Below are 142,402 nucleotides of genomic sequence, written 5' to 3'. Positions count from 1 at the left end.
CACAACAATCTCAGACTTTTCAAGCAAGGTGAGACACCACAAGTTTTATTTTTTATTTTATTTATTTATTTTGAACTCAATTTTAACATTTTTCAACCTTCTTGTAGATTTTTGGAACCAATATTAAATATATTTATAGATTTTAAGAAAAATATCACCAATTTCCATTCCAAAAGATATTTTAACTTGATAGAATTGTGAAATTATGACGTGTAGAATTACTTAATTTACGACCGCTAGTGAAGGCACACATTATCTAGGGATTGATCGCCTTTTTGAATTCACCCGAAATTTTTGAGACCTAGACTTCTCTTGAACTCACAATTTTCTTGCATCCTAAAATTTTGTCAACTAATATACCACCAAAAAATTCATTTAACTAAGCACAAATTTTGGCAAAATTTTATGATTTCAAAACACTCAATTTTGGGGATTGTGAAACTTTTGAAATTACCTTTGAGTTCACACAAACTTTACTTTTCTATAAATTTATATTTTAGGATGTGTGGTTTAAAGAGATGAAGCAAATGAACAATAATGTTTGGATTGAATTAATATGTACTTAAATCAAAAACTCAAAATTATAATTTAAAACTTCGGGATGTCATTTGTGGATCAAACATTCTCCAATTTTTTCTTGATTACAGGCAGAGTGACTCGAACGGATAAATTTGATGAGTTTAAGATTACTCAATTATGAGTTCATTAAGACATCTAAAAATATATAAAATGATCAAGAAGAATTTCTTTGTAATATTTGATGGAGTGCTCAAGAGTTTTATACAAATTGTCCCATTTATAAATCTATAAATAAGCTTAAATTCTTCACCCTAAATGATGAATTTTTAACAAAGAAATATGGATTAGTTGAGAATTTTAGAGTTCTACCTCCCATCAAATGACATCAATGCTCAATATTGACCAACATTGACGCCCACCATTATCTATCACTTAATATCAATTGTCAACTCATATCAATGCCCTTCATCACTACTAACATTTGACGTCTTCTTTCACGATTGCTCGATCTCCTCTCCTATTAGAAGAATGACCAAGTTGATCACCCATCATTATCCTACTTTTTATGCTCCCTATCAAGCACCCCGCTAGATCGAAACAATAATTAATGCCTAAACATCCATTAATCATCAGTGTTTGATGTTTGTCTTTGCAATCAATGGTCTTTCCTCCTACCAAGAAATCAACCAAATTGACTACCCATTGTCACCTAGCCTCCTCGTTCCTCATCAATAATCAATCATCAACATTTAATATCAATCTTTCTAGTCGCTCGATCTCCCCTCTTATTAAAGAGTAGCTATAAGCTAGCTACCCATCACAACCTCAACATCCAACATTTTTCATTAATTGTTGTCCAAATCTTACAAATGATCAACATTTACTATCTATTAGCCATCAAAAATTGATATCAATTTTCAACTATCAGAGTCCCATGATAACTCTACACCTCAACACAACTTATACAGCAAAAACAGATATCTTTCATTGCCTATGACTTTACATTATAGTAATGCTTTCTCTAGTTATGGAAAACAAAACCCTTCGTAATCATTAAAACAAATCAGTAATTTTTAAAAAAAAAAAAAATTGCCCGTAACACCCCTGGCTATTGGGAAATGGCATAAAGAGAAACAAATAAAAAACGAAAAATAAATTCAACTTTGCAATTTGCAAGAAGTTGAGGGAGATGAATGCAAGTTGAGCTTGAGTTCCCTCACATGCACGACATAGCTTGACCTTACCTGGCAGGTGAACAGCTTTATAAGGAGGGCAAAGGAGTAGCCAGCTCTGTAGCATTGATTGAACCTTCCAAAAGCCCAACTTTCTTTTTGAGTTTTGAGCACTTTGATAAACTGTTTGATGTCCCCCATTCTATGTTAGCTCTTCATCTCCAAGCTTGAAGGTAATAGAATTCCTATTTTGGGTAGATGCAAAGGTCATTAATTTGTAGTCTTTGGTTTATGTATCTTTCTTTCTTTACCTTGCCAGTATTTTATTTTGCATTTTTATTCATCTTGCTTTCTTTTCTTCAATTTTTATCTGCATAAGTGATACTTTGTGAGGAGCTTTATTTGGAAAAGAATAAGCAAAGAAACATAGAATTGAACCAAAATTGGCAAGCAGAACAGTTTATGCACTTATTACCAGGAATAGAAATATGTTTCCTTCTCTTGATAGGCTTAACTATTTCTTCTATTTGTGATGAAATAAACTGAGTAGTTGTGTTACTTCTGAATGCAGCAGTGCAAAATGGATTCATCAGCATCTGGAATTGTGAGGGCAAAGTCAGAACAGCTAGAGGCGGCGACGGTTATGTCGCTCAGTCGAACGGCATCAGCTGAGGCAATAACAATACCAGAGATCAACATTAGTAGTGGGCTGAGTCTTCCTGCAAAACCGCCTAGCGGCGGAAAGAAGCTGGTTGGGACCTCACCTGGAAGGAAGAGTAGTAATCACCATGTAAGGAAATCAAGGAGTGCACAACTGAAGCTTGACCTGGAGGATGTCAGCAGTGGTGCAGCACTCAGCCGAGCTTCCAGTGCTAGCTTAGGCTTCTCCTTTGGCTTCACCGGCTTCAACGTCCCTCTTGAAGACACCATTGCTGGTCTCAGGCATTCCAGTGATGATGAAAATGGTATAGAGATAAACTCAAAAAAAAAAAAAATTTTTTTTTTTTGGAATATCGCTTTCATTATCTACCACTTAAATGGGTAGAAAGAAACAGAAGACAGCTGTGCCATAATTAAATGCTGAAAAGGAAATAAGATGAGTGAAATTGAAGAATAATTCAGAGTAAATCGAATTTTTAACATGGAATTACAGGTGCTGAAGGAAATATAAACTAGAAGGATAACAAAGTAAACTAGTAATGTGATTAATTAATATGAATTCTACTGAAAAACTGCTTACCTTGCAGCAGTAGACCTAGAGGCTGGAGAGAAGAAGAAAAGGATGATATTGGAACCCACCTTGCCGATTTATCTCAAGGTGAGAAAAGTTATTGGTACCATTGTATTCTCATTTAGTTGTTAAATTTCTAGCAAATAGACAAATATGGATGAAGAGTATATATGTGGTTAGCTGGAAAAACTGTCAAAACAAAAAAGTTATAACTGTAGGGTATAAATCAAACATAGTTAAATAACAAATTAATAATTGATGTGTTACAGAGAAGTTTAATGATCAGTGAGAAATTGTGAGGTTGGGAATCCATGAGCTCAAGTAGTAGTCTTTGATTTACTGCTACTGAAAAGGTATTCTTGCTGCCACATTCTTTCATTAATTTTGCAGTTTTCAGAGCTTAAATACAAGGTAATCCTCAAAGGCGTTACAAGAAGCACTGAGAAAGATATCCTTAACGGAATTACAGGTTCAGCAAGCCCAGGGGAGGTCCTAGCTCTCATGGGGCCTTCTGGCAGTGGGAAGACGACCCTCCTCAGCCTACTTGGTGGAAGGATTAATGGAAGCACAGTTGAAGGGTTAATTACTTACAATGATGAAAGTTACACCAAATCACTAAAACGCAGGTAAAATAAATCCACCAATATAGCATCCATGCATGTAGGTGGCATAAAAGCATTAACTTCATAGATTTGGAGCAGCTAACGGATATCTATTGGCAGGATAGGGTTTGTGACACAGGACGATGTTCTGTTTGCACATCTTACCGTGAGAGAAACACTTACTTATTCAGCTCTCCTGCGGCTTCCGAATTCGATGAGTAAGCAGCAGAAGGAAGAAAGGGCTACAAATGTCATCCATGAGCTTGGGCTTGATAGGTAATTTCAAATCTTAAAAGACTAAGTGGTTTTCACTCTTATCTGTAATTAAAAAAAGGCAAAGAATTTCAGTTTAGGAGTTTACAAACATCAAAATGTGTTTTCCATTTCATTTGAAGGGTGATTAAAAATAACATTTTGCAGGTGCCAAGATACCATGATTGGAGGATCTTTTGTGAGAGGGGTTTCAGGAGGTGAGAGGAAAAGAGTCTGCATAGGGAGTGAGATTATTATTAATCCTTCCTTATTATTTCTTGATGAGCCCACTTCTGGTTTAGATTCAACAACAGCCTTAAGAATTATCCAGGTTCTTCATGATATTGCAGAGGTAAGTAAGACCTATAGTTTGATATATTTTACTAAGAGTAATTGTTTTCTGTTTCAAATAAGCCAGACTAGCTCCCTTGAACACCAAAATTCATAAACATGGTAACTGGATTATGACAGAAAATCTCAGAAAGGAATTAATTGGCCAAAGAAAAAACAAGCAAACAGAAAAATATATGCCACAGCCTAACTTCTTCGATTAGTTGTTCAGGTCGATTCTAGGTAAGCACTTGCTAATTGCTTTACCCTTTTGCATAGCCCCTAAAGTTAAACCATCGATTCATCACCATTAACAGACTTGACGAACTGACCTCAACCTGTTAGGAGGCAAAATGTACAAAGAGAAAGGTATTCATATTTGATGTAACACATAAATGACAAATAGTCCTCTCAGAAAGGCCTGATAAGAAAGTAAAACAGAAAGTTGCGTGTAGTTTATGAGCCTTTAAACTAGCAAGGAACTCAAAAAAGCACAAGTCAGGTGGATTTCATCCAATTTAGTTATACACTTTTATTGCACACAGGTATAATAGGAAGTAGGATAAAGTGTAGCTTCATCAATGAAGAGAAATCTTAATAGTAATTAACAAAGAAAAATGCATAAATGAAAAAAATAATTAATAAATGCCTACTTATCATATTATTTTATCCTAGAACTGTATAATCATCGCCATATATAATCAACGACACATAAAAAATTGAAACACAAATCAGATTTGAATAATGCTTAATATATGGAATAGCAGTATCAATGCAAACATGCCAACTTGACCATAGTTGTAGAAACAATTTTTTGAAGGACTGCTCACTAAGTTTCAGCAAAATTAATTCAAAAAGAGAGAGGGAAAGATAAACCTCCAATTTGGAACTTTATACATTTTGACCTCAACTGAATCAATAAAGTGCAAACAGCAAGCCATCTAAGAAATATAAGAAAATCAACTATTCAACTGTATGGCCATTATCATTTGGTTTCATTGGTTCCATTCAGTAACACCCTAGATAACTATATCATTGAATTATGGCAGGCTGGAAAGACAGTCATAACTACAATACATCAGCCATCCAGCAGACTCTTTCACAAATTTGACAAATTAATTCTCCTCGGGAAAGGAAGCATGCTATATTTTGGGAAGGCATCTGAAGCTGTGGTTTACTTTCAATCCATTGGATGCTCTCCTCTAATTGCAATGAACCCAGCAGAATTCTTGTTAGATCTTGCCAATGGTAACATAAATGATGTCTCTGTACCTTCAGAATTAGATGACAAGGTGCAAACAGAGAAGTTGGGAAGTGACACCAAGTGCGATAAGCTGACACCAAAAGATGTACACGAGGTAATACTCATCTTATAACTGGGCACACATTTCGAAGAAAAAAATATATTGTTAAAAGAGCAATGTTACAGTGACCAGAACAGAGCCCAAACAAAGCCTCCAAGCCATTAGATGGATGATAAGTGGAAAGCACATGCCCTGTACCATCCATCCAACGACCATGGAGATATTTTTTGGGCGCTGGCAGCTGCAGCAGCAAAGCATTCCTTTGTTAAAAACATTAAGGCAGCACTTCATTTTATGCCTGATAACACACTCACATCAAAGTCCATAAGTTGGGCTTGTAGTGATTGGTAAACGATGCACATGTCAGATATTAATACTATCCTATATAAAAAAGACAAAATAAAGAGCTTGAGCGACTATAGGACAAGAAAAGCTTAAGCATTCATAATTTTGATTAAAAATTCAATGAAACAGTACCTGGTGGAAGCCTATGAAACTCGAGTTGCTGACAGAGAAAAGAAAAGGTTATTGATGCCAATTCCTATTGCTGATGATCTGAAGGCAAAGGTGTTGTCACCAAATAGAGAATGGGGAGCAAGTTGGAGGCAACAATATTCGATTCTATTTTGGAGAGGACTCAAGGAAAGGCGACATGATTACATGAGTTGGATGAGAATTACTCAGGTTATTACAACAGCAATCATCCTAGGGTTACTCTGGTGGCAGTCAGATGGCAACACAGTAAAAGGACTGCAAGATCAGGTACTAATCCTTGAACCCTAAACTTCATGTCAAGTGAAATTATGGCAAAGTATATACAAGATGTTACAAGAAAGGTAAAAAAATAAAGGCCTGCAAGCAAGGTGGCTTCAGATCATCTCACTTTCACATAGAATTCTGTTTTTATTACCATATTTTGCCAATTTTAAAACTCATGTGGCCTCATTTTTCTTAATATTGCTTCACTACAAAATGTTTCCTAGCATCATGATTTGAACTCTGTGCTTGTAAAGATCTCATGAACTCCATTGTTCATGTTGAAGAGATTTTGCATTTGCTAACTGCTGAAAGTTTCTTTGATAAAGAGGTCTTAAACCAAGGTTTTAATACGGTTTCGGACAATTTCAAGAATTCCTCTTTTACCAATTTCATAGTTTCAAACTTTAATTTATGTTAAATTTTAAATTATTAAAATAGTTATGTTCTTCAAATACATATTATTTATTTCTTAATATTGAACACAATAACAAAATTAATAATAAAGACTCTATCAATTAGTCAATTGTGGTTTAAAATTTTTAACATGCAACTATAATCACAACTATACATATAATCAGATCGGTATTATACTCTAAATTTTATAAATTTTTTTATCTTTATTAAGATAATAATTAAATAAATATAATTGGATGTATAAAAAACTTCATCCGGGTTTATTGGGAATTTTTTTAATATTCATGAAAAAAGTTTAAAAACAGTTTTTCATGAACATATCTAGGCTGAAGATAAAATAATTAGATTATTTACAGCTGGATGCGAAGCAGCATTTTAGATTAAACCATATTTCCTTTAAACAATGTGTTGATTAGAGATCTTGCAGGTAGTACAACGGTAGCAAAGGTAGCCAGTTCAAAGTCTTCAGCTCAAATAAACTTACTAGCACTCGTAATTAACTTTTAGTGGGTGGACTGAGAAAATGCTATAGTTTAAATTTAGAGGATAGTTGGATTTAATAGTTTGGTGAGTGATTTGTTTCCATTCAAAATCGTGCCAAACAAGGAATTTTCCAACGAAAACCAATAAGGTTGGTTTCTCATGGATTTGTTTTATGATGCAGTGATAATCATAATCATTGTAAGCCTGATTCTTCTAATTATTCGGGGTGAGCATTTCAAATCTTCAGTGAAATTCCTTCCACATCCTCACCTCTAATATGCTAATATTACACTTCATCATTCTTAGAGGGGAGGCTGGAGCCAAATAAAGGCCTACATATCCAAATAAAATCTATAGAGAAGGCAAGATGGGCCAATGGTCATGTGAATAATAAGTTGCAATTTACACTCCTAGCATTAATTCAAGCACAATATAGAAATAATCTATTCCTCCCTCCCTCCCTCCCTCCGTGCAACAAAGAAAAGCCCAAAACAACCAAAACAGGATCATAGGATAACGTAAATTCAGGATAACTGAAATAATCGATGAGGCAAATAACTAAATTATGCACAGAATATAAATCTTCATGAATAACATAATGTAAGCAATAAAGCAGAAGTAAAAAAATCTGGCATTAATCTAAAACTGCTTTTTCTATATAAATTTAAAACTTTCCAAGCAAAGCAAGAATTTTAACTAAAGCTTACAAGTACTGTACTGTTATTAGCTGAGTGAAATTCAATATTGCAGGCGGGGTTACTCTTCTTCATTGCTGTTTTCTGGGGATTTCTTCCAGTATTCACAGCAATCTTCACATTTCCTCAAGAAAGAGCTATGTTAAACAAGGAACGAGCAGTTGACATGTACAGACTAAGTGCATACTTCATGGCCAGGACGACGAGCGACCTCCCATTAGACCTTTTCTTGCCAATCATATTTCTTCTGATCGTCTACTTTATGGCAGGATTAAGACAGAGCCCAGAACCTTTCTTTCTAAGCATGCTTACTCTTTTTCTCAGTATTGTTGCCGCGCAGGTATGACTCGCAGCATGGCATATAAGGCTAACTCTACAAACAACATTCTAGTCCGCTATTCATTTTGCTAAAATTCAACTACAATCAAAATGAACAGGGACTTGGACTTGCAATTGGAGCTACCCTTATGGATATAAAGAAGGCAACTACTGTAGCTTCAGTAACTGTCATGACTTTCATGCTTGCTGGAGGTTTCTTCGTAAAGGTAACCGATAAAGCATTGTAGGCTAGTAAATTAGCATGCCACATTCCTTAAAGACTGATAAATCATAGCAAAATCTTGCGCAAGCTACTTTGCACTTTGATTACTAACAAGAACTCAAGAACCTTCTCAGCTCATCCATCATTTCAAGTGCTTTGTACTTGAATAGTGGAATGCCACTGTTACTTTGAAATTCAAGTGAAATTTTAGTAGGCAAAAATGAAAACGAATTAAGAATGAAGGGCTAAGAAAGCATTCAAAAGCAGATCAATTTACAAGAAAACCTTAACCATTGATTAAAACCGATCAACAGTGGCACAATTGTCTAGAAAGGTATGTTTTCTCCTTGTCATTTATTCATGTGCGGAAATAGAATTAGAGGTTGTTTGATTTGAAGAAAAAAAAAATGAAGAGCAGAAGAAATGCAATGTAAAGTAAAAGTACTTACATTGGAAGCAATTGAGTTTTTTGGTTGAGTATACAATAGATGCAAGATTTTTTTTTTTTTTTTGTTTGATTTGAAGAGAGTGCAAAATAAAATACTAGTACATTTGAAACAATAGTTGATCAGAGGTAGCCTCTAGCTAGAGCAATGGCGTGTAGCAATGATCTGTGGCAACGGGCTGGCAGCAACTATGGACAACAACAAGTTGTGATGGAACTGATGGTGGCAGCTAAGGATGGCGTCAACAAGCAACCTGGGTGGCCAACAATGGCTATAGCAGCAGTGGTGGTTGGCTGGCAATGGCCGACAACATCCAACGGCTAGTAGCTTCGTGAGATGCTGGTGACTGCAGCAACATGGGGCTGGCTGCAAGCTACAATGAGTAGCAGTGGCTAGTTGACATCACCTTAATCCAAACTATGTATTTGGAATTTGCTCAAATACACTTAAGCTGAACTAGAGGTGATTTCCAAACGCACTCCCAAAATACATTATATTTTAAACTAAGCCATCCCAATGTCCGTATTTTAAAATTCCTACATTTACTTTACTCAAACTCAAAATGCAGCCAAACAAACAACCCCTTATTTAGTTTTACTAATAAGTATCTTTTGCATACTTCCAAAAATACCCTCAACTAATTTTCGACACTTTTCTAAACTCATAATGATTCGACATGATTTAATCCCCATCTATGACTTTCTTATAAAAAACCACATTACTGGCGACCTATCATTAGCATCTATATTATATCAGTCTTTTTATCATAGTATTGCATTCATTATTTTCTCATAATCACATTTTTTGGCTTTATTCTTGACTATCCTGCCCATTGTTTGCCAAATCAACGAAAAAGTACCATGGGACTCAATGACTAACCATAAGAATTTACTTGATAACTAAATGTAAATAAAGATCAATGATTCGATGGAGTGGCTGACAGCCTGACACAATCTTCCAAAAGCACCTCTGAACAAGTTTTCAACATGCTGGCAGTAGTTAAGGATAACCTGCCTCTCAAGTCTCAAACATAATGGCATAGAGAAAACAGAAAATTGTTGGAATAATATAAGGTCAAAGACACTGATTTGATAATTGATATATTACATTTTCTTACATAACTATATGCTCATTTAAATACAAGGAAACAAAACCATATACGGCGTTCAGTATTATCATACAGCATAGAACGTAACTGATAAGTATTTTCTCTAAAGATTCATTAACTTGGAAATATCATCCGTTTTCAATGAACTTACCTTGAATTACTTTTCTAGTATCATTCAATTTGGTGAATTTATGTGCTGGGGATATAATGATGACTTAAAAGTTTTTTATGTGCAGAAAGTTCCAGTTTTCATATCATGGATCCGCTACATGTCATTCAACTACCATACATACAGGCTTCTACTGAAAGTGCAGTATGGCCATGTACCACCATATTTAAATGTAAATCACCTCGACAACGGTGTTAAGGAGGTTGGTGTAATGATTGCTATGGTTATCGGGTACCGACTCCTAGCATATAGTTCCTTAAGATGGATGAATACCACAAAGGGTGCTTGAACATTAGCCCTTTGGTAAAATGTCACAATACAACAAGAGAAGTTTCCACCATCGTGTCCTTTCTACTACTCAACCAGAGCTCATGCTTTTTGTTCTCAATCAGAGAATTCTACTATAAATGGCATACATGCCCGTTTTTTTCTTTTGTAGTTTTATGGGTTTGTGAGCTAAGAAATAGGCCTATAAGCACATGATACGTTGCTCTAGTCTGAAATAGATGACAAGATTTGAACTTTGTAAGAACTTCTATAAACTCTTAGTCAGATTGTATGCATCAACCCCTTTGCAAACATCACATTAGCAGGAGTCTCATCTATAAACACCCTTTTAGGGCTCTTAAGAAAAAACTCTATATTGAGGCCTTAATAAATTTGAAAAGCCTCATTGAGCATCACAGTTAATGTTTAGTAATCATGCAGTGTCCATAGCCATATTAAATTTTATGTAAGGAGATCAAGAATAGTAAAGTAATAATCGCAAGGGAAAATAAAAAACTTAGAAAGCATGAAGAAGTAAACATGTAAGTCCATATGCCAAGTGCCAGCTGTAAATTATCAGGTTTAGAGTCGATCCAACATAGATGCAAAATAAATTTATCACTAAGAAGTTGGCTTAAAATTGAATTGTGGATCAAACACATTCAGTTTTGAGTTGACTCAAAATCAAAAGGCTCAATTTTGAGCTGAAACATTTTGATTTTCAGTCAACTAAATATTTAAAAAAAAAAAGTAAATTGATTTAAAGATTTATTATTCCAAAAGAAAAGTTATAATAAAAAATAAAGAAAAGATTTACGAGGTTATACCATCAAATATTACATTTCTGCATATCAATAATATCAACTTTATAAGTGATCAATAATTAGTCATTCAAGCAACCATATAAAAATATCAATAATGTCAACAACAACAAATAGATATAGACTAAGAAATATTTAAACATAATTTTTACAGTTGCCTTGATATGATGCACCACACTTCAAAAAATGACGAAGCACACAGCTCGTTTTGATCTGTTGGTTGGGAGCTTAAGCTATCAAATAAGAGGTCCTGATGTGTGTGTGAGTCTGCTTTAATTGGCCTAAATGTCCCAAAATAATAATAATAATTGTCAGGCACATGCACGCCATCGAAAGGGCAGCAACATGTGTAAGATATGGTATGAACATGCCAGCTTTTTGAGGAAAAAAAATCTAACTTGTGCATCAAACGCAAAAGGAAATACTGGGTATACCACTGACTATTTTGGCACACTGTTAGTGTTTTTTTTAAATTTATTTGAGTCCCCTTCTTTCTCGTGGAAAGCTAATTGGGCAAGGCCACCAATTCTATCATCCAATTTTTTTTTTCCAAGTTGGCAAGAGTTTTACATTGAATCTTCTTTGATGTTTATAATGTGCGGAATTGAAATTTATGATATGGTATTTATTACATTATGAGGACTATATTTATTTTATTACTGATAATAATTAATTTTTGTAAATAATCAATTTTGACATAAATTGTCATTATGATAATGAACGCCTAATCTATGCTTATTTTTTTCAACCCCAAATTTATCATATCATATCCAAATGATGTATGAGTCCCAAAATTCATGTCCGAGTATTATATACCTTTTGTTATAACTCTCATCATTGCTGCTAGAAATGAACATGATGCATGAATCACATAGTCATGACAAATTCTAACTTCTTGATCCAAAATTTTGACGCAAAGGTCTCATTCATGAGTTTAAAAGGTACATTTTTCTTTCTTGTTAAAAAGAAGGTAAATTTTCCTAATATAAACAAGTTTGCAAGAAAAATATCAATAAAACTGTACAGGTTATCATTCTTCATTAGCTATTCTCAACCATGCCTTGAATCCATAATGACCAATCTAGAACCATTTGCAAGTACCTCCTGCTCCCAAAGCAGCCAAGAAATGGTAATGCTGCATCCGCAATCCATCAAAAACTAGCCTGTGCTGCTGAATGAAAAACTGCTGGGGGCTTGATTTACACCTCATGCAATTGTCCTTAACCACCCAAGAAGACGTAAGAAGGCAGCATCCAAAACTGGAGCTCTTTTCTCTAACCCTGCATTGTAAAAGGGTAAAAAGAGAGAAACAAAAAGCATTGGCCATTAATTTTAGTTACATAAAATAATGATGGAAAACAACATAAACAGACAAAGAAAAGTAGCATTATATTAAAATTAGCTTCTCAACTACCGTTCAAGTGTAATATCATTATATCATCATCAATGTAAAACGAAGGTTGTGTATAAGAGGTGGCTTGAAAAAGCATCATTGATATTAAATTAACATGTAGTTCTAGGTTGTCGAGGGAAGACTTTCCATGGAATGCCAGCTGCCGCCTTATTCGAAAAGGGAAAGAATATATGTATTTTATCTTCTACAATACTTGGGAGTTTTTTCACTTGATAGAATTCAGAATGCATTTGGCAGGAAGGTCTGGCGGTATTGATTCCTGGATCAAATTTCAGCTGCCTTAGGCCTGGACTGCTGGCAGTTTCCTCCTTGGATGTCAATTACTTTAGGAAATCTTCCTTGAAAGCAGCAATTTTGACATGATTGGAAGGCTGCCTAAGTTGCGCTTACCAATGGTTGATTTCTAGGTATATACCAACAATTGCATTATTAGTTTTTCAAATTAAACATTATCTAAATTTTGATTTTTCCCTTCTTGCTGGAGCAAGGTAATTCTTCACCTTCCTAGCCCACGTATAGAAGCCAATTTTTTGCTTGTAGAAGTAAGCAAGTTTACGACTATTTGTTTCCCTTCTACTCTTATACATCATTTTCTAACATGATATAATAACAAAATTTTGTTTGATCACAATAGCATACGGCTACAAGAGGGCTCTAACATGGTCAAGTAAAGATGAAGAGAAGATACGCTGTTCCTTCTCCTTACCCAACCACACATTCAACCCAGGAGTCTTCATGGAGCACTCATGAGTCATGACTTCAAATCATATTCTACAAAATTAATGGAAATAACTTCTTTCAAAAGCCTCGCTCAATCCAAATGGTGATTCAAGGAAGAGGTAATATTGGGTATTTGGATAGTGCCATCCATAAACCTGAAGTGAGTAACCTTTCAATTCCAACATGGGATGACAATGACGCCCTCGTGATGTCTAGAGATGTCAATTGTGAGAAAGAACACATTGGCCCTTGAATTAAATCCACAACACCACACAAGCAATTTGGAAGAAAGTTAACATGGTGTGTTCGAATCATAAAAACTCTGCCCAATTATATGAATTGTGAGACCATGCTCATAATCTCAAGCAAGTATGAGCATGACCAAAAACTTCACACAAAAATTTGACAAGAAATTGACATATTTGAGCCAATGTTTAAAATTGCGTATTCGGATATTGAGGCGTTTTTCATTCGTGAGGCGAGGCGTAAGCCTCAAAATCAAAAGATTGCGTAAACATAAAATGATAAATTTTTTACATACTAATGAGAGAATAATATAAAACATAAAAAAAAACATAAGATATGAAGTGAAATCAAAATATCCCAATAATAAGACAACATGAAATATAGTTCAACTCAAAATTCTATTTTTCTCAAATCCCAGTATTCTTTTCATTAACATATAATTCAAATTTCCAAAAATAAATAGCAATGACATATCACATAAGAACTCATAAGTCATCAGCACTGTCATCATTAAGGGGTTCTTCATTTGAATCATCATTATGATGAACTGCTCTCTCCCCTTCCTCCTCTCCTATAGAGTCCATGTCGGACATTTACTTCAAGATTTATGTAAGTTTTAATATATATAGTGTGAGGCGTAAGCCTCATGCCAGTGAAGCGAGGCGGGCCTCAACCAAGTTGAGGTGCAAGCCTCATAAATAAAACTCGAGGCGTAAGCATCGAGGCGTTTTTTACTGGAATTGCACAAAGGCGAGCCTCATATTGCGCAATTTTAAACCATGATTTGAGCCAAGCCATTGGTGTGGGGAGTGTGCTAATCAATGCATCAAAGTCGCGAATAAGAGAAGAACCTATAATTTTCTAGTAGGTCACAATAAAAATCTTGAGTCATTCGTGGAAGAATCACGGGAATTCAACAGCTACCAAAAGTTAAAGAAGCATACGCTGAAGATCGAAGAGAAAAAACAAACGAATGATAATGTTATGAGGTGCCAAGAGCCTCCTTCAAGCTAAAGGTTCTACCGTTGCCATTAGAAGTCTGAAGCAAAATCAAGAAAATGTCTAATGCGTAAAAGAGATAATCTTTGGTGCGTTGTCTATAAAAAGATCAATCACACAAAAAATATATTGGAAACTTCACGGAAAGCTAACAAATTGGAGCAATGTCTCGCATAGCAAAAATCAATACAAAACAATAGTAGACTCATTATATAGTCCCAACATTGTCAATTTCAGAATTAGAGATCAAGGAAGAGGATTGATAGGGTACTAGCAACATTGGAGAATTGTCCTACTTTGATGAGGAATCTAAAGAGAGTAAACATTTTCTTTTTATCAGTAGGGAATTTGCTCCCCTTATTGTAATGAATGTTGTTATAGAAGTCCTAAAATGACTTAAACCAAATTTGCTAAGAATTGTATGTTTATTTTTGTTTTCGTTAAATGTATGTGAAATTTGAAGTTATTCAATATTTAATTAGGTCCAAAAGAGTTTGTAGTTGAATTAGAAAATTGAAAATTTTTCAACTGTAAAAACTTCTTGAGAGCACTGCGGTGCTATTGCGGCAGTGCTAACCTCTCTTTTTATGAGAAAATAGTTGAGAGAGTGTTGCAACACTAAAGAAATAAGCATTGCAGCGCTTATCTATCTTTCTTGGAAAGGAACTTTGAACCACTTGAGAGCTTTGTGGTGCTGTGGAGCTAAGTTCTTTGTCTAGAGCATCAGAAATATTCGAATAGACATTGTAGTGCTATGAGAAGCGTCCTTGCGACACTGGGCAAATTTTGACATTTTTATATAAATTTCCCGTTCACCCTATGTCATTCTCATTCGCCAGAAATGTTAGAGAGAGGCCGAGGAGGAGAACATAAGAGAAGATAAAGAGAAACTAGGTTTTGGAGGTCAGAGTTGGAATAATTATCTGATGTAGGCAAAGGGGGGTCAACTCAGGCTCAAATTAAATCAATTTTGGCCTCTCCCGAGTCTTCAAGCTCAAAGAATTTTGAGCTGGAATTTAGCTCATTTATGAGCTGATTTTTAGTTCATTTATTGGACTAGAGGTTAGCTCATTATTAGCTAAGTTTTAGCTCATATTTATCTTCTATTTAATGCACTTTTATTATAATTTTTAATGTTTTAAGTTATGGTATCTCTTGGGTTCCAAAAGGGCTTTTGGAATCCCAAGATTGATGTTTTATTTTCCCATGTGTGGCTCCTTGAATTCCACCATGGCTTTTTTTGCCTTTGTCCCTTGGAATTCCGGCCGGCTGCTGGTTTTCCGAGCCTGGGATGTTTCCCGTGGCTGTGGCTCCTTGGTTCCGTGCGGCCTCCTTGTCTCCCGCGGCCGCTTGCTCTGTCTAATTAGTGGGTCGTCGTCCCTTTCGTCGGTAGAAGTCCAGTCCCAGTCTCTTTATTTGTGGGCGAAGGGTATAGGCACCCCTATATTTTTTGCCCGCATCATTTGGTATCAGAGCAAGTTAGGAAGTCCTTGGATTTGGTCGTCAAATTTTGGTTTGTCAAATTAGTTAGTCAAGTCGAGTCTTATTGTGAGTCTAAGTTTAGGTTGAGTCTTTTGAGTCTTTTTTTTTGTCTTGTTTGGGTCATCAAAAAAATGAAAAAAGACAAAAAGATAGAAGAAAGCAAACCTGAAGAAATTGAAAATCCTATGGATAGGTGGATTCCATCAAAGTCAGCAAATCCTCTGGAGTATGAATTATACAAGCTTCAATTATGGATGCACATACGTACAGAAAGGTACTTCAAGAAAAAGCAACGCTTACAAGATAAATTCCTGAAAAAACCAGAGGAGATCATGCAGAAGTATGAAGACCTGATTAATGAACTGGATGCTCCGTCTTTCTCCTCTTCGGAAGACAACAAGAACTGACTCATCGGGAGCTGAGTCCTCAAGAAGGGGAGTCTGATGTATGCAAAGGGGGGGTCAACTCAGACCCAAATTAAATCAATTTTGGCTTCTTCCGAGTCTTCAAGCTCAAAGAATTTTGAGCTGGAATTTAGCTCATTTATGAGCTGATTTTTAGTTCATTTATTGGACTAGATGTTAGCTCATTATTAGCTAAGTTTTAGCTCATATTTATCTTCTATTTAATGCACTTTTATTATAGTTTTTAATATTTTAAGTTATGGTGTCTCTTGGGTTCCAAAAGGGTTTTTGGAATCCCAAGATTGATGTTTTATTTTCCCATGTGTGGCTCCTTGAATTCCACCATGGCATTTTTTGCCTTTGCCCCTTGGAATTCCGACCGGCTGCTGGTTTTCTGAGCTTGGGATGTTTCCCGTGGCTGTGGCTCCTTGGTTCCGTGCGGCCTCCTTGTCTCCCGCGGCTGCTACTTCAGTTCCTGGGCTTGGGCTGTTTTCTGTGATGCATGGGGGGGGATTTTCGTGCTCATGATGCTTAGGTTCTTGTGCAAATTAATGTTATGTGTCTTTTGATATTCCCTTTCATACCTATATATATGGGGGACTTGTAATGTTTGAAATAGTTGAATGATATGTTATTTTTGGAAAAGCTATAACCTGCGGGTTTCCTTCGGAAATCCTGCGGGCTCTTTCCACCCTTCTTTCTCATCCCCTCCGGAAATCCTGCGGGCTCTTTCCAACCTTTCTTCTCGGGCTTCTAACCTCTTCGTCTCTCCGCAAGTGCCACTCCACCTGTATCCTTCTCTAAGTGAAGCAACTTTAGAGTGTCGTCTTTAATTCTAAGTTTGCAAGTCGCCGTCGTTTGTAAGGTTCTTTTTAATTTCTTATTTTTAGTTTTATTTGAAATGTAAGAATTTGTTCTTTCTCTTCGTAGTTTCGTGGCTTAGTGGGTCGTCGTCCCTTTCGTCGGTAGAAGTCCAGTCCCAGTCTCTTTATTTGTGGGCGAAGGGTATAGGCACCCCTATATTTTTTGCCCGCATCATTATCCAACTTGATGTATGCTTCTGATATCCTATTTTATATTTCAATTTAACATTTGTACCAATAGATTTAAAGTTTTATGTGATTTTATTAATTTGAGAAGCTTTCCATCACTAAATTTTTGGTATATTGTAGAATCCAATATTTTGATCATTTGACAAGAAAAAAACTTAGGTTTTCATTAGGTGGTTTTAAATCTATTTTCAGTATTTTTTAATAAAAAAATGACACTTTTGGAATTGTATACAATTCATTAAATGCTTTCAAATGATGGTACAAAGGTTTCCCATGAATTATTTTCTAAATAGCTATTGTTGAGTATGTAAGCAAATTTTATATATGTTCACTATTAAAAAAATTGTACATGTGATAATTCATGCATTTTTATTTTTATATCAAATGTTGTTTATACATGTTGTTTGCAAGTACATGACATGTAGAGGAATGGAGATGATGTATGCAACAATTGTATTATGTTTTGTGTAATACAAGTGAAGTTATAAGAGTCTGTGTGCATATGTATATGTACCTATTTTTCTCCATCTGTCTTGAACGGATGCAATACAACCCAGATTGACTATTTTCTTATTAGAAAATTAAATCGTTTAGATTGCAAAGATTGTAAAGTTATTCCGAGTGAAAATTTATGTACCCAACATCGATTATTAGTTTTGGACTTTAAGATAAAGGGGCATAAAATAAAAAATAAAGTAAAACAATTTTCTAGGATTAAATGGGGGCTTTTAAAGAATATTAACAAAAATATTTTTTGAAATAAGATTTTAGATCTTAAGATTTTGTCTGTGCATGAGGATGCTAATATTATGTGGGAAAAAGTGGCTAGTGATATTAAGAATATTGCAAAAGATATCCTTGGAGTATCAAAGGGAAAAGCTCCCAATAGTAAAAATAGTTGGTGGTGGAATCCTAATGTGCAAGAAAAAATTAAAAATAAGAAACTTTGTTATAAAAATTGGTTTAATTTTAAAAATTCTGATAATTGGAAAATATATAAAGTGGCTCGTAAGGATGCTAAGAAAGCAATATGCGATGCAAAGGCATTAGCTTTTAGTGATTTATATAATAGATTAGATACTAAAGAGGGAGAAAAATATATGTATAAGTTAGCCAAACAAAGAGATAGGAGTAGTAAGGATTTAGTTCAAGTGAAGTGTATTAAAGATGAAGATCAAAAAATACTTTTCTTAGAAGATGATATTCAACAAAGATGGATGAGATATTTTGCTAAACTTTTTAATGAAGATTGTGAAAATAAGATTGACTATAGTGACCTTAGCACCCTAGATGAAAATAAAGATTTATGTTTTTATCGGCATATTAGTAAAACTGAAATTAGAGAGGCTTTAAAGAAAATGAAGGGTGGAAAAGCTGTTGGACCTGATGATATCCCAATAGAGGTGTGGAAATGCTTAGGAGATGAAGGAATTTCATGGCTTACTAAACTTTTTAATACTATTTTGAAGACTAAAAAGATGCCAGATGAGTGGAGAATGAGTATGTTAATTCCTATTTTTAAGAATAAAGGTGATGCACAAGATTGTGCGAATTATAGAGGTATTAAGTTAATGTGTCATACTTTAAAACTATGGGAGCGAGTTATGGAGCATAGGTTGCGGCGTGATACTAATGTTTCTCAAAATCAATTTGGATTCATGCCGGGTAGGTCGACTATGGAAGCCATACATTTATTAAGAGGTTTGATGGAGAAATATAGAGAAAATAAGGAGGATCTACATATGATATTTATTGATTTAGAAAAAGCATATGATAAAGTTCCAAGAGAAGTGCTATGGAGAGTTCTTGAAAAGAAAGGAGTCAATAATGCTTATATTCAAATCATTAAAGATATGTATGCAGGAGCTATTACATGTGTTCAAACACAAGGTGGATTGACCAAGTATTTCCCTATTTCGGTTGGGTTACATCAAGGATCAGCCTTAAGCCCATATCTTTTTGCTTTAGTCATGGATGTTCTCACTAGACATTTGCAAGAGGATGTACCTTGGTGTATGCTTTTTGCTGATGATATTCTTCTTGTTGATAAGACTAGAGAGGGAGTTGAAGGTAAACTTGAATTATGGAGGTCAACCTTAGAGTCTAAAGGTTTTCGCTTGAGTAGATCTAAAACAGAATATATGGAGTGTAATTTTAGTAGTAATAGACCTACTGAAGGGATTGTGACTTTGGGCGATCAAGTCATTAATAAGAGTACACGTTTTAGATATCTTGGATCAATTGTTCAAAGTGATGGTGAAATAGATGGGGATATTATCAGCAGAATTCAAGTTGGATGGTTGAAGTGGAGGAATGCATCGGGCTTGTTATGTGATAGAAATGTACCCCTCAAACTTAAGGGAAAATTCTATAAGATGGTAGTGAGGCCTGCAATGATTTATGGTGCCGAATGTTGGCCTTTAAAAGAGAAGCATAATACTAAGTTAAGTGTGGCAGAGATGAGGATGCTCAGGTGGATGAGTGGCTTTACCCTTAGAGATAGGATACGAAATGAGCATATACGTGAAAAGGTTGGAGTAGCTCCAGTAGAAGATAAAATTAGAGAGAGTCGCCTTAGATGGTTTGGCCACATAAAACGACGGCCTTTCGATGACCCGGTTAGGAGAGTAGAGGTATTAGATTTGACTTATGTTAAGAAAGGTAGGGGTAGACCTAAAAAGACTTGTTTAGAAAATATTAGGAATGACCTTTCTTTATTAGATTTAAATGAGAATTTGACTTTTAATAGGACACAATGGAGAAAAAGGATTCATGTAGCCGACCCCACGTAGTGGGATAAAGGCTTGATGTTGTTGTTGTTGTTGTTGTTGTCTTGAACGGATGCAAGATGATCAAATGGAGATATAAGTAAAAGTAGAGTTATAGGGGGAATTGGGCTACTATGATCAAGTGGAAGTATAAATAAAAGTTAAGATATAAACATACATCCAGGCATGTGTATGTTATATTTCATATGTTGCATGTCAAGTCATCAGTATTGTACACATGTTCAAGTTCAAGACATATTCATATTAATGTTTTTGACACCCATATTCAAGTTCAAGTGATATTTTTGCTAATTTCTCTAATACTCATGTTCAAGTACAAGTAACATGCATTTTATCACTTCTGATGAAGTCTTAATATACAAGAACAAGTAAAGTTCATATTGTTGCCTTGTAAATAATAAAATCTCACACCAATTAATATTACTTTGATTTAAACTATAAAACTTTTTGTTGCTTTATATGTAAGTTATTGTAAATGTGGACTTTGATTTCTTTAATAGGAATTGTGTAGTCTACTGAGCAATTTGTTTGATCATTTTATATGTCTATCTGTTGTTTGAGGAAAAAAAATAAAGTCAAGGTAATGTAGATTAAAAGTTGATAAACCAGGGGTACATTCAGTATGGGGGTATTTTTTTTATAATTTAGTTAGTCATGTATATGTTTTAATGAATCAAAAATGTATTGGATAATTGTATATAATTCCTTAGGAATGAAATGTGAATTTTTATACTTTTTTTCTGAATTCTAGATGTTTAGCTCTGGTATGTGAATTTGATGATGAGATCATTAGGATTAAATACAATTCTTCCAATTATATTTTGGGGCATGCCATTTATCAAGAAAAATCATATTATGTTGTGGCGTTATATGTTAGGGCATCTAATTTTTAGACCATAAAATTTTATTTTCCTATTTTTTTTAGAATAAAAATGATTTATAATATGAAATCTATCAACTATCAACATCAATGAACTTTCTTTAAGCCTAAAACATATTAAACTACCAAACATTTTTCTTTTGAGCAATGTGATATTTAAGGCCATATAAACTCTTAAACATTCATTCCATATTCTAGCTCATTAATTTTATTGATTTTCAAACTCATGTGTGAAAGTGTTTGGACACCTAAATGGCAAAATGTTTCTTTACTCACATTAACATCATTGGCTTGAATAGAAGAAGAAAAAAAAGTAGATTGGCATGAATCATGAATATTAGTCTTTAGTATCTCTTTAGGAAGAGCCCTTTTGATCATTAAATCAACTTTGCTAACTTGTCATTGCAATTCCCTCAACTATGAATAACTAATTTTAAGACAAGTTTTAATTACATGACCCACAATCCTTAATAAATGAGCTTTCACTTTAGAATGTGATCCTTTATATATGACGTTACAAAAATTGCATTTGAATGTAATATTTATTCCACCTTTAGAAGATGCTCCAAACTTTTTTACATGAATCCACAAAGGCTTATTGTATTCTACATTAGGCTCTGTTGAACCATCACCACTCCCAATTCCACAACAACTAGAGCTCATTATCCTTTAATAGAACATTTGGAAATTAGTAAAAAGTCTTGTGTTTACATTTGGAAATCAAAATTGAGCACATACTTAAAATTTACAAGAGGTTAGTCAATTCATAGAGTTTACATGATGTTCTTGAGTTTGTATGCATGACAAGGAGTGTCGCAAGAATCATACATATCTTCATCCAAAATTAAGTACAAATGACACTTTCCAAAATGACCTAGTCAATCAATGGTCAAAATTACCCAAGTAATAGAAGGCTGAATTAAAAAATAAATAAATTTTATGGTATGAGTATTAACATCCATTTAGTGCACTCATTCTAGCAATCCAAAACCCATAAGAGTGCCTTCCATTTCTAGCTGAAGCAAAGGATGAGTACATGAAAGCTTGTCCATGAAGATTCTGATGATAAATGCATTCAGCCATATATGACCTGCCTAAGAGGAAGATTTAATACCTAAACTACGCATTCATTCAACTTCATCCTTGCTATACTTTGGTGGGGGAGCCTAAGTGATTTCCATGCATGTCAATACAAATAATACATTTGCAATATACAAAAAGTTCCAAAGGACGGTAGTGTCACCTTCAGGAAAATGTACAGAATATTGATAAACAAAAGATATATAACTGATATGTGATGAACATGACGATCCCAGTACATGTTAAGTTTGTATTCTTTAAAAAGAGGTGGTGGTGAGCCTATTTCCTGCTCATGTTAGCAACTACGACGGCGTTGTCCATACATAGTGGCAAGCAGGAAGATAACAGAGCATGCTTATTATACCTAAAAACCTAAAAAATGAACTGTGCGCGAATATAGAACATTGGTTTCATAATATTGTTAAAAACAAAACTTATTGGTGCCCATTAATTTCTCAATTTCATATTCAAAATGTCTTTGTCAAAGGCAAATGTATGGTTAAATGTCATGCAGGAGATCTACATCAACCAAACTTAAAAGCATTAGGGAGCTGTAGGAATAGAAAAGTCGGTCGATGAAACAGAAGGAATATCTATTACCATTCATTTTGAAACAATAGACACAGCTTCAGGCGAAGTAGGATTGGATCTTGCCGTCGTTGGAGTTCCTTCTGTGGTACTTACGAAGACCTGGCGGATTGGACGTGAAAGTTCAGGTCGTCGCGATATTGTCGTTGCCCTACCTTGTCGGCGACTGAGCCCCTCCTCGTCGCCTACGATCCTTCGGCCTAGCGATTGCGGGAATCAGGTTCCTCGTCGGAACCTCTGCGATAACCCTTACCGCCATGTAGATCGAGAAAAAGTAAAGGAGAAAGGGCGGGCGCGGCGCTGCTAACTTATTTAAGATAAGCTTTTTTTTTATATATATATATTTATACCAACTATGTCAAATTCATATCCACAATACATACACAAACACTCTAATTCATGACCTCTAAGTTGAAAGCCTTAAGCCTAAGCTCTTAAGGCTTTCGGCATTTTTTTTTTTTTTCCATTTTCTTTTTAAAAAAGAAAAAAAATTAATTTTTTTTTAATGTCACTGCTTGGATTGGAGGCTTCTATACAAATGTCTTTTAGGGTTTTTTGTTTTTTTAGAAGCTTTTTTTAATATTTGCTTCTCCGTTAGTAATTTTTTTAGTTAAATTTTTTTTTAATTAAAATTTTTTATACTAAAAATTTAGTTTAATAAAAAAACTATTCAAAAGGAAATCTTAATCAGCAGTTAAAAATAAGATTAGGTCTTTAATTCCAACACCAAAATACTCATTCATATTTGATACAACCCAACTAGGGGTGCAACCGAGTCAAGCCGGCTCGCGAGCCGAGGGTAGCGAGCTCGACGAGCCGCTCGATTTGACGACGAGTCGAGCTCGAGCTCGGATTTTGAGCTCGACTCGAGTTCGAGCTCGAGCTCGAGCTCGGGTTTTGATTGTCAGGCTCGACCCGAACACCCCCTGGCTCGAGCTCGACTCAACTCGTTTGCACCCCTAAACCCAACAACATAACAGTTTATTTTGGTATTAGGCAAGTACTATATTGGTACTAAATTTCCTATTGACCCCATGTCACAAATGAAAGTTTCAATTTGGTATTTGCACAATTACCAAATTGGTACTAAAATTACTACTGTGGCAAAAATTTTATTAACTTAAATTCACTAAATAGTAAATTTTCATTAATGCTTTAAATAAAAGATTTATTGGCACAGTTTTTACTGGAAAAAATAAGCATCAAATTGAGATTTTATTTGGGACGATTTTTTTACTATTTTTTAAAGCAGTTTTTTAGTACAAATTTTTGAATTAAAAAATTGTTTTAAGAAACAGTAAGAAATCCATCCCAAACGAATTCTTAGACAAAGTTAAAACTATCTTTCTTCTTAAAAGATCAACATTTCCAAGGACAAACCAAAATTTTCTTGCAGGTAACCTCCAAATAATTTGATTTCCATAGGAGTTCAACATATGCTTACCAAGATCAGCAGCAACTCTATGAGCACACATTATTCCAGAAAAGGCAACAGCTATAACTCCTTGTCCTGGGAAACAGCTGTCACCAACGCAGTAAAGACCGTTAATGGCCTGCAAGAACCATCAAGTTGTGTTAGTATGGAGTCTCTTCGATGATTAATTATTCTGTGTGGACGCCGAACGTCATCTGGAGTCCAATCAAAATGCGCCACATCACCTCTTGCTCGATACCGCAGCTCAGTACTGATGAAGTGGTGCATTCTGATGAAGTGGTGCATTCTGATTGGCCTCCGAATAGCATTCTTCGCGTGGTCTCCGGACAGAATAATTTCTCCTCTTCAAAATGTTACAAAATTCATCATCACTTCTTCCCATGATATAGTACTATTTTCTGCAGCAGCCAAAGAAGCTAAATAAACTCACCGTTGTATTAAAAGGCATCCCAAGCAAACCTTTAGGTACATTTCGTGGCATTGGGCCATAAGTACCACTATCCCTGCCAAGAAATCTCCTATGAGTTTTTGGCGTACCCACCTGCACAGAAGAGATATCATCGTAGATGTCCCCCTTCAAAGGGAAGCAAGTTTTTTTTTTTTCTTAATTTCTCTCTTATTGAAAGAAAGAATGCAAAACAAACTAGGAGGACACTGTAATCAAGTTCATGTATACGAAAAACTGTTAGGTCGGTTCCTAAACCGACCCAGCCGACCCCACATGGGCCGGCCTTAGTCTACAGGAGGCAGGTCAAACCGCCTCCCATGTTGCCGCCCAGTAATAGTGCCTAGTGGGATCCCTTATTTGAATTAATATATTTGATTGAATTTATTTTTTGCAAGGGGCGTGGACGGCTAAGGCTATAAATAGGCATGAGAGGTAAGGGATAGGGCATGCTTGAATATTGTTTTCTCTTGGAGTCTCTTGGGTGTCTAGAGATTGGGAGAAAACGATCCTCCTCTCGAATAGAGGATCAATTGTATCTTTTCTTATGTTTGCTTTGCTTTGAGTATTTAATAAAAATCTATGGTTATTTTGGGCTGTTTCATTATCGATCTTGTGTCTTCTCGCTGTTCTTATCAATTTCTTGTTAGGGTTGCTTGCGAACTCAAGTACATCTGATAGAATTACTTGCAAACTCAAGTATTTCCTATCAAAAACCTAAGATAATCTGCTAATCCATTTATAACAAATATATGGATATTCAAAGTCAAAGAATCATTTAACATTTTAGCAAGCCTAATAGATATTAACATTAACACCTAGTTATGCAGGTCTCCTGGCTGAACATCTTTAAAGGATTCGGATTTATGCTTAACTGCGGAATGTTACAAAAGAACCACCAAATAGATTCAGATTGTAATCCAATTATTGAAAGATATTCTAAGCCATCGTCACTACTAGGACAACCAAACTATTTTTGGTCGGCTCAAACTTCATAATATAAGTGAATATCTGAATGATTACTCCTGTGTACGGAACAAACGTAGAAGTCATATTGTTGAGCATTCAGTGTGATACAAAACTATTTTTTGACAGAATAAAATAGACTGAAGAAAAAATAAGTTGATGTTTCTAGTGAAGTTCGCTTTTGTCCCTTCGGTTCCAATCACATTCAAGGCACCCAAAATTTATCATTCCCACCCTACCCTCGATGTCAATAGGGTGGTCACTATTAGAGATAAGGATTGAGCCCGGAAATTAAAAAGGGAAGCGAGGGAAGATTGAGTATTAGTGATTATTATAAAAGAATCTGTTGAACCCCTTCGATAGAGAAGAGTTAATTAAATTGAGTGGCAGAGATGATTCAACAATAGAGAAACTTTGAGGGCAAGGCTGGAACCAGGAGGAGCTCATGATGGGCAATTGTCCACCCTAAAAAAAAAAATTCCCCTTTAAAGAATAAGCGTTGTAACTATTTTGCTCGCCTTCAGTAATTTTAGTCACTCAAATTCTTAGAAAAAACATTCATTTTTTCTATTTCATACATAAAATTATGCATTTCACAATCATATTTTGCCCACCCTCAAAAGAGATGCCGGTTCTGCCCCTGTTTGAGAGGAATCTACAAAAGAATCTAAGAGGCCAGAGAGAGTTTTGGATAAAAATACAAGATCATATTATAGAATTCATGCGCCTCACACAAGCTGTGACTTGCAATTTTTAAGTAAGAGCTGGTCAGTACTACAAAATTGGCTAAATAATATAATTATATAGAAAATACATAACTTGGACTCGATATAGCTAGTTGTGTAGCTGATGAGTTCCTTAAGAAGGTAGACTTGGCAAGTAGGCGACTTCACAAGTCCTTAGGTGAGATTAGTATATCAGTGTTAGGAAAAAGTAAGGTTGATTCTTTGGCAACTTGACAAGATTCGGGAATAAAAGACTCTAGGATTTGGATGACTTAAATCATGGCAAGTTCTAAGTTGTTACAATCCAAGCTGGTCACATTCAGTGACTTGTTGAACCCAGTTCAGGCTCCCATAAAGACCTGATTGAATTAACTCAGAAAAATAAGGGTCTACATTAATTATTTGATTTTCCTGTCCCTTCGAACAAACTGAGAAGGATAAGATAATGAAAATTCAAAAGACCTCAATTCAGCCTATGAGAATTGAACACGATCTGCAGCATTGGCATTATAAAGTGCTTGACACATCATTATTAAAACTCAAAACTAATATAGGATGGTAATAATTCAAATTCCATGTCAGCAAATTCAAATAATCCGTCCAAATGATAAGCATTTTAAAAACATAATATGCATGCATAATTCCACATTCAATTAATTGGAAAAGTAACGAATAACATCAATAATTTAAAAATTCTTCCGCACTAAGCAGCATCTCAAATACCTCTTTTAGCACTACTGAGTCCTTGAGACCAGGAAATAGTTTCTTTTCAAGCCTCGTGATGATTTCATCAGCCACAAGTTCCTTCTTCTCTTCATATTCCTTGCGAGATAGACCCTATTGCAAGGAAAATACCATTAAAGCTTGAATTCGCATAGAAAATTGACAGCGGCAGCATTTTGAAACCCCGTCACATTCTGTACTTCGAAAGGCAAACCAAAGAATCAAATGAGTTAGAACTGGCCTCAGATGTTGAGAGCATTTGTACTTGCCTGCCAATCTTCTAAACTTGATGTTGTAAATATATGAAAAATGTGATGCCCTTCAGGAGTCAAAGATGGATCAAGAACCGTTGGAATACTCAAAAAGATGCTTCCATAAGGCATCTCTAACTTATCCCAGTTGTCCTGCATGTAACCATAAGAGCAAGCTCTCTCCCTGTTCCCTTATATTTTGACTCTATACAATTCAAATGCAAAAGCTTCTATGTACCTCTAGAATGAAATGGTGGCAGTCTGTATCAGGAGGCAAAACGAATGCTTTAACCCCCATGTGAATGGAAAGAAATGATGGTGCCTTCAAATAGATTTTTTGGAAGTTTTTCTCCTCTTGTGGAATGTCATCAACTTTTAACAATTTACCTGTAATGTAAAAGGGACGGATGATGACCAGCATACAGTCTATGCATGTATTACAATACAAATTCCTGCAATTCTAAGCATCGTTATCAGTCTCCGGTAAGGATTCTGATAGGAAACACTTGTAGTCTCGAGTTTTTCCTATCAAACTTCGTAAAAGTTAAAACAGCGAGATTTCTCCACAAAAATCCACACAACCACGAAAATAGTAGATAATTTGTATTATTCAAGAGGAGGATCGATCTCTCCCAATCTCTAGACACCGCTAGAGCCCAAAGGAAAACCTAAATCTAAGAGATCTCAAATTTCAACCAAATTCAAGATGCCCTAACCTTAGGAAAGCAAACTATTTAATACATAACAATCAAAAGGAAATCCCTAAACGGTTCCTACATTCAAATTTCTCTCCCAATTCCCTGAAAGATCCTTCCAAAACAGCGTTTTCCAGTCGGGCGGTCAGATCATGTGCACAGGAGGTGAACATTTCTTGTAAGCCGGTCCCTCCTGGACCGGCTAGACCGGTCTAACATATTCACGTATAAAATTATTTCAATACATCAGCCTTCATGTAGTAATGCTTTCATAAACCTTCATGTCACAATGAAACATGATGGCCTAAGGGCCAGGATTGTGTCAGCCTCCTTGTAAAATATCTGGACAATGAAACATCAAAGGGCACAGGGCTGAAGATGTCACTTGGCACATCTCATTTATGTTTTTTCTAAGGCATCTATTGGACCTGGTGTAAACTCAAGTTGACAAAAATTAGATATAATCTGTCATTATCAAATCCATTTTGTTTTAGATTCCCCTTACTCTTCCTCCCTATACTTCTCCCTAAATATCATTTTCACTTGGGTGTTCCTAAAATTCAAGCTCTAGACTATGATCTTTAATAATTACTATTTGAAAAATAAATAAATTTATAGATGTTTACAATATAATACCTACATATAACACTCAGTTATTAAACCTGAATATTAAATATAGCAATATGGTTTAGGTGTAAAAATTTTGCAATATTTCTTAAAGAATATCATGTTGCAATGTTTGTAGAGCCATACTGCATGGGTATGCACTTGTTTAACAAATGACAATACATGCTTTTAGAGAGCACATTTATGCCGGCTTCAAAATAGCAGTCCTTGAATGATTGCAATAAGCAGGGGATATATGACCGCTACAATGGCTTTCACAGATGTAGCGGTCATGAATAAATGTTACTTTAATAAAAGGAAGTTTCAACAGTTTGAGACAGGCAGTACCAAATGTATCCCATCTAGTTGCATTTGATATCACTGTTTTGGCAAAGAACTCCCTTCCATCTGATAGCCTCACTCCTACCTGTACAACAAAGATATATTTAGAATAATATTGACCGCCCCTTCCCCACTTACAGTTCTGGGTTGCTATTGATTAATAGGATGGCACTCACAGCTTTTCCATCTTTAAGCACAATGTTTGTCACGTTCGCCTTATAAAGTAGTTTACTGCCCTTATTAACTAGTCCATTTGCCAAAGCTTTAGCTATACCACCAACACCACCAACAGGGTAATTGATTCCTCCAAAATGTCTATCACAAAGTACCTGACAAAAAAACAAAACGAGGAAGAAGAATTAAGGTATTTGCTATGCTTCTCTTTAATTAGTAAAACAATTTGGGGAAGCATTACTACCATGCTTGCATTAATCATTGGTGTATGCAGAGCGTTGACTGTGCTCACAATGAAACACTGGAAAGGCACAAAAGCATAAGACACATACTAAACTACTAATCGCTGGTTTAAGCAACATAAGCTGCGGAATATGGATTTAGGTGTTTATAAATAGAAAATATTCAAACCTCAGCATCAATGAAGGACAGCAATTGAGGATCTTTTATAAATTTTCGAGCAATATCACCAGCATTTTGAGGCAGATAGAAAGCTTCAAAATAAAAGCATCTTATCAAGGAAAGGTGAAGACTAGATTGATTCTATGCTAATGATTGCCTTGTTAAAATAACTTATGAAGCATATCGAAATAAGTAAAGAGGCCATGGATAAATTTAGAATACACGACTCCAAGAAAAAATAGTACTTGATGAATTACCAAGTGTCAGACATTCAACAGGCTTCTTGAAAAACTGCCCAAAAAGGTATATGGGCTCCTCCAATGACTTGAGCTCCAATGAATTCAACGAATTGAAAATCTAATCATGTAAATGGCTTTTAATTCAGTAATCAATCAAAAGAAGAGCACTGTATAAAATGAATATAAAGCTAGTATACCTTCCAGCACTCATTATAAAATCTATGGATCCCTTCCTTCTCATGGGGGAAATGATTGACAAGTTCTGAAATGAACATATCATATTCCCTATGTACACGAACAGAAAGGTTATCCGGAAGGTGAAAGTGAACTGTAGTAGGGTCAGGTATGACCTGCAACTTGCAATCAACTGCCTCCAATGCTTGTGTAATTAAGTTCAGATTACCCTGTTCAGAATAAATTTTACAACATTCTCCTACAACACAGACTAAAATCATAAATTCATAAGAGAAATCATTCAATCAAATAACTACAAAAAATGATACCAAAATCAGTAAGGAAAAAGATTGTACTCATTGTCCCAATTGCAGTGGCAATGTCAGCAAATAAAGTCAAATTACCATCGAACCGAAATATGCCAACAAAAAGACAATCTTCTGCAGCTACATGTCTTAGCTACCAATCCAAATACCACATTAAGAGAGAACAACAAATCTATCAACGGTCACCTTCAACTTTCTCAATACCCCGGTCACCTTCAACTTTCCTAATGCTAGAATGCAAAGCATCATTGGTTAACGTTAGCATTAGATTTTAGACTAGTGGATTATGTTTATTATGTTGTAACTCCGGAAATTGTATTTATTACCCTATTATAAATTGGGGGTCTTAAACAAGACAAAAACTTCTCTCTCTTACCAAAGTATCAAAGCAAGATGAAACGTATATAACAATGATGGAGTGATCTATGGTGTTGCTTAGAAGACAAACTTAGCAAGTGGTTAGTGAAATTTATCGAACCACACTTGAAGTCTTTTCTTTAGCCTAGGGGTGCAAACGAGTCGAGTCGAGCTCGAGTCAGTAGGTGTTCGAGTAAAGCTCAACTATCAAATACCGAGCTCGAGATCGAGCTCGAACTCGAGTCGAGCTCAAAAGTCGCGCTCGAGCCGCTCGTCGAGCCCCAAACGCGATCCGGTTCGCCTTCCAACACGCATGGCACAACTTTCAAAAAATTAATTCTCAGTTTTAATTTGCCTTAAAAGTAAAATTGAGGCGGGAAAGAGAGAGAGAGAGGGTATTGAGATTTGAGCCTTTTTTCAGCTTTGTCAGAAAAGGAAATGAGTGTTAGTTGTTTTTGCATTTATTAGAGATAAGAGAGGCCAAATCAGAGAAGAGAGAGAGAGAGAGAGAGAGAGACGTTTGAAATTTCATGTGGTTTTTCAAGATTTCAAGCGGGATTTTTAAATTTCAACCAACAAAAAATTTAAGCTATCCCTATGTCATCATTATTAATTTTTTAAATATTTAAATTTAATAATTTCGAGCCGGCTCACGACTCGCGAGCCTTTTCAAGCTCGAACTCGAGCTCGTTTAATGAACGAACTCGAACTCAAGCTCGAGTTCGACTCGTGAGCTCAATAAGCTTGGCTCGCTAGCCCATAAACGAGTCGAGCTCGAGCCGGCTCGTGAGCTAGCTCGGCTCACTTACACCCCTACTTTAGCCCATAAATAGTAGTGTTGAGCTCAAATAATTTGGAATGCCCCCTGAGCAAAATATCCTTATGGCTGCTCCATATAAACGACTTAAATGAAATCTTCATAAAAAAATGCATTATTCACATCCATTTGCGACGATGGACAATCATGATTTATGATGACAAACAAAAAATGCATATGAAGTTGAGTATGGCAACTGGGAGAAGGTGTCAAAAAATTGATCTGGCAAACATGAGTAAAATCTATGGCATTCAATCAAACCTTGTATGTATCAACAAAGTCATTAGGATAAAATTTAATGATGTAAATCCAACAACCTAGAAAATAATCTAATGTCATGAGGATGGGTAACTAGATCCCATCCATGCCAATTTTTCGAGGCTATCATTTCAATATTCATACTATGTTTCCACCTAAGATCGTGCATGGCCTCTTGTTACGCCATGGAATATGAAATTGATGTCAAAGACATAGCAAAATGATGGAAGTCAATTAAGATATGATCAAAGGACATATAACTATATAAGGATTAATAAAATGACCATAACATTGTCTATTACATTTTTAACAAAAATGAGCACACGAAAATCTAGTAAGCCTCCAAGAAGCAAATCTTCATAAAGTTGGATAATGTTGACATGTTATTGTAGAAAGATGATTAGGTGGATCTGTGTAAACTTACGGGGGTAGAGATACATGCATAAATAATCTAAAAAGAATAGGAACGGATTGGGATAGGCGGCCTGAATATCTCAACCAGGGCCACACTTTCAAAACAAACAGCTTGGCAAGTCGCTTGATAAATGAATTTCCCGATTTGACTCTGACAAAGACACGGTATCAAATATAATTGATACATCACCAAAAATCACCTTAATCAGGCGTGAACCTCAAAGCATAATAAAGTTGGCAACTATCAAAATTAAAATTGTGGTCATCCAAACTCCTATTTCAACAAACTTATAGTCAAATTGAATGGCTCGAAGAGAAGAATCCAACGACACAAAAATCAATCCAATTCAAGCCCAAATAGGCCCAATTCAAGGGACTGAATCACATTTGGAAGGTTCACACCATAAATTGGATGATCAAATGATATCTAAATCTTGCATGCTTATAGTCAAATCGACTGGCTTGACAAGACAAATCCAACGACCCTAAGATCGCTTAATTCTAACATAATTAAGTCACTTAAATGCTTGATGGATGCTCTATAATCAAGGGAATCAATATGGGACATCTGATGGAGCATTCCAAATTTACCCTAAACCTTCTCCATATTTACGGGGTACACCACTTTCAAAAAATATATAAACAGGCTCATGCTCTCTTCATGAGAGAGGATTAACTGCAGATTGAAGAGAACTCTGCGGCTTTGAGGGTCTTAGAGCTTCACCCAAGCATCACCACAGGACAACTTCCACTGGCCAGCCAGACCACAAACCTATCGTCATACCACCGCCCGGCCGCCGATCTCCGCCAAACTTTTGCCCGACCATTATCGTACTACCACCCGACCACCAATCATCGTCGGACCACCAATCTCTGCCAGACTTCCGCCCCACCATCTTCAGACCACCGTCCGATGATCTCGGCAGAACCTCTGGTCGATCGCTAACCACCGTTGGACCATCGCCCGCCTTCCAACGGATGGTCAAACCACTGCCCAACCGTCAATCTCTTTCGAACTTCAGCCCGACCATCGTCAGACCACCGCCTGATCACCAACCGTCTTCGGACAACAACTTGTCCGCCAATCATCGTCGGACCTCCTCCCGGCCACAAACAGTCGTTGTACCTCCGCCCGACTGTCATCGACACCACTCCGACCACCTTCGCTCGCCGAGTATAGTCCCTCCAACCACGGCTGCCCGCCGACTACGATCCCTCCGACCACCGTCACTCCCAGACTATTGTCCCTTCAACCACCGTCGCTCCCTGACTACTATCCCTCCGACCATAATCACCCGCCAACGGCCCCTCTGACAACTGTTGCCCACCAATTATGATTCCTCCTACCTCCATCGCCCACCGACAACGATCCCTATGACCATCGTTGTCGCCTGGCAACTACAATCCCTTCGACCACTGTCGCCCGCCGACAATGTTACCTCCGACCATTGTCGCCCGTCGACTACAGTCTCTTTGACTAACATTGTCCGTCAACAACGGTCCCTCCAACCACCGTTGCCCATCAACTACGATCCCTCCAACCACCGTCTCTCACTGACTACGGTCCCTCTGACCTCCATCGTCTGCCGACAACAATCCCTTTGATTACCGTTGCCCTTCGACTACGGTCCCTCAGACCATCATCGCCCACCAACTACGGCCCCTTCAACCACCATCACCCGCCGACTACTGTCCCTCCAACCACCATCGAGCCTACGGTCCCTCTAACCTTTGTTTCCTACCAACTACGGTCCTACCAACAAAACAAACATGCTAATACTCTCTTGAGGACAGCTCTCGTATCACTAGATTCTTCCAATTCCCACCATGTAATGTCTTATATATGATGTATATTTGCTACATTGAGTCAAAAAATTCACCCCCCCCCCCCCGAGGAAGGGCCTCATTTGTAATCAATAATAAACACTAGCATAATCATTTCAACAAAGCTAGTTCCATGTTTTTTCCTTTCTTCAAGATTTTCCACATAAAAATCTTTATGTCTCTTGTAACTCTTGCACCTCTCTTTATTATATGTCTGTGTGCTAGACCTTTGTACAAAACTTGAAAGCTAAACTATATATCACTCTATTGTCGTGAATGTTTTAGGACGGAAACAAAATATTTTTATGACAACTAATAGGCTTTTTAGCTATGATGCACTAACACTTCTCCTCAAAGAGGCATGCAGAGTCTGACATATATCCGACACGCGTCCGACACGACACGCATCTGACACGCCTACAACACATGTCGGACACGCCGAAAACATGTTCGATTAAAAAAAATATTATATACAAATTGGACACATGTGTCTTAAATATTTTATGGATTTTTTTTAAATATAATTTCTTGTATTAAAATTTTTTTGGGGATTTACATACATATCACTTTATTTCATGTTATTTACATATCTAACATCCAAAACATTAATATTACATGCCTACCACCTGTAGAACAAATTTGAGTGCATGGAATGAAATATTAAAGTTTATAGATGGTATAAATTGTATGAAAGAATTATAGAAGTGATATATTTAATATTAAAGTTTTATATGGGTGTTATGTATGTAATATGAATGTTTTAAGTGTTAGATATGTAAATAGCATGAAATAAAGTGGTATGTATGTAAATTTCCCAAATTTTTTATTTATTTAAAAACTAATTTTTTTATTTTTTATCCACAACACAAAATCAATCATCCACACTCAATATCTCATTCATCAAATATTCTCGTTTTCATTCTCTATAGTGGGTTCAACTTTGGTTTCACAATAATATCAAATGTCATCTCAAAATTGACGTCTGACGTCACTACAAAATCAATGTTTCAAAATCATCTCAACATCAAAGTCTGATACCGTCTTGATATTGATGCTCGATGCTAGCAATTTCTACACCCATAACTTGATACCTCATCTTTGTCCGACGTCTTCTTAATATCGATGACAAACGTTCTCTTGACATTAACGTCTGATACTTACTACATAGCATCAATGCCCTACTATCGACAACATTTTCATCTCATTTCTCGATATATGATACAGAGCATCGATGTCTGACTCTCGACATCATAATATTAATCATTTTAAAGTACAAATTCTAGTTAAATAATTTATTATTTCTAAATTATTTTTAATATTATACTTACTCAATTTTAATACACTATTTTTAAAATATAAAAATTATAATATCGTATCCAAACCATGTCCGTGTCCTATTTTTCAATAATTGACGCAACCCATGTTTCTGTCCTTGTCATGTCATATCCGTGAAGCCCTGTATGTCTATGTGCATCGTAGCTTTTTAGCAATCTCACTCACTCATTTGGTCTGCCCAATTGGATTATTTCTCAAGAAAATCAGGTGACAAACACTAATCAATTAGATCTAGTGTCTGGTTTGGTTAAAAATTAAAAAATTAAAAAAAAATCCTCTGGTTTGGTTCGGACGATTTACACTGAACAAATTTGGATTTCGATTCAACATATATTATAAGACGCAATTAAAACAAAGCTAGGCCAAAAACCAGATAAACTATCACCAAAAAATTAATATTTTGGGTGTTAGATATGTAAATAGCATAAAATAAAGTTGTATGTATGTAAATTTCCCAAAAAATTATTAGCTTCAGCCCAAGAAAAAGCAGCACCAGCATGCTGAACAAGACAGGATGAGTTTAACCAATGACCTTGTCGCTAAACCCAAACATGACGGATGAGCCTACATCAAAAGTGAAGCCGTCCCTCTGGTAGAACCCAGAGCTTCCACCGGGAATCACGTATTTCTCGAGCACCAAAACCCTAGCCCCCTTAACAGCAAGCTGCGTAGCTGCCACCAATCCCCCGATCCCCGATCCAATCACGATGGCGTCATACTCTTCCGCCTCCTCAGCCTTCCCTCCCCCGTTTTCAACCGCCCTCTCCGCGCTCAGAACCGCCTTTGGCCAACTCCAAAACCCTAAATTCTTCCTCCTCAAGCAAGGAGAATGAATCCATGATCTCATGCTCCTCCGGCTAAAGGAACTGTGAGGTGGGAATTTGGGTGGCGAAACGGAGGAGGAATTAAGGCTTAAGCTAAGCATGGCTCTCAATCCTGATAAATGGAGGATGACCACCGGATGAAACGTCTACAGACGATATTGATTTGTTTTGTATTTGTGGAAGCGAGTCTCAGTTCCAAGTGATAGCGGAGAATTCAGAAGGGCGGAAGCGTAGGGAAGAGCTATCTGTTCTTGGCCGCGACAGTGGAGATTCATAGAAGGAAATAGTTAGGCGCGACAAGAAATTAGTTTTTTTTTTTTTTATAATTTATGTTCCTATATTCTTATTAAATAAATAGTTTTAACTTTTTAGTTAATTTAATTTAAACTAAATATAATTCATAAATATTTAATATTCTACACATTTTAAAATAAATTTAATAATTTTAAAACCCATCTCTATCAAAAATTTTAGGGGAATTTACATACCATTTTATTTCATGCTATTTACATATCTAACACCCAAAATTTTAATATTACATTCCTATCATTCATATAAAATTTTAATATCAAATATATCACTTTTATATTTCATTCTTACCACCCATATCATCCTATAAATTTGAATAATTTATTCCATGCACCCATATTTATTATATGGGTGGTTGGCATGTAATATTAAAATTTTAAGTGTTAGATATGTAAATAGCATGAAATAAAGTGATATGTATGTAAATCCCCCAAAATTTAAATATAATATTCTAATTTTTATTTAAAATTTTTATTTTTATTTTTTACTTAAATTAAATTTGATTATAAACTCACAAACAGCATACAATTAAACCTCAGATTTAAAATTTTTTGGTTCAAGACAAAAACATCCGACTGGTATATCAAAATAAGCTATACATTTTTATTATTTACATAAATACCATTATTGTGGGCTAGAATATATGTGGCGATAGAGTTATGATCCTACGTCTTAATGTTATACGGATATCCAGCTCACACACAGAGAACACATGATTTTTAAGTGGAAACCCCTATAAAAGGGAAAAACCACGCGGCCTGACCCAGTTGAAAATGATTCCACTAGAATTTGAGTAGGTTACAGTGGGCTGACTCGCGATTACAAATATCAATCATATGGTTGAAGTTGAGGGTAAGTGAAAGTCTGAAATCACTTGATGGTCTAGTGGAACTTTGGGGTCACCAGGTGATTTGGTAGAATTACGGCATCACTTGAAAATTCGGGCGTTAGTTAACAGGAACATGGTATCCACAGGTGGCTTGAAATAACTCCGAACGTTAGGTGGTGGTCCGGCGGAGCTCAGGGAGCCAAGCGGTGGTCCAGCAGAGCTTAGGACTTCATGTGGGGGTCTGGCGGATCTCAAGGTGTCAAGCAATGGTTTGGTGGAGTTTAGGATGTTATGTGGTGGTCTGACGGAGCTCAAGGCGTCATGTGGTGGTCCGGCGGAGCTCAGGGTGTCAAGCGGTGGTTTGGTCGAGCTTAGGACGTCATATGTTGTGGTTCGACGGAGCTTAGGACATCATGTGGTGGCCCGGCGGAGCTCAGGACGTCAAGTGGTGGTCCGACGAAGCTCAGGGAGTCTAGTGGTGGTCAGGCATAGCTCATGGCGTCAGGAGGTGGTCCAACGGAGCTCAGGGTGTCAGGCGATGGTCCGGCGAAATTCCGGGTGGTGGTCTAGGTGGCAAGGAGGCGAGCGATCTCTGATCTCTCTCTTGAATCCTTTGGCTAAGGCATCCCTTTTCAAGAGGAAAAGGGACTCTATGTATAGATTTCTTAGAGTGTCATAACTTATAAATAGGTGAAAGATCAAGAGAAAATTGGGAGTGGTTTGGATGGACGGCCGATGTTGAATCCCTTGATTGTGGACCGTTTAATAGACATTTGAATGTCTTAGTGATGTCGGAATTCAGTGATATTGAGCTCGTTGGATTCGTCTCGTCGAGCCGCTCGATTCGACTAGAAGAACGACATCTTTGGAAAGTGTTTGGTAATATAAATTGTGATTCGAACCTTATAACAATACTTTTGACCCTTGATTTGGATCCATTAGGGCTCGGATTGGGTTGAATTTGGTGTCGTTGGGTTCATATTTTTTAGACATTCAGTACGACCGTAAGTTTACTGAAATCAGAGTTTGGATGATCCTAATTTTAATTTTGGAAGTTTCCAACTTGATTTTGCCTCGAGATTTGTGCCCGATCAAGATAATTTTTCGATGATGTATAAACCATCAATTTGTTTATATCTAAAATCTAAATTTATATTTCTTATAAAATATTTAATCATAGAATTATATGAAAAATATGAACTTTTAAATATATGTTAAGGTTCTTTAGTTATTGAAAATGTATATAATAAATAAATATTTAAGTATTTGAAATATAAATTTATAAGTAGTAAATATAAATTTCACCTATTAATTTCTCAAAAAATTGCTAAGGGAAGACAAGTTGGAATCGTATATAACCCACCCAAGTCAAATCAAATCAACTCGAACGTGACCTGTTTAATAAACGGATCAAAAAGACGAACACGAACTCAACTCGTTAACAACCCGAATGACTCGAACCCAACTAGTTAGAATGTTTTGGTAAAACAAGATATTAACTTAATAATTAAAAATTTTAAGATATTTGATCAAAAATAAGATATTATACTCACAAGTAAAAAAATTTAAGGAAAAATATATTAAACTTATCAATTTTGTATCAAAAGCAAGTTCACGTGTCAATCCGTGCCTGACACGTATAATAAATAAGTTAGAAACCCAACTGGAACTGGCCCGTTTCTTAAATAAGTCAACCTTAACTCAAATTTTTCGCCCCCTAGTAATTGATGAAACATATTTATAGTTTTACTTTGCCTATGCCACTGATGCCTAAAATTTGGTTTATACTTTGAGATTAGTGAATTACAAACCTTTTATAAATAAAACTAATATATTTTGTATTTGCATTGCGTATTTGTCAATTTTGTAGGGTGGGATGCGGACGCAATGGCTATATTATTTGTACTATGATGAGTTTAAAAATTATGGATTTACTTTGAGATTAGTATTGATACATCATCAAAATTTAACTAGATAAAACATGAATATCAATTCCCATCTAAATTAGAAGTATCTATAATTAAATTTAAAATCATCTAAACTTTGATATGGACAAACTTATACTCATATGAATTGGCTCAACGAGATGAATCTAACAACACAAAAAATGCTCCTATCCAAGTCCATATAACACCAACTCTAGAACTTGAAAGTATAGTGGATGTTTTAGAGTTTTAATTGGACGATTAAATAATTTTCAAAATTGGCATGTTTATAGTTAAATCAGATGTCTCAACGAGACAAATCTATTGAGCCCAATATCTCTTAATTCTAAAAACATTAACACACTTAAATACTAAACATCTGAGTTATGATTAAGGGAATAAATATAAATCATCCAATATAGTTTTCCTAATTTTCTCTATATTTACAGTGCATGTCATTCTTAAAAATTTATAAATATGCCCCAATTATCTACATAAAGAGTTGCATTAGTTAGAGATTTAAGAGAGTTCAAATGCTTGAAGAATCCTAGAGCTCCACCAGAGTATTGCCTCCATCAAACCTTCGCCAACCCACCTCTTCCGTTAAATCTCCACTAGCCGACCGTCACCATCACACCACTGCCTTCGCCTTCAGACCATCACCGGTCAATCATCATTGTCAGAATAGCACTTATACGTCATTGTCGTCCAACTTTCACAAAACCCACTGCAATCATTGAAGCTTTGTCACCCGACAGCCACTATCGAATTATTGCTCAATCATCGCATTCATACCATTGATGGTCAACCGTTTCTGTCAAAGTTTTGCCACCTTTATGTGTCAATTATTGACACAACATGAACCTAACCCAAAAAATTCAAATTCGAGTCAACTTGTTTAACAAACGGGTCAGGTTCATGTTCCAATTTATAACCTGTTTGAAAAATTGGCCCTCACTAACTCAAATTTGACCCGATTCCAGCTACGCACCTGCATTCCCGCACCCGCACAGGCTTGGCTACTCTGCCTACACATACGTACCAGCACAACACTGGCGCTCGTGCTGCCTGAAGCTTTCACTTGCACCCCCACACCCGTACTGTGAGAGCTCGTTCCTTTGATTTGCCTTCCAAGATCTAATTTTCCTTCCAGGATCGTCCAGGCCAATTTTGGATCGTCCTGGGACGATCAGTGCATGACAAAAGTCAGTGAGCAAGGGTTTTTATCGTCTGAGAAAATTAATTATCGTCCAGAGATATCATCCTGGACGATTGAATTTTGTTCACATCGTCCTGGACGATATGGCGATCGGCCTGGCCGATCAGGCTTGTTTTAAAAGAAAATCAGCTCGTTTTGATGAGAAAGAAAAATCATTTTTATAAACAAAATATCTGAGGAGAGAGAAGGAGAAGAAAAGCAAAGGAAAAGCTGGATTTCGGAGGCCGCGGAGCGCTTTTCGTCCGTCGCCGTTGTCGGAAGGATTGTTTATCTCGCGGTAAGGACTCCGAATCCTATTTCTGTTTTCGAAGATGTCGAGTTTTGGTATTTTTGGGCTCAGATTTGAGTTTTCGTTACCGAAAAACGCGCGCGTATTTTGTATTGACGAAACTTTCACCGCACAACTTTTGATATGTTATTGATATGATTTTTCTACACGTTTTGAGTATTTTCTGTAACGATTCTACCGGTTATTTTGGGTTCTGTGCGATTTTGATCGAATAAATAAATATCAGGTTGTTGATTGATGTTGCTTCAGTAGAATAGAAGTCTTATAATGTTGTCGTGCACGTTCTGTATTAATTTTGTAAATTATGATTTTTAGGAATTTTTGTGTAAATTCCGTATACTGCCGTTATGCCGCTGATTTTTCGTACGATTTCTGATTTTCTGAAATTGTTGATTTGAATTGATATGCATATGAATGTGAATATGATTTGTTATACTATTCTAATACTGAATACTGAAAGACAAGTGGAGCCTGGTTGAACCGTTGGTTGGAGATTGACTTGACCTGTACAGGATGGTGGGCCGACGGGCTTTCCTTTAAACTATTGATCATTGATATAACGATTGGAAGTCATAAGAAGTTTAATATGCTGACGGGCAGCCGACGGGCACAGAGTGACGACTCTTATGGAACCAACGGATGAATATCTACAACAGCACTATGGATTTCTACAACAGCACATAGATTATCGAATAGCCAGTGATTGCACTTGTTCAGTAAGACTATTGTATTGAAATGCATGTGTACGGCATTGACTCGTGATGGATTTATTGCTTTATTGATTTGGATTTACTGACGGATTTACGGACTTACTGTTATCGTACGATTTCATTGATATTTATATTCTGTCACTGCGCATTGCTATTGTTATAGATACTGTATGGATATGGATACTGTAATTGATTCATTGATGTTATGGTTATGGATACTATGGATTCGTCTCTTGATTCATTGATACTATTGCTTCTACATTGTATTGAAATGCTGCATTTGATTCATTGCTAGTATAGACTGGGCTTTATTGTATTGATTTTATGATTTCATACCGATCGATTTAATTGACCAGATAGTATTGTTTTGATTGATTCGATTTGATATGATTGATTTGACTGATCGACTGATTTTCTGTTGTTTACGGATTCTTCTGAGATTTGAAGTGTATTGGGCGAGCTTGATGAAGTTCTTCCTACTATTTATTGATTCTTCTACCGCTCCATTGACTACTGATTTGATTTCCGTATTTGCATAGATTCATTGATCATGTGAAATAGACTGTTATGGATTTGATTGACTAACATGCATATTGTTTACAGTACCGTGCTTTGATTTCAGTTGTAGGTATTAGGTGACCTGCTGGGCTTTTTGAAGCTCATTATATGTGGTTAATATTTTCAGGTCAGGGCAAGGGAGCAGGAGATTGAGGTTGATCAGGAATCTCCAGGTTTTTTGTTCTTTTAGTTTTAGTGATTCTTTTGTACTCAGGACAGGATAGATTTCAGTTCATGTATTTGTGTTCATAGTGTAGTTCCTAAGTATTGTATATGATCTTTTGAGGTTTGAATCGACTTGTACATTGATGTTTTAAATGTTATAGATTTTTGCTAGACTGTTTGATTGAAGTTATAGATAGCTCTGGTAAATTGTTGATGGATTGCTTCAAATTCTTTCCAAGTTACATCTTGGGGCGTTACACGTACTCTCTCTTGCACCTTGCACCTGAGCTGGCCCCCTGTGGCCCACTCCCTCACTGGCATGCTACCAATCTACCCTGTTAGCAAATCGGATAACAGGTTAGGCCGGGTTAGCTAGGTAACCAGTCGACAGGTCGGGTCTGAGTCTGAATTCTTGAATCTTTTGCTTAATCGGGTCGAGTTCAAATTTGATTAGTTGAAGGCAGTGCAGTTTCAAGTTGAGGCCAAACCCGACATGAAAACCCATTTTGACACCCCTAGTCACCTTTGAATCACCAACTGACTGCCATCATCGGTCATCCATAGGCTCACTGCCACTACCAAACCACAATTGTTATCATAAAACCTTCATCATCTGACTTTTGCCGCCCAACAACCATCATTCGAACTTCGTCAGATGCCTGACCACCATCGTCGAACTTTCATTGACCAATCATTCTCATTGAATCATCATCGCTCGATCTCCACATTTGTACCTTTGTTGCCCGACCGTCATGTTTAGAAAAAAATAGGAGGATACATTCAAATGTGACATCGATTGAGCAAATTTTTAATGCAATCTTGATTAATCAATAATATTAATATAGGTCAACCAAAATTTTCTGCATTTTGTTTTAATCAATAATGTCACAAGATCTATTCTTATATATTAATGATAACCCTATGCCTCGAGATTAATGCTGAAAATTACAACAACATCAAGTCTTTAATTAATTCTGATAATTAAATAGAATATTTTGATATAAATATATCAGGATGGATTTTAATATCTTGAATGTATACTAAGATTAGTGCGATTCATAATATTGTATACAATATTATACAGAATAGCACAGTAAGATTGTAGAATATGAAGAGCCAGAGAGAGATGTAGAACTAAATTAAGTGCACCTTGGATATAACAGAACAATCATTTGAGTCATGAAAATGGAGAAATGGATACTGAGTGATAATATCTAAAAGAGTGATAATAAGGTTTATAAAAACTTCATCAAAGTTGGGAAAAGCTATAGATTTAGATTTTGTTTGCAAGAACTTTTTTACTGTTTCTTAAAATAACTTTTGAACAAAATTTATAAATTTGTACGAGAAAGCTTCTTTAAGAAGCAATAATAAAGCCGTTGAAAAGGCATAAAACTCATCCTATATAACTTTTCTTTAGTTGGCTGAATCGAGAGAGGATATAGAGCTAAAGATGAATGTACTATTACATGATGTTGATGCAAAGATGGAGTCATTTTGATCAATTGAGGATGTGAAGAAGTGACTACGAAGACATCAATGGAAGGAGAAATTATTTTGTGTGGAGCATGTATGGAAAGAATCGTCTGGAATGTGAGCATACACACTGTGTACATTGATTTGATACACATTGTATACAAATGTGTACGCAGTGTATACGCTCATATGTTCGAACGATGTACACAGTGTGAATAATTGTATATTGGAGGATTGGTGCAAAGAAATTAGAAAATTTGATGGAATGGCAAACCAGTGTTAGGGGATTGACATGAGCAGGTTTACATGATTGTAAAGTTTGTGAATAATTGAATGGGAATATTATCACTGAACATGTATATCTTAACATAGTTGAATTTTTCTTAGTAGAAAATACTTATTATGATGACATATTTGATTAATACAAAAGCATATTGTACAAAATATTTGTATTATACCATTGAAGTTTATAGACACAATTTTTGTAGTTATGATTGAACATGAAAACCACTTCTTTAAATTTTAATTATTATAATTTTATTTAGGATTATTTTTATCATTGTTTTTTCACTGCTTTCAAAAAATTTGTGTACTAAAAAACTACTTTAGAAAATATTAAAAAATTTATCACAAATGAAACCTATAAAATGGAAATTTTTAGAGTAGCTTTTCAAACTTTGAGTATTTTTTTTAGACTGATGAGTACTAAATGATAAATTGTTTGATTCGAATATCTGACTTTAAGGGAATGTTATTTTTTCAATAATTATTATAATTAGATTGATATTTTTTAACTATATAAAATTTTAATATATTATATTAAAATTTCTGCACACTTAATTAAGTCTCTTTTTTTTTTATAGTTTTTTGCCACAGTTTTTTCGTTGCTTTCTAGAATTTTTTGCACTAAAAAATTGCTTTAGAAAGCAATAAGAAAATTATATATCTCTAATGAAGCCTGAGATTTTTTTTGGGTCGGCTTTTTTCCTGCTTCTCAAAGCAACTTTCTAGTACAAAAAATTTAATTTTTTTACTAAAAGCTGCTTCAAGAAGCGATAAAAAAGCCGTCTCAAATGAAGCTCAAGTCTCATTACGTATTACCCCCTATATATTCCAGCAGCATAAACAGAGTAATTAGCTTACAAATAACAATGATGAGTCCCATATAAGTGACTACTAAAATAGCTTTGGACATTCATTCCTTGCTAGTGATTACCACTTCACCAAACAAATCCTCATGAAAAACACAATCAATTACTACTATATAGCACATAAACTAGCCAAAAATAAAATAAAAAAACACCATTAATTGATCAAATGAAGGTCCCCCATCCAGTGGTCATGCATTTAAAGCTTATCTTTGCCAAATTTATCTTGCAAAGTACTCTCATGCCTTAAGGTTGGACAACCATCCTCTCGCATTAGAAAGTTTATTTGCATTATATGCAAGGGAAAATTGGACACAAGGCCAGATTGCATGTGAAAGATCTCAGTTAAAGTCTCCTTTTATAATGAGGAAAGTAGGGATCCAACTCTACCAAAACTTGACAAGTACTTTTGCCTTCAGTTTTCATTCAATTGATGCATATATGATTGATTGCTTTATGACTTATAACGCTTTTTTTCCTAAGAATATATATATATGCCTAAAGGAAGAAATCTAGCTAGGTACTGTTGCATTCAGCTCCTAATTGCCTGCCCCACATTTCATGAGATTTCTTTCAGGCCAGCTTGGCATGCCAATGCATTGTGGTTTGGACCAATCTAAAGATTAGCTTCTTGTAGAATTAGCTAGAGCTCGATTTTGGAGAAATTATTTTGTGCGGAGTCCGGACGGGAAGGACCGTCCGGACTATGAGTGTACACAATATGTGTTAACAGTGTGTTTACAGTACTCACATGTCCGGACGGTTCTTCTCATTTAAACTAAGCACATAATACTTTCTCTTGATTTTGTGGAATAGTTTTAATAGAAAATGTATTATCACACTCTTAAAAGTTTTTTAGATCATTGAAATGAGCACAAATCATTCCAAATTAATTAAAGATATTTGTCTACTTCAAGGATAATAATAATAATAATAAATTATCTTAAAAACTTTATGGATAATAAGAAGCTACAAAAAAAAAAGCTGAAATAATTGGAAATTGAAGCTGGTCAAAAGTTTTTCAAAATATTTCTACAATTTTCAATTTATGTCAAACATTCAGAAAGACAAATATATATATATAATGAGTTGATAATACTTATTTTAAAATAAATTTAATGATTTTAGATTTCATTCTAAAAAAAATAATTAGAACTTTCTGACTCAAAAAATTTTCAGAATCAAAATTGAGTAATTATTTCATTATAAAAAAAATTATAAGGGGAATTTTCAGGTTGTTAAATATATGCAAAATATAAATTTGATTAAATATTTATATATTATTGTTGCGGGGTAAGAAATTCATGGCGGTAGTGAGGAGCTATGCGTCCTAGTTTTGCACAAAAATTTAGCACACAAATCAATAAAAAAACTAGAAATTTTGTATGTGGAAGACCCAAAAAAAAAATCATAATCTTGCACAATTGAAAAGATTCTCACTATCTATATGTGATTTAAAAATGTTGGCCCATCATCCTCTATTATTCCAATGGAGCCGCTTGAGATTCAGCGGCGGTTGGTAAATGAAGGTTTAGCGGGATGATTGGACGGCAGAGGTTTTTGCAACAATGGTCAATCAATGAGGCTATTAATGGTACATGTCATGATTATTGAAATCTCAAAGCTTTCTCTAATTTCTAGCCAAAAGATTCCCTTAAAGTAGGAAGAGAATGTCTATTTATAAATTTTTAGGAGTAGCATGACCCGTAAATCTAAAGAAAATTCGAAGCACTCAATCAAATGATCCATATCAAATTCCTTGTTTATAGATCATTTTTTTAGCATTTGAGTGCTTAAATTATATAAGAACAAGGTCATCATGAGTTCGTTGGATTCGACTCATAGTGTCACTCAATTTGACTATAAACATGTCATATTAGGAGTTCATTTTGTCATCTAATTAATATTTTGGAGTTTTCAACTATACTAATATTTTTTATTTGAGCTCATTTGAGCTGGGATTGGATGGTTTTAGCTGTCATTAGGTTTATACATAAATTTGCTAAAATGGGAGTCCAAAAAATCTTGAATTTAATATTGAAAATTTTATATTCAAATATGCTTCAAAATTTATGCCTGATTTAGGATATATTTTTATGGCTTACCAATTATATTTATTAAAATAAATTTAATTATTTTAAGATCAATCCTTCCTAATTATTTGTGATTTTTTTTTTAAATATTAAAAAATAATTATTAATTAAATAAATTAAACTAGTAATTTTGGGCATACCACTACATCCTTAGGAGTTAGGACCAGGATTCCATACAGTTGTGACAATATAAAATACAAAATTTTTCTAATTTTCAAATCAAACAACAAACATTTTCCCATACCTTCAAAAACTGCTACGCGTCAAACCTTAATTTTACCTCTGTAGCCGTCTATGTAGCCGTTGCGTCCGCTTCCCACCCTACAAAACTAACAAATCCCATAGCAAATCCTAAGCGTCATCACAGGTCCCTTGACTCGCGGTGAAACGTATATTCTGATAGAAAGTATGACATTTCACTGTCCATCAAACTCCCCATCTTGCCACGTAGACTATGCTATCACCCCCTATCGTGTTCAGAGGACACAATAACTGCATAATAAATTGCCTTCCTGAAGGCAGAAGGCAAGGGCGAGTCGGAACTCCGAAGGAATTCTGCACTGCTGCCTGTTGGCCCGTCGGGTCAACATCCCATCGACCGACCCGACCAACCCGAACCCGATAGGCCGAAACGTAAAAGGCTAAAAGCTCTCCTTCCGCCATTTGAGACAAGAAACAAGCCGGCGATGTTATGATCCAAGAAATCGCATAATCGCGACTACCCCTTCGCAATGTCACGCAGGCCGCCGGCAAAAGGCGGAGCGCTGGCGACGAAGCGGTCTTTGATCTTGAAGGAGCCTCCGAAGCCAAGCAAGCGTCTGGCAGAGGTCGCCGGCGGGAAGGCGGCGGAATGTGCGGCTGTGGTGTGTTGTTGTCCATGTAGCCTTGTCAATCTCCTCATACTCACCGTTGTAAAGCTTCCGGCGGGGCTGTTTCGCCGGGCAATGAGGAGGAGGAAGATGAAGAGGAAGAGGAAGAAGAAGGCCGGCCTGCTTGGCGTGAACAATAAACCCAAAGCTTCCGTCCAGGAAGATAAACCCGCCTCCTCCCCGGCTCCCACGGAACCACCCATGCCTTGGCCGGCGAAGTCGCCGTCGGCGGAAGTATCGGAGATGGAGAAGAAAATGTGGCCGGAGTTCTTCGGCACGGGATTCTGGCGCAGCCCCTCGCAAAGAGAGTTATCCGTAATAAATAATCAATAATATTTTTTTGCTCTGTAATTTTCCTTCTTATTCATGAAGTGATCATATTCTCGTGCAAGATTCCATCTTTATTGTAATGCGAACTGAAATATGAGGATTTGAAGAAGAAGAAGAAGAAGAGGGTTGTAGATGGATCAACATATTCTTGACTGAGGTGTTAATAATGATTTGGGATGATTAATCCTCTATAATATGATTAAACTTCGTATTTAACAATGTGTTTAGCGATTGCTGTCCTTTTTGTGGTTTTTCTGATGTGCTCATTGTCCTTATTTAATGGGTTGTGGGGTCGATCATCTTCTATTTCCTGCCTTGTCACTCAGATTCAGGTCTCCAGATTCAGAGCAGCTCTGTCGGTGGTATCAGGCTTAGATATTTAAGATCTACTGTTAAATCTTTAATACATTGAACAGTTTGTTCATTATAGATTTGTTTTTTTTTTTTTTTCCTATTTACGAATGAGTTAATTTTACATTAACACAGATTCAGATCTATTTGTTTAGTTAATATAATTATTATTTCCTTATGAACACTATGATTCTTCCAGTTTTACAATCATCAGCCCAAGCAGCGACCTTTCTGAAGATAATTTCAGGTACAAATCACAGAACTCATTCAATAGGCGATGCATTCTACTTGGAAATTGTTGATTCATAAAATTTTTTTAATTGTTGGGGTGTAAGATAATGAAAAGCTTTTAATTTTGAGACTTTGGGATTTTTTTTTTCTTTTGTGGGATGAACTAGAATGATTTTTGATAGAAAATTTCGAAAAATTATTTTGTCGATGACGAACGCCGTCCAAAGATCAATCAGAATGCGCCTCGTCACTCCTGCTCGGTATTGTTCGGTACCGCGGCTCGATACTGCTCAGTACCAAGTTGGTACCGCTGACGTGGATGCACCTGATTCACCTTCTGACATAGAACCGCATCTGACGTCCTCGCAAAATAATATCTCAAAAATTTTAGAGCCCTTCCCAAAAACTGAAAAACCCTTGAACTTATCTATCATTAAAGTGTTAATAATAAGGTTTTTGAGTAAATTACAAAAATGTTTATTTAGGTTGCTAGTGAATTTTTAACGGATTTATATCCATACTATAAAATTTTTATATATTTTTATATGGGATACTTAAATCTTCAAATTTACTTATTTAATACATTACCATCTAAATCACATAAAAAAGTATAGTTTAATTTATATAAGTTAGTACTAATGATATTTTTATGTGATTTGAATATTACGTGTTATATAAATAAATATAAAGATTTAAATTATAGATATGAAAATATATAAAAAATTTATGATATGTATGTAAATCTTTTTTTTCTTATAATGAATGATAAGTCATAAAATATGTATTTCAAATTCATAATTTTAATTATTTTCTAATGTTGCTCATTAGTGCCTTTTAAATGCACTAATTGACCTAGAAATTAAATTATATATCTTTATGGATAACCTTTTCCATTAGTAAAGTTAATTTTTATTAAATTCAATAAAAAGAATAATTTATTTTAATTACAAATTCTCCTTTTTTTTTTCATGACAAAGTATATCACTTAAAAAAAACTAAGATTTAAGAAAAGAGCATAGAAATTTCTAGTGATTTTTAAGCAATATTCATCAGATATTTTTCTTAAGCAATTTTTAATACTATATATTCAGCTCTTTCAATATTTTGCTTATTTTTCAGTAGTTAAAAAAAATGAAAAAGATCCTCTATTCAACATAGCACATGTTATTAATGATACAATGGATAATATCAAATCATATAATAATTATTCTGTTTGTGAAAAGCCATTTCTCATTACAGAAATTTTCAAAAAATAATAAAACAATATAGCCAAATAAAATTATAGCTATAGTATGAAAAATAAACTTATGAGAAAATTATATCGCACAGAGAGAGAAGTATTAGACTTTCAAATCTAAATGTTACAGTAAATAAACCATCAAATTAGTCAACACAGACAAAGAGCATCAGAAAACTTAGAGAGAAAGCAGCAGTTAGGATTTCAAGCAAACTTATAAAAATCTTTTAATATAATAATAAAAGGATAATCATACTAAGGGCTAGGGGTGTCAATTTCGGGTCACGGGTCGGGTTCGGGTCGAATCCGGAACTGACCTGGGTTCAAACGGGTTGACCCTAACCGACCCGAGTAGACAAACGGGTCGGAAATCCGAACCCGGACCCGACCCGGGATTCAAAATTTTTTGAATTAAACGGGTTCGTGGGTTGACCCGGCAACCAGTCGAGTCAATCCGAATCCGACCCATTTTTCAAACGGGTCAATTTCTAGAACTCGAACCCGACCCGTTTTGAAATCGGGTCGGGTCCAACCCGAATTTTCCGGGTTGGGTTTTCGTGTGGTGTCAAATATTGACACCCGTACTAAGGGCATCTCCAACCAAAATCCCTATTTTTCACTCTAAAATATCGTAAAACTTCAAAATATGGTAGTCATCTCCAATGGAACTCCAATTTTTCTTTTTTCGAGTGTTTCTTTGCAAAGGTAACTATCTCTCTCCTGTTTCGCATGCTTCATGCGAAGCTAAGTAGAGTGCAAAGGTAATCGCTTTTTTTTGGCGTAGGTGAACAGTCTGATGTCAATATTGATGTCAAACTATTCACCTACCAATTTTTGGCGACAGATTTGGAGTTCAAATGCAGCGGTTCGCAGACGACATACAATAACATGCAGTTTGGTTGGAGATGATCTAATTATTACGTGAGAATTTAATAAAATTCTCACAGTTAATCTTTCATTTAGGTGAATAATTAGGAGTTCAAGCATAACAAGGTACGTTCCTTAATACGTTATCTATTATCTCTGATATATTTCTCTTGAATAATCCTGTTAATTAGGTTTGGGGCAATTTTCTTATTGTTTTTTTAAGTAGTTTTTTAATATAAAAATATCTTGAATTAACAATTTTTATATTAAAAATTTGCTTTGAAAGTAGTAAGAAAGTTGTCCCAAAGGAAATCTTGAGATGGCTTTCTTATTGCTTCTTAAAGCATATTTTTAGTTCCAAAAATTTAATTTTTGTATTAAAATGCTTTTTAAAGTAGTAAGAAAGCCATTTCAAATGAAGCCTAAGGCTTTGCTTGGGATGACTTTATTACTAATTCTTTAAACAACTTTTTAGTGCAAAAATTAAAATTTTGATATTAGAAAATTACTTTAAGAAATAATAAAAAAGCCGTCCCAAATAAAGCCTAAATGTACTTCCATGACTTAAAATATTTTCAAAACCATTTCACAAAAGAGAAATAAAAAAATAAAAAATAAAATTATACAAATCATCAAACGCTTAAGGCCGGCATACAAATTTCTCAAGAGGAAGTTCGTTAGGATTCAGACATTTGGTGAGGCATTATTAGAAATAAGAATATATTCGAGCTCCAATATTTTATAAAAAATAATTATTTTATTTTTTCAGCCAAATTTGACTTAGCCATAAATCCTTTTAAATTAGATGATTTGTTTTACAAAATAATGACTTTGCATTTATTTTCTCCAAATGGATCATTGATACATAACAATAGGGTTCATATATTCAAATACATATTTTGACATAATTTTTATATGTCAAAATATTCCAATGAATTTGGATACTTTTTTTTAGAAATTGATTATAATATTATTCAATTTTTATTTTTAGCAAATTCATAGCAAGCAAATGTTGTTTGATGAGACTAACCAAACAACACCTATTTGAATCAAAATACAATTAGAAGCATAACTAAAAGTATTTTCATATTATTTGAGGGATCAAATATCCTCCAAATTATATACGTTCATAGCCAAAAACGAGTATATATTGATAAGAAGAAATCAACAAGTTCAAAATCATTCATTTCTGATCACGTAGAAAAGAATCAAAACATCACAAAGGATTCGTTTGGAACGGTTTTTTTATTGCTTCTTAAAACGTAATTTTAGTACAAAAATTGAAACTCTATTTTAAGAAGCAATAAAAAAGCCGTCCCAAGAAACAGCTAGCTTTTGCCACTATTTTTCATCGATTTCTAGGAATTTTTGAGCTAAAAAGCTGATCTAAAAAGTAGTAAGAAAATATATGGAATTAAGTCTGAATGATTAGTCGCTAAATTAGTCTTTACATAGCAATTTTGAAACTTTTCTATGATACTAAAAAAAAAGAATGATGGAAGGAGATGCTTGGAAATGGATATGGGTCTATTAATAGTTGGAGATATGTAAATTCTTAGGGTTGTTGTGGGCTACTTGAAGTAAAGATGATCATGATCTAAGGAGGGGTGCTATTATTTTTTGAGATTTTGAGTAATAGGGGGAGATGTTCATGCTTATGAAAATTTGAGGAAATGAGTTAGAGGTCAAAGTGTTGAGGGATGATGGAATAGATGGTAAAGTGTAGTAATGATAAGCCTTAGGCTACCATGACTAAGAAAATAATGAATTATTCATGAATGGCCAGTGGTATAAGAATTTTAATGCATTTTTTTAGCATAAAAATTTCTAGTATAAAATTTTTTTTCACAAAAAAGCTGCTTAGAAAATAGTAAAAAAATGTATTTAAGACAATTTCTTACTACTTAAAGTAGCTTTCTATTAAAAATTTTAAAATTTTATTCTAGAAAATAGCTTTAATAAGAAACAAGAAAGCCATCCCAAACGAAACCTAAGGCTTCGTTTGGGACGGATTTTTTGTTGCTTCTTAAAACATTTTTTTAGTTAAAAAAAATAAAAATTTTATAATAAAAATATTCTTTAAGAAGCAACAAGAAGGTTGACCCTTAAGCTTAATTTGGAATGGCTTTTTTATTGCTTTTTAAAATAGCTTTTTAGTACAAATATTTAATTTTTATACTAATTAAAAAATTATTTTAAGAAACAGTGAGAAAGCAGCCCAAAAGAAGCTTAAATCTAAATTATAAAAGTAAGTCTAACTCATAAAAGTCACTGATCATAAAAAAAAATCACCCATTAACAAGTGGAATTAGCATCCAAGTTTGAAACAAACTCAACCAAAAGCTCCATTTCATTATTTCTTTTCATTTTTGCATACCAAGAGGTGTAATTATTCCGTGCGGAATCCGACGGTAAAAAACTGTCTAAATTTGAGTGTAGACAGTGTGTATTGAGTATAATTTTGTATATACTTTGATTTTTTTTTTTATACACAGTGTGCATAAACACTGTGTATACTCACATCCGGACGGTTCTTTACCGTCCAAACTCCGCATGGAATAATTTCTCCACAAAGAGGGGCATTCCAAAACTCGGCAATAATTGGAGGCAAGGTGTTCTTAACTCCATTCCAATTAAATCAAATTTCAATATAGGAAAAACCACTCCTCATATTCACCATTATTTCAATTCCCAACATATCACACTTTACCAAATAATTTAGTCATAATATTAATGTGCATAAACATATAGATATATAATTGTATTTTTTTTTCTAACACAATCATCATTTTCATCCATTTGTAAAAAAAAAATATGATCCTTGATCTAGCCATCCAAGTATGCATCATTTTTTTCTCTTTTTATATATGATGAATTTGAATATTAAGATAATAATAATAATTATTTTTAAAATATAACAAATAAATATTTTTATTTATCAAATAATTCTTGCTTCTTTTATTGTTAGTATTCTTATTCAAATATCAAAATTCACAACAAAAATACTGATATATTTTATTTTTATGAAGTTCTTAATAATTTGGTCATGGCATTCAGAAATATGCAGATTCAATAGCTCAAAAAATATAGATGTCAATTTTATAGATAATATTACTGGCGGCTTACCGGCGGTCTACACTATAATAACGACGATGCTTATACCGGCGGTTTCATGGCCGGTACGCCGCCGGTAACAAAACAGACGGTCACTGGCGCTTAGGCTGCCGGAAGATAACCAGCGGTATAAACCACCGGTGAAGAAAACAACCAGAAAAATGCCGCTGGAAAATGTTTCCGGTGCCATTTTTTCCGGCGGTTTGTGAACCGCCGAAAAGCCGCAAGTGATTTGCAAAACCGTCGGAAAACAAGTGGTAACTGCCGGCAGATACTGCCGGTAATGATTGATTTTCCTGTAGTGTATATAAAAGTTAAATATTAGGTATGTAATTTACCTTTGAAAATTTCAACATTTAAGGGTCCTATTAGAAAATACAATAACGATAATGAGCATCTTTTAACAAAATTATTACATAAATGTTACTTTTGACTAAATATTATAGTTGGATTCAACTAAGTCCATATATTTTTGCTTTAGTCATAGATGTTCTTACTAGACATTTGCAAGAGGATGTACCTTGATGTATGCTTTTTGCTGATGATATTCTTCTTGTTGACAAGACTAGAGAGGGAGTTGAATGTAAACTTGATTTATGGTGGTCAACCTTAGAGTCTAAAGGTTTTCACTTGAGTAGATCTAAAATTAAATATATTGAGTGTAATTTTAGTAGCAATAGACCTGGTGAGTAGATTGTGACTTTAGACGATCAAGTCATTAATAACAGTACACATTATAGATATCTTAAATATATTGTTCATAGTGACGGTGAAATAGATGGGGATGTTATCAATAGAATTCAAGTTGGATGATTGAAGTGGATGAATGCATTGGACTTGTTATGCGATAGAAAAGTCTCCCCAAACTTCAGGGAAAATTCTATAAGATGGTGGTGAGACCTGCAATGCTATATGGTGCCAAATGTTGGCCATAAAAAGAGAAGTACAATACTAAGTTAATTGTTGTTGAGATGAGGATGCTTAGGCGGATGAGTGGCTTTACCCTTAGAGATAGGATACGAAATGAACATATATGTGAAAAGGTTGGAGTAGCTCTATTGGAAGATAAAATTAAAGAGAGTCGGCTTAGATGGTTTGTTCACATTAAACGGATGCCTTCTAATGACCCTGTTAAGAAAGTTGAGGTATTAGATTTGACTTAAGTTAAGAGAAGTAGAGGTAGACCTAAAAAGACTTGGTTAGAAAAATATTAGAAATTATCTTTATTTATTAGATTTAAATGAGAATTTGACTTTTAACATGACACAATGACGAAAAAGAATTCATATAGCCGACCCCACGTAGTGGGACAAAGACTTGATGTTGTTGTTATTGTTGTAATTCTAAAAGCAAATTCAATAATATTTCAATTCATTATAAATAAAATTTGATTGAAAAATTCAAACTTATGCTTTGTTTGAGGCAGATTAAACTTTTTTATTCTTGTTTTTAAAAGCTCGTTTCTCAATCACAAATCAAAATTTTTTATTTAAATAATTTTTTAAAAGCCAAAATTTTAAATAGTGATGATAAAACTATCTTCCAAACACACATTATTTTTGACTACCTATTATTTTATCACCAAAGCAGTCAAAAAGCAATTCCAAACTTCATTTGGGACGAATTGTTAATTGACTTCTAAAACAGCTTTATAGTATAAAAATCTATTGAGCTAGAAATTTGTGTACTAAAAAAATATTTTATAAAGCATTGAGAAAGTCGCCTAAAGTAAAGACAGCCTTTGTGTTAAAACTGGGCTTTATCTTCGAACTTACGCTCGATAAAATATAGAAATTTTACTTTAAAATATTCTTATAAAAATTATTTTTGAATGAATCTCCCAAATACTATATTTAATTGAATAATTGTAAATCAATATTGTCAAGTAAGTATTCTGCAATTAATAATTCACTAAAAAATAACATTAAACAAAAATAAATCAATATCTTCAATTAATCGGACATTAATAAAGAAATTTAAATTATTTCGTTTTCGGTCAGCTTTTTTAAATCAAAGGCATACATCACTATGAGCTATATAAATAAGAAACCTTTGATTTTAATTAACAATAAAAAAATATAAAAAAATTAAAAAGGAATAATGACAACAGAAAATACAATCATGCGACGGCTTCGCTGCAATATTATTTGGCACCTTCCTTCTAATCGCTGAAGAATCTTTCGCGTTCTGTTTGATTTGAGAAAAATAATTATAAAGATAATATAAATTTTTTTTCTACTTATTTGAATAAGAGGTTATGCAATCTAATACATTGTTTGGGACAGTTTTTTTATAGCTTTTTTACTGCTTAAGAAGTGGTTTTTTTATACTAAATGTAAAATTTTGATTTAAGAAACAGTAAAAAAATTGTCCCAAGCAGGATAAATTATTCTGTGTGGACACCGGACGGTTCAGATACCAACTAGAACTCACCACGACACTCGGTACTGAGCGGGACCGAGCATTGGTACCGAGCAGTACAGAGCTCGGGTTCCGAGCAAAAAAGTGATGTGGCGCATTTTGATTGGTCTCCGGATGTCGTCCGGTGTCCGCACAGAATAATTTTTCGGAGCCTAAAAAAGAAATATTAGTTGTTGAATGATAACTAATGACGATAATAATATCTAATTTATTTAGTTTAAATTAATAATGGCTTGTTAATTAAGGGATTATAAATGTTATATGGTATAATTATTTTTGGACTAGTGGATTTGCTACTAAAATCGTTTTCTTAATTATAGATTTGAGTTGAGATTAATTTGAGTATTACAAAATTAGTAACATGCATAACTATATAGCAAATAAATATATAATTATGAGATAGCCTAATTAGAATCTCCTGCTAAGAAGGCTTGTTGGCTCGGAGTTTATAGGTGGACAAACAGCTGAACAGGCAATGAATAATTTATTATATAAAGTCATCCACTTCAAGAGTCATTAAGGCCAACTTAATGAAAAGTTATTCTGTGCGGATATCGAACGTCGTTCGGAGACTAATTAGAATGTGCCACGTTATACATGTGCTCAGTACCGCTCATTATCACCGCTCAGTGCCGCTAACGTGGCGCTTTCTGATTGGCCTCTGGATGACATTCTATGTCCAGTCTCCGCACAGAATAATTTATCCAACTTAATAGGTTGTATGCGCTAGGGCCAATTTGATAGGCCATGCTAATCTATTAGGATGAGTTCATAGGTCAAGGTAGCTTGCTTGGGTCAAATTCATTTGTAAACTTGGTGAGTTTTTTTGGAGTTAACTTAAGCTGAACCAACACTACTAAAAATGATATTTTTAACAGCATTCAATGACAACATTTTCAAAACCGCTGTCAAAGAAAATTTTTAGAAGCACTATACATTATTGTTTGTAGTATTAAATTATAAACACTTAATAATCTCCCGCGACCCCTCCTCTTTCGTGCCCTAGCTCCTACTCGACCTGATCCCACCTCTATCTCTCGGGCACTCCTCTCTGTAATCATGTTCATACTCTCGAACATATGTTGCTAGCTTCTTTTCATCAATCAAGCATCCACTTATACGTCAACTTGACTTGAATCAGACCAACTTAACTTAAACCAGGCCAACTTAACTTAAACCTAATTTTTTAGAAATTTAATTGTACATTTAATTCATCACTTCTCATACATCTTTTAAAATTTAATACTAAAATAACAAAAATATATTATATATTAAAACTTCATAATATTTATTTTTTAGTATTCATTTAACTTTCTATGTGCTCCTAAACATACCCTTTGATTTTATTAAAATTTGTTTTTTAGATTATTATTACATCAACTCTATTAGTTCATTGATCTCTCTTATACATTGTTTCTATTATGAAAGTGGCATATCTCATCAATTCATCAAATAATATAAAATAACATCAACAAACCAAGTATTATATTGGATTGCCCTTTCTTTTATTAATGTTTGAAAATGATTTTAATAAGTTTTATAAAGTCCAATGAAATTTGACGGGTTATGATTCAAATATTTCAAATTAGGCTTCGTTTGAGACAGTTTTCTTCTTGCTTTTTAAAGCGGCTTTTTAGTACAAACATCAAAATTTTTGTGCTAAAAAATCACTTTAAGAAACAGTAAGAAAGCTATCCCAAATAAAGCCTAAAACTTCATATGATAGTTGAGACAGCTTTCTTATTGCTTTATAAAGCGGTTTTATTATTATTTTTTAAAGTAAATTTATAACTAAAAAAATTATTGTATTCAAAAAATATTTTTAAAAATAATAATATATATATATATATATATATATATATATATATATATAACATTTTAATTTATTAGAAAAGTATATCTAATAGGACCATGAATTATTTTCTTAAGTTTGTGTTGGTCTAATTTAATTCAAATAATGTTAGTACAAATATCACTTAAGGTTGAGACTATATGCAATCAAAATTTGATTCAAGACCAAATATTCTTCGAATTCTAATCGAAAAATTTTCTCTATTATTTGAAAATTTTATTAATCAAAGTTTAAACCTAATTTAAGTAAGATTTGAATTTATCGTTGTTTGAAAATTTTATAAAATAGTTAGTTGCACGTCATAATAATGTTCTTTTGAGAATTGGCATAACATGACAAATTCAAATAGCGGTCACAACTGACAACACATGAAATTCAACTATACTATGGGTCGAAAAGGGTCAAATAGCTTCAAGCAATGCAGATGCAACATATAGCAATCATAGTGTGCACACAATTAAAATAAGAAGCTATATATAAGTGCACAATTATTTTTCCAATAATAGTGTTTTGATAAAACAGTTACAAAGGTAGCGGACGCTTGACCTTATAAGTAACTCAATTATGATTTCTAATTCTAAATCAGCTACTCCTTTGTTGGTCCTTATCGTTCCCCTCCTGTGAAAGTCTTCTCTTTTTCTATGGACGATCATTCAAATGTTTCACTAATTTGGGTAATGTGAGAATTTTTTTCCTAATTTAATTTGGAACCTTTCATGTATCTTCTTTTTAAGCTAAATATATATATGTCAGCTAATCATGCTTCTTATATAAAGAACTTTAAATATAAGGTATAATAACTAGCACCTCAATCTCGAACTATTGTTAGTGTATGTTCACATAGAAAATCCAAAACATCAAACTTTTTGTGTGTACATATCTCCTAAAAATTAGCATAACCATTAAGGTCAAAACCAAGGTCATAAGGTTTATATTGATTAATGGGATAGACGACCATACTTTGAGCTTTATTTAGGAGTTTCACGAATGCTTCTTCAATTTTCTTAGTTGATTTTTTTTGTTCGTTCTGTTGTTGAGTCTATTAAAAAATCATTTTTATATTGTGTTCTTGAAAATCTCTAACAATGTAGTCACTATATAGAAGTATGCACTCATGATGATATTTTGAAGCTCTAAGAAAGATCAATTATCATCGAAGTATAACAATTTCCAAAGAAAAATGCACAAGCCCATAATTCAATGACAACTTCATTTTCAAAAAAAGTTGTTAGAATTAGATAATTAGTACATATGCATTCGAAGTGCCTAAAAAACATAGTTTTTTATAATCTTTGAAAGTCAAATGATATTCCATGTAACATCTATCAATTTTTAGCTATTTCTTAATATTCATTAACACATGATGGGTTTACTCCTTAGAATGTTTTAGCAAAAATGGTTGACAAAGCATTAGTGTTATAGTTATGTCTATTAGAGACAAACAACATATTCTCCTTACTTCCTTTTAACTCCCTCGCCCTTGTCCAAAAATACAATCATGACTCATTGTTTTCTTAATTAATAGTTTTAAATGAAGATTGAGGAGAAGAATGTGAGAGAGAAGGAAAGTATTCTAAAAAATTTCAATTATCAATTTCAGATTCATTAAAAGAAATCAAGGAGAAGAATGTCAGTGAGAAGGATAATCTTAAAAAAATTTCCTTTATTATGAGAGTAAAGTGATTAGTAAGATTGCTATTGAGCATATATAACATTAGCCTAGCATTAACTGTCGAAATTCGACCCCTTCTACCACAACTTCCATCAGTTCAACCATGATTTCATCTAGCAAACTTTAATGCTATTTTCATTATAACTAACATTCCTTGTCAACATAAAGGGATGCCATAAACATATATTATTTTGAGTGATTTGATTAATTATACACACTGGGATAGACGAAACCTCAATCAAACAACTCCTGAAGCTATATCTTTAACTCCTGAAGCTCTTTATGTTCTATTATATGCATAGATTTGGATATCAAAGTTATACCAAAATATATATTTATGCAGAACTCAAGTTCTCTATCAATTGGTAAGCTCACAAACTCTTCAAAAAAAAAAAAAAAAAATCTAAAAATTCTTGTACCAAATAAACACTATCTAATGATCCAAACTCTACTCTCATATCCCTCCCTAACATAAGCTAGAAATATTGGATCACCTTTATTTCGTAGTTTTTTCATTTTTAGAGCCGATATTTGACATGATAGAATACATCTCACTCCGTAAAATACTAAAATCTCACCACCCAAAAATAAAGTTAGTTTCTTCTCTAAACAATTAATTTGAGTCTCATACCGATTCAAACAATCTCTTCCCAAAATGCCATCAAATTTGAAAATAGGTAAGATTAACAAACTAGACTTCCACTTTCTATCCAAAATATATAGCTCACGGAGATAAAATCTACTAGCAATCATATTTTATTTAGTAGGTAGAGTAACATGTAGGGCCAAAGATAACAATACAAAAGGTAAATGTAGCAGGTCAAAGTATCTCTAAAAAATGAACCAATGACTGGCACCACAATCAAATAAAACACGATAAGGTGTAGCTAAAATATAAGCCAAACCTATCACCACATCAGGAGAATCCACAACCTCTTGCTGAGTCGAATTATATACATGTGGCTGGATCGGACTCAGACCTACAAAATAACTAGGCCCTCTTTGTACATCTTCATATTATCTCCCTATCACAATACCACTTGCTCTGCCTGAAGCTATATCAATATATCCCCTAGGAGGAATGATCCTTAGTCTCCATGCTAATCTGATATGGCTCTCAAAACCAACATCATAAAGTTAATCAGGTGCTACCTATGAATATTTTGTAACTCTGTGTCCACTCTGACCACAATGAAAAAAATAATCTACCTTCCGGTAATACAACATTGCATGCCTCCTACCACAACTCAAGCATATTTGCATAGAACTACAAGAACAAGTTGTACTACTACCAATAAAAATCTACCCAGATGACTACCCTTCTAGATCTCAAAGAGTCAAACTCTACTTCTCTTTTTAGAATATATATTCTCACTCTCTGATGGCTCCCCACAAAACCTCTTCCTATTGGGAGCCCAATGCTTCTAAGTAGTGGTCAGATCATTCTGAATCAATCTGGCTCACTTAACTAACTTAGAAAAATTAATAATCCATAGCAGAATCATCGAATGTCTTTGAGTATCTCATAAGCCTCTCAGAAAATGGTAACAATAATCTCCATAAGTATTAACAAGTTATAAACCATACATGGCCAAAGCAGTAATCTCTACCTCGTATTACATAACATCCCTGCTCTCATGAACTAATCTTAAAAAAGTATTCTTCATCTGTTATAGGGAGGATGGAGGTACAAATCAGCCTCTAAACACATCAATAAATTCTTCACAACTAATTAGATAATTTAGCCTACCATAAAATTTCTCCTACTACTGGAGTAAGATTGCTATTGAGCATATATAACATTAGCCTAGCATTAACTGTCAAAATTTGACCCCTTCTACCACAACTTCCATCAGTTCAACCATGATTTCATGTAGCAAACTTTAATGTTATTTTCATTATAACTAATATTCCTTGTCAACATAAACGGATGCCATAAACATACTTATATTATTTTGAGTGATTTGATTAATTATACACACTAGGATAGACGAAACCTCCATCAACCAACTCCTGAAGCTATACCTTTAAATCCTGAAGTTCTTTATGTTCTATTACATACATAGATTTGGATATCAGATTTATACCAAAATATATATTTATGCAGAACTCAAGTTATCTATCAAGTGGTAAGCTCACAAACTCTTCAATAATAATAATAATAATAATAATAATAATAAACTAAAAATTCTTGTACCAAAGAAACACTATCTAATGATCCAAACTCTACTCTCATATCCCTAACATAAGCTAGAAATATTGGATCACCCTTATTTCGTAGTTTTTTTTTTTTTTTTTTTAATTTTTAGAGCCGATATTAGACATGATAGAACACATCTCACTCCTTAAAATACTAAAATCTCACCATCCAAAAATAAAGTTAGTTTCTTCTCTAAACAATTAATATGAGTCTCATACCGATTCAAACAATCTCTTCCCAAAATGCCATCAAATTTGAAAACAGGCAAAAAAATTAACAAACTAGACTCCCACTTTATATCCAAAATATTTAGCTCTCAGAATAAAATCTACTAGCAATCATACTATATTTAGTAGGTAGAGTAACATGTAGGGCCAAAGATAACAATACAAAAGGTAAATGTAGGAGGTTAAAGTATCTCTAAAATATGAACGAATGACTGACACCACAATCAAATAAAACATGATAAGATGTAGCCAAAATATAAGCCAAACCTATCACCACATCAGGAGAATCCATAACCTCTTGCTGAGTCGGATTATATACATGTGGCTGAATCAGAGTCAGTCCTACAAAATAACTAGGCTCATACTATGTTTTTTATGAGTGTGATGAGTGGGCTTAAACTTTGTAAAAAGTATAGTATCCATAATATTGTTTTGGAGGCTGCTTTTCCTTTTGATAGTCTGGTGGAAACTGATAATAATGTTTTGAGGTGTGCTCCGGTTCTGTTTTACTTCAGGAGAATCATAATTGATGAGTTGAAGTCCTTTTCTTATTCCTTTTCTATTATCAAGGAGAATGTGAATGCTGTTGCTCAGGCCTTGGCTGTGCTAGGTACTGTGTTTAAGGATTATAAGGAGTTGTATATGGATCAATTTCCTGTTTACGTTCAAGGCCTTGTCAACTTAGGTCAAATTGGTTTTCCTTATATGTATCATTAATTTTGGGCTGTTTTGCAGTGGGTTTTGTTTTGCTCTGGTGGTTTTTTGTTTCCTTATCTCTGTAGTGTTGTTCTTTAATCCTTTTATTGGGTTCTGTGGGTTTTGTGGGCTGTTGGCTGGTTCTAATTCTGTTGGTCTTGGTTGTTCTATTAGTTTATGGGTTATTTATAGGTGCAGGCTTGTGTTGTTTGGTGGTTTTGGTTGGATTTTGTTATTTATGGAGCAGGGGAGGCCTGTCTTTTTGAAGGTTGGTTTTTTCGTTCTGTTTTGTGGCTCCTTGTTGAGCTGGTGGTGGATTGGGAGCTGTGTTTTGTTTTCTACTGATTGGTGGTCTGGAGGTTGCACTTGGGGTATCTCAGTGTTTCTGGTGTGTGTTTGTTTTGGCTCACTAAGTTGGGGTTTTTTGTGGTGTGGATTTTCCAGGGTGTTGCTTCCTTTCGGAGTTTGGAGGTGCATTTTTGGTCGTATTCTTTGGGGTTGTGGCAATGACTGTGTGTGGTTTTGGTGGGGTTTGGGGGTACCGACTGGATTGTTCTTCTCTGGGTTGGTTCTTCCAAACTTTATATTGGCTACCTAGATACTAATGTTGTCATCAATTGGGGTTGTTATTGGTACTGGTGGGTTGTTAACACCTTTAAGCTTTTATATGGTAATATCTTTTGGTGGTTTTTTTTAGCCTTGTTGTTGCTTGTGCATGTCTCCGAAGCTGGTAGAAGGGAGCTCTGGATTTTTGCTGGGAAGCTGCTTGTGAGTTATTTGGGAAATTTACGCACATACCACTTTATAACATCCTATTTACATATCTAATACCTAAAACGTTAATATTGCATGAAAACCACCCTATATTATTTTAATATCAAATATACCACTTACATTTCTTTCCTACCACTCATATATTTCATTTCTACCACTCATATTTGGTATGAAAATGAACTATGGGTGGTATGTATGTAATATTAAAGTTTTAGGTGTTAAATATGTAAATAGCATAGTATTAAGTGGTATGTATGTAAATCTCCCTTTCTTTTTTTGCTCTTCCCTCTTTTTGGGTGCTTGTTCTTAAGCACCGTAAAATGTACCTAGGGTATCATGTATTTTTTGGTAGTAAGGACCTTGTGTTCGTAGGTTTTTTTTTTTTTTTTGCTTTCTTTTTGTAGCTCTTTTGAGCAGTAGTGGGCACGAGGTCCTTTTAAGGACTATGTAATTTTACCTTTAATTAACGCGTAGGCCCCTCCGTGGGTTTTAACCAAAAAAAAAAAAAAAACAAGGCTCTCTTTGTACATATTCATATTGTCTCCCTATCACAATACCACTTGCTCTGCCTGAAGCTATATCAACATATCCCCTTGGAGGAACAATCCTTAGTCTCTTTGCTAATCTGATATGACTCTCAAAACGAACATCATAAAGTTAATCAGGTGCTACCTATGAATATTTTGTAACTTTGTGTCCACTATGACCACAACGAAAAAAATAATCTACCATCCGGTAATACACAATTGCATGCCTCCTACCACAACTCAATCATATTTGCATACAACTACCAGAACAAGTCGTACTTCTACCAATAAAAATCTACCCAGATGACTACCCTTCTAGATCTCAAAGGGTCAAACTCTACTTCTCTTTCTAGAATATCTATTCTCACTCTCTGATGGCTCCCCACAAAACCTCTTCCTACTGGGAGCACAATGCTTCTAAGTAGTGGTCAAATCATTCTGAATCAATCTGGCTCGCATAACTAACTTAGAAAAATTAATAATCCATAGCAGAATCATCAAATGTCTTTGAGTATCTCTTAATCCTCTCAAAAAATGGTAACAATTCTCTCCATAAGTATTAACAAGTTATAAAACATACATGGGTCTTATCTAATCTCATCAATCAATCTTCTACAACCCTAGGCTCAACAATACCCTCAAATTCAAAGGCTTCAATCTAAAAAATAACTATAAATATTGATCCATATCTTTAACCATATAAGAAGAACACCTACTATTGGCCTCTCCCATCAATTGTAACATCGTATTAGAACCAATAATAATGGTTGTACTAATAATCAGTGCACTATGGCTCACACTATGCCCAATATTCATACCATGCTCAAGCTGATCCATTAGAACTCACAACAAACATAGCAAATTATACATGTATATAAATAATAATGCATAATCAAAACATGATACTGCCCAGAACTATCTCACACTACTACAGATATATTCTTATAACTTTGTTTATAATTTATTTATCCAAACAACTGCTTAATACCAATAAGAAGAGGATTGATGCAACCCAACTCGATTTAACTCAAAGATAGAGGTCACACTGTATTTGATGGTGACGGAACAAAGATAGAACATAACATAACAATATGTTTATTTGGATACATATTAGATTTCTTTTCAAATAACATACATCAGAGCTTCTAATTTTTTTACTATACATAAATGTACTCATCCACTAAAATTTCTTTATTTATATTTATCCACCAAAGTATACAATATAGATTCTTGATATAACAGTCTCAGACGACAGAAAGACACATGGTAGGAAATACAGAAATGTCATAATTATTAGGGGTGTCAATTTCGGGTCATGGGCTGAGTTCGGGTCGAACCCAAAAATGGCCCGGCACAATTTGGGTCAACCCGAACCCGACCCGCTTCTGGTTCGGGTCAACCCGACCCGACCCGGGGACACGATTGCCGTGAATAGCTTCGCAGCTGTGGTGTCTAACAGCATCGGCGGGCCTTCAGCCAGCATCCGGCGGCAGCGGGACGCGACATCGATCATGCATGAGTCGAGGGACGCGACAGCAGGGCCATCAGATGCGATGCAAAGGCGGCGAAGCGACACGATCATGCGGGAGGGCATTCGAGTCAGCGGGCAGCGCAGCGGGGGGAAGGGCAGCTTGGTCAGTGGGTCAATCCAGGTCAACCCGAACCCAACCCAATTTTTTAAATTGGTCGAAAACACTAACCCGACTTAGTTCGGGTTCGGGTTGACCAAAACCAGAAATTTCTGTGTCGGGTTTGAGTACGATTTTCAGGTCGTGTCAAATATTGACTCCCCTAATAACTATCAAAATCTAAAACAAAAAATAGAAAATGTACCTATATATCAGTCAAACTCTAAAAAACAGCCTCAACCACTTAATCAGCCCTTTTTCTCTGCCGTGACGTAAAATGAAATGCATAATACAAAATGAGCTAACAAAGCATGAAATGTTGCATTATTAAAATAATTTCTTAATTATCACAAAACCAATAACTTAAAATAAAAGAGTTATTAAAATCTTAATAGAAGACCTGAAGTAGAGCAATATTATAAAAGTATAAGGTTTTGCAAATAACAAAGTAGGTTATAGAATTAAGAGCGCAATATGCTCAATAAAATATAAATAAACACATAATGCAAAATAGAATGCAACATAACTCTAACACTTATCTCTCTCATTCAAAACTTCAGACCCTTATGCCTCTCATTTAGAACTCCTTACCCTCTTGCCTTTTAGTAATATCGGTACATTCAAAAATTCTGCAACAAAACTTTGCAGATATCTAACAGAACTCCCCTCAAGCTCCTCATATACAAATAGAATGTAAACAGAGATGCACATATGTATCAATTATGTCGTATAACGGTATAAATAAGCATGTAAGCATCAATTAGAGTATTTATAGAATTTCAAAGATTTGCCCTATCAACAGCATTTTAACAATTATACTTATAACATTGCAACTAAAATTTATATATTCAAAATTCAACCATGTGTCGAACTATGTTTTGAGACTTTAACTGTTCTACAATATTATTTTTAGTGCTTGAATATTTTCCTACAATTTTAGAAAACTAACGTCTAAAATCCTTGCCAAATTAAAAAAAAAAAAAATTAAATGTCCATAACTACGTTCTCTACAACATACTAGAAGTATGCAAAGAAATTTTCCCATTTAAAAATTATCTTAGTTTGAACACCAGAAATTTATATTTTAAATCAGAAAAATTTTAAAATCATCTAATTATTAAAAACTAAGATAGGCAAAATACAATCAACCTCGAGTTAGACAATTTTCAGAATTGGGAAATTAGCATAAAGCAAACCAAAATCTCCTAAAATTGGCTTTCTCTCTAACAATCATTCTCTCTCTCTAGCCTGCTGCCTTGATAGGATGGAATGAATCAATTTAGTAGAAAATGATATTTTTATTTTAGAATCAGGACCAATGTCGTGACGTTAGAACTTGTGTGTCGTAGCACCACTGCATTGAATTAATTTGCCAAATTCCATAGAGCCCAATGTCACATTGCCATCTTCTCTAACATTACAGTACCCTAGGCGAAACAGATTTCACAAACGTACACACAAATCCCCGGACTCACTCTATAGCAGATTCATACATTCATATGCATACAAAACATTCCCAAATACATATATGCATACAAAACAATCCCAGATACATGCAGATAAATTCAAATGCAAAAATTTAGTAAGTTATAATTTCAAATCGGGTCAAAACAAGTGCAAGTGAATCCTGATTAGTACGTGTTACACGGAGAGCCGATAAGAACAAGAGGAAAGACGAAGTTAGGGTTCTAGCCCAATAAGATTATTATATATCATTGACAGATTTGTTAAGAATGACTATTTCATTAGGTTAAATTTGTGTAGTGGAACTATTTAGAATCCATCATTGATCATACCTAGTGCATTTTTTTTTTCAAACTTAATTGAACAGAGATGATAATCTCCATTGAAGGAAAATTTGTTGCCACTCACCTTCCTATAAAATAATGTGATTAGCTTTTGAAGGGTTAAACTGTAAAGAAGCAAGAAAATGAAATTTGCATAATTATAAAAATAGTTTAGTATGTTTGGACAAAAAGCTCAATTATGGGTAGAAAAGCAGAGCCCGGCCGATCAAAAAGAAGTGTGAAAGCCATCCTTGTGCTGGGTGATTGGCTTCAATACAGTTTTTAGGACAAGGAGAGAGCTTCAGTTCATCCTATCGTCAACCGAAGACTATTGAACCAAGGCGAGGTATCCGCTTCGTCGCTCGTTTACTTAATTAGGGTTTCTTGATCCTTTCTCCCTCATAGTCGAAGGTCTTTAGGTATGACTCGATTCCTTTGATAATACTTGAAGTTTGTTATTGCGGAATCGATATCTGTGTTGCCGAGTTGACTGCGATTTGCAGCAGTTTCCCGTTGATTGATGGATTTTTGCACCGATTCGTATGTTGAGATTATTGAACACGCTCGATATATATGGAATGTGGATTTTTTTTTTTTTCATTTGATTGTTTCTGGGCTATGATGGGTGATTCGTTGACTGCGATCGCTATTATTCGATTTAGTTGAGATTGACCAGATTTTGGATAATTGATGGGTGTTTTTTTGGGTTTCTTGTGTGATTCTAGGTTGAATTTTCTTTTCCAGCGTCTGGTTTTTGTTGCACTATTAATTTCTAAAACGGGAAATTTTTTTTTTTTTTTTGGGCGCGAAAGGATGGACGAGATTGCAAAAATGGATAGTCATCTCTCATCTGCGGCAGCTTTTGTTGAAGGAGGCATACAAGATGTTTGTGAGGATGCCTGTAGCATATGTCTTGAAGCTTTCTGTGATAGCGACCCGTCAACAGTTTGTTTTTAGATGTTTTACAATTAAGTTTTTTTTTTCCTGTGTTAGATTGCATTCATGTTAACTTATCCTATTATTGACGCTTCAGGTGACGAGCTGCAAGCATGAATTCCATCTCCAATGCATTTTAGAGTGGTGAGTATTAACTTATCTTCCATTGTTAAAGACAGCATTATTTAGTTGATGTTTTGTGGCGTTACCAACAAGAGAATTTCTGATCCTGCTTTGTCGGTTGCTTGGAATGGTGACGATTTGGAAATTTAGCACTTACTGATTAGTAAGGTCTCTTCAAGCAGATATGCTTTGCTCTGTATTCTTCTGTGTTCTATCTTGTCCCAAATTTCAGTAAAGTTACCCGAGAAAAGCACAATCTTTTGTTTATGGGGTCTGTTGGACAACATTTTTCAGCACAAGGTATTAATTAGTCTATGCCCATAAATTTGATCAAATGGGAATGGGGCTTGTGGTTCTTTCTATCATGCCTTCAATAATTTGTCGTAAGCATTATTTTTGGTCTGTTTTACTTGTAAGCATCAGCAGCATCTATGTTTTTTAACTTTATATATTAATAGAAGCTTCAAATGCCTGGTTTTGGTTAATGGTTCGTCTGGTTGTTTCATTCCCTTCAAATGATATGGATTTTTTTGTACATTCTCCAAACCTGGTGCCCCCACCCATACCATTAGAAGGAATATTTTCAGTGACTGCATAATCTTTCCTGCAATCCTGTGATACTCTTGCTTGCTATTAGTGTTAGGAATTGCAATGCTTGATACTTATGTTGTGCTTGAAGTGATTCTAAAGAATTACCATTGTCTATGTTTCTGAAATTGATTCCTTTTCAGCTTTAATAAGGAGGAAGGTTAGTTTACCGTCCTTGTTAATGAGATTTTATGGTGCTAGATTGTTTCCTTAATGATTTCTGGTCGTGGATTTAGGTGTCAAAGAAGCTCTCAGTGTCCTATGTGTTGGCAGCCTATCAGCTTGAAGGATCCTGCTAGGTTTGTTTTAAACGTGGTCATCTTTGATGTATGCTTGATTTTTGCTCCAATCAAATGCTTAATTCTTGTTGTAATGCTGACTTGGCAGCCAAGAACTTCTTGAAGTTGTAGAGAAGGAACGGGAAATTAGGGTTAGGGTTAATCAAACTCGGAGCACGGCTATTTTTCACCACCCTGCACTAGGAGATTTTGAATTGCAGCATGTGAGTTTTTCTTTCATAAATTTGCACTAATTGGCCAGAAAAATTTTTCTTGATGTATTTTGAGTATTTTTCTCCATTGCTTTTCTTTCCTATGCATGTTGCAGTTACCAGTTGGTACAACTGAGAGTGAACTTGAAGAACGCATAATCCAACACTTGGCCGCCGCTGCTGCCATGGATAGAGCTCATCATATTGCAAGAAGAGAAGGGCAGCGTGTTAGGTCGGCAGCTCATGGACGCCCCCAGTTTGTAGTATTCTCCACAAATCCAAATGCATCTTCTATTACTTCTGTTACTGCCTCCTCTTCTCCAAGTGGGGATGATGAACCAGCTGCTGCTGTGGCTTTTGATAGCCATTCAGTTTTGGTGACTCCTAGTGGAGAGGAAGTTTCAAATGTAACTTCATCTCAAGCAGAGCTGGTTACTGATGTGTCATCTGGTTCTAATATTGGTAATGCCAATAGGACTCCCCTTTTAAACAACCGGTAATTATACTCCAAAAATGAAAATGTTTATATATGTTTCTCTATGTACTAATCTTGTTCTCTGATATATCAGTACTACTTCTTGATATCCTTTTGCAGTTTCTCCGCTGGCCAATCAACTCCAGTTGGCCATGATAGAGCAGGACCATCAGATTTTCAATCTTTTTCAGAATCTCTAAAATCTCGTCTAAATTCTGTCTCAATGAGGTAGATTAAATGTGTTTATGACGTCCAAAGATCAATGAATCATTAATGATTTATTTACTCTTTATGTGTAAATTAGGTACAGAGAGTCGATTACTAAAAGTACTCGTGGATGGAAGGAGCGATTATTCTCTCGGAACTCTTGCATGGCAGATATTCGGTCTGAAGTTAGGAGGGAAGTTACTGCTGGAATTGCCAGTGTCTCACGTATGATGGAGCGCTTAGATACAAGAGAAAGTGGAAGGAATGCTGATGCATCCAATGCACAAACTGCTGTTATTCATACTGACTTAGAACAGACCAGCGAGAGGGCTGCTGAGGATCATACTAGTGTTCTTCCTACTGCTAGTACTGCACCTACTTTCTATGCAGCCACCTCTGGTTCCAATTAGGCTGCTATGCATTTCCTTAGATCTGCCCGTTCCGTCTTCTTCTATCCTTTAAGGTACATGAGTTTGTGCTCCATACACCTTGAAGTAATCTCCAATCAATATTATTTCTTTTTCCTCTCTCTAATTTCCATGCTCCTTACCCCCTCTTTTTATCTATAGTATATGCTGCATGCATAGGCCATATATTTCCACTATGTTTTCACTACGTTGCTTCTCTTTCATACTGCCTTGGGGATCCAGGCACTGCCAAAAGGAAACTTGAAGAATAAAACTTGCGTTATGCGATGATAGTGACGGATTCATTTGTGGTTTTATATCTGTTCTCAGGGATATTATTATTGTTGATCTATGTTTATGTTACTAGCAATTTTGGTTTTTTCTTGCGTGAGTCTCATTTTGTTTGGCTAAACTTTCAATGCTTAAACATTTTTGGGCCTAAATTCTTATTTGGAAAAAAAAAAAAACTACTACCACTTAAATTTTGATTTTTTATAGTAAGCCGTCATTTTATTTAGATATATCTCACTGATCATCTATCCTTGTACTGATGATACTATCTTTGTCGATCTCTGCTTGTATGATTTTATCTGCGTGTTTACATGCGACAATAAAGCACCACTCTTATGCTGGTGCTAACCATGTTTCAAGTTCAAAATGCGTGGTGGTTTTACTGTCCCCACAATGCTTGTGGGAGCACAAAAACTCTCTTTTTTTTTAACTTATCTTCAATTGAAGACATAAAATATATCAGTTTGAGTTACTTATTGGGGTTTATGAGTTGAATTGTTTTATTCTTGAAGATGAATTTGGATCGAGTTTATTAAGGGCTATTTGCTTTCTTGATAACAATATATTTTAGAAAATGTTAATTTCATCCTTGCTTATGTTATTTATGAATGAAAGCATTAAATTGGATATGGTTTTTGATGGAACATGAATTTCAAAATCAATTTTGATTTATTATTACATCGGACCATGAATATGATAAATTTCATCATTTTTTAAAACATGTTTTCTATATTCAAGCAACCAAATGAGCCTAAGGCGCCATGCAATTCTTATGTCCGATTAAAAATTGGATGGAGCTGAAGTTATGACATTCAATGCTAACAGCAGATCTTAGTGGTATATGGTGATTTCGAATTACATCTAACCATGATATATGCATTAATTTTTATGTATTTTACATTTTATGCACCAAAAATTATTAATTCATATTATACGTTTGGGCTTTTTTTTTATATTACCTTACTCTTTTAAGGAGATTTGTTTATGTTCCACCATGCTTTTTCCTTTCTATGAAGTTTTCCCTTTTTTTCACGGCCGATTATTATCCGTGAATGTTTACATTCCGAGGAAACTTATCATTTGGATTTGTTTTATGTTCCTCCGTGCTTCTCCTTTTTAGAGAGTTATTTTTTTTAATAATGAGACTTTTCAACTTTTCCTCTGGACCATTAACATTTTTTAGATTTGTTATACAAATTTCATCGGATATTGAAACTTCAAAATAAATAACATTTGCAATTAAAGCTTAAAAGTTTTTTGAACCAAAAATGGAAATTCAGCCCGAAATATTTGGATAAAGTTGCTAGTTAATTTTTGGTAATCTGTTTTGCCTGTTTCTTCGTAATTCAGAGCATTGCATCATTTCTATTTTGAAACAATATTCCCCTGCTAGATGTAGTAGGATGGATCACTGGTATAGCAATAAAAAAAGGGGAAATAAGTTGAGATTGATGTCATACTTCTGCGATGTCACGGCGTTAAAGAGACTTTATGACACTAACAAATGGAGCAACCAAGTTAAGTGACTGAATTATTATTGAGCAATTAAAGGGTTTTTTTTTAATTGAGTTTATTAGGTGTTATTGCTAGAGGATGAGATCATGAACAACATGCATAACAAGATATTTTATCTAAATCTGAGATCTTTATTTTTCAGGCAAATTATTTGAGATACTTTCCGTAGCGTTGACATTTCTTCATTGTGCCCTCCACAATGTTATAGTTTATGAAGATCGGAAGATATATCTATTTTCTATAGCTTTTTTTTAAGATTCTTGAAATACATCAACTTATTATACTGAAGATTCTTAGTAAAAAAATGTATTGCACTTACTACAATCGTTGTCCAGCAGAAGCAACAAAATGCCATTGATTTTCTGCAGATGCATTTATATTATTCTGTTGGAATGCATTTGCTGTTGGGTACAGCCGCAGCAGCACATTGTTTCTCCTTAGCAACGCTTTAATTTAAAGCAATTGCCATTGGGCAATGCAAGCCACTCGGGCTGTACTTATAAAATCTCAAAAAGTTTTAAACCTCTTTCGTTGAGGGAATCCTTATAATGAAAGCTAAAGATGCTCTAACTTTATCTTCTTATTTTTATTGCAATGCTACTAGATGTTTTAATTTCTAAGCTCTGAAAATTTGTGCCCGACTTTGTTGGTCTAGGCCAAATTTTCAGAAGGCTGGCTAGATTTTAGATGAGATACTAGCTAAAAATTTCACCCTCATTTTCTGAGAGCTTTATGATGTGGTTCGGAGTTTTTCGTAGGCAGAAGACCCCCTGTGGTTAATTAGCTCTCCCGGTGATGAAAGAAAGCTTTCAATTTAGACTAGTCATTCAATGTTAAATGCATAACAAATTGTAGCAGCAATTTGATTTTAGGATTTAGAAAATTCATCACCTTTAGCTTAAAGCAGATGGTGGACAGAATGATGATGAACCTGATTAATGTTCCATGATTTTATCATCTCGGGTTGTCATGAACGTTGGTTTACTTAGTTTGCTGAGGTATTTGACTTAAACTAATCAAGTGCTTCTTATCGGTAGTCATTGTTGCATTGTCTAAGGGAATGTTGTAGATATGAGGTGAATGTTTATCTAAGAGGATAATTTTAAGTCAATCTTAACTAACAGAAAACTTTGCGGCTTATCAAGTACAAATTATGATTTAAAACTCAATGGGGGCATAGACATTGGAGAATATCTTGGCTTTGGCCATGATCGTAATTTAATTATGTCATTTTGCGGTGAAACCCACTTGGTTAGAGGCTTAGAGGGAGGGTTCCGTTATTTAGTGATGCTATTTGGTGACAAAATTATCTATAAGTTATAAGTGCCAAGTCTTTTTTGGTGAGAAATTTTTCGTGAAAAATATTGTGATATTTTTGATATAATATTAGCTCTTTGTGAGTTGAGATTAATATTAAACTTATCACCCGTAACAAATCATTATGGAGGGTGAATGGTTGTTGCTTTAAACTTTAGAATACACCAATGATTTCTAGATAATAACTTTCATTGCAGTCAACATCAAACAACATTCTACATAGATGAGCAATTGATCATTGAGATCATTTAGAGAGACATTACCGCATATATGTGCATATGCAATAGTTTAATTATGGTTAACCTTTTACCAGACCCAACTTTTAGTAAGAGTACGGATTGAGTTATGGTAAACCATTGGCCAGGCCTGACTATTAGTTGATTAGGTCAATCAAGCTAAGCAGGTTCTAAGCTCATTGCCTTGTTCAAGTTAGAAGCAGAAGTTGTAGTATCTGATGAAGTGATGAGCAGAGAATTTTTTTTTTCATTTTCTCTCTCTTTTATGTAGAGATTAGATAATTTTTTATTTATGTTAAACAAATAAACATAATGCTCTTTGTATCCTACCTCCAGTCTAGGATAAATTTTTTATTTATAATAGGTGCGTAATTCCGCTTTTTTATTTTTCACCATTTCTGTATGGGTAATAGCTTCTGCTCTTCTCTATATTTGGTCTCTAGTAGTCTGGGCTCTATTGTTTTGTTTATAACCGGCATGGAATTTTGTTTGTATTATGTACGCCAATTCTAGGTGGATACTAACATCCATTGTTATCAACATCAAAGAACAACATTGCCATAGATAAGCAACTGATCATTTGGAAAGAACTTATTGCGCACATATACCTAGTTTAATTATGGTAAACCTTTATCCTGTCCGATTTTTAGTTGAGCAAGATCATTCAAACTCTAAGCAAGTTATTGGCTTGTGACCTGGTCGAGTAGCAGCATAAGTTGCATCATTTGGCGAGTAATGAACTTTTTGACCTTTACCATTTTCTTTTATATCGAGGTTAGAAATTTTTTAATTTATGTTAGACAAGTAAACATAATGCTTTTTTTTCGCTATAACTTGCCTCTAGTTTTCTATGCTCAATTATTTATTTTATAATAGGTACTGAATATCATTTTAAATTGCTCCCCATTTCCTTATAGATGATAAATTTTGCTCCGCTCTATATCCTGCCTCCATTATTCTAGGCTCAATTATTTTGTTTCAAGCAAGCCTGGAATTTCATTTATATTAAGGACACCTTTTCTTTTTAGATAATAACTTTCATTGCAGTTCACATCAACAACAACATCATCCAGATGTGCATTGATCATCTAGATCCTTTGAAGATAAATTATTGCGTATATGTACATATTTCAGCTGTTTAATTATGGCAAACCTTTGTCCAGGCTCGACTGTTAGTAAGATTAGGATTCAATTATGGTGAACTTTTAGCTAGGCCTTATTGTTAGTTAAGCAACAGGAATCAAGATAAAAAAAAAAAGCAACAGGAATCAAGCTATGCACGTTCTAGGCTCATGACATGGTCAAGTAGCAATAAAAGTTACTGAATCTAGTGAGTGGAGTACTTGTTGACATTTCTCAGGTTAGTAGAAAATTGTTAAGTTATGTTAGACAAATAAACATAGTGCCATTCTTTCTATCCTACCTCGAGTTGTATAGGCCCAATTATTTTTTTGTAATAGGGATGGAATTTCATTTTGTATTGTTCGCCATTTTGTATAGATTGTAACTTATGCTCTGCTCTCTATCCTGTCTCTAGCAGTCTAAGCTAAATTGTTTTGTTTATAGCAGGCATGAAATTTCATTTGTATTAAGTACACTATTTCTTCCTAGATTTTGGCTTCCATTGCAGTCCATATCAAACAACATCATAATTCATAAGCAATTGATCATCAAGATCATTTGGAGAGAAATTATTGCGTATATATAAATAGTCAATGCTTAAAGAATTAGCTTCTATGGTTGACTTTGAGAAGCTGGAGTAATAAAAAAAGTGATTTATATAAGAAATAGAAAATTAAACCTGTAATATAATTTTGTTTCTGCATTTAGGGAGTGAACTTTTAAATGTCAAGATTTTTGACGTTGAGATATAATTTTAGATACATTCAAGCACAGTAGGAGTGTATTTGAGCCAAGTCAAGCTCAACTTATCTAGGTCTTAGTAGGTTCATACTTGAGCTCGTCAAGCTCGCTTGTCTTACCAGCTCGTGCCTCAATCTTGACTTATGAACTCATGTTTCTCCCCAAACTCACTAAACCCGCAACGGTAAAAAAAGAGGAAGTGCAGGATCTTGATAGAGAAAAGGCATGGATGACGTCACGATTGGAGGTCTTTGGGGAATAGTCCAACGAATTCATGGCTGGAATTCGATAGGGTATGATCCAACGAAGTTGTGATTGGCACTCATTGGGGAAGGGGTTTGGTGGAGAGAAAGTCGCAACATTATAAGAAGTGGTGAGGAAATTCCAGTGAGAGCTTGATAGAGAAGGCTTCAATGAGACCAACAACATTATAAGAAGAGTTCATGATATTTGCTTCCTATGAATGGATTTGGATTAAAGCTAAAACAAGAGAAATTTGGATTTAGGTTTACTTATTTTTCTAATCGAGTTAGGTCATGAAGCGAAGGAGTTGAGCTTGATCAAGATTGAGCTCAAGTTAATTTAATATAGAAGGTGTAATGTGAGCTCAAACTCCAGTAAATTACTCATATGCTTGTTAACAAGTTGAGTTCAAGCCTGCGTGGCTCACTTACACCCCTAGGCATACTACCGTTTTAAACTCTTGAATACGAACACAAACTTCTAAATAGGTATGGCTGATGTTCCATCCTCCAAGGATTTCCTAAAGACCAAATTTTAGAAAGGAGCATGTTAAAAATATCATTATGTAAAAGGAGCATGATTAACAAAAAATTTAAAAAGGAGCAGATACGCTTAACAATTTGACGCATTTAGAATGCACTAAATAGTTCTGTGCATTCTAAATGCGCCAATCTAATTGGCGTATTCCCAAGAGAGAAAAAGAGAGAGGGGAGGGGGGGAAGCTGATCGGAGAAAGTGAGAGGAGAGTAAATATTTAATATGAGTGAGTGAGTTAAAGTTGACGGGGAGAGAGAGCTATATATTAATTATTAATTATCATTGAAATAATTATATATATATATATCAGTTAACTGTAATTATTATTTAAAATATTTAAATATTAGTTTAACTATTATAATATATAACTCTCTCTCCCTATCAACTTTAACTCTCTCATTCCTATTAAATATTTACTCTCCTCTCCTCTCTCTCTGGTCTGCTTTTTCCGCGTCTCTCTTCCTGCCCGCTCTCTCTCTCTCTCTCTCTCTCTCTCTCTCTCTCTCTCTCTTTCTCTCTCCTTGTCCTCTCCCCTCCCTCTCTTTTTCTCTCTCTTGGAAATACACCAATTAGATTGACGCATTTAGAATGCGCAGAACTTATTCTAAATGCACCAAATTGTTAAGCGTATATGTTCCTTTTTAAATTTTTTTGTTAATCATGCTCTTTTTATATAACGATATTTTTAACATGCTCCTTTCTAAAATTTGGCCTTTCCTAAAACTAGTTTTTTAGTTTGTTCATAGTAAAATTATCTAGTAGGAATGATATGCTTTTGATTTTTTTTTTTTTTGGATGGATTGAATTATGCTTCTTTAGTTGCACTTCCATTGTAAGCTAGCATCTTTATGTCTGCACATAATTCATAAGCCACAAGGTATTAAGTCAAAGTAATTAGTGACTATCTTTGATGAAGATCAGAAATGAGAGAAATCAATTCGTATGAAAGATCTATATTTTTAATTAGAAATTAATGACTAGAATTGTGGATCATGAAAGCTACACATACATTTGCAATTTCAAGCAATCACTAGAAAATCATTTTGTAACAATTTTGACTTGACACAAATTTACTTTCAAGCTCCAAAGAACAATGAAACAATGTTGAAGGAGAAGAAATGTAAGGTGGTAATTCAAAAATAATCCTTCATTTGGGACGGCTTTCTTACTACTTCTTAAAGAAATTTTTGTATTAGAAAGTTGCTTTAAGAAGCAGTAAGAAAACCGTCCCAAATGAAGCCTTAAACAAATAACATTTAAAATTGCACCAACAATATAATAAATTTAAATCAATTTGTCGCATAACTTTATATGGCTTTATTTTCCTATTAGTTAATTTTGTGAAATGGTCATGTTTTGAGATTCTATAAGTAAAATGAAACTAAATTTTAAAATATTAAGGTGTATTTTGATGTATCAGTTGGAGTTTTATTAAAAACCCTGAAGTTAATGCATGCTCATACTGGAGCATTATAGTATGGGTGACTTCTTTGGATGTAGTACTAAGCGAACAAAATCTCGAGGTGTATTTAGCAAAAGCAAAAAATAATCTTGATGGTTGAGACTTCAAACTATCACATATGATGTCCAATCAATAAACCGGTTGGAAATTAGGAGTTAAGTTCTATGGAGGCAAAGGGCTATGCCATGGGAGCTATCTCTTAAACCTATTTGGAATAAAGTGCTACATAATGTGAAGCATCTCGAAGTCCTTTCTTTATGTTGTTGATTTATAGCTACTAAGGCCAACAAGGATGTTGTTAGTTGGTTAATGGAGAAAATTGTGTGACCACTTAAGTACAATGAAGGTGTATTGTTAAACTTCAAAAACCTTTTAGTGTAATGGTTTAGAGTTTTTTTAAGAACTCCAAATTTTGATGTGCTTATGTTGAAGTACTCTCAGAATGAGCGGCATTCTGGGAAGTACACTAAGGGGATAGAACTATTATGTTTGATTGGTCAAAATGGATAATATCTTGCTTGTTGAGTCAATACTAATAAACCTATCGAAAACCTTTTTGGTTTTACGTTAGCCTTATTTGAATTAGTCATTCTTCTTATTAACATCATTAGTATATATATATATTTGTCAAGGTTAATAACAATCATCATATATTTTTATAGTTAATAATAATTTTCTTTTGATTACTTGCAAATATGTGCAATTTAAATATGATATGTTTCCATTTGGACGAATAGTCAGTTAAAAATTATTTGGTTTAAAGATTAATCGTGGCAAATTCTACATTTTTGGATTCAATTAAATAAATGAATTTATAAAATTTAAATCTTCCCTTAGACAATTAAAACTAGTAAATCCAGGATATGCTAATTTTTAGTTTCTCTATTTGATTTTTCATAGATTTATAAATCAAGAACCAGAAATTAACTAAACTTCTATTCAATTAGTAGGCATATTATGGTAGTTTTTTTTTTTTAATATATTGTGGTAGTTATAGATATGCTATAAATAATTTCAAGGGAGGAAGAATTGTAAAAATTTATGTTTATTAGATTCAATAAAAAATTTCTTTTGATTACTTGCAAACTTTGCAAATATGTGCAATTTAAATATGATATGTTTCCATTTGGACGAATAGTCAGTTAAAATTATTTGGTTTAAAGATTAATCGTGGCAAATTCTTCATTTTTGGATTCAATTAAATAAATGAATTTATAAAATTTAAATCTTCCCGAAGACAATTAAAACTAGTAAATCCAGGATATGCTAATTTTTAGTTTCTCTATTTGATTTTTCATAGATTTATAAATCAAGAACCAGAAATTAACTAAACTTCTATTCAATTAGTAGGCATATTATGGTAGTTTTTTTTTTTTAATATATTGTGGTAGTTAATTCATCTGGTGTTAAATTATTAGGTTATTCAATTCATTTGTCAACTTAAAATAGCTTTTTTTTAAGGTTTCTTTTGGGAGATCCCTTGAGTTTAGTGAAATTGTTTTGATAAATATCGCTGATCTTTTGATATAATGGTTAGAGTTTTATTAAGAACTAGAAAGTTAAGTATGCTCTTGCTTAGTTCTCCTAGGGTAGGTTGGACCTAAAAAGTTGCAATCAGGGGACAAAATTACGAGGCTTGTAAGCTTGTTTGATCGAAACGAACAATATCTTGATGGTTGAGTTCAAATTGTTACTATATTTGATCAATACACCAGCTAAAAAATGGAGCTAAGCTTCATTCAAGACAAAGTATTGTGATATGGGTACCACCTCTTGATCTTGTTTAAGACGAAATGTTATAAGATGTGAGCTGCTTCTAGAGTCCCATATAGTGGATGATTATAGCGTATTTATAAGGCTGCAGAGAAGAATGTTAATTGCTTTCAAGTGGAGGAAATTGTGAAATGCCTTCCGTATAGTTAAGTAGAACTCTTAAATTTCAAGGCTTTTTTTGATTTAATAGTTGGAGTTTCATTAGAAATTCCAAAATAAGCAATGCTCATATTGGAGCATTCTTAGAATGGATAACCTTATGAGAAGTTACACAAAGAGATTAAGTAATGAGGTCTAGCTAAAATTTAAAATGTCTTGATGGTGAGAGTTTAAGAGGTTTTGTATAATTTATTCATTATGGAGGTTTTGTATCAATTTAGATTCTATTTCATTTTTACATTCATAAGCGATCTATAATTTTATTACATGTTCAGGATTTAGATCTTGCTCAATTTTTTTTCATGCTCTTGAACATGTATTGGTATAGATTATTGTCCATATTTTAGTGAGTTTTGATGCACATTTAGATTTCGCAAAATTAGTTGTTGAATCGTTTTGTAAATGTAATATATTTTTCTCCATATAATGCATCATTTAAAGAATATTTTTATGGACTATGATTTCTTCAATTAGACCAAATTTGATCATAAATAAAATGTTGTTAGTATGTTTTACAGGTTTAAGCGAGATATAAACTTCGTTTGAGACGGCTTTCTTACTGCTTCTTAAAGCAGCTTTTTAGCACAAAAATTTCATGAACTAAAAAATTTTGTTCTACAAACTGCTTTAGAAAACAATAAGGAAACTGCCCCCAAATAAAGTCATAGAAGTTTTTTACTCGGGAATATTTAATTGTGATGTATATATTCTGAACAGGTTGCTATTATCCGTCCGAGTAAATGATATTGCGAGAAAATGGCGAGAAGAATTTCACTGCAGACTTCGGAAAGAACTGCTTACGTTCCCCTTTTCTCGTTCAAAAGCCTCTTGATTCTTCAATCTGTTAATATATGCTTTATACTCCCAAAAAAGAGCTAATGCTTCCATTTGAATATATGCAGATAACGGCTTCTGCTTTCGTTTACTCTGGTTATAGGTACCCCCTTCAATTCCCAATATATCTTCGTATAGCTTTGTGTTTTTAAGTGTTGTGGTTGATACAGTAAAGGTTTAAACTTCAATGGAAAAATTTTATTATGATGGATTTCAAGACATCACTGTCATTTAATTTTTATTTGATTTTTGTATTCTTGCACTTATCACAAATAATGAGTCCTGTCTTATCAAAATTTAATCAGAATATATCTATATATAAGTTTTGAATTCAGGATTTCTTCATTTAATAGTGAAAACTTCTTACTAATAGATGAAGGTGAGCTGTATATGTTTTTTAAAATGTTCTGAGACCTTCAATGCTTTATGGTGCCGAATGTTGGCCATTAAAAGATAAGCATAACTACTAAGTTCTATGTTGTAAAGATGAGGATGCTCAGGTGGATGAGTGACTTTACTTTTAGAGAGATGATATGAAATGAACATTTACATGATCACGTTGATTAATGTTAAATAAAACGGCGGCCTTCCGATGATCCCGGTTAGGAAAGTAGATGTATTAATTCTTTATTAATGTTAAAAAAGGTAAATGTATGATTAAAATATTTGGTTAGAAAATATTAGAAATGATCTTTTTTTTTTATTAGATTTAAATGAAAATTTGACTTTTAACATGATAATGAAGAAAAAGGATTCATGTTGCCGATCATACATAGTGAGACAATGGCAAGAAAAAACCTGTCGCTAACGAAGCCTTATCATATCAAAAGCATAGTCAAAAGCAAGAGTCACACTTATTCCCATAGTAAGACTTTAATACCATCATTTCCGCTGTCTCAATGAAAATTTATCAGTCATATTCTATCATTCTTCAAATTTTGCATGCCTTCTACCTCAAAATTTGTGCTACAATCATCTCCTATAAGATTTGCACAATTGCATGACATTCTCCTTTAAATTGTATGTAGCAACTTCCCTATAAAGACCTTTCTTTCTCAAGATTATGCCAAGACCATATTTCTTAATACTTATACTACAAGTATTTCCCATAAGACCTGTATCAATAAGCATTTTCCTTTGCTTATGTTGTAAACCTTTTATATGCATTATGAAAATCTCTCTTTCAAGCCTTATGTTAAAGTTATCTCTAGCATCTTCACTATCTCCCTTAAAAGTTCTACCAATGCCATTTCCTGTGAGATAAATGCTACAACTATCTCTAGACATGAATCACCATAACAATTAGTAGCATTTATGATAGCTTGATCTTTTATATTATATTGATGCCTTCTTAGGAGAATCAAAATCAATCTTAGTCTACTTGCTCATATTAATTTGGCAACATATATGAGGATCCTTCTCACTTTTGTGGACTAGCAAGCGCAATGATACAATCGTTGTTATAAAGGGCCTCAACATCTTATCCATAGGTTTTGGTGCACAATTGATATTTTACTATTGAACATTTAATTTTATATAAACTCTCTCGAGACATCATGTGTATATATATATATATATAAGCCACAATGCCTCTTGAGGGAGTGAAGCAAGCCAATCTAGAAATCTTGAAATTATATTCAGGATTTATTTTTTTCATGGTTGTCATTCAAGTGCCAACTCCTTGTCATCGTTAATACACATAATATCAGTATGCATCTTTATATAAGAAAATCATCCTTTTATCTGAATTTATTGTGCAACATAAGTAAAAAATAGGGTTGATAACACCAAGAAACCCCCCTATTCTATTTCATGCTACTGACAATCCCATATATGTACATACTTTTTATATAAGAAAGTTTTTTTTTATTTTCTATAGAAAGAAAGAAAAAAAAAATCACTTAAATGGACCATCATTCACTTATCACAGAAAGAAAAGAGTAAGATTTAAAAGAAGCAAACTGCAATTGAGCGAAACATTGCACATTTACTGGGATTTGGTATAAAGAGTTGAGATGATAAATTGTGAAGGCAATGGGTGTGACTCGATGGCCCTCAAAAATTTAATCTGCATGATTATAAAGCATGGTAAAGCATCAATTGAACACAATTTCCAAAAGTTATTTTTTAAGAATAAGATTTTTTAACAAATCTAATGTACTAAGGCTTCGTTTGGAAGAACTTTTTTTTTTTCATTTTTTCAAGTGATTTTGTTGTATAAAAGTTTTAATTTTTGTACTAGAAATTCGCTTTAAGAAGTAATAAACAAGCCGTTCGAAACGAAGCCTAAATCGCTCCTTTTTGCCGGCAATAAGCTGACCATTTTAATGTTCCTTGTGTCAGTGAGTGGGCAAATTATTGGGTCAGGTGACCGGAGGCGGAAAATAAGTTCGGACATCCAATAAAAATTTGCTGCGTCACCTTGCACTTTGGTTGCGCTTTAGTTGCGCTTTTTGACTTGCGTTTTAGTTGCGCTTTACTTGCGCTAATTTTAAAATAATATTTTATTAATATCTGGACCTATCTCTGCGTTCGGTCACCTGACTCAATAATTTGCCTAGTGAGTGAGTGGGAACATTGGGAAAGAAAGAACAGTGTTGGGCATCATATTAGTCTTTTAAAAGCATCAAAAATACATTGTTGAGGGGCTTAAGTTACACCAACTCGTGGGTCAATATTTATTGACAGGTAATAGATGTGATCATATTGAGAGCCAACTGAAGCATAATGTCCACCTTGGTGGAGTCCAGAACCACACCATTATGGTTAAAGCTTTCGCTAGCAAGGGGACCAAGTTTCCCATCAAGAGCGAAACATTCCTCCATTGAGTTTTTCAAGTAACTTCGAAAAGTTACAAGGAGAGTACCAAAATAAATGAATAGTTAGCGACAGATTGAAAAATTGTCCTTGTTAGTTCATTAAATAAGAGAAAGAACAGTGAGCCTCAAGGCTAGATTGCTCCCTCAATGAAAGAAAAGTAAAAGAGAGAACGGAAAACCTCCCTTTGAGGCCATAGAGAATGTATCTATAGGCACAAGGGAGGCCAAGGCTGTAGGGATACGGAAAGTCATTTGAGGCATTATGGTTTGCAGGTTCTAGCAGCATAGGCATCGTGTCCTGATGATGAGAGATTATTGGGTTCGGACACCGGACAGAGCATTGAGCTCGGTATTGAGCAGTACCGAGTAGGGGGTGATGTGATGCATTTTCATTGGGCTCCGAACGTCGTCCGGTGTCCGAACCCAATAATTCCCCCCTATGACACAGAAGTAATTGACCGATATTTCCTCATGGAACAGGTAAAATAAATGGTATATTCATGAAGAAAAGGGACCATTTATATGTGACACGATCATTTCTATGTACCCAAAGTAAGCATATGATAGTGAGAATAGTTGGACAAAGGCAAATATGGTTGGACGATAAGGCCAAAAGATAGAATTTTTGTGATTCAGTTAGTGCATTCAAACGAAAGTGAACGAGAAACTTGGTCAAATAAGTTTGGAGATGATCAAATTGATGTTGAGTGCAACTTAATATAGGCATAAGCAAGTAAAGTTGAGCTAGAGTCGGAGTTGACTTGAGTTTAGTGGTTGTCTTGAGCTTCAGTCAAGATCAAACAATGAGCCTGAGCTCAACTCATCAAAGAAATAGTACGCTCAAGCTTAAGACAAAGTTGAACTCACTAAAGGTTGTGATGGGAGCTCAGTGGAGGTCTCTATTCACGGCTATACCTTGGGAAATAGGATTTATTATTCTGTGTGGAGTCCGGATGTCGCCTGTAGACCAATAAAAATGCGCCACGTCGTCCAAAATGTACCGCGCTCGGTGCCGAGCGTACCCGGACGGTTCTCCCGTCAGGTGTCCACACAAAATAATTTCTTGGGAAATAGGGGGTCGAGTTCGACTCTTTGGAAAAGGTGCCAACGATATTAATGCTAGGAGAAGTCATGACGGGAGCTCATTGGAGAAGGCATCAACGAGATAAACACTGACTAGCTAGGAAATTGTGTGGGAGCTCATTGTAGAAGAAATCATTGAAACCAATGGCGAGAACATTGTTGCGAGAGTCGTGGCAGTTCTCTAAAGAATACCTTAAGGCCTTAAGGGTTCTAGCAGCTTCAGAAGAAAAAAGAGTTTGTGAGACGTTTGCTCCTTTCAAACCAGAATCAAATAAATAGGGGCTATAAGGTTTTAATCCAATAGCTTGACGAGCCAACCAGCAAAGTCGAGCCAAGATCAAATATGAGCTTGAGCACTTTGCTTGATAAGCTCAAGTTACGAGCTCTTTAATAAGCCAAATTTGAGCCACCGCGCATGCAACTTTACTCATATGTATTTTTTAATTTTGAATTGTGAAACTATATATATATATATATATATATATATATATATATTCTCTAATTATGAGAAATGGCATTACCTTATAATTTTTTTCATAACAGTGAAAACTTCACTCGAATAAAAAAAATACCGCACGATTTCTATCTAATTTACATAACTATTTGTGTACAAGCTAAAAATAACTTTGATCAATCCTCACTCTATTAAATAAATTTCTCGCAAGCACTAAGTTTCATTCTAGTTCCATTAGTCCCATTCTTGGAGCCATGCCTTGAAAAACATAAACTAGTATTTCAAATTAATCAAGTAGATAAGTGAAGCAACATTTGAAAAGAAACCATAGTAAGTCTGAATATACAGGAACAGATAACGTAAAATAGAAGAAGACAACTGGAGGCTTAAGATTTACTGAAAAGATAAAAAAGAACAGAACAAAACGTGAACATGACGAAACAGAATGGACACCTTCCATGCACATGAGCAAAATTTGGAAGCCAAATGACCGTGTTATAAAGAGATTTACCCGACAACAGCTCATTATGCAAAGCATTATATTCATCTCTTCCTCTTGCCAGCAGCTGAACCACCTCGACCCACCTTGCCCGAGGATCCAGAACCCCTTGCTTTGGAAGCAGATGTGTTCTTACTATTCGATTTGCCATCCTCAATTTTCAGATCAAGCTGAACATGAATTCCTAATCACAGGTGTGAAGATACATCACAGAAATTAGATATGAACGTCTAGAGGGAAAATGGGAAGTAGGATAGCATGAAACAGACCTTTACGATTATCAGTATGCAGATCTAGTTGTGGTCTAGTCTCACCAATTTGGTCGATCACATCTTGGAGAGAAATTATAATAAAAGTTGTGTCAATCAGACAGAAATCACAGCAATCCTATTAGTAAGATTAAAATATAATGTAACCATAAAAAAACATTACTAATGCGCATCATTCACTATAAGCAACAGAATCCCTCAAGTGGCATATTATGCTTAATGCTTTTCACTCCTTTGAAGGGGTAGAAATTATATTTAACAGTGCAAACAAGCAAAAAGAAATTATGCTAGAGATATTTTTGGAGAAGGGCAATTGGCTCAGAAGATAAACATCTGGAAATAAGTGAAGAAAAGATGTCTTACCTTTAATAAATATATTCAAAAGCAACCCATCAGTTCAGATGCTATAAGCAGCTCATGGTATATGCATAATTACTTACCAGCTTCTTCAGAATCAGAACCCTCTTCATTTTCCAATAATGCATCGCCATTTTCTTCTGCCATGCTATTCTCCACAGGCTCCAAAATTGCTGCAATTCGTTTCTTTGGAGCCTTCTTAATGCCCGGAAGATTGATCAAGTCAGCAGTCCTCACAATACGAGTGCTGCTTCCTTGTTTGTATGCCTTAGTCAAGGCAGCTTTGACTGCAGGTTGAATACCATCCATTGGATTTGGATGACCCTATAATAAATGCAAAAAATGCAAACTATAAACCTACATGATGTATTAAAGTTATGAATGCCACCTCACAATAAACCTAAAACAAAATTGCAACTGCATATTCCAAAAAATCGTGCACACTGAAGCTAATTTGGATAACCAATACATAAGGAATGCTTTAAGCAAATGCATCAGCGGGCCAATTTTCGCCATTATTTCAGAAACATTACAAAGGCATATGCAGGGCCTTAGTTCACCAAAAAAAGGCGAAATTTCCACAACAATACCATCCATCAGTCACATACATGAAAGCTAACTGATGGGGACATCAGTTGGAAAGTCTATCGTCGACGTGGTCGTAGATCTACGGCCACGATCTGCCCGATGTATTTCTGATTTTAGTTTGGTCATTTTATTTTGATGTATTTTATTTCTGCATTTTTTCCTTTTTACCCTTGCTTGAGGGATTGAGTCTTGTAGCCCCTCGAGGGTATTTTAGTCTTTTATTTTATGTCTTTGTATTAGGCTATTTATAGCCTTCATCTTGTACTTTTGATGGTTGATGAATGACATGAGAAATTTCCTGCATCTTCTTCTTTTTGAAGCTTTTGTGAGAGCTTGAGAGAGAGAGAGTTTGTGAATTTGGTGGGGCCTAGGAGAGGCTACCCGTCGTACCCAACAGTCACCCGGTGGCTCTTGGTTTATCTCCTCCTCTTTCTTTTCTTCTACTCACACCCACCGCCGACCATCCCCCCCCTCCACCAACAACCACTTCATAACCGCCCCTAGCCAAGCCTCACTACCTCCCCAAGACCCACCGTCCCCTCATCCCGCCGGCGCCACCTTGACCGCCGGCCTCCCCCTTGTTGTTTTCCCCACCATCTTCCTCTACACCAATCGTCATTTCCCTTATTGCTTGCCCACGAATTTCAAATTTTGAAATTCAAAGTTGAAGTTTCCAAATTTGCCCGACGCCAAATTAGGAAAGTTTTCAATGAGATTTCAAATTTTGAATTTGAGCGGATTTGAAATTTTCATAATTAATTAGTCGGAGCGGATTAGGAAACGCATAATTCCTTTTCCCCAAACTCCCTCCCCCCTCAACATGGGGCCGGCCCCCTTAGTGGTCCCCTCTCCTTTAATGCTTCATTAAGGGACTTGATTACTTGTTATTTGAATTTCAAAATCCACTTATTTTCCCTCCAATCTTACTCAAATATGAGAATAATTTTCAGATTTGTGAATTAAAACCATTTCTATTCCACCTAACCTAGCTCCTCCCTAACCTAGTCGTTTTCCCTCTTACCCATCCGCCTGCCTCTCTCCCCACCGTCCACCCTCTCTCTTTTCTCCCCTCTCAAGGTGTTTTCTCCTTCTTGGAATTAAGATGAATGATCAATCTGGAGTTTGATTCCGGTTTTGCGTACGACGGCTAAGATTGGATAGATCTTCTCAACGTGAGGAAGAGAAACTAGCGGAAGGTACGTGGTGAATCACGTCATTTCTCCGTGAGGGTGATTTCTTCCTTGACTCATTTACTTTCAAATCCTACTTACTTTGTTGAGAGATAGTTCAAGCAAGAGATTGTGTCTACTAATCGTCATCCACTAGTATTCGTAGGATTGTTACTTCTTTGCTTTTGGATCCCTTTGTTAAGCAAATGTTAAGTTGGAAACTACCCCTAATGCAATGCTTTAATTTCCCTACGTGTTTTGATTTCGTTTAGTCTCTTTCGTAGCTTAGCCTAAATGGATGTGACCATTTATTAGTTTCATTTTGTTGTTTTAATCGCTAATAACGAAAATCTGAAATTGATCTTTAAATATTTTGTGCAAGTTTCCTAATTCGCATGTAGTCCGGCATCACTAACTGTCACATACATGAAAGCTAACTGAGGACAAAGAACTATTATCTACTAATACCTTTGTCCATAAAATGACAGGAATCCTACCAGTGATCAACAGGCTCTAAATATTAAAAAAACAGACACACCTTGAACTTGGATAGCTCCAAAATCGTCTCAAAGTCCTCCTGGCTTAAGGAATATGTATTCATGAATTCAACAACAGTTTGAACAGCTGCATCCTGATAATTTTTAGAGTACATGTTATGAATAATTGCTTGAACAAAAAGAAATGAACAAGTACAGATGCTCAGACCTTCGCCATAACTCGAAGTGGATCGGTGAGTTGTTTTAAAAGAAGATACAAGTAGTCAATCCGTAGGTTTTGCCTGAGGAACGTGCATAACATTAACTTCCAACAAAAGAAGGCAAACTATTCTGCTAAAATATGTACATAGCAGGCATACATAGGAAAATTTTATTAAAAAACAAATTCTAAGAATCATCCAGCCTGGAGGTTTCATTGAAGAGTAAAGATCTAATTTGGATTAACACATAAAATTTGTTTAAAAAAAGTAGCTCTACCAATCATAACAGGTTTGAAATTTAGTTTGAAGAATAAGTCATTAAGTGTTGTCCGCATCAAAAGCAACTATCAACCAGTCCAGGCTGAATGATGGCTGCCAAGACATTACAAAGAAAGTGAACCTTTAGTAACTCGAGACAATATAAATAAAGCAATGAAGAATGACTGATATTACAAGCAATCTCCTACTAGACCCCCTCACAATTGCCCTCCAAGGTTCTTAAGGGATATCTTTCTAATAGGTTTTCTTTAGAAAATTAAAAATCTAACTATCTGAAATTTCTGCAGCAGGAGCCTGATTTTCGCAATTCACCAAAATTCCCTTGTGTACACTCACCGAAAATTCAACTATTAGGATTGCAAAATGCCTACTTTTAAGATATTTACCGATTCCTAAGACCTTTTCACGTGCTCTAATTCCCCATTCATAGTGGCATGTTGTAGAAGCGACACTGACTGATCATGCGCAACAAAAAAGAGACAAAGCAGCAGGAGAAAAAAGATGGTTTTAATCTTGTAATGGTAGTCTTTGAGGATTAAAAAAGTCCAATTTCTTCACCTCAAGTTTCCATTTTAAGCTTTTCATAGCAATCTAGTTTTCAATCTTCTAATACTAGTTTGTGAGAAGAAAAAATAGCAATTTCTTCTCCTAATCATATTTTCGTGAAATTTATGTTTTTTGTATACAGTTTTTGTGCCGCCTTGATTAGCTAAACAAGACCTTTGATTTTTCATGTAGTTTTTGTGCTACCTTGCTAATCTAAGCGGTTTTAAGTTTTATCTTCTAATATGAGTATAAGAGGCATCAAGGTCAAGAACATGGCAGTTGGAGTGTCCAAACAATAACATTTGTTCAAGTTATTGTAATTTTTCCTGTAGTAGTTTCATAACTGACTTCATAGACAATTGCAGCCATCCAAAACAAATCGTTAAGTTGGCAAATTTCACACATATTCCATATTTTGCAAGTCACCGTATCAAGCAAACACAAACACCAGCACTACACAATTCCATTCGTCCTTAAAAAGAAATTGTTAGCTTTAAAATGTATATATTTTGTAAGTCACCTTATCTTGAATCTGAAGCTAAACATGAACGGACACAATAGCCTAAAATAAGCCTAGACAAGAGTATAAAGAAGAGTCTTAATCTAAATTAAAATATAATATGAATTTGAGATCAAAATTTTATTTGCATTTGAGTATAAGCCCAAGTCACATAATTTCATACCTGTTAGAGATGTTATGTTATTTGAGCATCCTCAAAAAAATGACCATGAGGAATTGCGACACAATAGGGTTGCAAAAGAACAAATATGCTTGACAAGCTACTCATGATTTAGTTTGACTAGAGCTCATTCATTATCATTTAATTAGCTAAACAAATATGCTTAAAAACTTATTAGTCTCAATTGATAAAGGAGTAGGTTTGAATAGATTGATGTTCCATTCATTTATGATCATGAATAATATCATTTAAAGCTCACGAACAAGATCATCAAGAAGCTAGATTAAGAAACAATAATCTACTCATTCAAGATTTAATTATAAATTTACTTGGGAGTCTTATTATTTTATATTTTATATTGTTGTTGTTCATAAAATATAATTATTGATGCTCTTTAAAATACTAGTTTATTTAGTAGTTCATTTGATCAAAGTCTCATTTTTAAGTTCAATAGTCTACTCATTAATAGGTTTGATAATGCTTATTCAATTAACTAACAAGCTACTTGATAATATTGCTCATTAATAGGCTCATTTGAAAAGCTAACGAGCCCAGCTCAAACCATGCACAAACAACTATAATTTTAAACTAGCCGAGCTTGAATACTACTACTGTTGATGGGTAGTGTCTTATCTACAAACCCATCTGCCTTCCAAAATTTACCTCGGAACTTAATTCGTTAAAACTCCCTCGCCGAATAAAGAAGAGCGAGCGGAGGCCGGGGCCGAATTTTCGGAGCCCACAACTACAAATACTCGAATCTAGTTTGAGATGGAGCCCAAACAAGATTTTGAAAAATTATCTCAAGTTCGAAAAGGCCTTTGCTCAACTTGACTTGGTTCATTTGCAACCCTAAATGAGAAGATTCATGTAAGGAGAGTTATATTGAATTTATTTTTGTTCTAAATTTTAATATTTACATAACCTCAAAATGCAACCTAAACCATAATGATAAATAGATTTTTTTCTATTTTTTATTTTTTATTTTTGCTAAAGGCTTCTCAAAGTTGGATGGTTAATGTTGTTGGATTACTATCAATAAAAGAGGCCATTGCGCCAATAGTTCTTTGCACATACTTTTTCTAGATCCTAGAGAGTTTCTTTTACTCTTGAAAGATTCCTAAGCATTAAGTATACTCATATTGTGTTTCCTTCAACCACACTTAAGATCCTAGACTTCACTACATCAACCCTACAAGCATCATTTCGGATCCTATAGATGAGTTAGCTGATAATTGTAGGAATGAGATTGTCATGCATGATGAGATTTGAACGCTATAATGGTAGTTTATCAAAATGCTCCATATTATATTAAAAGATACTGTATCTTAGCTTTTCTATTTATCTTCTATACTTTTTGTACTCTGCTTACAAAACACTACACACCATAGTCTCAATAATTTTAACAATGCAACCTAATTTTTCAAATCAACTCACCTATCTGACATAGTCATCTTCATTTATATATTTTATCTCCTTAAGACCTAAATTCACTTTCTTACTTTGCCCAAGTCATCATAAATGTCACACGACTTGAATGACACTAATATTATTATGTTATGACCATTACTTTTAATTGAGAATTGTGATTTTCATATTTGTGGTGGCTAGGATAGCCGTTCAAGTAGTAAGCTTGCTATTATAATTAACCCTATCATATCATTTTGTATTTGATTTTAATAAAATAATTATTGTCGTCATGATATTTCTGGTATGTCCTTTTCCTCTAAATGATTTAGAGTTTTGTCTGAAACTATGGTTATCTTTTTACCCCTTGTTCATTACATACCTCTTTCTTCCTTTCCTTTTGTTGTGGCCTTGATCATTTGGTATGAAAATGACTCTTTTTCTTTTCTTTTTGTTTTTGACCTCTCGAGCATTTGTTATTGAAGCAACATTAGAGGTTATGGAGAAAGAAAACCCAATAACATGAGGAATCACAAAATCCCCTTTTTGAGCTCATAGCCAATGTGCCATATGGAAAAACTATCGCAAAGTTTTGATGCAACTTAAGGTATACAAAAATAAAAAACATAGAGGCCAAAACTACATAGTGTCCAAAACATAGGAAAATGAAAGGAAAAAAAAAACATAAAATGATAATTTTTTTACTGCATCAAGCAGCCAACCACCAATACGCAAACCAATGTGTGCTCACCTAAGTCATCACTTGCAATTTGTTTTCTGCATTTTTTTTATTTCCATTTCCCTGCATTTTTTCTGTTGTTGTCCCTGAATATTACAGATTTTCTTGCAGCAGTTCTCTGTTTATGTTATTGTTATCCTCCTCTACACTTCCATCTTCCTCGTTTCCCCACTTTCCTCATAGCCTAGCAACCATGAAAAAACACTCAATGTGCGAACCATCTCCTGATTTCCCTTCTGTTTCAAACCCCGTCAACTCACCAGCACCACAACTACTCCAGCCAATCAACTTCCCCACGGTCTTCTGCAATTCTAATTAAATTTACTAACCACCCTAAAAATATCCCCCAACCCTCCACAATTTTAAACAACAAGCTATAAAAAGATGAAAATTTTAAATCAATGCAATCCTATTCTAAACCTATACCAAAAAAGAAAAAAGAACAAAATCAACCAAACCAGGATGCACCCAGCCGGCTAACCTTTCTATTCTGTTAATGCCACAATTAACGTTCCACAAAAGTAACTTCTATTTTATGAATGCTCCACACGCATTGCAAGGCGCTTCTTCACTTCTCCTTTGATTTCTGATCCAGTACAGGGTTACGTGCATCCTGATAAAAAATAACTCTAGATCGAACTTGCTATTATCATCATACATTATTCCACACCAAATCGAGAAAAATAAATAGAAGTCAATTCAGGAAGGCCGACAAACATAACTCATACCATCACAACGTTCAGTTTCCAAATCCTTAGTAACAGCCATTCTAGCTATTATTTCCTATTCGCGTTCGAATCTGTTACCGCCCTTTTCAAACAAATCACTCTATCCATTGCCTTCAGCATAAGATTCATTAGCATGATGTCAGTAACTTCCCATTCCAGATAAAATCTCATTCCAGCATTGTAACCATGTCCTCCAGCACAACTCTAATGTAGGATGACTATTTTTTAGGTTACATAATACAACTTAATAAAATGTATAGTATGCTTTTCAATTGAGGAAAATTAATAATTCACATATCACAACAAATTAATTCAACAACATGTAAATACTAGAAATTAAGACATTGATAATGAGTGCAACAACAACAACAAGCATTTGTCCCACTACGTGGGGTCGGCTACATGAATCATTTTTCTCCACTGTGTTCTGTCAAGGGTCAAATTCTCATCTAAATCTAATAAAGAAAGCTAAATTCTAATATTATCTAACCAAATCTTTTTAGGTCTACCTCTATCTTTCTTAACATAAGTCAAATCTATACATCTACTATCTTAATCGGGTCATCGGAAGGCTGCAGTTTTATGTGACCAAACCAGCTAAGGCGACTCTCTCTAATCTTATCTTCCACTGGAGCTACTCCAACCTTTTCACGTATATGCTCATTTCATATCTTATCTCTACGGGTAAAGCCACTCATCCGCCTGAACATCCTCATCTCTGCTACACTTAACTTCGTATTATGCTTCTCTTTTAATGGCCAACATTAGACACCATAAAGCATTGCACGTCTCACCACCATCTTATAGAATTTTCCCTTATGTTTGAGGAGGTACTTTTCTATCACACAACAAGCCCGATGCATTCCTCCACCTTAACCATCCAACTTGAATTCTATTGATAATATCCCCATCTATTTCACCATCACTATGAACAATAGATCCAAGACATGTAAAACGTGTACTCTTATTAATGACTTGATCGCTCAAAGTCGCAATCCCTCACTAGGTCTATTACTACTAAAATTACACCAAATATTCAGTTCTAGATCTGCTCAAGTGAAAACCTTTAGACTCTAAGGTTGACCTCCATAATTCAAGTTTACCTTCAACTCCCTCTCTAGTCTAATCAACAAGAAGAATATCAATATATCATCAACAAAAAGCATACACCAAGGTACATCCTCTTGCAAATGTCTAGTGAGAACATCCATGACTAAAGCAAAAAGATATGGGCTTAAGGCTGATCCATGATGTAATCCAACCGAAATAGGAAAATACTTGGTCAACCCACTTTGTGTTTGAACACAAGTAATAGCTCCTGCATACATATCTTTAATGATTTGAATATAAGCATTATTAACTCTTTTTTTTCAAGAACTCTCCATAGCACTTCTCTTGGAACTTTATCATATGCTTTCTCTAAATCAACAAATTGATAATGAGTGATAAAAAAATATTTGAGAATTTTAACAGCATATTGAGAAGAAATAAGATCAACAAGCAAATTGAATTAACTTCTACAAATCAAAATTTCAATGCCACTATTTGATCAAAATCAAGAGCACTAAACATTCCAAAATTAAATTATATCAATAAAAAGAACAAGGACCAAAATTACCAAATAAAGAAAAAATCTGGCCTCAGAGCAATACCAAGGAGATGACTTCCCCTGGAATCAGGTGGTCACACTTGTCCCACAATTGAAAGAGTCGCACATCCAACTTACACTCATAAGATTGAAACTAAGAAAAAAAAGTCTTATTCATGCCATGTCTTACAACAATTATTTATAAAATCATCAAAATATAGGCCAGCAAATAATGTCAGCATAGGAAAAATCTCAATTTTAGTTGAACATAATTCAAAAAGGAATTCCCGATTTAATTTACCTTCCATAATGGACTTCTACACACAGCACCACCTAAATTTAGAATAAGCTAAAGATAATTCCAAAACACTGCACAATCCACAAATGCAGAAAGCGTGCCACCGCCCGTGTGGATTCACACGGAACTTGCAAGGAAGTTTTCCTACATGAGATTGTCCCGTGCATGACACTTATTCTGCGTAGCAACTTCTTCGTGTGAACCTCGTGAGTTATTTATTTTTTACAATCAAAGCATTTCTTTCATTATCAATAATATTTATTTTTTCTTTTGTCATTGTTAAGTTTTTCTTCTAAGTATATGTATATGATCTTATACTTCATCAAATGATGAATTTAGAATAAAGAATTACAAATTATATATTTAATATTAAAATATTATAAAATTTATTCTATCTACAGCATACTATGTCTTACTTTTTACAATTATGTAATATTGTCATGTCCTTGCCATGTCGTTCCCTTGTCCATGCTTCATAGCATGTGACATGTCTGTGGCATAACATGTCCATATGGCCATATTGCTGGATCATAACCACCACATCATCCCAAAACCGTATACCCCAAACAACCCACCTTCTAGACTCCAAGTATTGCAAGTCACACGCTCCCAACAACCCACCACCAGCTCCAAACAAACTTTTGTGGAAATTAACCAAAACTATTAAAATTGAAATTCTGTAAACAAAATAAACAAGTTTAAAGCTAGAAAGCCCAATCAGCCATATCACTAACTTGTCATCAAATAAAGAAATGACAGAAAATAAACCAACTAATGAAATGGAAAAAAAAAATAATTTGTGATGTTTTTGACAAAAATAAATGAGAGTTTTCATTAAGCTCCTTCCAACATGGTCCGAAAAAAGCATACATAATTAATATCGTGGAAGCAAGTACTAACACATCATTCATCATTAGAATGCACATTTTTTCCCAATAGAAAGATTTCATCAAAAACAGAGACTTCAAATATAAATGAAAGACAATATTTACCAATTTAAGGTTTTAAATATATAGGAATTTAATGATGAAATATTCAAAGCAGTTTTACAGCATTAAAGTTGGCCAAAACTAAGTAATTCTCTTCTGAGCGTTGTGTTGTTTCTTACAAAATAAAAATATCACTATCCATAGCGATGAATAACAGCTCCGCCAGTGTGTTCTTCATCCGCGTACAAACACATGGATCTAATTTATGGATTTTCCTCAGGTATTTACGGTACAAATCAGAATAACGGTAGTAATATTAGGATAACCAAATTACATATTAGTAAGTACTATTCTCAAATCTGAAGCGTGAATGTGGAACATAATGAGGACACCAAAAAAAACTACTGCCTCATATTGAGGGTGGTCGATTAAAAAAGAGTGAGATCAAAGCTCTATAAACTACATAATGCTCTGCCAGAATTGATCGGAAAATTAATTTAAAGAAACATGCCACCTGTCTAAATTAGAAGTTTGAGAAGCAAGGATGTGAATGTGGACATCCTCCAAAAGCCTCAAGTTCTTTCCCATTGTCGAATTCTTTCCCAGCCATCCACCAAACCTATTGAAGTTTCTTTCTCCCTGCAAGATAAAAAAATATAGAAATGAAAATCTACTTAATCAAGTGATCATAAAATGATAGCGATTGTAGAACTGTTTAGTTCTTATTCTACTAAGCGGAGTGTCATTCGGCTATTAAGCTAATCAAGCTCCTATGTGTAAATTATGATGCCCAGTCAATAGAAGAAGTTAAAACACTGTTTTCTTACTTCGTATCAATCCAACCACGTAACACTAAATGACTACTACGAGGAGACATATACTGCGTAGTAAAATACAGTTCAATAAGATAATTGAACACATTTTGTTCGTCTCCTGTTCAGCTGTCTAATCAAACATGTCATCGTTTTTCCATTGCATACATGATGTCAGCATCTCCATGCCAACTTCATGTGCACCAATAAATTTATTATATATAGGGCATTTTTTGGAAAAGAATCAAAGTAGGATTAACCCAATTCAAACCCTGATCAACACGATACAGTTTATAAGACCGTGGAAACATAATTTAATTCAGGATGATTCGGTGATCCCAACGAAATGCACACTCAAAGAAACTGAATTATGACAAAATTTCTGATAATTAAAATCGGGAAACAGTGGGATATAAAACATTTCAATTGCTAAATATGCATATTAGATTTAACTATGACAAAAGGAACCAAAATACAAGCCCGATTACTAGCCTGGAAACCTCCGCGAGAGATTAATCCCGGATGAATAATAGTAGGAAACAATCAAAGATTTAGCACAAGCTGACTGGTGTACGACATGAATTTTGGTTCAAGTTTGACTTCAAAAGTAATAACTCAACTGCCTAGTCAAATATACCCACAGCAGTCAAGGTTAATTCACATTAGGCTTCCACATGAAGATTTGAAATTTGGCCAACATTTTTGGCTTTTTCCCATAAAAACCAATCAAAGGTTTACCAAAATCTGACAGTCTGGAATCATTTTTGGTTGATGTTTGACTTTAAAAAATAAAAAAATAAAATAAGCTAAACTAACTGCTCACTCGAATACAGCCACAACAGTCGAGGTTCGTTCACTTTCGCATAAAGATTTGAAATCTGACCAACCTTATGACTTTTCCCATGCCCATTGGATGGAATAGAATGATAACATTTGCTTGTGTTTCCATTCATTGTCAAATTCTTGATTGAAATGATCAGCATTCAAAAGAAAAAAAATATATTAGATTCGTATTTGTTCACATTTACAATTATTGCTAAGGTCCAACCAAAGTTGACTAGGGCCTTATGTCTGGTCATATATATATATAAACATGATGTAAATAGGTCGGCTTCATTAACCTGACTCAGATCCAACAAACCTCTAAATGCCTAGGTGTTATCCCGGATCAACAACAAACTAGATTCTAAGCCAAGATTAGCAGACAAAATTCTAGTAGCCAAACACAAAAAGATGATTGGCCACTAACAACAAACTAAAACATTGATGCCAAATAAAAAATATATCTCAGTAAATACTTAAAAAATACAACTATTGCCAGAATCCTCTCAAAGCAGAATTTAGGGAGAGATTGATATATGCAAGCTTTAATGTTGCGTTACCAAAAGAATCCATGCCTCCATAACACAATCGAGGAAAACAAAGTAGAGCTCCAAGCCCACCCTCAAGTTAAATATTATAAAGGATGAATTGCTCTATATCCAAGAGTTTATCTACATCTATTTTTTATCCCTATCATTTTCAAAAAATGCCATCAGTCCTTTTCAAAAAAATAAATTTTATTTTTAATCTTATCATTTCCTGTCTCTTTTTTTCTTCAAACTAATTATTTCTATAAGCATATGATTACCGAAAAACTAAATATGATTGTCACCAGCTGTCTATCAATATCAAATTTTCTTGATGTGGCTATTGTCTGAAGTCATTTGGTTATTGAAAAATTATATGAGATTAAAACCAAACATAGAGCAGTAATAGTATCTAAAAAAGCAATAATCAAATTTCTTTGAGCAATAAGCCGATTCAGAAAGGGACTCAGCGTGGATAGAAGCTTTAGATCCAGGATTTCATGTGCGGTGAATGACAAAGATGCATTTGGCAATAAAAATAAATATTTGACAAAATTTAAGAATAAAATTTAATAGCATTAAAAATAAATAAATACAAGAAAGTCAAAGGATTAAAAAATAAACAGTAATCATCCATAAAACCTTAGGTTAAGGTCCCATATCACAAAAGATTTATTGGCTTTGACTAATTATCCATCTTTTAAGTCTAAAACGAATACTTTAAACAAACTATAGAGTGAAAATAACATAATAATTTAAACATTATTATAACTGTTAAATTCAAAAAATTGGAGAGGAAAAGGTTTTAATTTTATTATACAAAACTATCCCTATATATAGATCAATACATAATATATTAATAAAGAAACAAATAATTACATAATCATACATAATTGCTCTAATATAATCCTTCCTAAATCAGCCACCCAAATACGAAAGGAGATCGGTGTGATCCAAGGGAGCCTCCCACAGATTCCTATCCTGGCCGTGGGACGACTGGGATTTAACAGAGATCGGCATGATCAAGGTGAGCTTCCCACGAATTTCCATCCTAGCTGTTGGATCAAGTGTCAAGGGACGGTTGGGATTTTTAACACTCCCCCTCAAGCTGTGGAATACAGATCTATCATTCCCAGCTTGGTAATTAGTCCAAAAAAAGTAGAGTTATCAAGTCCCTTGGTGCATCATACAGTCCTTCATTTGGTCAAAGCTTTGGGAGGAATTAACTTCAAACATTATTGCGGTAAAGGATAACGATGAAGCCTATCTCATCAAGCCTGCAAGGTGCAGTGCAGCAATGAAAGTTGCGTTGAAGAATAGTCCTCAAGATACCAGAAAGGGCAATAAAGGCTGGTGGTGGGAAAGCATGGAAAGTGGATTAATTATCTTTCGAGTTTGTTTCCCTGTCGGTTCTCAAGGGTAAGTCAGCAATGAAGACACGGCAGTAAAAAAGAAAAAATAATATTGTTTTTAAGGTTGTGGTAAGCCAAGGACAGGAGCAGAAACACGCGTCTCAAGCAACTCAGCATGCAGAACTCCTCGTTCCGAGTGGTCTGACTCCACCTGAACAGACTCCTGTTCGATCAACCAGTACATGCGCACGCAAGGCCTCTGATCCATCTAGTTTGATTGTAGGAGGGAGTGCAGGTCTTGCACTCTTGCTTATCCCAGCTAACGCTTGAGAGAGAACTCTTGGCTTTTTTCGACACACGTAGGAGGAGGTCCTCCGCTCGCTTCTACTCGGTTGACTCTGAACGTCGCATGCAAGAGGAGCCCTCCAGCTCGATCTCCCCTCGATCTTGGATGCACGAAGGTCCTCAGAATTCCGACAATGAAGGATGGTGGTGGGAATCTATATTTGTAATAATTCTGACAATGAAGACAGGTTGAAGGACCAGTATTTCTCATAATTCCAACAATGAATGTCGGTAGTGGGAAACTGTATTCCTCAACATTCCGACAATGAAGGCCGATGGAAGGACCAATATTTCTCAGAATTTTGACAATGAAGGCCGATAGTGGGAACCCGTATTCCTCAAAATTCTGGCCGATTGAAGGATTAATATTCCTCAGAATTCCGACAATGAAGGCCGGTGGTGGGAACATGTGGCAAAGTGTATGCCGACAGGATTTGATGCAAATGCGGAGGACGCGAGAAATTTTGGGGGCAGAGGAACAAGACAAAAGCTATCCAGACGCACGTACCTGCTCGGTCCGGAAGCACGTACCTGATCCCATGAAGTTGCACGGTCTCTCGTCCCGATGTAGGCTCTTAATTGGCTCCTCTCGGTTCTGCCCCTGTACACACTAGAGGAACAAGCTTTAGGGACACACAATCTCGCTTGGTTTCGCCCTAGACACAAGCGCAAAATTTTCTAGCCGCACGCCTCTCTCATCCTATTTGGTTGCACACGAGAGGGGTTCACAGGACGTTCATCTCTCTTGATTGAACGCAAAAACTGCAGGGTTCTCGCTCGACTCCTCTAAACGAGACGCACAAGACGTTTGTCTCTCTCGATCGAATGCAGATACTGCAAGATGAAGCACTCTCTTTCCTCTCGGTTGAACGTACGCAGGAATGAACAAGCCAGGAACTCGCTCCCTTTCCTTTCTGAAGGGAAGGTGGGGCCTTCCCTTCAGAAAGTTCAGTGGTAAAAAAATCTCATAATTCCAGCCAAGGCAATGAAGGCTCTGATACCATGTTAAATTCAGAGAATTGGAGAGGGAAAAAGCTTTAATTTTATTATATAAAATTATCCCTATTTATATATCTATATAAGATATCTTAATAAATAAACAAATAATTACAGAATCATGTATAATTGCCATAATATAATCCTTCCTAAATCAGCCACCCAAATATGGAAGGAGATTGATGTGATCTAGGTGAGCCTCCCACTGATTCCTATCCTGGCCTTGGGATCAAGTGTCAAGGGACAGTTGGGATTTAACAAAGATCAACATGATCCAGGTGAGCCTCCCACGGATTCCCATTCTGGTCATTGGATCAATTGTCAAGGGACGGCCGGGGCTTTTAACAATAACATTATGATATCCAAGCCTTTAAGAAAGGCCATAGGCCTTAATAGCATAAATTTTCTTTCATCTTTTACTTAGTTTATGAAAGGTTTAAACAGCTTATGCTATTTTGTCATATTAAATCAGGAACTGGTAAGTACTTTTGAAATAACAATTTTCAGAGAGTAAGCAGGCATTCCTCAGTTTGATAAATTTACTCTCTAAAAACAGAGACAACCAAACAGGAAATATAAAGATAAAGCAAAGGTTTCTTTAATGCACCATGCAAACGCATTATACCTAATCCATAGTCTGAAGCTAAACATGAGCAGACACAATAGCCTACAAATAAGCCCAGACAAGAGTATGAAGAAGAGTCTTAATCTTAATTAAAATATAATATGAATTTATTTGCATTTGAGTATAAGCCCAAGTCACATAATTTCATACCTGTTAGAGATGTTATGTTATTTGAGCAACCTAAAAAAATAACCATGAGGAATTGCAAGACAATAGGGTTGCAAATGAACAAATAAAGAAATGGCGTTCCATTCATTTATGATCATGAATAATATCATTTACAGCGAACAAGATCATCAAGAAGCTAGATTAAGACATGATAATATACTCATTCAAGATTTAATTACAAATTTATTTAATGCATGATTATTTGGGAGTCTTATTATTTTATATTTTATTTTGTTGTTGTTCATAAAATAGAATTATTTATGCTCTTTCAAATGTTAGTTTATTTAGTAGTTCATTCTATCAAAGTCTCATTTTTAAGTTCAATAGTCTACTCATTAATAGGTTTGATGATGCTTATTCAATTAACTAACAAGCTACTTCATAATATTGCTCATTAATAGGCTCATTTGATAAGCTAACGAGCCCAGCTCAAAACAAGCACAAACAACTATAATTTTAAACAAGCCGAGCTTGAATACTACTACAAATACTCGGAACGAGTTCGGGATGGAGCCCAAACAAGATTTTGGAAAATTATCTCAAGTTCGTAAAAGTGTTTGCTCGACTTGGTTCATTTGCAACCCTAAATGACAAGATTCATGTAAGGAGAGTTATATTGAATTTATTTTTGTTCTGAATTTTAATATTCACATAACCTCAAAGTGCAACCTAAACCATAATGATAAATAGATTATTTATTTATTTTTTTATTTTTGCTAAAGACTTCTCAAAGTTGGATGGTTAATATTTTTGGATTACTACTAATAAAAAAGGCCATTGCGCCAACAGTTCTTTGCACATACTTGTTCTAGATCCTAGAGAATTTCTATTACTCTTGAAAGATTCCTAAGCATTAAGTATACATATTGTGTTTCCTTCAACCACACTTCACTACATCAACCCTACAAGCATCATTTCGGATCCTATAGATGAGTTGGTTGATAATTGTAGGAATGAGATTGTATTGCATGATGAGATTTGAACGATATAATGGTAGTTTATCATAATGCTCCATATTATATTAAAAGATACTGTATCTTAGCTTTTTTATTTATCTTCTATACTTTTTGTACTCCGCTTACAAAATACTACACACCATAGTCTCAATAATTTTAAAAATGCAACCTAATTTTTCAAATCAACTCACCTATCTGATATAGTCATCTTCATTTATATCTTTTATCTCCTTAAGACCTAAATTCCCTTTCTAACTTTGCCCAAGTCATCATAAATGTCACACGACTTGAATGAAACTAAAATTATTATGTTATGACTATTACTTTTAATTGAGAATTGTGATTTTCATATTTGTGCTGGCTAGGATCTCCGTTCAAGTAGTAAGCTTGCTATTATAATTAACCCTATCATATCATTTTGAATTTCATTTTAATGAAATAATTATTGTCGTCATGATATTCTGGTATGTCCTATTCCCCGCTTAAAATAGTGTTATATTTTCTTTTTCCTCTAAATGATTTAGAGTTTTGTCTGAAACTATGGTTATCTTTTTACCCCTTGTTCAGCATATCTATTTCTTCCTTTCTTTTTGTTGTGGCCTTCATCATTTGGTATGAAAATAACTCTTTTTTTTTTTTTTCTAACCAAGTCTTTTTAGGTCTACCTCTACCTTTCTTAACATAAGTCAAATCTAATACCTCTACTTTCCTAACCAGGTCATCGGAAGTCCACTGTTTTATGTGACCAAACCATCTAAGACGACTCTCTATGATCTTATCTTCCATTGGAGCTACTCCAACCTTTTCATGTATATGCTCATTTTGTATCTTATCTCTAAGGGTAAAGCCACTCATCCGCCTAAGCATTCTCATCTCTGCATCACTTAACTTAGTATTATGCTCCTCTTGTAATGGTCAACATTCGACATCATAAAGCATTGCAGGTCTCACCACCATCTTATAGAATTTTCCCTTAAGTTTACGGGGGACTTTTCTATCACACAACAAGCCCGATGCATTCCTCCACTTCAACGATTCAACTTGAATTCTGCTGATAATTTCCCCATCTATTTCACAATCACTCTGAACAATAGATCCAAGATATCTAAAACGTGTACTCTTATTAATGACTTGCTAGCCCAAAGTCACAATCCCCTCACGAGGTCTATTACTACTAAAATTACACTCTATATATTCAGTTTTAGATCTACTCAAGCAAAAGCATTTAGACTCTAAAGTTGACCTCCATAATTCAAGTTTACCTTCAACCCCCTCTCTATTCTAATCAACAGGAAGAATATCATCAACAAAAAGCATACACCAAGGTACATCCTCTTGCAAATGTCTAGTGAGAACATCCATGACTAAAGCAAAAAGATATGGGCTTAAGGCTGATTCTTGATGCAATCCAACTGAAATAGGAAAATACTTGGTCAAACCACTTTGTGTTTGAACACAATAGCTCCTGCATACATATCTTTAATGATTTGAATTATAAGTGTTATTAACTCATTTCTTTTCAAGAACTCTGCATAGCACTTCTCTTGGAACTTTATCATATGCTTTCTAAATCAAGAAATTGATAATGAATGATAAAAAATATTTGAGAATTTTAACAGCATATTGAGAAGAAATAAGATCAACAAGCAAAATGAATTAATTTATACAAATCAAATTTTCAATGCCACAATTTGATCAAAATCAAGAGCACTAAACATTCCAAAATTAAATTACATCAATAAAAAGAACAAGGACCAAAATTACCAAAGAAAGAAAAAATCCGGCCTCACATCAATACCAAGGCGTTGACTTCCCCTGGAATCAGGCAGTCACACTTGTCCCACGATTGAAAGAGTCGCACATCAAACTTACACTCATAAGATTGAAACTAGAAAAAAAGTCTTATTCATGCCATGTCTTACAACAACTATTTATAAAATCATCAAAAAATAGGCCAGCAAATAAAGTCAGCATAGGATCAATCTCAATTTTAGTTGAACTTAATTCAAAAAGGAATTCCCAATTTAATTTAACTTCCATAATGCAATAAACTAGCTACAATCACAATTTTAAATTTTTTAATGCTAACAAGCCAATCCAACTATAATGCTAGTGCCACCCAACCAGTCACCTCAAACGTAATTGAAAATGGACTTCTAGCACCACCTAAATTTAAAATAAGCTAAAGATAATTCCAAAACAATGCACCATCCTCAAATGCAGAAAGACTACAAGCTGCCCCCCATTTAAGGCTATTTCTTCTTCAATTGAATTTAAGGTATTTAATAAATTTAAAAATATTTCTTATTTTATGAGCAATTCAAATAAATTTACTAATATATGAATTAATTTCATATTTATTTAACTCGTGCAAACACTTAGAGTATTTTTGTTTTTTAAGATATAATATCGTTACATGAAAGGACCCAAGGCTCTTTCTGGTTAAAAAGAAAATTTTGTACCTACAATTTTAGTAGTTCAAGCATCATAATTTATGATTTATAACACATCATCCTAAAAGAAAAGTTATAATATTGCAATGCTGTGCCCAATATATTAAGTGCCCTATATTTTTAATAATAGACATGTCACCTATGAAGCAATAGACACTTCTAAATACCTTTTGTACCCATGTCATATGTCCATGGGACACATACACAACTCCAACATGCCCCAATATTTCACACATTCTAAAAAGTGTCATGGTCAATTAAGAGTGAAATTCAATTATGAGACACGTAGGACAAAAGTCAGACACCAACCTACAAACAAATCCAGCGTAGCATATTATGGAGAATATAATGTGCTTGTGCAAACCTAGTGAAATATAACATGACAAAACTGACAGTCTATTGTAGCACAGTCATCCCTACCTTTTGTTCTACCAATGAGAGACGATAATTTCTCATTGCCTCTTCGTCTACCAACGAGAGATGAGCGACTCTTGATTTTAATGGAGAGTCTTTGTGAGCACCCGAGTCGCTCGGCGCTCAACTTCAACGAGTAATAGCTTCCTGCGCACAAGTAATTTACTTGATGTTTGAATTCAAAGGGTGATGGACTCTTCAAGTGAATCCTTCACACAGAACTTGCAAGGAAGTTTTCCTACATGACATTGTCCCATGCATGACACTTATTCTGCGTAGCAACTTCTTCGTGCGACCCTCGTGAGTTATTTATTTTTTTACAATCAAAGCATTTCTTTCATTATCAATAATATTTATTTTTTCTTTTGTCATTGTTAAGTTTTTCTTGTAAGTATATGTATATATGATCTTATACTTCATCAGATGATGACTTTAACATAAAGCACTACAAATTATATATTTAATATTAAAATATTATAAAACTTATTCTATCTACAGCATGCTATGTCTTACTTTTTTTACAATTATGTAATGTTATGTCCTTGTCGTGTCGTTCCCTTGTCCATGCTTCATAGCATGTGACGTGTCTGTGGCATATCATGTCCCAATGGCCATATTGGTGGATCATAACCACCACATTATCCCAAAACCGTATACCCGAAACAACCCAACTTATAGACTCCAAGTATTGCAAATCATACGCTCCCAACAACCCACCACAAGCTCCAAACAAACTTTTGTGGAAATTAACCAAAACTACTAAAATTGAAATCCTGTAAACAAAATAAACAAGCCTAAAGCAAGAAAGCCCAATCAGCCATATCACTAACTTGTCATCAAATAAAGAAATGACAGAAAAAATAAAACAACTTATGAAAAGGAAAAAAACAAATTTGTGATGTTTTTGACAAAAATAAATGAGAGTTTCATTAAGCTCCTTCCAACATGGTCCGAAAAAAGCATACATAATTAATATCGTGGAAGCAAACACAAACACATAATTCATCAATGGAATGCACATTTTTCCCCAATAGGAAGATTTCTTCAAAAAAAGAGACTTCAAATAGAAATGAAAGACAATATTTACCAATTTAAGGTTTTAAATATATAGAAATTTAATGATTAAATAATCAAAGCAGTTTTACATCATTAAAGTTGGCCAGAACTAAGTAATTCTCTGCTGAGCGTTGTGTTGTTTCTTACAAAATAAAAATATCACTACCCATAGCGATGAATAACAGCTCCACCAGTGTGTTCTTCATCGGGACGCAAACACATGGATCTAATTTATGGATTTTCCTCAGGTATTTATGGTACAATCAGAATAACGGTAGTAATATTAGGATAACCAAATTACCAATTAGTAAGTACTATTCTCACATCTAAAGCACAAACACACCAAAAAAAAACTACTGGCTCATATTGAGGGTGGTCGATTAAAAAAGAGTGAGATCAAAACTCTATAAACTACATAATGCTCTGCCAGAATTGATCGGAAAATTAACTTAAAGAAACATGCCACCTGTCTAAATTAGAAGTTTGAGAAGCAAGGATGTGAATTTGGACATCCTCCAAAAGCCTCATGTTCTTTCCCATAGTTGAATTCTTTCCCAGCCATCCACCAAACCTATTGAAGTTTCTTTCTCCCTGCAAGATAAACAAATATAGAAATGAAAATCTACTTAATCAAGTGCTCATAAAATGATATGGATAGTAGAACTGTATAGTTCTTATTCTACTAAGCGGAGTGTCATTCGGCTATTAAAAATAATCAAGCTCCTACGTGTAAATTATGATGCCCAGTCAATATAAGAAGTTAAAAACACTGTTTTCTTACTTTGTATCATTCCAAACCACATAACACCAAATGACTATTACGAGGAGATATATACTGCGTAGTAAAATGCAGTTCCATAAGATAATTGAACACATTTTGTTCGTATCCTGTTCAGCTGTCAAATCAAACAAGTCATCGTTTTTCCATTGCATACATGATGTCAGCATCTCCCTGCCAACTTCATGTGCACCAATAAATTTTATTAATATAGGGATTTTTTTTGGCAAAGAATCAAAGTAGGATTAACCCAATTAAAAACCCTGACTAACACGATAGAGTTTATAAGACCAATGGCAACATAATTTAATTCAGGATGATCCTGTGATCCCAACGAACGACAACAACATCAAGTCTTTGTCCCACTACGTGGGGTCGGCTACATGAATCCTTTTTCGCCATTGTGTTATGTTAATAAAGAAAGATCATTTCTAATATTTTCTAACCAAGTCTTTTAAGGTCTACCTCTACCTTTCTTACCATAAGTCAAATCTAATACCCCAACTTTCCTAACCGGGTCATCGGAAGGCCTCCGTTTAATGTGGCCAAACCATCTAAGGCGACTCTCTCTAATCTTATCTTCCACTGGAGCTACTCCAACCTTTTTACATATATGCTTATTTCGAATCCTATCTCTAAGGATAAAGCCGCTCATCCACCTAAGCATCCTCATCTCTGCAACACTTAAATTTAGTATTATGCTTCTCTTTTAATGGCCAACATTCGGCACCATAAAGCATTGCATGTCTCACCACCAACTTATAGAATTTTCCCTTAAGTTTGAGGGGGACTTTCTATCGCACAACAAGCCCAATCCATTCCTCCACTTCAATCATCCAACTTGAATTCTGCTGATAATATCCCCATCTATTTCACCATCACTCTGAACAAAAGATCCAAGATATCTAAAACGTGTACTCTTATTAATGACTTGATCGCCCAAAGTCGCAACCCCCTCATTAGGTCTATTGCTACTAAAATTACACTTCAATTATTCAATTTTAGATCTACTCAAGCGAAAATCTTTAGACTCTAAGGTTGACCTCCATAATTCAAGTTTACGTTCAACTCCCTCTCTAGTATTATCAAGAAGAAGAATATCATCAGCAAAAAGCATACACCAAGGTACATCCTCTTGCAAATGTCTAGTGAAAACATGCATGACTAAAGCAAAAAGATATGGGCTTAAGGCTGATCCTTGATGTAATCCAACCGAAATAGTAACATACTTGGTCAAACCACCTTGTTTTTTAACACAAGTAATAGTTCATGCATACATATCTTTAATGATTTGAATATAACCATTATTAACTCCTTTCTTTTCAAGAGCTCTCCATAACACTTCTCTTGAAACTTTATCATATGCTTTCTCTAAATTAATAAATATCATATGTAGACCCTCCTTATTCTCTCTATATTTCTCCATCAAACCTCTCAATAAATATATGGGTTCCATAAAAGACCTACCCGACATGAATCCAAATTGATTTTGAGAAACATTAGTATCACAACGCAATCTACGCTCCATAACTCGTTCCCATAGTTTTAAAGTATGACACATTAACATAATTCCACTATAATTCGCACTCCTGTGCATCACCTTTATTCTTAAAAATGGGAATTAACACGCTCATTCTCCACTCATCTGGCATCTTTTTAGTCTTCAAAACAATATTAAAAAGTTTAGCATGCCAAGAAATTCATTCATCTTCTAAGCATTTCCACATCTCTACTAGAATATCATCAGGTCAACCAGCTTTTCCACACTTCATTTTCTTTAAAACCTCTCTAACTTCGATTTTACTAATACACTGATAAAAACAAAAATCTATATTTTCATTTATGGTGCTGAAGCCAGTAAAGTCAATCGTATTTTCACATTCTTCATTAAAAAGATTAGCAAAATATCTCATCCACCTTTGTTGAATATCATCTTCTAGGAAAAGTATTTTTTGATCTTCATCCTTAATACATTTCACTTGAACTAAAATCATTACTACTCCTATCTCTTTGTTTGGCTAACTTATACATATATCTTTCTCTCTCCTTAGTATTTAATCTATTATATAAATCATTAAAAGCTAAGTTCTTTGCATCGCAAATAGCTTTCTTAGAATCCTTACGAGCCTCTTTATAAATTACTCAATTATCAGAATTTTTACATAAAAATCAATTTTTATATCAAATCTTCTTATTTTTTATCTTTTTTTTGCACATTTGGATTCCACCACCAACTTTTTTTACTATTAAGAGTTTTTCGCTTCGAAACTCCAAGGACATCTTTTGCAATATTCTTAATATCACTAGCAACTTTTTTCCACATAACATTAGCATCAACATGCACAGACAAAATCTTAAGATTTAAAATCTTACTCTCAAAAATACTTTTATTAATATTCTTTAAATGCCCCCATCTAATCCTAAAAAATCGTTTAACTTTATTTTTTTTTATTTTCTGCCCCTTTATGCTAAAGTCTAAAACTAATAATCGATGTTTAATACATAAATTTTAACTTAGAATAACTTTACAATCTTTGCAATCTAAACGATCTAATTTTCTTATAAGAAAATAATCAATCTATGTTTTACTATATCCATTTTTATAAGTGATAAGATGCTCATCTCTTTTCTTAAATAAGGTATTAGCTATTAAAAAATCATAAGCTAAAGACAAATCTAATATGATCTTACCACCTTCATTTGTCGTTTCAAACACACGACCACCATGAATACTTTTAAAATCATCTACCTCTCTACCAACATGTCCATTTAAATCTCCTCCAATAAAAATTCTTTCTTCAAGAGGTAACTTTTGTATTAATTCTTCTAATTCATTCCAAAATTTTAATTTCGAACACATATCCAAACCTACTTGATCCCAACGAAATGCACACTAAAAGTAACTAAATTATGACTAAATTTCTGATAATTAAAATCGGGAAACAGTGGGATATTAAACATTTCAATTGCTAAATATGCATATTAGCTTTAACTATGACAAAAGGAACCAAAATACAAGCCCGATTACACCATGGACTAGCCTGGAAACCTCCGAGAGAGATTAGTCCCGCATGAATAATTAATAGTAGAAAATAATCAAAGATTTAGCACAAGCTGACTGGTGTACGACATGAATTTTGGTTCAAGTTTGACTTCAAAAGAAATAACTCAACTACCAAGTTAAATATACCCACAGCAGTCAAGGTTAATTCACATTAGGCTTCCACATGAAGATCTGAAATTTGGCCGAGATTTTTGGCTTTTTCCCATAAGAACCAATCAAAGGTTTACCAAAATCTGACTGTCCGGCATCATTTTTGGTTGATGTTTGACTTTAAAAATAAAAAATAAAAATTGAACTAACTGCTCACTCGAATACAGCCACAACAGTCGAGGTTCGTTCACTTTCGCATAAATATTTGAAATCTGACCAACCTTATGGCTTTTTCCCATGCCCATTGGATGGAATAGAATGGTAACATTATATTGTGTTTCCATTCATTGTCTGAAATGATCAACATTCAAAAGAAGAAAAATGTATTAGATTCGTATTTGTTCACATTTACAATTATTGCTAAGGTCCAACCAAAGTTGACTAGAGCCTTATGTCTGGTCATATATATATATAAACATGATGTAAATAGGTCGGCATCATTTAACCTGACTCAGATCCAACAAACCTCTAAATGCCTAGTGATGTGAATCAAACAAGAATTGCACGGAAATATTTAAAAGGATTACAAAGCTTGCAACTTAAGATGAAGATTTCGTAGGATTAGATTAAAGAACTTTCAATCGCCAATTTTATTGTAGTAAGCAGTTACAATTCAAAAGTTTAAGGCAAATTAAGATAACTCCGAAAGTATCACAAAAAAGCAAATATATTGTAATACAATCCCACGGTTAATATTTAGAAAATTCATTATGAGTTACCATACTCACTCACACTCAAAGTATGACTTTGCGGAGAAAGGCCTTCAGCACACCCAACGATGCCACGAGAACGGTCGCAACGCCAATGGTCTTAATCCACGGAAAGGTCGACGGTGGTGGAGAATGGCACGGGTGGATGATTGTTGATGGTCCACTCGTAGTCCGAGAATTGATCGTCGATGATGTCCACGAGGGTAGGGAGGATTTTGTTCAAGTAATCTTCGACGGTATTGTCAAAACCAAACCCGACATCAAAGAAGGGCGATCGAACGATGTAGATGTCTCTGTAGGCGTCGAGTACGAATCCACTATCAACTTCGGGATCCGCCATGCATCCTTGCCGGAAATGAAAGAGCACCAATAGGGAGAAAGGAGATATGAGGTAATGAGGGAAAGCGCCTGTGGTTTGAGAGCAAGGAAGAGGGAGAAAGGTGACGGCTTGAATAGCAAGGTGGGAGAGGGCCGGCGGCTTCAAAGGGAAGGGCTATGGTTTGGAATCCAATTCTAATAAGTCTCCCAATAAATCTGAAATAAATTTATGATTTAAGGGAATCGAATTAAGATTTGAATTCAAATTCAATTTGGATTGAGGCTAGAATTGGAAACACACAATGGGAGAGCCCATTAATGGGGCCGGCGGTATAGGAGAGAGAGGGAGGGGGTTTTAAAACTAATCCTGAAATTTAATTTCAGGATTTGTAAAATTTGGGGGGGGGGAGTTATTTGAAATCGGATTTTAATTTCAAATAAGATGGGGAATTAGTATGGCATTCAATGGGGAGAATCCCACATGGGGCCGGCGGGTCCAAGAGGGAGAGAGGAGGTGTGGGAGAACCTTATGAGCCTTCCAAATCAGCACATAAGCATTAGGAAAATTTATTATGAAATCCACTGCAATTTGAATTTCAAATTGATTTGGATTTAAGTACTTTCCTAATTAGGATTTGCAATTAAGGAAAGTTTTTGAAATTTGAATTAAGAAATTTCGAAATTTCGGTAATTACTTTCTTTGAAATGAAATTACGAGGGAAGTTATGGTGATGGAAATCATCATCATGAGAGAATTCCCCGGATGGGCCGGCGATGAGATTGGGCTCGGGTGGGGGCGGGTGGTGGAGCCAATGGGGAGGAAAGAAAGGGGCGGGTTGGTGGGGTTAAGTAAACTTTGGGCTTGGAGAAGAGGTAGTATGTGGTGAGCTCGGTGGAGTGGCTTGGACAAGATCCGGCGGGTAGGTGGATGAAAGTAAGAGAAGAAAAACCGGATAGAAATAAGAAGAAGAAAAGACCACGAGCCGTGGACTCTTCCGACGACTGGTGGGCCTTGTAATTGCTCCCTTTGAGCTCTCTCCTTTCTCTAGCTCTCATGCAAGAAGAAGAAACAAGATAAAATTTTCATTCAATAATTCATTATCCTCATTACAATAGAAATGACCTATATATAGGTCTCAACATGAAAGAAGAAACAAAGACTAAATTGCCCTCAGGGCTACAACATGACTCAACTCATAATAGGGGTACAATAGGAAGACTCAAAGAAAATAAAAAGTATAAATATTTAAAAATATAAACTCTGAATCATGGCCGTCGATCTGTGATGCTTACGGCGATACACATATTTGAACCTTTGATCGATGTCCTCATAACCTAGGTGTTATCCCAGATCAACAACAAGCTAGTTTCTAAGCCAAGATTAGCAGACAAAAAATTCTAGTAGCCAAGCACAAAAAGATGATTGGCCGCTAACAACAAACTAAAACATTGATGCCAAATAAAAGATATATCTCAGTAAATACTTAAAAAGAATACAACTATTACCAGAATCCTCTCAAAGCAGAATTTAGGGAGAGATTGATACATGCAAGCTTTAATGTTGCGTTACCAAAAGAATCCATGCCTCCATAACACAATCATAACACAATCTAGGCAAACAAAGTAGAGCTCCAAGCCCACCCTCTAAGTTAAATATTATAAAGGATGAATTGCTCTAAAATCCAAGAGTTTATCTACATCTATTTTTTAGCCCTATCATTTTCAAAAAATGCCATCAGTCCTTTTAAAAAAAAATAAATTTTATTTTTAATCTTATCATGTCCTGTCTCTTTTTTTCTTCAAACTAATTATTTCTATAAGCATATGATTACAGAAAAACTAAATATGATTGTCAACACCTGTCTATCAATATCAAATTTTCTTGATGTGACTATTGTCTAAAGAGTGAAGCCAATTGGTTATTGAAATTTATATGAGATTAAAACCAAACATAGAGCAGTAATAGTATCTAAAGAAGCAATAATCAAATTTCTTTGAGCAATAAGCTGATTCAGAAAGGGACTCAGCGTGGATAGAAGCAATAGATCCAGTGATGGGGACATCGGCAGCGATTTCGACACATGTACCTTCAGGAGATGCCGGAGATCGACGACCACGATCATGACCTGTATTTTCATCTTTTTATGTAGTAGTTTATTTTTATTTTATGTTTTTCCGTTTTTGCCCTTATGGGTATTTGGTAGCTATTGTAGCCCAATGGGCATTTTAGTCTTTTGTTTTTCTTTGTCATTGTGAGGCCTATTTATATGATCATTCTCTTGTAATAGTTAGTTTTGGAGAAATGAAAATTTTATTTTGATGATTCTCTTTGTGAGTTCATGAAGCCTCTAAAGATCTCTTTGTAAGTTCTTGAAGAGGAGTTCGCCGGAGATCTCTTTGTGAGTTCTACCGGTGGCGTGGTGCAAGCCCCTCCTTTTCTTCCCCACCCCGCCGACTCCCTCTTCCTCCCCTATTTTCTTGTCGTCGCCCCCACTGGATTGGCCTGACCGCCGGCCCTCCCTGTCAGCTGCTCCCGGTAGGTTTCCCCATCTCGTCCCTAGCCCAGTTCCTGGGATTGGCCACCGGTTTCTCTCCTCCCCTCATTCAAATTTCAAAGATTGAAATTCCAAGTGGCTTCATGAGGACATAAATTCTTTCCAAAATTAGCACCTTGATTTTGGCCCCAATATTAATTGGATATAATTTGAATGATCAATTCAAATTCCTTCTAATTGATAACTCTTCAAGCCTGGCAACGTTTTATCTCAGAAAACTGAAAATACATTCAGATTTATTTAATTACTAGACTAGTAAGTGGGCCCCACTTGCTTTTAATTTCCAACCATTAATTTTTCATATGGCCGGCCATGCATAGAGCCCCAAATTCCCTCCTTTGTTATTAACTCCTATCCCATTAATCCCTAATTTTCTCCAAAAACCGCTGGCTCCTCATGGTATTAATTTTGGTTCTCAATTTAATTTCCCTCCTAAGCCTAAATTTCAAATTTCAAAAAATTTGAAATTACAAAGTCCAAATTAAAATTAGGAAATCTGAAACGGTTCTAATGTGGAGACTCTTCTTCCGCTGAAGCCTAGACTAGTTGAGCGTATGGAATCCAAAGTTGAAAATTCTCATTATTAAATCGTGGACTCTTGTTTATTGTCGTAGTTTTACAATTATTCTTTGTGTATTCTTGAATTGTTTGGTTGATTGATTGCGCTCTTCTTTGCCTAAGCAAGTTAAAAACTGAGAACTCCAAGGATCAATCTTTTGCTATAAGTGATAATTTTATTTTGGATTATTTTGTTAAAATTGCTCTCTTTAATTTCTTAAAGTAACTCCATCGCATGTACGTTTCACATCATCCAGGCCTTCATGTGCGTGAATAATAAAGATGCATTTGGTAATAAAAATAAATATTTGACAAAATTTAAGCATAAAATTTAATAGCATGAAAAAAATAATACAAAAAAGTCAAAGGATTAAAAAATAAACAGTATTCATTCATAAAACCTTAGGTTAAGGTCCCATATCACAAAAGATTTATTGGCTTTGACTAAATAACCTTTTATCCATCTTTTAAGTCTAAAACGAATCCTTTAAACAAACTATAGACTGAAAATAACATAATAATTTAAACATTATTATAATTGTTAAATTCAAAGAATTTGAGAGGAAAAGGCTTTAGTTTTATTATACAAAACTATCCCTATTTATAGATCTATACATAATATCTTAATAAAGAAACAAATAATTATAAAATCGTGCAAAATTGCCCGGATTTAACAGAGACCGGCGTGATCTAGGAATGCCTCCCACGGATTTTCATCTTAGTCGTTAGATCAAGTGTCAAGGGACGGTTGGGATTTTTAACATTTCCCCTCAAGCTGTGGAATACAGATCTATCATTCCTAGCTTGATAATTAGTCCTAAAAAAGTAGAGTTATCAAATCCCTTGGTGCACCATAGAGTCCTTCATTTGGTCAAAGCTTTGGGATAAATTAACTTCAAACATTGTTGCGGTAAAGGATAGCGATGAAGCCTATCTAAATCAAGCCTGCAAGGTGCAGGGCAGCAATGAAAGTTGCGTTGAACAGTAGTCCTCAAGATACAAGTAATGGCAATAAAGTCTGGTGTTGGGACAACATGAAAAGTGGATTAATTATCCTTCGAGTTCGTCTCCCTGTCGGTTCTCAAGGAAAGGCCGGCAATGAAGACAGGACAATTAAAAAGAAAACAAATTATTGTTTTTTAGGGTTGCGGCAAGCCAAGGACACGAGTAGAAACACGTGTATCAAGATTCAAGCGACTCAGCATGCAGAACTCCTCTTTCCGGGTGGTCTGACTCCACCTGAACAGACTCCTGTTTGATTCGCCAGTACAAGCGCACGCAAGGCCTCTAATCCATCTGGTATGATCGTAGGAGGGAGTGCAGGTCTTGCACTCTTGCTTGTCCCTGCCAACGCTTGAGAGGGAACTCTAGGCTTTTTCCGACACACGCAGAAGTAGGTCCTCCGCTCGCTTCTGCTCAGTCGACTTTGGACGTCGCATGTAAGAGGAGCCCTCCAGCTCGATCTCTCCTTGGTTTTGGGTGCATGAAGGTCCTCAGAATTCCGATAATGAAGGCCGATGGTGAGAACCTATATTCTTTATAATTCCGACAATGAAGGCCGGTAGAAGGACCAGTATTTCTCATAATTCCAGCAATGAAGGCCAGTAGTGAGAACCTGCATTCCTCAAAATTTCGTCAATGAAGGCCGATGGAATGACCAATATCTCTTAGAATTCTGGCCATTAAGGCCGATAGTTGGAACCCGTGTTCCTCAAAATTCCGGTCGATGGAAGGAAAAATATTCCTCAGAATTTCGGCAATGAAGGCCGGTGGTGGGAACATGTGGCGGAGTGTATGCCGACAGGATTTGATGAGGATGCAAAAGATGCGAGAAATTTCGGGGGCCAGAGGAACAAGACAAAAGCTATCCAAACGCACGCATCTGCTCGGTCCGGAAGCACAGTCTCTCATCCCATGAAGTTGCACGCTCTCGTCTAGACGCAAGCTCTTAATTGGCTCCTCTCGATTCCGCCCCTGCGCACACAAGAGGAACAAGCTTTAGGGTCGCACGATCTCACTTGGTTTGGCCCCAGACACAAGCGCAAAATTTTATGGTTGCACGCCTCTCTCATCCTGCTCAGTCGCACGCGAGAGGGGTTCACCAGATGTTCATCTCTCTTGATTGAATGCAAAGACCGCGGGATTCTTGATCGACTCCTCCAAACGAGACGCATGAGATGTTTGCCTCTCTCGATCGAACATATATATATATATATTATCTTAATAAAGAAACAAATAATTACAGAATCATGATTTTGTGTAATTGCCCTAATAAAATCCTTCCTAAATCAGCCCCCCAAATATGGAATGAGATTGGTGTGATCCAGGTGAGCCTCACACAAATTCTTATCCTGGCGTTGGGATCAAGTGTCAAGGGATGGCTATGATTTAAGAGAGATCAGCGTGATCCAGGTGAGCCTCCCACGGATTCCCATCCTGGCCGTTAGATCAAGTGTCAATGGATGGCTGAGATTTTAACAATAACATTATGATATCCAAGCCTTTCAGAAAGGCCATAGGCCTTACTAGCATAAATTTTCCTTCATCTTTTACTTATAGTTTATGAAAGGTTTAAACAGCTTATGCTATTTTATCATATTAAATCAGGAACTGGAAAGTACTTTTGAAAGAACAATTTTCAGAGAGTAAGCAGGCATTCTTCAATTTGATAAATTTACTCTCTAAAAACAGAGAAAACCAAACATGAAATATAACGATAAAGCAAAGGTTTCACTAATGCACCATGCAAACGCATTATACCTAATCCATAGGTTCAACATCTTGTAGAATTTCAGCACACAATTTGTCCGTTTTATCACCGGGACCAACTTATCTTCCTTTCCTTTCTCCCAAAAATTGATTGGATTTGAAAGAGTATTAAAAGAATATCAATGGAAGCACAAATAGATCAGCTTGCCTATTTAATAACAGAACATGCACTAAACAAAAAAGTACAGAATATGCATTGTATTTTCATGCGGTATATACATGGAATAGGAGAACATTCCTTGTAACAATAAAAATAAATTATTGCTAAGGAAGAAAGCTCGTATTTTTTGCATTAATAATCACCATCTTTGGCAGCAATCTAATTCTTTTTTTTCCACTAGTAAGTCATGCTTTTAATTTAAAACACTCGCAAGGCACAAATTACGATAGCTGCCACATGCAATTTTTTTACTGAAGGATTCAGCTCATAATATGACGGCTCCTACTTGATGGTATACTTTTGTTTTCACTGACACAAAGACACAAGCAAAATATTTCAGAAATTATATCTGTACATTTAATAAGACTTCAACTCAACCCTTAAATACAGACTAAACTAAAAATATGAAATCTGATACTTAACTAGTGACCTTGCTGCAAACAATAATAATGTGCCAAATGAATTCCCTCAAATCAAATCTCTCTCTCTCATTGAGTGGGGTAAGGCAAGTAAGCATTCATTCCACAGGGGATGCCTCAAAAAGCTAAAACCACTGGCGATGTAAGAAAGGATTTCCTCCCTCGTCTTTCTCAACCTTGCACGCAAGCTTGCAGACTCGCAAAATAAGCAATATGGTGTAATCTAGTAATGAAACTCCCTCTATCCTTCATTCTCTCCATATACTGTCCCCTCAATCTCACAGCCTCTCCCATACACATAACGGTCACCCATGCCGGAATGATACAGGACAGGAAGAAAGCATGGAATAATTCAGTCAACAATAAGAAAATAAAAAAGGAGAGTGGGGTGAAGTTAAATAGGATGCACTACAATGGAGGCCACTCCAAATAAGCAGAATACAGGGGATTAGGAGGATGACAATAAATGATTTTTTAACAAAGTTAGCCCATTAGTAAATCTTGTGTTTGAACATGTGGCATTCTGAAGAAAGAACATCTGCAAAACATTCATAAAACAGTGACAAAAGTTCATTGAAAAATAGGCAAATGTTATTAGTGATAACTTCTTAGCTGTAACCAAAAAGTAACATTATAGCTTTCAAAAAGTAACCAAGAGAGTATGCAGCGTTCAGTCATACTGCAAACAGTTCAATTGCAAAAGAAAGTTAATAAATAAAACACCAGTATTTAGTTGAAGATAAATAGAATCAAAATCAATTTAAGCTTACAGGTTCTAATATTTCCCGATTTCCATGAATTAAAGCAGCCCTGAAGCACAAAAAATATGTAAAGTTAACATCTTATCAATAAAGCAACAACATTTTAAATAAAAAAACAACAAAAAAATGCCTAACATACGGGATTATGGTAGATGCGAAAGAACCTGCTTGGGAAAGCTGCCATTGTCGATATCTTCTAATTTGTACATTAAAAATGTCACCATCCCCAATTGACTCAGCAGCCCGAGCAATCAGGTTCATTCTTTTTAGTCCATTTTCATCCTTTCCAGCTAATGATGGTCGATAATTGATATAGTTTTCCTAGCATTTAAAGAAGCAATGGGATGATAAAGTTTAATTTAATATATTTTCTTGTACATGATCTTTGGAAACATTAAATGCAGACTGGAAAATATTTTTTGTTAACAAAAGCTTGAAACAGGATTTCACAAGTCAGCAAGGATTTGCGGATATGACTTGTGAATTGAACTTTTATTAGACAACAATATCTGAAGAAATATACTTGAACAATAAGAGGCACCAAGTCAGGATCGCTCATGCTCAAATCAATCCTCTCATCCATACGTAATTTTCCACCTTTGAAGTCAAACAGCCTGCAAATTTCATCAAATTTAAGGGAAATAACAATGCAAGTAGAAAGAATATATAGATCATGCTCCTATAACCAAAGTAAAGTAAAGATTCGAATTCTTAAAGTTGCATGCAACAGTAGCATGAGATTTCCCCAACAAGACATTGAGATGTGATTATTAAACTAAATATTCCAATCAGGTTCATTGCCACCAAAGAGAGCCTCTGAAATTAAAGTGGACTGTATAAAAAAGTATGACAAACCTTTTAATGCCTAGCTTATCCATCCATAACAGGAAACAAGCCTCTGAAATTGAAGTGGACCTTACTAAAAAATATGACGATCCTTTTATGCTTAGCTTATCCATCCATAACAGGAAACAAAGAACAGGTCAATTTTTTAGGCATCGCCTAAAAGAAACTAGGAGAACTAAGCCTCACATTAATCTAAACCATGCCTTCTTTCACAAAGCTTCCACTAAAAGAATTCAATAATATTTTTTCGTAAGCAATTGACTTATCCAAAGCTTGACTAAAGTGAGTGCACTGGGGAAAAAACTAAAGCCTTAGAGAAAATTCATGCTGAAATGCCACCATCTGTAAGGAGGAAGACAACACGTCGAATTGTTTCCAGTATGAAAATAAAAGTAAATGAAGGCAATAAATAAAAATCCATCTACTAAGTCAAATTAAATGAACTTCAATAAAATAAAACTTTGAAGAGTTGCATTGCCAGAAAAAGAAAGATGGCACGCATAATGCATAAGATTTCCGCCACTGGTCTGGTTCATTTCCAGAAATTAGATACGCAAATTAAATGGTCAAGTTTTTGATAAGAAAAAAAAACAATGATAAGATTGCTCTCAACCAGTAAAAAAATTATATTATTTAAGGCAACCTCTAATTGATGGAAAAAGCACAAGATAGTGGATGAACAGTACTTGTCAACAGCTGTGAAAGGTGAAATATCTTCATCTTTTGCACTGCTAAGAAGGCGTTCCCTAACATCATCATATTTGATAACTGATAGAGAGAGACTCATATATTGTAACTGATTCAATGCCATCCGCATATCTCCATTAACTCTTTCAGCAAGTTCTTCGAGTGCAATCTAATAAGAGAAAAAATAAGATGTAGACATGAATTGACGCACACTGCAAGAAACAAAAGGAAAATGAAGAAGATTACAACAAAAAAAAGAGCAAGCAGAGGATGTTAATGATGATGAAGGAAAACAAAGAGCGTTGCATGATGGAAAAAAATGTTGAGATTATCTTAGAAATGCTTCCAAAAAAAAGTGCTTTACAAAGTTACATAGGATTATTCTCATAGAAGTACTTTATAGGTATCCCAGGTTAGCTTTTGGAATCCTAAAAGAGAAAAGAGTCAAAATGATCTCTTGACTCTTTATGAAAAATCAAAATAGTCATCAACTATATTAAATGACGATTTTAATATATCAACTCCTTAAGGAGGAATCAAAATAAATCCACCATGAGACTATTTTGATTCATTTTAAAAACTTAAGGGACCAAAATGATTCTTTAGTATAGTTGGAGACCATTTTGGCCCTTCATAGAGTTAAGGGACCATTTTGATCTTTTTCCCAATCTAAAAAATTCATTAAACTTTTATTGGAGCATTACTCTTCTTGAACTAGATCAATATAAGCAATAGCCTTACCATTCTTGTTTATAAGCGAATTCCAGTAATTTTAGCTTCATATCTTTATTGCAATTTGTAGGCTCCCAAAATTCACGCCCAACACTTATAATGAAGTATTTTGCTCAAGGTTAAATTTTAAGAAGACAAATAGAATTACAAATAAGTCACAACTTATAAATCGTCCTAATTTTGCAGTGACTTTATAATATAGTTTTAAGTTTCTCGTAAGCATAAGCCTTATTGTTAATTAACCTCTCTCAATCACGAGAGAGAGCATTCAACTAAGATTAGCCATTAGGCACTAAATGCTTAGTACATAATAATAAAAAATTTTATGGTCTTCAAATTGAGAAAATATATTGACATTTACATAAACATGATGGTGTAAGAAATGATGATGAACCAGATAAAGATCCTATGGTTCCGTGTCTTGGGTTGTAATGGACCATAGTTTACTTAGTCAGCGAAGATAATAGACTCAACCTAATCGAATGATCAATGTTTAAAATTGCGCAATTGGGTATTGAGGTATTTTTTGTTCGTGAGGTGAGGCGTAAGCCTCAAGGCGTTTTGAGGTGTGAGCAACAACAACAATAATAACATCAAGCCTTTGTCCCACTACGTGGGGTCGGCTACATGAAACTTTTTCTTCATTGTGTCCTGTCAAAAGTCAAATTCTCGTTTAAATCTAATAAAGAAAGGTCATTTCTAATATTTTATAACCAAGTCCTTTTAGGTCTATTTTTACCTTTCTAAACATAAGTCAAATCTAATACCTCTACTTTCCTAACTGGGTCATCGGAAGGCCACCATTTTATGTGACTAAACCATATAAGGCGACTCTCCCAAATCTTATCTTCCACTGAGCTACTCCAACCTTTTCACGTATATGCTCATTTCATATACAGGTAAAGCCACTCAGCCACCTAAGCATCTTCATCTCTGCAACACTTAACTTAGTATTATGCTTCTCTTTTAATGGCCAACATTTGACAACATAAAGCATTACATGTCTCACCACCATCTTATAAAATTTTCTCATAAATTTGAGGACTTTTCTATCACACAGCAAGCCCGATGCATTCCTCCATTTCAACCATCCAACTTGAATTCTACTGACAATATCCCCATCTATTTCACCATCACTCTGAGCAATAGATCCAAGATATCTAAAACGTGTACACTTATTAATGAATTGATCGCCCAAAGCCACAATCCCCTCACTAGGTCTATTACTACTAAAATTACACTCAAAATATTCAGTTTTAGATCTACTCAAGCGAAAACCTTTAGACTCTAAGTTTGACCTCCATAATTCAACTTTACCTTCAATTCCCTCTCTAGTATTATCAACAAGAAGAATAGCAACAACAAAAAGCATACACCAAGGTATATCCTCTTGCAAATGTCTAGTGAGAACATCTATGACTAAAGCAAAAAAATATGGGCTTAAGGCTAATCCTTGATTTAAACCAATCGCAATAGGGAAAATACTTGGTCAAACCACCTTGTGTTTGAACACAAGTAATAGCTCCTGCATACATATCTTTAATGGTTTGAATATAAGCATTATTAACTCTTTTTTTTCAAGAACTCTCCATCGCACTTATCTTGGAACTTTATCATATGTTTTCTCTAAATCAATAAGTATCATATGTAGGTCCTCCTCCTCTTTATATTTCTCCATCAAACCTCTCAATAAATGTAAGGCTTCCATACTAAACTTACCCAGCATCATTGAGAGAGAAGTGAGGCATCGGATTTGCTTGGTGGGGAGACAAGCTTAGGTTAGAGCTATGGAGATCGACAATTTCTGGCAAAGGTGGATTGACAGAATAGGAGGGGAAAGATGAAGGGAGAGTAGTTGCAGTGCGATGAGATAGAACAACTCTGTTAGTAGGCTTCAAGAAGTGTAGATCTTATGAACTTCTTTTCTTTGCACATATCATTGGTTGTGTTACTACCTTCTCCAGCAAACTATATTGCAACTTCCTCACTACAATGTTATCTACGATTTGGAGTCTTCCAATAATAGCAATGATGGTATACGTAGAGGCCAGCAAGACACCCAGCAGCCTGAGGTTTTGAGGTGGAAAGGAGTTCATGAGATTAGAATGGAGAGCTCACACAAGGAGTGATTTGAGAAAGGGGGATGAATGGGGTCAATACACGTAAATGGGAGAAAGAGGAGAGCTTGCCATACGATGTAGGGAGCAAATAAGTTTTTGGTTATTTTTTTAATCACAGGTCCAATAGAGAATGGGATGGGACTTCATTCGACCAACAATGAGATTTATGGGATTTAGATGTATAAGGTTAAAAAGCGTCAAAAAAATTTAAACTTTTTATGATTTTTTTGAAATAAAATTAATCAAAATAATATAAAAAGGACAAAACAAATGTAAATCAATTTCTCATGCAATTCATTGCTCCTCATGCACCTCAAAATTATTTCATCGCCTCACAAACAGGTAAGTTTTGAGTTTTGCTTTCGTGTGGTGGTCATAACAATGTGAATGTCTATCCTAGCCATTCTTAATATTCTATAAATGTTAGCACAGTTCATTTAACAATAGAGCAATATATGTCACATTCATTGGTTGTCCATTCATCGAAAGGTAATTTGGTGCTGCAAGTGGTCTTTAACATATATTTCCTTTGTTCCAAACATGTTGGAGTAATTAATTTCGGAAAAGAACAAAATTCATGTACTTTCAATTAGAACCAAGGTGTTCAAAGTCAGACTTGCACAACATTACATATGTCATTTGTCATTTTCATCATGTTTGAAATGATTTATCATGGGGTTCCTATGAGGTCAAAATAATTATGTTGTCAAAAAAAGAAGTTAGCTAAGTTGAGCATGCTAGAAATGAAAATTTTAAGATGGACGTGGCAAAACTAAGCGATATGAATTAAAAAATGCTTATAATAGAATGATTGTTGGAGTAAGATCTACCGAAGATAACAATAACGAAAATGGATTTATGTAGACTTATGTAGTTTGGATGTGCATAATGAATAGAAATAAATATACCCATTAGATTAGTATATGAAATTAGATGGACAGATTTAGGAAGGAGAGGAGATGGACCTAAAATAACATGGATGAATAGTGAGAAGTAAATTGTAAAGTATGTGGTTCAAACCCACAACGTGGCCTTAGAGAAATAACCTTCTCCTCTAACCACGAGGCCACATATCATTCCACAATTAAGAGTTGTTCAAAATGATTTACAAATAATAGATTTAAATCTTCACGTAACAATCAACAAGAAAGAATAAAACAAAAATTTATAAAATGGAGCCCAAATAGTTAATAAAATGCTATAGATGAAGATGATGGCTCTATTAACACTTGCTCATCACTCCATTGTACATTCTCAACAATGTTTTCTCTATTTTCCTCAACGAAATTTACCTTATTCTCTAATATTAATTTATTCATCATTCTGCACAATATCATGCATCCATGACAACAATATCCTTCTTGTTAAAACAATCTTATGTGCTTCTAATTCATTGTTCCCAAAATTTAAAAAAAAAATGCATGAAACAGAGTAAACCTAAGGCAACAAGGAAAAAAAATTGTTCAAAATTATTAGTAAAGAATAGGCAAAAGCCTCAACAACACTAGGGGTGTAAGTGAGCCGAGCCGGCTCGAGTTTGATTCGTTAACGAGCTCGCAAGCCGAGCTTATTGAGCAACGAGCTCGAGCTCAAACTTGGCTCAACTCGTGAGCTCGCGAGCGGGCTCGAACTATTATTAATATTTTTAAATAATGTTTTTTTATTTAAATTTAAATAGTTAAAATTTTTAATAATAAATACAGATTGCTAGTGACATTTGCATGCTTTGTCAAATCACATGCAAGCCGGTGTTAAATCAAATATTAAGAAATATGAATGGCTAATTAAAAGTAGTAAACATTTACCTGAAAAGTGCTGCAGCTTTTTTGAATATTAAAAAATAATTTAAAAAACTTGATTTGGGTGGTATTTGGGCGGTAGGAGTTCTTCGGGCAAGAGATTTTTTTGGAAAATACTACAGCTTTATTTTGAATAGTGATGCAGCTTTTTGTCATAAATGATCCAGTTTTTTTGGAAAATGAATTGAGCTTGTCAAAGCTCGTGAGCCAGCTCGAGCTCGTTTATAGTAGGACAAGCTCGAGTTCGAGCTCGCTTTTTGAGCTCGAATTGAGCTCGAGCTTGAGTTCGAGCTCACATTCCGACTAATACGCTAAGCTCGATAGTGTCAAAACTCGACTCGACTCGTTTACACCCCTAAACAACACTCAATAAAAACAAATAAAAATTAAGACTTCATAAAGCGGATCCCAAATAGTTAAAATAAGACTATTGATGATGATGATGACTTCTATCAATATTTGCCCCCCTCTAATATACATTTACAACTATTTTTCCTATTGTATCCTAAATAAACTTTACCCATACTATTTGATATTAATGTCTTATCATTTTGCATAATATAATGCTTTCTTCATCATTCAACATAATATCATGCATTCGTGACAATAATATCATTGCTACTAAAAACATATTATATGTTTCTACTTCCATGTTCCCAACTCTAAAAAGCATTAATCATCAATTTGTTCAGCTAATATTTTAAATTTAGTTTTGATGTCATTCAGTTAACAAAAACATAGAACACTAGGGAGCTTCTCTTCATTTTACACATCCAAATTTACACCTCATATGTCTGCCTATGAAGCACTGATTGATGAGGACATCAGCAGGAGATTTAGGCGCACTTATCAGAGGAGACACCGGAGATCAACGGCTACGATCAGGAGCTTATATTTTGAGTCATTTTATGTAATAGTTTATTTTTATTTTCAGTTTTACTATTTTACCCTCATGGGTGGTCATTTGATGTTGTAGCCCCGAGGGCATTTTAGTCTTTGTTTTTTTCTTTTTGGTGAGGCCTATATATATGGGTCATTTCTATTGTATTGGGAATGATGATTTGATAATAAAATTTTATGTGTTTTTCTTCTTCTTCTTCTTGTGAGAGCACTAGAGAAGGGAGAGAGAGAGCTCGAGGTGTGAGCAAGCGCAATACCCACCAGTCGTTGGAAGAGTCTACAGCTCGTGGTTAATCTATCTTATTTCCTTTTTTCTTCTCTTTCCCATCCCACCCGACGACTCCTTCCCCTACCACCACTAGTCATCCCCTTCCATTCAAATTTCCCCTTTAGTTGCACCACCTCAAGCCCACCCGCCAACCTAGCCCACCCTACCACCGGCCTAGCCCCACTTTTCCCCCCAATTGCATTCCCAAGCCTCCCACCACCATGTCGTCGGCTCCCAATTGGCCATCCACCTTTAATGATGATTAATGTCATCATTACCACCTACCAAAATAGCCTCCATTGATTTAGGAAGATAACTCCTCAATTTGAAAAATCAAATTTTAAATTTCAAAATCTTCCCTAATTGGACAAAGCCATATTTGGAAAGTTTTAAAGCTCATTCAATTTATTTTAAATTGGATTTGATTTAATTTTCCTCTTCCTTATTGAGAAAACCCAATTTGGAAGCTTTTAAATTCCCACCAATCCTTCCCCTCTTTCCCCTATGCTGACGGCCCATTAATGGGTTTCCCCCATTTAAGACTCGAGCCTTATTTGAATTTGAATTCAAATTCAAATCCAACTCCCTCCAAACCCACCCAATTAAAACAAAGCCCTTCCCCTCTTTAAATGGCCAGCCCACTTAAGCCGCCCCTCTCTCTCTCTTTCTCTTTCCACTTTGCCACCTAAGCACTAATTAATTCCTCCCAAATCCCCTCTTTGGCCGGCCACCCAAGCTCCCCCATTTAATTAATTAGATCCCATAAATTAAGGATCTAATTAATAAATCCCCGCCCCACTTTCCCTCCTAATCTCCACTAATTTCAAATTCAAATTTCAAAAGATATTCATCCCTAATTATTCACTAAATCTGAAATTAATTTCATTTTTTCCTCCTTCTCCCCTTAGCTTGGCTGATCCCCTCCTCTTTCTCTCAACATTTTCTTTTGGCCAACTATACATGGCCGATCCGGATGTTGATCAGAGATTCATATTTGATTCTCAAGTACGTGCGGACGTTTGAGATCGTCTTTCCGTGACGTCACGTAGAGATCAACGCCATCATTGAAGATTACGTGGATCTGATATTATTTTCTCTATCAACCGCCATCGACGAATACTACCTTCCATCCGAGTAGCAACTCTTACACCTTCCACAGACTCCTCCAACTCCGACTAGCTTTCTCGTGGACAGTATTGTAAGCTCCCTCTTCCTCATGGTGATCACATCAGTATTGCTAAAATCTTTCTTCTGTTAACCGCAAGAGAGCTTGAGTGAGGGAAACTCAAGGTGACTTTTCTAAATATTAACCCACGGATTATTGCTAAAGTGCATTCGTCATTACTCGCATGTTTGTTATTATTTTAAATTGTCGTGCCTAACGAGTTTGTACATTGCCTAAGCAACTTTGCAACTGAGATTTCATTAGATCATTAATTATGACTCGTTAATCTTTATATTGACTTGCTTACTCAATTGTCTTATTGTTTCTCCGTGCAATTCCGATAATGTTTCACGTCACTGATATTCAAAAAGTCTAATTTCCTTGTCAAAAACAAACAAAACTCCAACACACCTTGACAATAACTGACACAGTTAAAATCACATGTATTTTTTTTTTTTTCCAAAATTACAGTTAAGACAAGGTCAAGGCATACCCTAACACAGCATGGAGACACCATTGTGCGGTCGAGACATACCCCGACATGATCAAGACAAATGATGATGATGAAGTGCTCTTTTTTGAGTTGGATTAAAAAATTATATTTTTATGAATGATGGTGCATGTTCTTAGAAAGTGGATATTGCTCTTAAAGGTGATGATGATGGCAATGCCAACCATGTTGGTCAATCAGTAGTGAATTTGTTCATATTTTTTTGATATTTGAAGATTATATATTCTTTTATTTCTTTTTTTAAATGATATTAATTAAATCATGCCTTGCTAATGTTGAGCGTTGTTGACAATTAAGCACACTCAATAAAATAAATTTACAATTGCTGACACATTGATATATCATTCTATTTAAACTAACATTTTTTGCTAATCACCAATGCCATTATTAAGTAATTACTTGTAACATATTCTACGTGGTTGAACTATATGCAACAAAAATCATACACCAAGACATCCATCAAGATTGGATAAACCTCAAAACTCAGATCCCCAAGATGAAAACCAATTAAATAGTAAAGATACAGGGAAAATGAAATAGAAGTAAATGAAGAATCAACATGTTAGTAGGAATAATACAAAAAATACCTCATTAACCTGAAGACATTCTGCCTGAGCAACTTGCATTAACCTTTTTGCCATCTGCAATAATGAAAAATCATAAATCAAGCAATGAACCTTTCTGGAGTGCGATGACTTCAACTAATCATATTCAGCAACTATAACATAAAAGTAACTCGCCAGTGAAAATCAAGAACCCAACTAACATTCCTGTCAGTGAGTATTGATTCTGACACTTGATGCTCAATACTACCATCAAGATATGGCTGATGATTTAAAACAAGCTAACAGGGTAGGACTTCCTCCCAGGAGTAGAAGACAAATGTAGTAAAAAATGATTATTCCAAAAAAACTACTAGTATTAGTACATACATATACCACTTTAAACTAAATTCTCAGTAATAAAACCATGTTTTTATGATTGTTCAACTAACAAACATTAACTATTATCAAATTGCAGTAAGAAAAAAAGCGGGTCTTAACTTGCATAACTAATATGTGCTACCTTAACAGGTTGGCATATCTAGTATTTATATCATGAACAGGATAAATATAATCGAGCTAAAGGAAATGTTTATGAAAATATTAAACTTAAAAGAAAACTTGTAAAGCAAACATGGGGACAACCTGCTGTTTAGTTGGCTTCCTAAAGTTAAGCAGCATGCAGTAATTGACAAGGCTCTTCAACTTTTGGCTGTACCGATCATTACAAATGCAAATGATAGGTATCTTAGCAACTTTTATGCTAGAAATAAGGTCAGCCACTCCACCCCTATCTCCAGCAGACATACCATCAACCTCATCCATAATTAGCACCATTTTTTGATGCTTTGACCTAAAATTTTAGGTAATATATCAGCTATTGTTAAAAACAAAGACAAACTAGTAATAACTTACAGTAGTAGATAAGGAAAAACAACCTATTCTTGTTTATGCTCAAAGTTTCATTGTCAATGAGTTCCTTGATAGAATTCGATGTGCTTCCACCAACCCCTTTAACAATTTTAGCATCAGCCTTCCCACGACTGTCACTAGCATTGACCTGTACAAGAGATTACACACTAAGAGTTCTTAACAAACAATTTTCCGGCACAAAAAGGAATAAATAAACACACAAATGGAAGATCACCTCAATGACATTAAAACCAAGCATTTGGCTAACGAGCTTTGCCGAAGTGCTCTTCCCAATTCCTGGTGTACCACTAATTAATACAGCTTTTTTGGCTGCACTATCACTCTGTTTTTTACCGGTTGACTTTTTACCAGCATGCAGAAACTCAGTATGCCAATTGGCTAGCCAATCATGAAGTTGCTTAACCTGCATGAAGTAACAAAGTTTAATTTCTTATTTGCATATGTGAGCAAGGGTAGAAAACCGAGCTACTTACAAGTGATTGATTTCCTATAATATCATTTGGAACCTTGGGACGGTATTTTTCCGTCCAAGTTAACGAATCACCAGCCTTAACTTTTCTCTTTTGGTGAGAGATACTTGATTGAACATCTTCTGCAGCACTCTTTTTAATCCCTAAGCTAGGCTCAGTACCTGAAATACAAGCAGAATATATTTTATGTGAAGTATAAAGAGTTAAGGAGAGAGATAGATTGAGAGAGAGAGAGAGGGAGGGAGGGGCTTTGAGAAAACTGTAGTAAAACACTCCATCAACAAAGAAGAAATATACACAACACAACATATAAATAACTTCCATTTACCTATGTACTAGACTCAAAAGTTAGTAAGAAGTAAACTAACGATAGATATTCAATCCACCTGCAGGATATCAAAATTAGAAGAAAATGGTGACGTATTTTCACAAGGTTCGCCAACTAGATGCAACAAGAATATATTTAAAAAAATCAAATGCTAAAATATTTGTCATTAATATTCGGAGTTTAGTGGTTATCCTCCACTAAGAATATAGATATATCACATAAACAAATTGATTAAACTCCATCCCACTATCATGAGATAATCATGTCCAGATGCTAGATAAAGATAAAAGTATTTTGCGGTTGGTAAACATTGCAAACAGGCGAACATCCATTTTTCTAGAGCACATTAGCAACTTCTAATAACACACCTAACAAATAAGTTTTTGAGTTTCAACATGTATTCTACAATAACTTGGACAAAGGGATCTTGAGCAAAGACAATATGTAAATCCTGCTTTCTTAAATGTCCGTGATCTGTTAATCTCCAGTTATTGCAATCTCTCCAATTCTGTCATTTTTCTTGCTTTCTAAACAATACATTTAATTATGGATTATGGAAATAAGTTATAGTTGACATGGCATGTTTAATTGTTAAACTTTTTTACATTAATAATAGTCTACGTATATTCAGTACTTCTAAGTTAGAAAGTATCCTTGTTATTAATCTTATAATAATATGCTACTACGTTAAACTTATTATCCTTTTGCAAAACACCAATAAATCAGGAGTGTGCATCAATAATCTTCATGTGTAGGGTTGCCATCCATTAAAATATTGGAATCGGGTGGAACCATAAACCTAATGAACACAAAATTCAGTTTGAATGTCTTGCTAACTAGCCCATCAAAAAGACAAAATCATGTCAAAGCTCAATTTATCTTCGAAAGCTTGATGGTGAAAGGTTGGATATTCTTGTAATATATATATTTTCTTCTTAGTCATTCTAAAATTTCCCCAATTTTTTTCCTAAATATAATTAATAGGAATTGCGTCAATGGAATGACTGCACAAAGATTGTCAACTCTATTATCTTTTCTTCTTGCTTGGTACATACTGAAATCCTCATCAAATGCCATTGAAAAACGAATAGACACACAAATGGAAACTTATTCATAATTACACAGTCTAACAAGAACATCACCGAATAATAAATCAGTCCATTGCATGCGATGAACACAATGTTACATAAAGCACACAAATAAAAAAGAATGGCTTTCCATTAAGCAGAAATGAATATGAAGAGACTTAAAAAAAATAAACTTTTAGCACATTAGTATGCACCTTTTAACCCTTGCTTTACAAGACAGTCTTTTTCCAGCAATTTATCTTTCTTTACAGGAGTTTTACTTCTAGCATCATTTTGTCCAGAAGGTTTTGCTGGTTTTGATTTGCGGATCATATCAAATAGTCCATCCTCTGTTAGGAAGGTAGTGCTGCAACAAAGCAAAATCAAAGACATTATGTATAAAGAGCAACAGATGACACAACTATAAGTCATATGATACAGGGCCTCCAACTAAATACCCCAGCTCTTTTGCTTTTGCAGATTTCTTTCCTCCGATATCTTCATCAGCTAAAAGATAAGTCTGTATGGTGGAAGTATTAGATAAAAGTATAGTACCACTGTGAAATGGAAAATTAGTGAGATCATGATCGATTTAACTGTTTTCTTGCTGACAGATCCTGTAACACGACCACCATGGCGTTTTATTAGATCTTCTGCTTCTTCTCTTTCTAAGCTGAAATTAGACCACATAAACCAACTTCAAAGGAGTGTTTTCCAACCATTACATCAATAGCAAAAGTTATCGAAAAATTGTAGAAAAAAAATTAATAACAATGTTGGGGAAATAGAGAAAATGAGCATAAACAAACAAAAAAGCATTAAAAAATATCATCTGTTAAGATTCCAAAGAGTAAATCTACCACCCTAAAAGCTTAAAAAGGTAATGAAAAAAATGGAGCATGAAGACTTTAGCACCCCTGAAAATCACCTATCAAGTGTGCCACTTATGACAAATGTCAGACCAGCAAGGCAATCAGGTGCACCTTCAGGGACTTCCTAACATAACAATATGGCTAGGGGAAATTAGCACAAAGAAACAAGAACGAAACTGTAATTCATAGTGCATTAGTATGCAAATATTTTGAATAAAAAAAATACCTTTTCTCCTTTATGTGGTGGATCTTTACGTTCACCAAAATTCATGAAACCACCTCTTCCACCTCTTCCTCCTCTTCCACCTATTGCAGATGCTGATCCGCTTCCCCCTCTGCCCCTTCCTCCACCTTTAACAGGGGTTTCAACGTCTTTATCATTATTTTCAGCTTCATCACTTTTAACACCATCAACTGAATTTTTCATTAGTCCGGTAGCTTTGCTTTTCAATTTTTTTAAAGTTTCGGTATCGGTCAGCTTTTTTTTCTCGCACGATGGTGCAAAGTCATCGTCATCAGCAGCAACATCCACCTTACGAAACCTTTTTGCTGGTGATTGTTTGACTTCATTATGTATATTATCATCACCTTTTTTGATCTTCCTTTTCGAAGAAGCCATCTCAGCTGCAGTTTCATCTTTTACTAAAGGTGTGGACTTTTTCTCTGCATCAGAAGCAACAGCAAAATATTTGCTTGTTTTCCTCCTTTGGAAATTTCCTTCATCTTCTTTGACCTAGGGTTCCATGAAGTATTTTACAATGAGGTAATATCAATTCCAGTGCTAAGCAATAGAACACTATCAGATTGCATGATAATACAATCATATGCAAGCCAGCAGCATGATCTAACAGATATTGACAATAAATTAACACTACATGAAATATAGGAACAGAGCTAAAAAAAGTGGCATCAATGCCCGCCAGGAGGTTCCATCTCTACAAAAGCATTAGAAAAATTTTAATTGTCTTAAAATTTAATTGCCTGTGCTTTCAAATAATCTCTTAATAAGGTTTCTGCTTAGAGCAATGGAATTGAGAACATAGAGATTGGGTTTTAGATACTTTTCAGGTGTATGTAATGTTTCCCGATTCTAAAGCAAGTCAAAGATCATCTAAAATATCAGAATTAGATAACATTATCATGTTTAACTTTTCTTGAACAATTTCATTATCAACAATTGACTTTGTTATTCAGTTCAAATGATACATGTCTTATTAGGTTAGTCAAGTTGATGTTGTGAAAACCGGACCTGACCGGTTAGACTGAACCAGCCAATAAATTCAGTGGGCAAGCAATTACACTAACAACAAAGCCAGACGGACGGACCGAGCGGAGCCAACGGGTGCGTGAACCCTTCAGACATGGTCGAATCGCTTGTTGAGTGGGAAATCATGTGAGGGAAGAAAAATGAGCGAAAGATATGTCAATTTCACTCACTCCAGTGGAATGAGATGGACTAAAAAGAAAAGACAAGAGAAAACCTAACTGAGAGGAAGGAGAAGGAGAAAAAAAAGTAAGCTCACTTATTTTATTCATTTTATTTGGCAATTTCTTCCATGATTGAAACCTAAGGAATGGTTGGTATCTAAATTGAGCGATGAGGAAGAAAGTTTAGAAGAGGAAGAGGAAGGAAATTGGAGTTTTTGAAGTTTCTTCTATCTCTGACGACGGAGGAAGGAGTAAGTAATTTAGTTTATTGAAATTTATTTCTCTAATTGAAAAAATAATATATTATTGTTGTTAAGAAGAATTCAAGCGGCAAGCCGTGATTCAATCAATGAAGGAAAGTTTTATCTCAATGAAGAAAGGATTTATTGAGGTAATTATTTAATTGAGAAGAATTTAATTACATATTATGTTAGAAGATAAATGTAGAAAGTGTAATTGAGATTGTGGAATAAATTAAGCCATTTAATATTATATAATGTTGATCAATATTTAATATTATATAATGTTGATCAATTAGCCAAAGGTCTTCTTTAAAAATGGTTGAAGTAATTTATATTATTTTGAGCTGTGAAAGGTTTATATACGGAGATGAGTAATGGAGGTATATTTTAATTTTAAAGAATTAAAGATTTGGAAGGATTTGAACATGAAAGAGAATAAAGTGGGCAATTTTTGTTATTTTTATAGACATTACATGATTCTATTTTATTTCATACAGTCTCATGACTATTTATTCAATTATAAATATTTGAAGGTTATTCATAATGACGAATGATAACAGATAGCCATTAAAGTGATAAAGTACATGCAAATTACAATAGTTCGCCCCATATGGTATTGGCTCGGAAAGCAACATACCCGTGCACGTTAAATGAAAATGGATATGGTTGTACCTTTATTGGTGCATTTAGATGATGCTCATGTACTAACTGAACTGTAAAATAAATTAATGTTAAATGGAAAATTGATAAATGAAACATAATAAGAAATAAGTTATGCACCTGCATATAAAAGATTATGCATATGTTAATTGTGAATGAAGGGCAAAGGAATATGCATGTTTTATTTTATATGCTTAACTGTTACATATCAAATGGTAATTATCCACTTAGTTTACCATATAAATTCAAACATTTAATCTAAATTTTTAGGTAAATCTCCTGATAAGTAGAAATGACTGAAAAAGAGAAATACGCCTATAGAAGGTGGCGAACACATGAAAGCAGGTAAAATGTGTTATATTTAAATGTGTTCAAATGTACTAGTACTGTTAGTGGCTCTTCGGTGTTTAAGGAATGTTAGATTTTACGGTTATGTATAATTATCGAAAATCTATTAGCCATTCAATCGTTTGTACTCACCTCATTAATTAAAGCCTCCGGGCCGGGTCGTGAGAGATACAATATCAAGGGAATAGGGATAGGTATGAAGAGTGACAACCAGAAAGAAAGAGGGAGGTAGGAAGGTAGAAGAAGAGAGAGAGAGAGAGAGAGAGAAAGAGAAGTAAGACAAACTAACTAACAACCTACATGAGGCTCTAATAGCTAATCAACACCATTACTTACTCCAAAATGCTTCAAATGTGAATAAAAATAAGCCAAAAACAGCCCCTGGCTATTTTTTGTGGCTAATTTACTCTCAAAATATCACATTTCTCCCATTTAGTCTCTCATTTATACAAAATAAATCAAAAATAATCTCTCATATAAAAATTGACTGCTATTGTAATACAAAACTTATCCCAATTTAGTCCATTTACTATACTATACAAAATTGATCTCAACTTAGTCCTTGAGAGGGTTATTTGGGATAATTTTTTTTGCAATCAAGTGGCGAAAGTGGAGAAATGTAAACTCTTTGACTAAATTGGTCATATAAGAATAATAGGTAGACTATTATGAATTTTTCCCAAAAAAATAAAAAATCATGCAATCAAACAGCCATAAAATAAGTATCTCGAACCCAGTCTTAATCATACATTTTCTTATGTTTTTAGACTCAAATATAGTTATCCAAAATCTCTAAAAACCCATGTATAGTTTGACATCCTACTACTGTAAATAAGCAATTTCAAACAGCATTGTCCTTTAAACTTCTTTGAATGATATTGATATATGACAATAACATGAAAATAATCAGTTGTAACAGCATAGATGAGCTTTTTTTATAGTAATGTGAAAAACTAAGAATAAGTAAACAATCAATCCTGATAGAAATAACCACATAATAGCTCAACATAAGATTATTGAAAAAATATATTTTCAGCAACTTGAAATTTTACAATAACACCTGCAGTCATGAAACTATGTGGAAACTATTTATACGGTAAAACCAGCAGGTGACACGACTAAATGAAGGGTAAAGCAAATAATTACCACCTTCTCGGGGACATTCGGAGAAGATTTCTGTGATACTGTAGTTTGTTTCGATCCCCCATTTCCTTTGTCGTGTTGCTTCATGAACCATTTGCGTATATCGGACGACTTTATCCCAACATCCACCAGACCAAAAGCAAGTTAAGCAAACAATGATGAAATTTTATCAAGCATTCCAAGTATTCTTTTCGGGTTGGGTCGTCGAGCCGCGCGGTAAAGAGTAAGAGCATGTGGTGATATATTATAGGCTATCTGATGTATCTCTACGTCAGGTCACCTGAGGCAATAAAAATTCGAGTCTTTATGTATGCATTATGTGTGTGAATTTATCTTAAATAGCCTAAATATCCCAAAAAAAAAAACCGCCCCCAAGGGTTTAGGCCAAGAGCCGAGGAGCCGACGAGGAGATTAAGGCGAAGAGACAAAACTTCTTCTTTTATTCCAGTTTTCTTACAACTTTTTAGAGCAGTATATTTCTACAAAAAAAATTATAAACTATATTTTTTTCATTAAAATACTATTTTAAAAGACAATAAAAAAATTATTCCAAATAAAACTTTAATTAATGAGAATTCTTAAAAAATAATTTTAATAATTAATTATTTTTAGACATAATTGTTATTAAAATATTAAACTACGAAATTTAATATTATTTCACTTATAAATTTAAACTCGTAATATTAAGAATCAACTAAAACATGGAATTACAACATAATCATTGCCACATAATATTTTATTCTACACAAAACATTCAAAATAATATACTGTAATTCCAAATCAGAAATCATGATAAAATAATATATTATACCAATTCATTCAATTTTTAGATATAATAATAATTATGTGTTATTATTCAAAGCAATCCGAAGTAAGAGAGTCATCTCTTCAGCACCATTGTTATCCATGGCTTCATGTTTCTCATCATTCTTCTTCATTGATTGTTGCCCAGTATGATGTTTTTATGCGTATTGATGAGTGCCGGTATCATCAATGTCACACAAATTGATCTTCAAATCATAGTCAGGATGCCATTAGCATTGTGACATAAATCTCAGGCAAAATATTTGTCTCGTACTCCATCTAATCCTTGGGCTTAGTCGTGACATGTCTAGAATACTCCCGTTCATCATAAAAAATCATTGTAGCAGAAGGTATCAATATTTGACAAGACCCGAAAACTCGACTCGAAAAATTTGGATTTTGGTCAACTTGGACCCGAAACGAGTCGAGGTTTGTGTTCAACAAACCGACCCATTTCAAAATTGGGTCGGTTCGGGTTGACTCGGAAACCCAAGAATGATACGAAAAAACACATATGCCTCTCTGATCGCCCCTGCTTGCGTCTGCCTGCATCTCATGCCTAACTCGCCTGCCCCAAATACGCGTGTTGCATAACATCGAGTCACATCGCTTGCCCGGGTCGATCGCCTGCCTCGCCTACCCGCTATCGCGTCTGCCTGTCTGTTTGTTGTCGTGTCGCCACCTACCCACTACCACTACTGCCATTACATTGACGCTGTCGAAGGACCGGAACACTGAAGTTATGGGATTTGGCTCAATAAGCATGTGAGTTATGGGAATGAGGTTTAAGACTTATGATTGATTATCCCTATAGTATAAAAAGCTATCTCCACTATAGTAGTAGCAATGACAAAGTCAATGCCAATATAATAAACTTGTAGACTAGGAGATACACAATATATTTCTTAACCTTAATAATTTATTTTGCAAGATCAATAATGCTATTTAACTATGAGAACTAATTATGGGCACATAGACATGTCGCATAAAGAAGTAGTTTAATACTAGATTCAAATTACTGATTATTTGTTTTGAAGTTGTATATCAATAACATGGTAAAATAAATGAACATAATAATGATTCATATTTGTTGTTTCTTTACCTCTTCGTACGGTTGATCGTTGAACCTTAAATGAAGAGCTTATATTTATAATATTAATTTAAAAAATATTGTATAAATGTAATACTTCATCCTATATACAATGTCATATCTATTCTCTCTCATCATATGTAATTATTGTTTGGATGCTTGCACCAATTTTATTGCATTCACGATATCTCAATCTTGATATTTTTTTTATATGACTTATGATAATTCATTTGCAATCTAAAACATATCAATTATTAAGTGTATTACTGATACAATGATGAAATATTACATAACATTTATTAAAACATCGATTTCAACTGATTGTTGATCATATACATCATCTTTCTTGATAATTTCAAACACTTCAAACATAGAAGCATACATTTTATCCTTTAATATCATGGGAGTGTACTCCTATGGGTAATCTAAATTACAAAAGAAAATAAATCATACATGATGTTCTACAAACTCGATAAGGGAAATCTCTAATGATTCATATATTTATCTTTTTTAACCCATAAAGATTCTCATATTCTATCTCTCGAGATAATGCGATGTATTCCTTTCATGAAGTATTCAGAATATAAAAGCATCATTTTCTTTTGTTTTGAGGAGATATTAATGAGTTTAACACTTTCGAAATGGATAATTCATTCCATAGCGGAGTTTCCCCTTCCTCTTAAGGCTTTGTTTGATTCGGTTTATGCTTACATAAAAAGGAGTTTTAGAAAAGGAGGTTGAGAAAAAGCCGTTCAATAAAATGGAGTTTCAATAATGAGATATGTTTGACTAATATTTTTAAAAGTGCTTATTAATACTTGAAAGTAATTTTAAATTGTTTGTTTAGGAGTTCTGCTTTTGAGATTTTATTATAAAAGACATAATTCGCTTCCAAAACTCTGTTTTGTTACCGAAGAAGCAGATACGAAAAGAATTTTGTAACCGCCGAAAAAACGATGTTTATTAAAAAGAAATTATTGTTAAGCTTTGATTCCAAACATTAAATACTAATTGATTTCGGCGTATTCAAACGAAAAGGGATAAAAAAAGCCTAATCAATGAGGCCTAAAACTGGAGCATCTTCAACCGCCCATTTGTCAGTCGTCCTTTGCTCCTCCACTCGCAGATTCAGGTTCTCCTACATAGTTTTGGGATAAGGCCTAAGGGAAGTCACCGTGCTTCCCCACATCAAGGCGATATCGTTAAGATTAAATAAGCTATTTAGTAAAACAACTTTTTAAACCACCAAAAGAAGTATAAGACAAAGGTAGTAGGTGAATATGAAAACCTATGAGATATTTAAGAGGGGCTACTTGCACATGTGGATTGCATGCTGAAAATACTCGGAGGATCATAACAATATAAGTGATAATTCTTTTTATTAATATAGTTGTTGCTGACTGAAACATTCGCGGCAGTGGAGAGATTAATAGCTTAATGTCTTAACTCTAAACAAAAAGCAAGTACACTGACAGATACAAAGATAGAGGGTGCAAGAATCACAAGAGACACCAACTTGTTCATGTGAAAAATCTTGAACAAGGGAAAAATCACGGACCTACTCTGTTAAAATGATTCTGATTGTGTTTGTAGTCTTACAAATGGTGTCCTTCCGCAGGAGGAAGGCATTGGCTCAACGTAGCAAACACACAACATATAGAGGGCATTATGTGGTGGAAGTTAAAGTTGTTCTCAAGAGAGTGTTCGCCTGTTTGTTCGGTTGGTAGGACTGTAATGGGGGTGGTGGTCATAAAGACCGTAGTCGGTAGGCGAAGGTGGTTAGAGGGATTGTAGCCGGTGGGCGACACTGGTCAGAGGGATCGTATCTGACAGGTGATGATGGTATATTAGAGGGACCATAGTCAACGGGCGACGATGGTCGGAGGGATCGTAGTCAACGGACGAAGGTGGTCAGAGGGGTTGTAGTTGATGAGAGAAACTGGTCAGAGAGACCATAGTCAACGGGTGACACTGGTCAGAGGGACCATTGTCGATGGGCGATGATGGTACGTCAGAGGTAGTCAGCGGGCAACGGTGGTGGGATGGATCATAGTTGACAGGTGAAGGTGGTTGGAGGGGTCGTAGCCGGTTATCAAAGCTGGTGAGAGGGATCGTAGTCGAAAGGTGATGATGATACATCAGAGGGGTCATATTTTAAGGGTAACAATGGTTAAAGATATCATAGTCAGTTGGCGATGGTGGTCAAAGGGATAGTAGTCTCCGGTGGTGCTCTGGTGGTGATCCGTGGCAGGGCGATGGTTGACGTTGGTTTGGTGAAGTATGACAGAGAATGGAGGCCAAGCGGTGGTTTAGTGGTGGTTAGCAACTGGGTGAATTTTTGGTGGACATGCGGCCAGGTAGGGATCTAGCGACGATTAATTGCAGAGCAGTGGTCAGAATATGTTTGATAGCTGAATTGTGGTCCAACAACAGTTGATAGAAGTTTGTCGGCGGTGGTGCTTGTGTAGAACTCTATGGTCTTTGATGCCTCATAACTTTCTCTAATCTTTAGCCAAAGATCCAAGCTCCCTTTCATGTGGGAAGTAGAAGTCTATTTATATATTTTTGAGAGTGGCATGCCCGTAAAAATGGAGAAGATACGAGGAAAATTCGAAGTGCTTCACTGGACGAACCATATTAATCCCCTTGATCATAGAGCGTTCATCAAGCATTTAAGTGTCATAATGATGTCAAAATTTTGTGATCTTGGGCACATTGTATTTGTCTCGTCGATCCGCTCTATTCGACTTTAAGCATGCCATATTTGGATATCAGTTGGATATCTAACTTATGATTTGAACATTCTTAATGTGCTTTGGTCCCTGGTTTGGGCACATTTGATCTCAGATTGGACTGATTTTGGTCTTGTTGGGTTCGTCTCTTTTAAATGTTTAGTTTGATTATAAGTTAGCTGAAACCAGAGTTCGGATGGCCCCATGTTTGATTTCCAAAATTAATCTTGAAATTGAATTTCACTTCGAGATGGTGGTCAAAGCAACAGTAGTCGGCGGACGACAGAGGTCAGAGAGACTGTATTTGGCCAGCGACAGAGGTCGGAGGGATCATGCTCTCTAGCTGTAGTTCAATGATCAGACGATGGACTTGTGGAAGTTTGACGAAGATCGGAGACCAGACGGTGGTTTGACGAGGGTTGGGTGGAAGTCCAACGGAGATCGATGTATGGACAGTGGTTCACCGATGGCTATTATCGGCGGTCGAGCAGTGGCTCAATGATGGTTGGGTAGAATTCCAGTGGATATCGGTGGCCTGGCGGTGATCCACTCACGGCCAGCGACTGGGCAATGTCCGATGATGGTTGGCAGCCGAATAGTGGTTCATCGACTGTCAACAGAAATTCGTCGTTAGTGGTGCATGTGTATAACTCTATGATTTTTTATGTCTTAGAGCTCTCTCCAATTTCCAGCCAAGAGGTCCAAGCTCCCTTACATGTGAGAAATGAGAGTCTATATTTTTTTAGAGTGCCATGCTGCATAAATATAAAGAAGATATGTGACAGATTTGGAGTGCTCCATTGGACGACCCATATTGATCATCTCGATTATAGAGCATTCATCAAACATTTACTGTCATAATGATGTTATAATTTAGCAATATTAGGCTTGTTGGATTCATCTCGTTGAGCCTCTGGATACGATTATAAGCATGTCATATTTGAATATCATCTGAGTATCCAACTTATGCTTTTAACTTTCTTAATGTGCTTTGGTCCCTTGGTTTGGACCATTTGAGCTCGGATTGAATTGATTTTGTCTCGAGATTCTTGCTCGAACAAGGCAACTTTTTGGTGACGTATTAATAATATAAAGTCTAATGATAATGATGGTCAAATACTGACTACGATGACCAAGGGGTGACGAGTGATGGTGGTAATGATAGCTGTCAGTTATTGATAGTGGCTGTTATTAGTACTGAGAGGTGGAGCGGTGGTTGACGATGACAACAAATTCAATTGACAAGATAAGTCATAATTCCGTTGAAATAGATGAATTTAGAATACATTAAAAATAATTTATAAACTAAAAAAACATCAAAATTTTAACATTTATTTTTCATCAAAATCACAACTAAAAAATTCAAACGAAAAAGCCCATAAATCTCAAATTTGATGCCTATGTCTGGGGCTGCAAATGAACCAAGCCGAGCCGAGTATGTGAGTGTTCATGTTTGTGTTCATTTAATATCAGCTTGTTCAAATTTGGTTCATGTTTGTTCGAGCTTTATTGTTTGTGTTCAGGTTTAGTTCATTTAAATTAATTGGTGTTCATGTTCGGTTCATGTTCAGTTCATGTTCGTTCGTTTAGTGCTTATCGAGCTTGTTCGCGAACATATTTAATGAATTTTTTTTAATTATCAAACAAACACGTTCATGAACATATCTATGAACAAACACATTTATAATAAAAACAATTGTCTATGTAACAAAGGCAATAGTTATTTATATTTATTAATTCTATAGTCAAATATTAATTA

The 142,402-nt window shown here is 34.8% G+C and overlaps 5 protein-coding genes across 12 annotated transcripts; 3 read left to right on the top strand and 2 right to left on the bottom strand.

The window, feature by feature from the left end:
• The first annotated feature begins 1,585 nt into the window (after positions 1-1,585).
• LOC110108201 (ABC transporter G family member 22) lies at positions 1,586-10,661 on the top strand. Of its 6 annotated transcripts, none has more exons than XM_020838743.2 (11): positions 1,586-1,924; positions 2,266-2,656; positions 2,939-3,009; positions 3,313-3,548; positions 3,645-3,800; positions 3,945-4,128; positions 5,156-5,464; positions 5,885-6,172; positions 7,817-8,101; positions 8,199-8,306; positions 10,093-10,661. In XM_020838743.2, exons 2-11 carry the CDS (start codon positions 2,272-2,274, stop codon positions 10,312-10,314), a joined length of 2,244 nt encoding a protein of 747 aa, XP_020694402.1. In that variant the 5' UTR covers positions 1,586-1,924; positions 2,266-2,271; the 3' UTR covers positions 10,315-10,661. The 6 variants fall into 6 exon arrangements, with proteins under 6 accessions (XP_020694402.1, XP_020694401.1, XP_020694400.1 ...); XM_020838742.2 differs by having other exon boundaries at positions 2,263-2,656; XM_020838741.2 differs by lacking the exon at positions 1,586-1,924 and having other exon boundaries at positions 2,227-2,656; positions 2,942-3,009; positions 10,093-10,614.
• Positions 10,662-11,985: 1,324 nt separating this feature from the next.
• Positions 11,986-36,383, bottom strand: LOC110108203 (prolycopene isomerase 2, chloroplastic). Of its 2 annotated transcripts, none has more exons than XM_020838745.2 (13): positions 35,808-36,383; positions 29,968-30,174; positions 29,777-29,888; positions 29,541-29,623; positions 29,374-29,430; positions 29,132-29,284; positions 28,962-29,040; positions 27,551-27,699; positions 27,331-27,465; positions 27,062-27,175; positions 24,633-24,743; positions 24,212-24,320; positions 11,986-12,393 (listed from the first exon to the last, which is right to left on the bottom strand). In XM_020838745.2, exons 1-13 carry the CDS (start codon positions 36,198-36,200, stop codon positions 12,320-12,322), a joined length of 1,776 nt encoding a protein of 591 aa, XP_020694404.1. In that variant the 5' UTR covers positions 36,201-36,383; the 3' UTR covers positions 11,986-12,319. The 2 variants fall into 2 exon arrangements, with proteins under 2 accessions (XP_020694404.1, XP_020694405.1); XM_020838746.2 differs by having other exon boundaries at positions 29,789-29,888.
• An 11,168-nt stretch (positions 36,384-47,551) lies between these two features.
• On the top strand, positions 47,552-48,022 carry LOC110108221. Its single transcript, XM_028700689.1, has one exon. The coding sequence runs from the start codon at positions 47,552-47,554 to the stop codon at positions 48,020-48,022; it is 471 nt and encodes a 156-aa protein (XP_028556522.1).
• Positions 48,023-67,792: 19,770 nt separating this feature from the next.
• LOC110108172 (E3 ubiquitin-protein ligase RHF2A) lies at positions 67,793-81,300 on the top strand. 2 transcript variants are annotated; one of them, XM_028700685.1, is made up of 9 exons: positions 67,793-67,949; positions 68,416-68,548; positions 68,637-68,683; positions 69,487-69,549; positions 69,638-69,752; positions 69,857-70,236; positions 70,336-70,443; positions 70,520-70,885; positions 80,943-81,300. In XM_028700685.1, exons 2-8 carry the CDS (start codon positions 68,417-68,419, stop codon positions 70,830-70,832), a joined length of 1,158 nt encoding a protein of 385 aa, XP_028556518.1. In that variant the 5' UTR covers positions 67,793-67,949; position 68,416; the 3' UTR covers positions 70,833-70,885; positions 80,943-81,300. The 2 variants fall into 2 exon arrangements, with proteins under 2 accessions (XP_028556518.1, XP_028556519.1); XM_028700686.1 differs by having other exon boundaries at positions 67,839-68,022.
• A 4,374-nt stretch (positions 81,301-85,674) lies between these two features.
• On the bottom strand, positions 85,675-136,147 carry LOC110108173 (replication factor C subunit 1). Its single transcript, XM_020838693.2, has 21 exons — positions 136,024-136,147; positions 132,423-132,929; positions 132,253-132,320; positions 131,922-131,997; positions 131,783-131,844; positions 131,540-131,691; positions 129,933-130,090; positions 129,674-129,862; positions 129,465-129,586; positions 129,172-129,379; positions 128,572-128,625; positions 120,489-120,658; positions 119,480-119,570; positions 119,096-119,277; positions 118,966-119,005; positions 96,703-96,827; positions 89,003-89,075; positions 88,836-88,928; positions 86,624-86,864; positions 86,184-86,246; positions 85,675-86,098 (listed from the first exon to the last, which is right to left on the bottom strand). The coding sequence occupies exons 1-21, from the start codon at positions 136,102-136,104 to the stop codon at positions 85,959-85,961; spliced, it is 2,895 nt and encodes a 964-aa protein (XP_020694352.1). The 5' UTR covers positions 136,105-136,147; the 3' UTR covers positions 85,675-85,958.
• Positions 136,148-142,402: the final 6,255 nt, after the last annotated feature.

Source organism: Dendrobium catenatum, unplaced genomic scaffold (assembly GCF_001605985.2).
Source record: "Dendrobium catenatum unplaced genomic scaffold, ASM160598v2 fragScaff_scaffold_1574, whole genome shotgun sequence".
In the NCBI taxonomy this organism is placed as follows: Eukaryota; Viridiplantae; Streptophyta; class Magnoliopsida; order Asparagales; family Orchidaceae; genus Dendrobium; species Dendrobium catenatum.
The sequence above is the reverse complement of the archived record's forward strand: the minus strand, read 5'-3'. Positions and strand labels throughout refer to the sequence as shown.

Bases quoted from the DNA above. Each gene is read 5' to 3' on its own strand.
- LOC110108172 (XM_028700685.1), top strand. From the start codon at position 68,417: ATGGACGAGATTGCAAAAATGGATAGTCATCTCTCATCTGCGGCAGCT. The intron at 68,549-68,636 runs GTTTGTTTTTAG...TTGACGCTTCAG, and splicing joins GTGATAGCGACCCGTCAACA to GTGACGAGCTGCAAGCATGA. The intron at 69,753-69,856 runs GTGAGTTTTTCT...TGCATGTTGCAG, and splicing joins GAGATTTTGAATTGCAGCAT to TTACCAGTTGGTACAACTGA.
- LOC110108173 (XM_020838693.2), bottom strand. From the start codon at position 136,104: ATGAAGCAACACGACAAAGGAAATGGGGGATCGAAACAAACTACAGTA. The intron at 89,076-96,702 runs GTGGCATGTTTC...CACGTTCCTCAG, and splicing joins CAAACTTCTAATTTAGACAG to GCAAAACCTACGGATTGACT. The intron at 88,929-89,002 runs GTCTGAGCATCT...AAAAATTATCAG, and splicing joins CACTTCGAGTTATGGCGAAG to GATGCAGCTGTTCAAACTGT.
- LOC110108201 (XM_020838740.2), top strand. From the start codon at position 2,257: ATGCAGCAGTGCAAAATGGATTCATCAGCATCTGGAATTGTGAGGGCA. The intron at 3,010-3,312 runs GTGAGAAAAGTT...TTAATTTTGCAG, and splicing joins CCTTGCCGATTTATCTCAAG to TTTTCAGAGCTTAAATACAA. The intron at 3,549-3,644 runs GTAAAATAAATC...ATCTATTGGCAG, and splicing joins ACCAAATCACTAAAACGCAG to GATAGGGTTTGTGACACAGG.
- LOC110108221 (XM_028700689.1), top strand. From the start codon at position 47,552: ATGTCACGCAGGCCGCCGGCAAAAGGCGGAGCGCTGGCGACGAAGCGG.
- LOC110108203 (XM_020838745.2), bottom strand. From the start codon at position 36,200: ATGCTTAGCTTAAGCCTTAATTCCTCCTCCGTTTCGCCACCCAAATTC. The intron at 29,285-29,373 runs GTAGTAATGCTT...TTTTTTTGTCAG, and splicing joins CAATGATTAATGCAAGCATG to GTACTTTGTGATAGACATTT. The intron at 12,394-24,211 runs GTAAGCATATGT...TTTACAATGCAG, and splicing joins TAGAGTTGCTGCTGATCTTG to GGTTAGAGAAAAGAGCTCCA.